This window comes from Petromyzon marinus, chromosome 32, assembly GCF_048934315.1.
Source record: "Petromyzon marinus isolate PM22_M1 ecotype Great Lakes invasive population chromosome 32, UKy_Petmar_22M1.pri1.0, whole genome shotgun sequence".
Classification (NCBI taxonomy): Eukaryota; Metazoa; Chordata; class Hyperoartia; order Petromyzontiformes; family Petromyzontidae; genus Petromyzon; species Petromyzon marinus.
The window spans coordinates 6,000,440-6,136,909 of NC_133698.1; the positions used below are offsets into that span (position 1 = coordinate 6,000,440).

Sequence of the window (136,470 nt, forward strand, 5' to 3'; positions counted from 1 at the left end):
GTTAAGGGATGGAATGTGTTCGAGAGGACTTCGACTGAGGATATCGGAGTGAAGAAATCTATTCGTGTACTGATAATTATTACATCGCAGGATAGCGGAGAGGTGGCGCTGGTTTAGGCAGGTCTTCATCCAGCAGTGGATTGACCATGGATGATGATGTGAAAGGCATCATCGGGTGCATCACACTGGACTCCTAAAATGGAAAATTACCGTAATATCCGGATTATAAAACATTTCTCTGGCATTACTGTTTGGTTCTTTCGGTAAAGTCACTTAGAAAGAAAATAAATAAAATAATAGAGTACGACGTTTCGATTGCAACACAAGCAACCGTCATCAGGTAGAACTAAATTTGAGAGAGAGAAAAAAAACACAGACACGGAGACACACAGACAGACACACAAGCAGAGAGAGACACACAACATAGACACATAGAGACCCAATGCCTCTGTGTCGAGGCCTTAAATAGAGAGAGAGGTGGGGCAGAGAGAGAGGTGCGTTTGTGTTTTGTCTCTCTCTCAAATTTAGTTCTACCTGATGACGGTTGCTTGTGTTGCAATCGAAACGTCGTACTCTATTATTTTATTTATTTTATTTCTACGTGACTTTACCGAAAGAACCAAAGAGTAATTCTTACAGTCACGAAAGCTTCAAATCAAGATTATTCCTGTGGCATGATCTTTGTTTCTATGTTTCATCGGTATATATTTTTTTATTAAACTTTCAACAATATATATTCTTGGTTCTTTCGGTAAAGTCACGTAGAAGGGAAACAATAAAAGAATACAAATAAAACAATAAAATTCTCACGACGTTTCAACTGCAACACAAGCAATCATCATCAGGTGTGAAAACCACAGCAATAAAATTTGAAAAAAGTGGCGTTTTTTTTCTTAACGTTAGCACCACGGACAGAAACTTGCAAGTTATTCAGACGAATGAGTCCATCTATGCTCGGAAAAGAGGAGAGGGGAGACGAAAGAGAATGGATGCGGTCTGAAAGCCACCGTAAGCGTGAACACAATCAATTAAGACCAGAAATGGTTTATCAAATCCTTCCAATGATTACTAAGCCAGAATCCATCTTCTCGGTTGAAATTGTCTCTGTGTTTGTATATGTGGATAGCCTCATGAACGAATCTCTCATGGAAGCCAAATGGCTTGCAGAGAACCTCTGTCTTGGAGAAGTCATTGCCATGTGAGCCCACTGAATTGTAACAGTGGTCTGCCACAGCCGAGGTGTTGGTCCTACCGTGTTTTAGGTCTGCTTTGTATTCACAGATGCGGTCCGAGACATTCAATCACCTTACCCTACATTGCAGGGGTCACAAAAAGATCTCCAAAATCTTGAATAAACACAAGATCCAGGTCCGATTCAACACAGTACATAAAATCCGTGATCTGGTCCCGTCTGTAAAAGATGTGATTCCAGACATACAGTACCCTGCGTCTACAAACTAAGTTGCCTCTGTCTCGGACTGCATCCGTGAACACAAAGCAGACCTAAAACACGGTAGGACCAACACCTCAGCCGTGGCAGACCACTGTTACAATTCAGTGGGCTCACATGACATTGACTTCTCCAAGACAGAGGTTCTCAGCAAGCCATCTGGCTACCATGAGAGATTCGTTCATGAGGCTATCCACATATACAAACACAGAGACAATGTCAACCGAGAAGATGGATTCTGGCTTAGCAATCATTGGAATAATTTGATAAACCATTCCGGGTCTTAATTGATTGTGTTCACGCTAACGGTGACTTTCACACTGCATTCCATTCTCTTTCTATCTCCCCCTCCTCCGTTCCGAGCATAGATGGACTCGTCCGTCTGAACAACCGCCAGTTGCTGTCCGTGGTGCTAACGTTAAGAAAAAAACGCCACTTTTTTCAAATTTTCTTGCTGTAGTTTTCACACCTGATGATGATTGCTTGTGTTCCATTCAAAACGTCGTGATAATTGAATTGTTTTATTTCCATTATTTTATTATTTCCCTTCTACGTGACTTTACCGAAAGAACCAAGAATATGAATCCCTGCAGTCAGGAAATCTTTAAATCAAAATATTGCCAACATATTCCATAATCGTTATGCAATGAGCATATATGTTTAATTATTAACAAAATGAGAATAATCAACAAGTCACCTACGTGTTAAACCTATGGATATTAACCCAAGTACATTGAATGATATATATGTATTAATATCATCATCATCATCATTTCGATCCATGGGCAGATAGTCGGCAGGTGTCCACTGCACATTTCGTCACTGGTTTCCACTTTCCTCTGTCTTGTGCCAATCTGCTCAAGTCGTGGCCTCATCTTTCTGGCACCAATCTGTTCTTATGTCGTCATCAAGCCCTTCTCTGTTAGCTTCTTCCTCTCTGTCCGGTTCCTTCCGTTTTTTTCCGAACAACACACTTTTAATTTACCTGTTCTACTCCATCCTACATAACGTGTCCGAATAGTGCCAGTTTCTTAATATAAAGGGGCCCTTATGAAAACAAAAAAAACCTTCACATATCTGGACCACCGTCACCGCCCACCGGTGGAAATGTCGAGATCCTTCCTGTGAGCGCGTGTGTCATTGTGTATCTTGCACTGTTGCCCAGAGGGCCCGGCACACCACAGGTGCACCTGCCCCGTGCACACCCCCCCCCCAACTCACACGGGCGGAACGTGACAATGAATATTCATGTCGCGCGTGGCCACTCAATGCCAGCCATGTGATGTTGCGGGCTTCACGTGTCGCCTGATCGAAGGGGCGGGAGGCGGGGGGGGGCTATTCAATATTCACCGTGAGCCTTGCGGTGTTTCCTCAGGCATGGCTGCAGTGCGCGCAGTTGCAACGAGGATCCTATCGCTGCTCGTTCTGCCACTATGCGTGCGAGGTGTGTATGCCACTTGCGGTTATGCATGTTCCGTTGTGCTATAAAGAAGGAACCATTGCCCGAAACGTCGCCTGTATATTTATACGTTTCTCTTTTAAAGGCACGGAGTTATCGTTACGCCGTTTGGTAAATACGCACAAAGTGGCTGTAAGTGATCGATGTTTGGGCGCCACAATTAAACAACACTATCTTAGTGGTGTTGTTATGTCGTGTTGTTCATGTGCTTCAGCAGCTGTGTATTGTTGTTGACGTGACGTGGTGTGATACTTATACTAACACCTTCATATATAAGCCAAGAAGATACATGTAGACATAAAGTACAATTTTAGAAAGAAAATTCTGACAGAATGTCCAAATATAAAAAAAACGCTTTACGGTATTGTGATGTATTTTTCCATAAGGATGTTGCCTAGCTAAAAGTAAAACGCGTTTTTGTGTTAGTAGTGTTTGTAATATTCATATTATCTCTTGTTTGACGGTATTAACTGGCGCACAACTTAACAATACAAAAGCGCATGTTCGTAATATTCATATTATCTCTTGTTTGACGGTATTAACTGGCGCACAACTTAATAATACAAGAGCGCATTTTGGGTCGCGTGCTCTGAACAAGTGCCTTGTCTGCAAAGGCGCCTATTTTGTTTTCATTTTGAGACCGCGCAGTGCTATTGACGAATGTGTCGCTAATTGTCCCTGTGCATTACTGCCAACGCCACAGGGGCAGGGTGTAAGGACACACATCAACAGCGCGTTATTTGCGTTGTTCAAACATCAAATGCAGCACTGTATTTGGTACGCAAGTTCACCGTTGTCTTGCGTCACAGTTGCCACGGTTGATGCAAGTCGGCGTCTTCACCTCAAGGTGCAATGAGCAGTCGACGGGAAGTAGGAACAGGGAGGTGAGCGGGCTTGAACAGGACACGAGGGGTGATGAACGATGGGTCAAGAGTAATAACGGAGCGGCAGCCAAGGAATGGAACGCATCCGAGAGGACGCTCACCGCAGAGATGGAGCAATGAGATCGGCTCGTGTACAAGTGCCAGTCAGGCGGTCACATCGCCGGGTCTTGAGGTGGTGGCGACTGTTTGAGGAGGCCTTCATCCAGCAGTGGATTGACCATGGCTGAGAATGACGAGACACGCAGTGTGTGCGTGCATCGCTGCAGGCCGCTCTTGGCTGCAGTCCCTCGTTCGATAGGACACGACAAGATTCATCTTCTTTGGTTCTTTCGGTAAAGTCACGTAGAATGAGAATAAAATAATAAAATAAAACAATAAAATTCTCACGACGTTTCGGCCACAACACAAGTGGCCATCTTCAGGCCGCTTGTGTTGTGTGCCTTCTTCAGGCCACTTGTGTTGTGGCCGAAACGTCGTGAGAATTTATTGTTTTATTTTATTATTTTATTCTCATTCTACGTGACTTTACCGAAAGAACCAAAGAAGACGAATCCTTGCAGTCACGAAAGCTTTAAATCGACACGACGGGAATTCTGTGTTGGGGCAATTGGCAGCAATTTGTGCGGCGCTCTTGTCGCATTGTGGGGAGCGGCAGTGTGCCGGCTAGCGCACTGCGCTACGACCCACATTTACGCTCACGGTCAACACCAGTGACGATTATCTGAACCGGCCCTGGGCCTCCCTTGGGTTCGATTCAGTCTCAAATTAGAACCTGGTGCGGTGTGTAGCCATCGCCACTCGAAGGCGGACTGGCTTGGTGCTGGTCACCCATCCCATCGTGTGCCGTGCCGGCCCTCGTAGGTGCTACTCGCTCACAGCACTTGCCCCAAACACTCTGTCAAGGCTACACGGGGGATCGTTGTCTTCGTCTTTTGAGCTTCTGCCATTGAGCTTTTGCCAAAGTAATGAAGTGGGAGGCGTAGGGGTGGGTCTTTGACTAATACGTAGCACGGTGCTGCTGCACGTATTCCGGCAGGAGCGGCAGGGAGCCTGCAGCTGGACGTGCCAGCCACCGTGCACGTGGAGCTGGGGCAGACGCTGGAGGTGCCGTGCCAGCGGGCCGACGGCATGGAAGCCGCATTCGAATCCGTGCTCGAGTGGTTCTACGTAAGCCCAGCCCAAAGACCACCAGACAAGTCCCTGCGCCGTTTGCCACAACCAAAAAATATATAATGCCTTCTCGGTACCCAGCCACGGTGGCAAATTACCGAAAGTGATTTTTACTGTAGAGCTTTTTATCGCTTGGCGGTGGTGGCTACACACGCCTGTCATCCATGTGTACCCATGAGCGCTAATTTGTTGTGCCCCGTGCCTCCAGGTATCTCACCTTTTTGCGTATCTCTCTTTGACGCCGATCATCATCTCTTCATCTCGTGGTGAAAGTGTACTGTTTATCTCGGCAGGTCACTCCAAGATGCCTTCGCTGACTGACAGTTGAAGAAGTGTCATACAGGATTTTGCTAGGTGGATTATTATACCGCAGGATTGTGAGAGGCGCGGTGACTTTGGGAGGCTTTCATCCAGCAGTGGATGGACCGTGGCCGATGATGGTGATGGTTCCCTGTTATGCAAATGTACTTGCTATCGAACGGTCAGAATTAGTTTTTGGATTTTTGAAATTTGAATCTTCAGAATTAATTCGACTTTCTTACCACAATAATTGGCATTTCAGTATTATTAATGTAGTATTTAATTAGATTCCCCCTCTTAAACGTGGATATATTTAATCCTTTTATTTGATCTGCCTGGCTTTGCGCAGTGTTATAGCAGTTAGGGGTTGACTCAGCCCAGCCCTTGTTTCTCCTCTGGTAAATTAAATGAGTCGCACTTTGTAGGAAGTCAGCAGCGTCTGTTCTTGCTCACGCCAAACCCCTAAACGGGAGAAACCACTTTTGGATTTTAATTTCATAACATGTGATGGGCATGGAGGGGTAAATTACCAGTTAGCACATTGCACTACGCACCTTGCAGCCTAAGTTAGATTTATGGCCACGTTTAGCATCAGTGGTGGGAAATAAATCAACCAGTCCCGACCCATTCTGCTTGACCAACCCACACTGGCCAGCCTGGTGAAGTATGGTCAAACAACCCCCATAACCGACACGGCATAGGGAGCCTTTTACGAATAATGATTTGAATAAGCATTACATTTATGTATTCGTGGTGGTGTCCATATCTCCCTCACCTCATTATCTCTTGCATATCTGCAAATCTCCATCCTCTGTGGCCTCCCTTTGCTTTGCTATGTTTACGAGTGAATGAAAGAAAATTACGGACATTAAAAAATACGTTTGCCATTTCAACCAGGGTGACCCTGTAGCCATCACAATTGTAGAATTAGTTTATTTTAAGAATAATGCCTGTCACAGAATCACAACATTATACAATTGAGTGAGTGTTGGCAGTGCAATTGAGATCCTTTATGGGAAGGCTTTTATGCATAGAGGTCGATCTTATAATCAGCCGGTTCGCTTTCTTTGGTTCTTTCGGTAAAGTCACGTAGAATGAGAATAAAATAAGAAATTGATAAAATAAAATAACACAATAAAATTCTCACGACGTTTCGGCCACAACACAAGCGGCCTTCATCAGGTGAAGGGACAGTCTCGTCCCTTCATTCTACGTGACTTTACCGAAATAACCAAAGAAGATGAATCATTGCAGTCACGAAAGCTTTAAATCGAAATTTAACCGGTTCGCTTTTAATAAAATGATCAGATGTGGCAAATGCAACTCTGGCACTCCGATGATTAGATTTACCTATTTTCCAGTCCTCACCGTTGCTGTTTCCCCAGCCATCTTCTTATACGAGTGCACCACTTATTTGCGTTTTGTTCAAAAACACGACCTCTATTGATTGCCCATGAATATGTCATGGCCCAGAGGAAACACATTCGACGACTGTTGCTGAGGCTCGCGGGTCAGTGCCCAGCAGCTCACCCTGGTTATTCTTGTGGTGAGTATCAGCTGTAAAGAGAGGTGCCGCCCGCTTCACAGTGGACGTTAAAGATCCCCTGGTGTCAAGCGAAACCGGTCGGCCGTTTATTCGCCAGCTTCATTGTTCAAAATGTGCGAAATATTTTTGTACGTTTAAAAAATATATACCCGCAGATTTTTTTTTAATCTGGATTACACCGAGCAACCCATCGTCCCCTACTGGAATCCTCCTAATGCCCACTGGCCTTGTGTTACACAGGGTGTCTGACCTTCGTGTGTGTGTGTGTGCATATGAGAAGCGAGTCACTGAGCGCGTGCGAAGTGCTCCGGATCAACAACAACAACAACAAAAACGAACCAGTCCGGGCAGGCGATGTCGTTTGTTTATTTTGCGCGAATCCATCCCTCCCTCGCTACCACCAACGTCCACCTTTCTCCCGGCAGGTGGACAGTGCCCACGGCCGAGTCCCCATCCTGTACCGCAGGAACAATTTCCGGCCCCCCGTGGATGCGCCCGACTACGCGGAGCGCGCGAGCCTCAAGCCCGGAACGTCGACGCTCGTGGTGGAGGGCGCGGGCCTCCAGGACGAGCGCACCTTCGTCTGCCAAATCACGGACAGCGCCGGGGAGAGGGGCACAGGCGCCGCCAGTGTCCGAGTCTTCTGTAAGGCGTCATCCTTAAACCGTTCACTTAACGGGGCCACCATAAAAGGGGTGGGGGGGTTAGCTCGCGTTAATATAAATGTGTCGTTAAACCCGCCACCATCCGACACAGACAATCAGCGAGGTTTGTCACGTAAACGGAACGTGCCAATTCGTTGCCAGTTCAGCACACCGGTGTGTTGGAGAGAAAACCCACAGTATTTACAATTCGAGTAGGACGCTTCGTCGGTAATGACAACTGGCATCATTAGGCGACAGACAGAATTCAGGCATTCGTTAATGCATGCATTCTCAGGTTAACATAACGAATGTTGAACTTCCTTCGCACCGTACGTAGCCAACCATGCTAATCTGTGTGTGCGGGGGAAGGACAACAAACAACATTTAAACACACAAAAGCATTCCACTGTATGTTGATAATTATCTGTGACTAACCCAACCGATTATAGGTACAGATTCATATGAACCATTCTAATTTATATGACTGGATTCACCCCCCTCCAGTATTCGCACCTGATAGGCTCACAGCGATGACATCACCATTGCTCTCTTTAAGACCTAAACAGGAGGACTTCTTTACAATTCTGGCAAATCGCCTGATGAAGCTGGTTGTAATCACCAGCGAAACGTCGTACTCGAATAGTATTTTTTGTGGATTTACTCTCCAACACACCAGTGTGCTGAAGTAGTTATTTATTGGCACGTTTTGTTTACGTGACAAGCATTACTGTTTACGCATAGTCACTTTAAGATGTTTTCTTGTTCATGTTCTTGTTTGTTGGGTTGCACCCGATTCAAGAGCCGAATGGCTCACAGGGCTATACCAAATAAATGAAACTGAAACTTATTGGCTGTGTGGGATGGTGGTGGGTTTAACTACACCTTTAAATTTACTCCGTCTAACCCTTAAAACCTTTCTTATGAATTATTATGAATCACCTCTTCGTTTGAAACGGGCTTTTTTCCCACTTTCGATCGAGCAGCGTCACGGAGTCGTGGTGGTCTTATTTAAGTCTCGTCATCACTCAGGCACGCTAAAAGGGCCTTTGGGACCCTTTTGTAATTGGGCAATACTGGCTTTACGATTAAGTATGTTGCTTGATATTTGGAGATATTCAGCCAAGGTCATCCCAACCTTTTATTCGCCTTTGGGGAAGTGAGTGTGCCGCTTAACTCTTTGAGGTCCATCAAAACCTAAACTCGTTTTCATTCGACATTTTAAATGACACTTTCGACAGATTTCATTGCCGTACTTTTGACACTGCCGCAATAACAACGAGACCTGGCGCACGCTTTGCAATCCACCCGTTTGCCTCTTCTCAGTGGAATGAGGAATGTTTCCTGTGACCAACGGTGCCAGGTTTTCCCGAGGACTGTGCCACGTCGGTTAGGAGAGGGGGCACATAAGGGTTGTTTTCATCCATTACAAACACAAGATAACCGTGTGTGGTCATGGTCTATTTCAGCACTTGGAGACCTGGAAATAACTGCCAATCCCGAACCGATTGCATTAAACAACAAGACAGCATTGGTAAAATACTCCTGCCCGCATCATTATTCCTGCATCGTTCCTTATCAATAGCTGCGTACGCGTGCGTGCGCGCGTGTTTTGCCTGCGCTGCTATGCCCTCAAAACCTTTGCGCATGCAATCTGATTCGTCTGCAAAACTTACATTTATCAACTAGCTAGGGGTGCCATGGTGGCAATATGTTAACTACCACGCCTGGTATGAAGGAGGTCGTGGGTTTGCACGAACATGTTTGCCTGTATATTTGGAGTTTGCATGCTCTTTCTCTCTCCCCCCCCGCGGATGCGTGAATTTTTCTCCGGTTCCTCCGGGTGTTTCCCTCCAACATTTAGAATCAACGGACGTTCACCAACATTTAGAATCAACGGACGTTCAGAGTATTTGGCTGCTGTACATTTCCACGTGATTAGCCGCGTCGTTGAGCTGTCATTACATGTGGCCAGGTCGCTTCTGAAGAACGAGCTGTACAGCTCAGTGGGCCTGACCTGGTAAAATAAAAAATAAAATGTCGTTTAAATAGTAATAGTAAAAATAGTAATAGTTTAAATAGTGGTAGATTCATTGATGTCAACCGTAGCAATGTTGAATTTCTAGATTTGAATTTTTCGTGACTGCAAGGATCCATACTCTTTGGTTCTTTCGCTAGTCACGTGGGTAGAAAAATAAATAAACAAATAATCTTTTTTTTTATATATATATCTAAAATATAAATCAATAAATCACGACGTTTCGATTGCAACACAAGCAATCATCATCAGGTGTGACAACCACAGCAAGGACATGTTTACTGAAGTGGGAGAGAGACCAGGGTTAGGGCAGTTAAATAAGTCAGAGAGGGGGGGGAGGGTAGGGGGGTTGAAATATATATTTTTTCACCTACCAAAGAGAATGTTGAATTTCCAGCACTTCCTCAGGAATGTATTTGTAGATACGAGCACCGCCTTCCATTGATGAGCAGGAAACCAGTTTGATGTAAAATTGTAAGTGTTTATTTATTTAATTTCCGATTTATTTACCTCGTGACAAAAAAAACCACGTTTGCGCATGAGAATAATCAAGTTATTTTCGAGATCTGATTTATTATCATGAATTTCATCTGAATTCTCATCATCGATCTCATCTTCATCATCGTCATCGTTCTCGTGTTTTAGAATGGGCAATAATGGGATAATTTCACTTGTGGAGTTGAGGGTCAGATGACTTTCACGTCCTCCAGGCCGCGCTGTGGAAGTGCTTCACGTCCAACGCGTTTATGGTGCCGCCATTGCTCAAGAGTCGGCATTCTAATAAAAGTGACGTAGTGATGCAATTCTAGCATATTTTTTGTTTTAAGAGACATTCACTTTCATTATTCACACTGCCCCCGCCCCGACCCCCTACCAAAGAATGGAATTGGGGGGGGGGGGGTGGAAGGAGATAGAGCTTCGTCAACACAAATGTGGGAGGCTGTTTGCTTTGCAGTGTTTTCCCAGATATAACATTTCACGTGCCGACTGCGAGTTCGTATTACGTTATCACCCGGTGTGCCCGTTTCGTTCAACAGCTCGCTACGTGTCGGACCAAGAACAGCTACCCTCAACTGCAAATCGGCTGGTACAAAAACGGAGTCGAACTCAAGAGCCTCACAGGTACCGAGGATCGGTGCGTAACAACGCCACCCTGGCTGGGTGGATCGGAACACGGGAGGAAGTTCCGGTGACATCCTCGCTTTGCATCCTGTGTTTCGGCGTTAATGTCCTCGGCACTTGGCCAGTGCGGTGGCGGCTGCGCGCACGTGGCCTGTGACCTGGCGACTCTGGAGACGAGTGTTCAGTAGATTGGACGAATGTTGTGACATTTACTTTGTCGTGGGCGATCGTGGATGTGCCCGCCGTACCCTGGCTCGCTACGAGAATCCTTCGCAGCACAAAAAAATGTGGACTCCAACTGTTTCCACCATCCGCATGAGATCGGGTGTTTCCTCCTCGCACGCGTGGGGTATTCTCTTGGTACTCTTGTTTACCTCCCACGTTGTAAGCACCCATTAATCGGCAGATAACACCTTAATATATAGAGAACCGCAGAGCTTGGGCAATTGTTTGGCGTCAGCTTACCGCCTCTGTTGGTTACACATCGTGCCTATGAGAGTCGTTCTCTGGCTTCTTCTTCGAGAGAGAGCCAACACCGTACGCATTACAAGTTTAAATTATTATTGTTTTATTTCAGTGAGAATCTTAGCCCAGTCAACGGTAACCCGTGGAAGTTGTAGTCAAAACCTTGAACCGTGGACTTCACCATGTACATTGCCTTCTTATGTAATGTGTCAATGTTGAAACGTTACTTGAACATCACTCAGTTGGGATTACACATAGCAGCAGCAACATTGCCTCCCGATAGTAGAAACGTGGCAGGACTCTCCTGACAAAAAAAAACATGTAGAGATTCAGTAAGGCTTTCCTGGGTAAACGAGAAAAAAACTGGAGAATATTATTTTTGTTATCACACGCCAGCGGGGTGCTCGTGTTAAAGTTCAGGATATCAGCGGTGTCAAGGGGTGGGAAACTCGCCGAAACGTCGCTGTGGGAGGAGCCAAGGACAAGTGCAGCGGCGGGTGGCATCTACGGCGTTCCCTAGTTACTCGCGAGGAATACGTTGCGGATATGCTCGTGGATGGTACATTTTCGCGGATAATGATATTGGCCTACGAAAATCTTTATTCTTCGTGAATTACCTAAATGCGCTTTATCTCATCAATTTATCTCTCATCACTATATCCCATCACTTTATCTCATCACATTCTCTCATCACTTTATTTCTCACTCTCTCTCTCGATGCAGTCGTGTAGCGTTCCAGATGCGATTCCAAAATCGCGGAAAGCAAGTTCGTGAATAAAGAGGGAATACTGTCTTTCTATAAATAGAATTCGCAAGTGTCCGTCCGTCACGCTCTGGATCTCCCAAAGTGTATGTGGAAGGAAAACACACGTACAATTGTGTGGAAATTCGCCGAATATTCATGAATGTATATCTAACGTTGATTTATCAATTTAAAAGAACATAAAACTAAATTAATGTCAGTTTAACACGTAGGCTTTTGCGACCACTCTCATCCACAATAAAGGCTTGTTTTGGCTTAGATCGCGTAAATTTAAATGCTTCGTTAAACCCATGAGTTAAAAATGCATGTGTCAGTCCATTGTGTGTCAGGCTCAGTTGGTATGGTCCAGACCTGGGGGGAGGATGGAACACGAAAGGTAAACGGGCAGGTGTGTGTTTGGGCGGGTTTCGCTTTTTCCCCGACATGCTTTAACCCCCCCCCCCCCACCGTCTCATTGTGTGTCAGGCTCAGTTGGTATGGTCCATGTCTGGGGGGAGGATGGAATACGAAAGGTGAACGAGCAGGTGTGTGCGGGCGGGTTTCGCTTTGTCTTTGGCATGCCTTACCCACCGCCCCTGTCTTCGCAGCGATGAGCATGAGTCTGCAAGCCAATGGGCTGTACACGCTGTCCTCCAAGCTGGTGTACGTGGTCACGAGGCCGGACCACGGCGCCACGTACCACTGCGCCGTGTCGTACAGGGCCGACGCAGAGGCAAAGTCCATCCAGTCGGACGGCGTGAAGATCAATCTGCACTGTGAGTATCGCCGGTAACCAAATTAGAAGGAAAAAAAGGAGTAAAAAATATATTTTTTTATCCTGTGTATAGGAATTTAGGATAGGGTGCATATGTTCAACTTCTTTCGCACCGTACGTAGCCAACCGTGCTAATCGGAGGTTCTGGGGAAGGACTATAAATAGTTACGGGCAGGCAGATAATTATGGAAATGTGTACCTTGTATTCTAGTTGTAGTGCCTTACGCCGATAATGGTTTTGATCTTCCACGAAACTAATGGCCCACCCTAAACCGCATCCGCACAAACCATGGCAGATGCAGAAACCTGATGCACAAATGGAAAATGGAAACTCTCCAGTAGTAGTGTGCGACTGTGGCCATCCAGAACAGACCGTACAACGTGTAACGACGTAATGCCCCGATCCACAAACACGAAAGGAGACATCGCAGCGACGATGATGCACCACTCCGCGGCTCCTGACGCCGTTGTCTGGGCTTCACCACCTGAATGTGACATCGTAGTCATTGCCTTGCGTCTACATCAGCCGTACAGAAGAAGAAGAAGTTGAATAAATTTTGACTTAAAACTTTCGTGACTGCAGGAATTCAAATGCTTGGTTCTTTCGGTAAAGTCACGTGGATTAAAAAAAATGCTACATTAAAAAATAATAAATTAAAATTTTCAATAACAGCAAAAAAAATCCACGACGTTTCGATCGCAACACAAGCGGTCCTCATCAGGCGGAGAAACGTCGTGGGTTTTTTTTTGCTTTCATTGAAAATTAGTATTTATTATTTTTCGTATTTTATTTTCTATCTACGTGACTTTACCGAAAGAACCAATAATAAGAAGAAGTTGCCGACAGTGCCCGGGCTGCCAAACTGAGTGCTTCGTCTCGTCCACGCTCCCTTCCGCCACCTGCCAGAGCAGGCCACGCACCGCTTCTCGTCGCGTTTCTTCCCTCGCACTGCTCCCAAGCTCCGGTCGTAACCTTGCTAAGTTCAAGTAACGCGTCAACTCTTAAACCCTTACAATCTTTCCACAGTGCCCTTCGCTGCTGGCCGCTTGACATTTTTCAGCCTTTTGGGCCTTGTGCTCAAGAAAATATTGTTTCAAACAAACAAACAAAAATGTTGATTTTTTTTTTGTTTTACAAAAATCCTTACTCCAAGCCAGAGAATATCGCGTGAGAAATGAAGTCAAAATGTGTCCTGTGGCTCCATGGGACTCTGTGTGGACGCGTGTTCCCCGTGGGGGCAGACCCACCGGACAGCGTCGTGCTGTCTGTGGCGTTACCGACGGTGGCAATCAAGGAGAGGGATGACGTCGTGCTCAAATGCACTACCGATGCAAACCCACCGCCCAACTACAGCTTCTACAGGGTGAGCTGCTGCTGCTGCACTTTCTACGAAAGCTGCATGGACTGCTCTTTCCGCACCAGCTGCACTGACTGCACATACTGCCGCATGTGCTGCTAGTGCTGCACTTACTGCACGTGTTGCTGCACTTGCTGCTAGTGCTGCACTTACTGCACGTGTTGCTGCACTTGCTGCTAGTGCTGCACTTACTGCACGTGTTGCTGCACTTGCTGCTAGTGCTACAGTGACTGCACGTGTTGCTGCACTTGCTGCTAGTGCTACAGTGACTGCACGTGTTGCTGCACTTGCTGCTAGTGCTACAGTGACTGCACATGCTGCGTGGTTGCACTGACTGCACTGCTGCTGCACTTGCTGCTACTGCTGAACTAGCTGCTGCACTTGCTGCGCTAGCTGCACTTAATGCACAAGCTGCTGCACGTGCTGCTAGTGCTGCACTGAATGCGCATGCTGCTGCACATGCTGCTGCACTTGCTGCTGCACATGCTGCTGCACATGCTGCTTGTGCTGCACACACTGCAAACGCTGCTGTACTTGCTGCACATACGGCACATGCTAGTGTTGCACATATTGCACATGCCGTTAGTGACGCACGTACTGCACAACTGCTGCACGTGCTGCTGTTGCTGCATTGACTGCACTTACTGCACCTGCTGACGAACGTGCTGCTTGTGCTGTATATGATGCTGCACTTACTACTGTTGCTGCACAATTTGGCTGAACGTGCTGCTCGTGATGAATTTGCTGCACAAGCGGCTGCTGCACTTGCTGGTACTGTGGTTGACACGTGTTCGCTGCTGTGTTATCATATTCTCAGTATTAAAGAGATGCAATCTTTTTTTTTGCTATGAATTTCTGCTAAAAGTTGGTGGTGTGTCTTCTAATTCGACATGTGGCCACGAACCAGCCGCCTGGATATGCAAGTTGCAATCTATAACTTTCTCACCCGTCCCTACTGGGACGACTGTGATAAAGAGCTGCATAGCTCGTCGGATACCTCCGGTATAAATAAAGATTCTGATTGCCGACCCGAATGTTCCCTCTTCGTAGCAACTCTCCGCCACGAAGAAGCACCGTGGCCAAAAAACACCGCCGCCTTTTGAAACATGTTGTCTTTGTTTTTCCCCCCACGAGGCAGTGTTATTGACGATTGCGGCGACCTTTTCGTTATTTGTGCTCGTGCCCACCGCTCGGGCTCGGGCAGACGTTTTTAACGCGCAGGCCGGTCGTCTGTGTGAATTACCGCATGGGATCGAGGTTCGTTTATTTAAAATTCTCCAGGGTTGGCTCGTCCCGGCGAGTGACGAAACACCCCAGGGGTGGCGCTTCACGACGCCGCGTTTGATTGCCTCTGGCCGCGGCCGGCGCCTGCCGGAATTCCTGGCCTTCTTTTCGGTTTTTTTCTGAAGCAACGTTCCATGCGGATGGGCACTTCGTTTCTTTCCTGCCACCTATTTCACGCCGTGGCGGTAAAGCATTGGAAAGAATTTCGATTTAAAGCTTTCGTAACCGCAAGGATTCATTTTCTTTGGTTCTTTCGGTAAAGTCACGTAGAATGAGATTAAAATAATAAAATAAAATAAGACAATAAAATTCTCGCTTATTTTATTTTATTATTTTATTCTCATTCTACGTGACTTTACCGAAAGAACCATTGGAAAGAAGAAAAAGAAACCCGGCTTAGTTGGTGGCACCGGTGCGAATCTTCTCACCACTAAGACGGCCCTCCCCAAAATGGACAGTTCATCATAGAGGAGTTTTCGGGGAAAGATCGCGTCAATATAAATGTGTCGTTAAACCCGCCACCACCCGACGCAGCCAATATATATGGGTAATATTGGTCGCGAAAGCCGACGTGTTAAACTAAATGGATAGTTCAGTACCCATGGCTGCCAGCTGGGAAATGAGCATTGGACTTTCGAAGAAATCGTGACACCATTAAACATCGCCGATTGATTAAATGGTGGATTACTTTGATGTATATATATTTTTTTTAATCCAGAAGAGAAGGTGGCAAGAAAAATGTGTTGTTATCAATATAATTAGGTAAAAACGGTTGTGCTGGGTGGGACACGTGCAGGACGGGAGGGGGGGTGATTGCCTAAACCAGGGGGGAAATAACAAGAAAGAGCCATTTTCTTCAAATTCGGTAAAAAAACTATCAATATTTCAAGAGCCGCAGAAATGCATGTGAATACGAGATGGTGGTCCTAAATAAATATCATCACGAAGCAGTCCTCAAAGAGCCGCATGCGGATCCGGAGCCCGCAGGTTGCCGACTGGCCTAGACAGACATATTGGAGTCATCTCCTGACGCACAGATTCCAAAAGGATGCTGCGGACACTAAGACACAGCCCAAACATGTGCAATAAGTTACACACACACCTACAGTACATGGATTATAAAGACACCCCCCCGCTTGTTGCTTAAAAAAACGCAGATGAAGGAGTCATACTCACGTAGGTGAAAAAATAAAATAAAAAAATAAAAATAGATAAAGAGTAAATTTTACTTTTATTCATTTTTATTTTATTTTTTAAATAAAAGTAAATTTACTTTCATTTATTTTCGTTTTTTTTCACCTACGTGACTTTACCGAAAGAACCAAAGAGTATGGATCCTTGCAGTCACGAAAACTTCAAATCTAGAAAGGTGAAGGAGTGTCTTACCTGAACCGATCCTGGGCCTCCCCTAGGTCGACTCAGCCTCACATGAGTACCTGGTGCAATTTATGAACGTCACCACTACGGAGACAAAGGTGGCCGGGCGTGGTGCTGGCCGTCCACCCCTCGTGTGTGCTGTGGCAGCCTTCATAGGTGCTCGCTCATATCACTTGTTGGTACTTGACTGGTCAAATGTTTTAAGTCAACAGTGGCTGACCGTCACGGCTGCCAGTGGAGATGTGTGGTGCCCTCACTCCTCACTTAGTCCCTGTACCATATATACCCACCCCCCTTGCCCTCTTCCCCCCCCCCCTCCATGCCCTCTCTCCCCCCCTGTGCCCTCTATCCCCCCGATGCCCCCTGTCCACTATGCCCCTCTGTCTCCCCTGTGCCCTCTACTCCCCCTGTGCCCTCTCCTCCCCCCCGTGCCCTCTGTTCCCCCGGTGCCTCCAATGCCCAGGTATTCGCGGATGGCAGGGTGGAGGTGCCGGGTGCGGTTCGGGGCGGGCTCCTGGTGCTGCGCGGAGTCTCGGCTGACATGAACGGACTCTACATCTGCAGGGCGAATGCCACCGGGAAGTGCACGGGGCACAGTGCCACGTCCTCGCACATCAACGTCGTCATCAACTGTGAGCTCGCCTAATCCTCCCCCTGTGCTCCGCATACTGCAAAGACTCTTTAACAGCATCATCAGCCATGATCAATCCACTGGTGGATGAAGGCCTCCCCAAGCAATTGCCATCTACCTTTTACCTTCACGCGAACCTGACCGCATCGCTTCGTATCCTCAGTAAGATGTCCCCTCGGACACGTTCAATTCCTGGGCAACTCACAATTGAAAGCTCACAAGTTCCAATCTCAGCTGAGGGTCACATGAGCCCCATTTTCATTGCTCCATGTTTGTTAAAAAAAGAAAATGTGTACGGATTGTAGAAAGTTCAACGGTGATGGTCTTTTATTGAAACTCACGAAACAGGTGGTGGAATTTCAATCACTGGCTCATGGTCACCAAATGTAAACAATTATCTCTGGCCAAATGCTTCCCTTAGCAGGAAGATGCCATAATTTTCCAGGTTACTGACGTAGTCGTCGTATTGTGTCTGACCCCTGCTTCAGATATTGATCCGCTGAGTCTGGTTCCCTTCGGACCGCTGACCGTGAGGGCTGGGGTCAGGGTGCACGTCACCTGCCAGAGTTCGGGCTCCGGACCCCTCTCGTACCGCTGGATCAAGGTCGAACTTGTGCCTGGTGTCAATACAGTTATACAAACCTGGTCTCACACACACTCCGCTTGCCTACTGGATCACAAGACGCAGCGCCCCAAAGGCTTTCCTTTAAATTACAGTCAACAAAGGTGCATCGTATACTCTGGAGAATACGGTATGGTTTTTATGCAAAGATAAAGTTCCTCAGACATAAGTCCCTTTCTCAAATGATTATAGACAGAGCTATGCTACCCTTGGTTTAAACCTGCACCATTTTTTTAATTAATGTTGGAATTTCTCCCAATTTTATCCCAATTGTCCTTTTGGCGTCACATCACGGGAATGAAGTAACCTATGAGATCTGTCACAGAGCAGTGCAACCCTTCGTGTTTGAGAACGTCCCACGGAAGCGAATATCACAGAGCTACCTCTGGGATCCCTTCATCTGACTTCTGGTCCACGCTCTGTAGAGGGCAGAGCTTTCCCACCCGCACTGCCACCGAGAGTAATGTTCGTCGCATGAGCTGCAATTTAGCCAAATTCAGTTCAGAATGTAACATTTTAATTACGTTTTTTTTTTCTTCACACAGTCGTTGGTTAGCGGGCTGAGACCACAAGTTAATTGCACTACTAACTGAGGACCCCAGCAGTGCCAGCTCGGCACTGCTGCCTCCAAGCCACCCAAGTACCTCACCCGCGCCTCTCGCTACAAAGCCGTTCATGGTTGTTGACGTTTGTCTTCTCGTGTGTTGTCGTCATTGTCGTCGTTCAGGATGGCACGACGGTGTCAGACTCGACAAAGGTCGTCATAGAGAGTGCACAGTTCAGCGATGCTGGCGTCTACACCTGCAATGCCTGGCTGCTGGCTCACCCGCACATCACCGCCAGCGAGAGCGTCAGCCTGCTCGTGCAAGGTATAACTGGCAGTAACAATAGCAAGGTGGCCAACGGTAGTGACAACAGCAAGGTGACCAACGGCAGTAACAATAACAAGGTGACCAACGGCAGTGACAATAGCATGGTATCAACAGCAGTGACAATAGCAAGGTGGCCAACGGTAGTGACAACAGCAAGGTGACCAACGGCAGTAACAATAGCAAGGTGACTAACAGCAGTAAGAATAGCAAGGTATCAACGGTAGTGACAACAGCAAGGTGACCAACGGCAGTGACAATAGCAAGGTGACCAACGGCAGTAAGAATAGCAAGGTATCAACGGTAGTGACAATAGCAAGGTGACCAACGGCAGTAACAATAACAAGGTGACCAACGGCAGTGACAATAGCAAGGTGACCAACGGCAGTGACAATAGCAAGGTGACCAACGGCAGTAACAATAACAAGGTGACCAACGGCAGTAACAATAGCAAGGTGACCAACGGTAGTGACAATAGCAAGGTACCAACGGCAGTGACGATAGCAATGTACCAACGGCAGTGACAATAGCAAGGTGACCAACGGCAGTGACAATAGCAAGGTGACCAACGGTAGTGACAATAGCAAGGTGACCAACGGCAGTGACAATAGCAAGGTATCAACGGCAGTGACAATAGCAAGGTGACTAACAGCAGTAACAATAGCAAGGTATCAACAGCAGTAACAATAGCAAGGTATCAACGGCAGTGACAATAGCAAGGTGACCAACGGCAGTAACAATAGCAAGGTATCAACAGTGACAATAGCAAGGTATCAACGCAGTGACAATAGCAAGGTGACTAACAGCAGTGACAATAGCAAGGTGGCCAACGGCAGTGACAATAGCAAGGTGACCAACGGCAGTGACAATAGCAAGGTATCAACGGCAGTGACAATAGCAAGGTATCAACGGCAGTGACAATAGCAAGGTGACCAACGGCAGTGACAATAGCAAGGTGACCAACGGCAGTAAGAATAGCAAGGTATCAACGGTAGTGACAATAGCAAGGTGACCAACGGCAGTAACAATAACAAGGTGACCAACGGCAGTGACAATAGCAAGGTGACCAACGGCAGTGACAATAGCAAGGTGACCAACGGCAGTAACAATAACAAGGTGACCAACGGCAGTAACAATAGCAAGGTGACCAACGGTAGTGACAATAGCAAGGTACCAACGGCAGTGACGATAGCAATGTACCAACGGCAGTGACAATAGCAAGGTGACCAACGGCAGTGACAATAGCAAGGTGACCAACGGTAGTGACAATAGCAAGGTGACCAACGGCAGTGACAATAGCAAGGTATCAACGGCAGTGACAATAGCAAGGTGACTAACAGCAGTAACAATAGCAAGGTATCAACAGCAGTAACAATAGCAAGGTATCAACGGCAGTGACAATAGCAAGGTGACCAACGGCAGTAACAATAGCAAGGTATCAACAGTGACAATAGCAAGGTATCAACGCAGTGACAATAGCAAGGTGACTAACAGCAGTGACAATAGCAAGGTGGCCAACGGCAGTGACAATAGCAAGGTGACCAACGGCAGTGACAATAGCAAGGTGACCAACGGCAGTGACAATAGCAAGGTATCAACGGCAGTGACAATAGCAAGGTATCAACGGCAGTGACAATAGCAAGGTGACCAACGGCAGTGACAATTGCAAGGTGGCCAACGGCAGTGACAATAGCAAGGTGACCAACGGCAGTGACAATAGCAAGGTGACCAACGGCAGTGACAATAGCAAGGTGACCAACGGCAGTGACAATAGCAAGGTATCAACGGCAGTGACAATAGCAAGGTGGCCAACGGCAGTGACAATAGCAAGGTGGCCAACGGCAGTGACAATAGCAAGGTGACCAACGGCAGTGACAATAGCAAGGTACCACACAATCTCATTATCATGTGCTATAAAGAAGGGCCGAGGCCCAAAATGTCGCCTATTATATACCTTTAATTTTAAGGCAGGATTTTTGACGAATGTTTCAAGAACGTTTTATTTTTGCTTGTGTATCACTGCCAACGTAGTATCACCAAGTAATTTGCTACCTCACATTATGGGTGTCTTTTTTGCGACATGTAAATAGAAATGCGTTTCATCCTATCAGCCTATTGGCTTTCCAGACGATTATTATGTACTACATGTATGTTGAACTTCTTTCACACCGTACATAGCCAACCACGCTAATCGAAGGTGCGGGGGAAGGACAATAAGTAAGCAAACTCTGGACCGGTGTTGCCCTTCTGGGTTCTCATCAGTCGAGTCACAAATTTGACGGTGCTTTTTGTTTCCGGCCATTTGACATGTTGAACCTTTGGGCCTGTGCTCAGCATACAAATATACATGTTGTGAAATTGAATCATGGTATCACATCGTGGCTGATGGTAATGGCTGGGTGAGGCCTTGATCCAGCAGTGGCACAACCATGGCTGATGGTCGTGTCGTGAAAAAATGTAATCACTGCAATCCTATAAACTATTTTTTTTTTTACCAGGTAAGGACCACTGAGCGACATTGCTCTTTTTCAGAATCGACCTAGGCCACAAATTATAGCTCAACATGGTGGCTTATCACGTAGACATTTATCGTCGTCGAATACTCCAAACACATGTTTCTAAATATGGAGGGAAAAACCGGAGGACTCGGAGATAAATCCACGCGAGCACGTGGAGAATATGCAAACTCCAAATATCCAGGGTCGGGATCGAATCCACGACCTCCTGCATACCAGGCGAGGTAGTTAAGATCTCGCCATTGTGGCATCGTAGTAGCGATACGGGCATCTTTATTTTATGTGTGTGTGTGTGCACGACCACAGGAAAGCCTCACATCTTGAGTGATGAGGACGTGTACCTCCAGAATGAGGGAAGTGCCCTCTCCCTGCTGTGCGAAGCAGTCGGCTTCCCCAAGCCCAACATCAAGTGGAGCCACGCTGGAAGGCCTGTACGCCCCCTCGTCCTTCTGTTTACATCTTTAAAATGTATATGCTCTGGGTCTTTCGGTAAAGTCACGTAGATGGTTCAAAGAAAATAACAAAAAAGATACGACGTTTCGATCACAACACAAGCGATCGCCATGCTCCTGATGACGATTACTTGTGTTGTGATCGAAACGTCGTAGTTTTTTGTTATTTTCTTTGAACCATCTACGTGACTTTACCGAAAGACCCAAAGAATATTAATTCCTGTAGTCACGAAAGCTTTAAGTCAATCTTTGAAATGTTTTATTCCAAGCAGCAACATGTGTTAAACGAGCAAACTCTGGACCGGTTTTGACCTTCTGGGTCTCACCGGCAGAAGTTGGCCTTGTTGACCAAATGCTGGTGTTGAGTTCATGCGAGAGGTGCGTGATAGCTCCGTGTTTTTTTTTCGTTGTTGACAGAGCAACACCGAGAGCATAAAAGACAACAAGCTCACAAGCGAACTGAAGCTCAGGGTAACAGATGACCTGCGGTACGTCACGTGCAACGCATCAAACCAGTATGGGGCAGCGGTGAAAGTTTTTCATTTGCAACGTCCATCAGGTGAGCAGTGAGCAAGTGCAGCCCACCTGTAAGAATGCTTGCATTGTTGTTGTTACCGTTTCACATGCGCATCATAACCGTATGATGTCATGCTTTCCACAGCCGCAGAGGATGCGTATATAATCATTCTAGCTGTCGCTGCAGCACTACTGATAATTGGATCCGTTGCGTTCGTCATGTGGCGTAAAAGGAGGCATCGTTATAGAAGGTAAAGTGAATGAGTGGTCGTGATCGGTGCACTGCATTACGACACGTGGGCCGTCTTTAATCGTTCAATTGCTTGAAAAGAAATCCCAAATATGAGACACAATTCAAAACATTTTATTCTCAGCATATATCCTGGTGCATGAAGGTCATATTTTATTGCATAGAATATGGACCGCTGTGTAACTGTCAAACTCTTGGTCATCGTGTTGCACACTGGCCCGTGCTTGCGAATAGAATGATATAAACATTTACTTCTTTGAGCAAGTGCACGGAATGTCCTGTGCACCAGAAAAATCGCAAAATGTAACTGTAAGCTGCCTTTCCATCCCACTGTTGACTTTGCTGAACTCCATGTGGACCCAATGGGGCTCTTCCTGATACAAACGATGCTCTGTCATTTGATCCAGTTGTATTTATTCGTGATGATTCTAAAAGATTTTAGACTCATATAGTGCTCCATTGTAGACCACAGAATCAAGTAAATCCATTTGGCGAGAATGCATCACATTTTGAGAAACAAAGATGACATATTTAGCAAATTGACACTGAATATAACTTGGGAATACATTTGGATTTTATTTCACAATTTTTACTTTTGATGGACACAATTGTAACGGGGTGGGTTTAATCAATGGCCTTTTATTCTAGATTTGAAGTTTTCGTGACTGCAAGGATCCATACTCTTTGGTTCTTTATAGTAAAGTCACGTAGGTGAAAATAAAATCAAATTAAAATAAACAAAACTGAAAATAATTGAATTAAAACACGACGTTTCGGAAGCAACACAAGCTTCCGTCATCAGGTGCGACAACCACGGCAAAAAAAATGTTTTACTGTAGTGGGCTTGGTTGTCCTTCTTGATGACGGAAGCTTGTGTTGCTTCCGAAACGTCGTGATTTAATTTAATTTAATTATTTTGAGTTTTATTTTATTATTTGTATTTTTTATATATGATTTTGATATTATTTTCACCTACGTGACTTTACCGAAAGAACCAAAGAGTATGGATCCTTTTAATTATGTTTCTGAAAACATTCTACCGGTGTATACGTATCTCTTTTTTGTTTAAATAGAGATAGCTACATCATCTATATGCCAGGCAAAGTATTTGGTGATGCTGCTGCTGCATTGGCAATGGTGCTCAAGCACAATTCCTCAATAACGCTGCGGCCTTAAAAGTAAAAAATATATATAATGGGTGACGTTCCGGGTAATGACCCTTCTTCACAGCATGTACATCTCACACTTGGGGATGAGTTTTTATTTATTTAAAGAATTGTGTTTTTTTTATTTGCAGGGACTATTGTGTTTTCTTTTATCTTTCTTGGCCGTTCTCATCACTTGCATGGTTGCTACATATTTACGGGCCTGCATGCCAGCAGAAGCGACGTTGCCCGATGCAATGTAACAATATATTTGGCGGGAGAATCAAGAAGTGATGTCATATTCGCAACGTCATTCCCTGGGTTTTCTGATAAATCCGAATGAAACAAAAAACATGACATTCGTATAACACAAAATTTCATATTTAGGCCTGATTTTCCTACGTATTTAGATATAATTCCAAAAATTGGGAGAGCATCCAGACTAAATACCAAATGTTTAGCGGGGAGAAAGCCCTCCGGCATACAAGGCCCCCATATTTGTTACAAAGGGCACCTGAATATTAACAATCGTGGGTACAGTGTAATCCAATACACTATTCACCAAGAAAACACGGCGAAACAATTACCCACCGCACACACACACACAGAGCAGGCACAATGAGCCCTATAAAAGCGCTCGTAAATTATACACACGTCGCTAAGTAGGCAAGTGTCCGTGTAAGTTATTGTATTTTTTTTGTGAAGATAGTTGCTCGGTCTAGTACCGGGGTCGGCAACCAAAATAACAAGGAGGTGACATTTTTTTAAAATAAAAATTGCGTAAAAAAATAAAATAATTAAATGCAATGTGAGTAACGTCACGACGCAGTCACCTAAAAGAGCCGTGGAGAGGGCAGCGTTTTGGCAGTTGTCCGCTTGTTAAGTTATTCCGTGGAATAAATGCGTAACTACATTTATAATATATATGTGTAGTTGCGCATAGACGGCATTGCGTACATATACAGCCCCTTTGTCAATCCACTGACGGTTGGTGACATTGCCCTGTGGGCCGGCAGAGGTTATTTGACCATGCCTCACCGCGTCGGGAACGCACGGGCAGTACGTGTGGTGTACTCGCACACACACAAAAAACAACCAACACTAATATACCCCCATAGCCTCTAGCAAACCGCTGGGGGTGAAGGCAATGGGGGGGGGGGGTGATGCCCCCCCCCCACCACCACCCCGTTTGCCATCACCAATGAAAATACATCGAGCGTCTGTTTATTATTGTAGGGCCCTGTGTAAAAAATAAAAAAACGCTTGGGAGTTCCGGGACCATCCCAGTCATAATCCACCTCTGCTGCTGGGACGACGGCTCTATAGCGAGCACCTATCAAGGCCTACACGGCAGCACGCGGGTTTCAGTGGTGGAATCGGAGTCCTTAACATGCTGTCGGGGGGGGGGGGGGGTGGGGGAGAATCTCCAATTGTCACCTTGGGTCAAATTGTCCATAATAGAGTTTTTTTGGGTTAGATCGCATAAATATATAAATGTGTCGTTAAAACCCGCCACCACCCGACACAGGCAATCAGTAAGGGTTTTCACGTAAACAGAACGTGCTAATTCCTTGCTAGTTCAGCACACCGGTGTGTTGGAGAGTAAGCCCCACAACATTTACCATACGAGTACAGTGACGTTTCGCCGGTAATTACAACCAGCCTCATCAGGCGACAGCCAGAGTTGTGGATAAATCCTCTTGTCTTAAATAGAGGTGTAAAACTGTGAGCCAATCAGGTGCGAAGAGAAGGGGAGGGGGTTAAATGTATTCATATAGATTACAATGGATCTCTGTTATTGGTTGGGTTATTCAGTTAACCAACATAATGCGCATGCATAACGCGCACGCACATTATGCATGCACACTATGGTAGCGGGTTTAATGACACATTCATATTTACCCGATCTAAACCCAAAAACCTCTATTATGGATAGTTACGGTCGCGATAGCCCTACGACTACGACGTGTTAAACTGGGTCAAGTTCTATTTACAGAGACAAATCACGATGCCGTTTCTACTCCAGTGGAGGTCGGTTAAACTCACGCACCGCACGGGTGCGTGACACCGGCTAGCGAAGTGCACGGGGAATGACAGGGCCTCCTGGTGCTCAAAGTATCACCGGCCACGCTTCTTGAACTTTTCGCGATTTTATTTTTGCCCAACGCTGGGGAGATTACACCATGTAACACGATTTTTGTCCCTGGGTAGTAAGTGTCATTTCCTAATTGCGTATGCCTTAAAAGTATATCAAATGGCTATTATTATTCCCCACAAACTTTGCTTTTGTGACCAGGACTTTACGTGAAGGAACGACACAAATGCACACCACGTTTTCTCATTGAAAATAGGTAAATTTTGAAAATATCATTGTCCTGGTCACAAAAGCAACGTTTGTGGGAAATAATAGGCATTGTCTGTACTTTTGAGGCATAGGCAATTAGAAAATAACACTGACTACCCAGGAACAAAAACTAATATTTTGTTTTGATTTAAAGCTTTCGTGACTGCAGTAATTCATATTCTTAGTTTTTTCGGTAAAGTCACGTTGAAGAGAAACAACAAAATAATAAAAAAAATATAAAACAATTAAAAATTCTCACGACGTTTCGACCATAACTGTGTCAACACACCTGATGATGACCGTTTGAGTTATGGTCGAAACGTCGTGAGAATTTTTTTATTGTTTTATATATATTTTATTATTTTGTTGTTTCTCTTCAACGTGACTTTACCGAAAAAACTAAGCATATAATATTTTGTTGTCACACAGTGTTATTGTACGCTGCGATGCAATACCACAAGGGGACGACACGAGCAAGCGCAGGGCAGAGTGCTGGAGCCAGAAAGCAATTGTTGAACTTTCAAGCAAAATAACAACATTTATTAAAGTACTTTACTTGACCAGGTAAGGGCCCACTGAGCTGTACAGCTCTTTATTGTTTTCAGAAGAGACCTGGCCGCACGTGACAACTCTAAACCGGTGGGTTTTCACCTGGGAGTGCGAGATGCCCTTTCTGGGGGTGGCGAGACACGGCCAGATTTATATTATTAGCTCGTTCGGTAAAGTCACGTTGAAGGGAAACAATTAAATAATAAAATATATAACAATAAAAAATTCTCACGACGTTTCGACCATAAAACAAACGGTCGTCATCAGGTGTGTCGGTTTGCATACATTTATTTATTTTTAAACGGTGTATTTATTTATTTAAAAAACCGTCAGCGGCACGCGCAGCGATTTGGCAGTTTATTTAGAAGGACTAGTCCATCAATGTTCTGAAAGAGGAGGGGAAAGACTAAAAATTAATGTATGCTGTCTGAAAGCCACTGTAAGCGTGAACAATCAATTAAGACCTGAAATGGTTTATCAAATCTTTCCAATTATCTTTTTCCAAGACAGAGGTTCTTTTTAAGCCATCTGGCTACCATGAGAGATTCGTTCATGAGGCTATCCACATATACAAGCACAGAGACAATTTCAACCGAGAAGATGGATTCTGGCTTAGCAATCATTGGAAAGATTTGATAAACCATTTCAGGTCTTAATTGATTGTTCACGCTTACAGTGACTTTCAGACAGCATACATTAATTTTTCGTCTCCCCCCTCCTCTTTTCAGAACATAGATGGACTAGTCCTTCTAAATAAACTGCCAAATCGCTGCACGTGGCGCTGACGTTTTTTATAAATAAATAAATACACCGTTTAAAAATAAATAAATGTAAGCAAACCGACACATCTGATGACGACCGTTTGTGTTATGGTCGAAACGTCGTGATAATTTTTTATTGTTTTATATCTTTTATTATTTTATTGTTTCCCTTCAACGTGACTTTACCGAAAGAGCTAATAATATGAATTACTGCAGTCACGAAAGCTTTAAATCAAAATTTTACGGCCAGATTTGTTTAGAAGGTAAATAATCGAAAACACAAATTAAGCACGGGCACGTGAGTGCAACTACTTTGTTTCACCAAACCCTCTATGCATTTATTAGCATTTCTAGATTTGAAGCTTTCGTGACTGCAAGGATCCATACTCTTTGGTTCTATTCGGTAAAGTCACGTCGTGATTTTTGTTGTTTTATTTTTTACCTACGTGATTTTACCGAATAGAACCAAAGAGTATTTATTAGCATATTATTGTCTAGGATTGACAACCAAAGGGATGCAAGGCCACAGTAAAGGTTAAGAACTACTTTTAAACGCACGTTGAATCAAAATGTGGAAGGAAAAGCCTGAGGACCCGGAGATAAATCCACACGACCACGGGGAGAACATGCAAACTCCAAATAAACATGCTTTAATCCACCAGCCCTATTGACATTTCAGATCAAGACTAATCGTCATCATCACGATCCATGTCCACTGCACATTTCGTCATATTTTTTTTTAATTCCGCTTCCCACTGTATTGTGCCAATCTGCTCAAGTAGTTCCACATCTTCCTGGCACCGATCTCTTGTTATGCCGTCCTCAAGCCATTCTCTGAACAAAACACTTTAAAATTTTCTGTTGTCTACACGCGTGTCCAAATAGTTCCAGTTTCCTTCTCATTACTGCCTGCATCACCCGGTCTTCTTCTATGTGCAACCTTTTTTCTTGATGCTATGCTAGTCACTCTTTTGGTCCAGCTTCGATGCAATATCCTTCTGTAGCAATACATGTCTAGTGCCAATACCATATCATATCTCTGCGGTGTTTGTTTAAGCAAAGCAAACCCCTGCGTCAATGGGGTTTGTGTACAGTGTTATTTTGCTGTTGAATGACGTTGCATCATTCAGAGGGAGTGATCTTCCCAATAACGCCAAGTTAATCCAACTGGCATTTGTTTAACAAATCTGAATCTGCTGATGAGACCCAGAAGGGAAAAAAAAACTGGTCCACGCTTTGTTGTCTTCATCAACAAATGCTGATTCATGATTGTTGGTCTGGAAAGCCAATCGTCCCAAGGACGAAGCAATATTCGTATTTATATTCAGAAAGAAAGAATGGAGCTCTGCTTACATTCAGCTTGGAGTGAGTGACACGTGCCTTGGGTAATTTCAAACAGAGCAGAGATGATGTGTGTGTACTTGTGCTGGTCAAACATTTATTTCATGCCAAACATGTCTAATACACACTATATGCATTCACGAAATGCATCGAATGTATTGTTTTCCAAATACTCATCAACACAAATGGAGAATTAAGTGGATTTTTTTTAACACGAGCTGTTTTCAATGGTTTTCACCTTTGCATACCACACAAAGTGCTTTAAAAATGCGTATTTGGGTAAATAACTGTTAAATATATTTTTTTAACATCTACCAAAATACAAGTAACAATGCTACTACTGCGTAGGTTATTTTGTACGGTTGCTTAGCGCTTTTATCTTGTTCTCGGCTTGCACCACGTGCTGTTCAGCGCGATGTCTGACGTTTCCCTCGATGTGCTGGGAGCTTCCCCAGGAACTCATTCGCTCACTCTTTGTGTACTGGAGTGAAACGTCGGACATCGTGGACAACACGCAGTACAATCCAAAAACACGTCTCAGAGTAATATGAAGTACAGTAATCCGCACCGACCAGTGTCCAGTCTGGTGAAGTATGGTCAAATTATTACCTGCGTGGTGTGGAGAGCCCCTTATCAAACAGTGAAATGGCAAAACAGAATCTACAACGATGGTCTTTATCCAGCAATGCCTCACTAAGTCTCAAGACTCTGTCGAGACACTTGCCCGTCGGGATGTGTCATCAATTCCCTCTTGAAGGTTCGACATACAGAAGGAAGCCAGCGTTACCCGGAGAAAACCCAACCTTGCACACGAGGTGGCTGTCGGTCAATGTTCCACACAGGTGGCTTCAACTACCCATTGCCGTGCCGACATTTCCAGGCCCCATCTCACAGCCCACGCCTGAAACTCCCAGATATTCCCAGACACGCTCTCGCTCAAGCTCAGACCTGCCTTTTAGCTCCTCTGTGCCACCTTGAGTATAGTGGCATCGCTAACTTTGCACATATCAAAGGCATGGCCTCCGGTCACGTGCCCTGGTATTGTACTCGCCCTGCCTTGAGGAATCAGAAAAGCTGTTTTCTCCAGAAGGTTCGCGATTCCCACGGCCGCCAGCCGATGTCCGAGTAACACACGGACGGTGCCGTACGTGGGAATTGACACGTGAATGTGTTACATGTACTTTTTTTGCACAGGCACAATGGGATGAATGGCACCAATCTCCACACGATAATGCTGGGACTCGCAGAGATGGGTAAGTTATCATCATCATCGTGATCAGCCATTGTCTAGCCACTGCTGGATGAAGGCCTTCCACACACCGTGACAGATGCTGCCACGATTACATTTTCGCACTCATTTACACACAAAGCGCTTGCCACACATGAACCAAAAGAACCTCGCTGGTCTCGTCAAGGAGCATGAACCATCGTCACGTGAACTGGGGTCATCCTCGCAGCAGCAGCGCCTTTTGGCTGCTGCCCGTCGAACAAAGACGGTGGTCACCGCATCGCGCGTTTTCAGATGCGCTTCTGCGGGCGTCTGGAACGCTCTCCCTTCCCAAATAAGGAAGCCACTGGAGCTATGGCACTTTTACATCTATATTGAAAACTTAATTTCTTCAGAACTGTGTTTAGTTTGCCGTCCTTCTCCCGCACCTCTGAGTCGCGCAGTTGACTACGTACGGCGGGAAATGAGTTCAACATACATGCATGCATACATACATCATCCTGCACGTGGACTGATATAATCGATCCATCTCCACAGCTGTCAACCTTTTGGATGCGTTCTCTCCTTCAGCTCACCCCAGTTACTTTTCTCAATTGTCCATCTGATGTCTCAGGATGTGTCTTTAATTTCCTGATCTGTGCATTCATTCACTGTTCTGTCTCTCCACGTCACTCCATGCATGTAAATCTCTCCGTGCATTGTGCCTTTTTCATCTTTTGCATTACTCGGAATGCTGCGCTGTTGCCAGCTGATATCCTTCGCACCTCCGATCGGCGTGGTTGGCTTCGGACTCGTGCGAAATAAGTTCAACAAACACACACACACGTGTGCATCCTAGTTCGACGCAGTGACGTTGACCCCCAGAGAGCTGTCGATTCCCATCAAGGAAATTGGGGAGCGGTGGCGCGTTGCTTTAGCACGCTGCGCTGCGAACCCCGGCGGCCTGAGTTCGATTCCCGACCACGGCTGACAGCAGCGGGTGACTGATCTCTGGACCGCTCCTAGGTCGCCTCCTTCTAGCACTACCGTGGCGAAGGACGGTCGAACACTCACACAAAGCCGGCATGGCGTGGGGACACCTCTGTCCAGCAGTGGATTGACGGAGGACTGTAAATTACGAAAGATTCATGTGTGTATGCAGCATGCTGCGGATACATTGCATCTGAAAGCTGTTAAATAAAATGTTTACTGTGGGGTTTTGAAAACAGATGGGTAACATAGCCGACTTGATCTGTCTGATGTAATGTTGCTCATGGCGTGAAATCCGTCCACTCTTGTCACGCGGCTTACAGACGGAATGGAGCAAGCAATGCATGCACACATCCGCTCCGTTTTTGCTATTAGTGGCCGTGCGGCACACGATGTCCCAGGGACAGTGGGGGGTGGGGGGCTCCAAAGACGAGCCGTGAATGGTGCACAGCGCGTGCAGATTAACGTCGAGTCGGTTTGCGAGGGTGCTTGAGCCGTTAACCGCACAGGAATTGTGTGTCGGTGTGAACCGCTGCTTCGGTGAGCTAATGCCAGCTCCCCCACCCCCGTTTATTAAATTTGTAGTATTCCCCGCAGTTTAATTTAATATCTATTGCACAATTCAATTGGATTGAATATTGATGGCACAATTCAACTGGATTGAATATTGATTGCACAATTCAACTGGATTAAATATTGATTGCTCAATTCGACTGGATTGAATAGTGATGGTACAATTCAACTGGATTGAATATTGATTGCTCAATTCAACTGGATTGAATATTGATGGCACAATTCAACTGGATTGAATATTGATTGCACAATTCAATTGGATTGAACATTGATGGTACAATTCAACTGGATTGAATATTGATTGTACAATTCAACTGGATTGAATATTGATGGAACAATTCAACTGGATTGAATAATGATTGTTCAATTCAATTGGATTGAACATTGATGGTACAATTCAACTGGATTGAATATTGATTGTACAATTCAACTGGATTGAATATTGATTGCTCAATTCGACTGGATTGAATAGTGATGGCACAATTCAACTGGATTGAATATTGATTGCTCAATTTGACTGGATTAAACATTGATGGTACAATTAAACTGGATTGAATATTGATTGCACAATTCGACTGGATTGAATATTGATGGTGCAATTCAACTGGTTTGAATATTGATGGCACAATTCGACTGGAATTAACATTGATGGTACAATTTAACTGGATTGAATATTGATTGCACAATTCAACTGGATTGAATAGTGATGGTACAATTCAACTGGATTGAATATCGATGGTAAAATTCGACTGGATTGCAGTAGTGCGTGGCTAAAGCTCGACAGAAGGAATGCTCCGCGTGCGGAGTCGCCGATCCGATTGCGAGCGGCAACGGCTTGAGCTGACCCTGTTGGATCGGGACGTTTTGAAATGCAGTAAAGTTCCGTCATTCCCTCCTGACTGACTCGGCTTTCGTTTGTCTCCCTCTCTCTCTCAGATGACGATGGGCATGAGGGTGACGAGTGTGACTTTCCCTACCCTGCTATTATAGTGTCCTCCCTATAGCGGATAAGAGGCGTTTACTGTAAGTATTACACATCACCTGCAATTTAAAAATCACATTCTACTGTTATTGCGGTGAACAAGAGCTACGGTATATACATTCATCCTTTTATTTGTGTGTTTTTTTTTAAACCAGAGTTTTCGCAAGGGTGTCCGAGCGAACGACTTCACTTGAGTCTAAAAACAACACCAGAAGACGCTCGTTGCGCAGATGCCCGTTGATTGTCCCCCCCCCACCCCCCACCGCCTCCCCGAGTCAGGCCACGAGCCCAGAAGTGACAGCACAGCAGCGTGATGTGAATCCCCACCCCACCCCAGCACGGTACGCACAGAGCAGAAATGCCCAATGCTTAGCACTTGATGAGGGGGTGTAGAGCTCCCCCATCCACACAGCGCTGTCTCAAAGTGTCGGCGAGCCCCTTCGCTTTACCACGCGTGGCCGAGTTTGTGGTCCTCGACTGAGCAGCGCAGGCCACGCCGCTCGCCACCGACCTCGACTTGACCTTTTTTGTTGGCAAACCTCCCGGCGTGCGTTCAGAATGTCAACAAAAAAAGGTGATTTCCTGCTCGAACGAGCATTGAAGCGGTGCGCACCTCCTGATTCTACGGCCCTGAGCCAGCGGTGGAAATTCCACATTCCTAATTTGTGGTGATGGGGGAGGGGGCGTGGGGGGAGAGGGGCGAGTCTATCCATAGGAAAACCAATGTTGACTTCCCCCACAAAGTAGTTCCTAATTTGTGGACCATGCAGGGATGATGGGTTGAGTGAACCCCCTAGCAGAATTTCAACGCGTCCCAGTTGAACCGCTCGCTACTGACACTGATGTTTTGGCAGGGGACCGCCAGTGTATATTAATCTCATTATTAACCTGCTGCAAATGTCCCAACAGTTGAGGACGTTCCCAGGCAACTCAACGCTGCACTCGGCGGCGCTCGTCAGCGCCGGGCATGGCAGTGGTGTTCGCGAAGGCCCTACCGCTGTAATCGGTCTTTCTTTAATCAAGTGTTCACTGGGGTTGTTTAGTATTCTGAAGGTACAGGCAAAGGCTCGTGCAGCCCAGACTGGGAGGGGTGGGGGGAGGACAAAAAGAGTTTTGGGAAGAGCGATGTTTCAAAGTGGAGTTCCCTTCATGCATTGGCTACAGCGAGCAGCAACCGATGAGATGTTCACGGAAACAAAGAGCACTGTCAGGTTCGTATGTGAACTCTTCATTGGGCATTCAAGGGACATTGCGAGTGAATCTATCAGAAGCCACCTGCTTAAATAATGGGTTAACCCAGCATGTGCATAGCAACAGCGTGAATAACAACCAACTCAACCTTGCTTCATCTCAGACGTGGCTTAAGTAAGGTATCTTGCCCATCTAAGATGAACTTTTTACGATAATTCTGAAATTCATAACAAAGATGGGTATATTCTCAGGAATTGTATATATGTTTATCCTCAATCTAAGCCTTTTATTTAGTGGTTTCCTCCAACATGTAAACGCTCATGAATTGTACGTATGTTAAAACTTCTTTCGCACCGTACGTAACCAACCGTGCAAATCGGAGGTGCGGGGGAAGGACAACAAACTAAACACAAACAGCAGTTAAAATTTTTTTAATTAGCCAATGGTACTATTTTATATATGTATGTAGGACCGCAGAACTTGGGCAGTTGTTGGCGCCGGCTTATCACGTGGCTGCCTTCCTGCTTGTCTGTGCTTCCTCCTCGCGTCTCGAGAGGCAGTTCTCTCTCGACGAGCGCAGACGGTGTGCTTTGTCGATTGAAATTGTTACCAGATGAAGCTCTGGTCAATCAGAATCCGTCCCAATTGGTGTCGGAACAGGTTTGAGTCGAGTAGTGAAATGGGTAAAGGTACAGCCCTACAATTACTCACTCACTCCACCGCCTGCACAAGGACCTCCACGTCTTAGAGGGAGGTCTCGAGCCCCACGAGAGGGTATTTGTGCTGCTCTTCCATGCTGGTCAGATATTCTGGAAGCAGTTTTATGATAAAAGTATGAAATTATTGATTAAAAACATTTCTATGTCAGTAATCTATATACAGTATATAAAAGGGAAATTTGTGAATGTGTGTCTGTTCGAAATGTTTAGCATACTTCCCGACATGCAACAAACTTGAAATTTGGCATGTGGGTAGTTTCCAAACTGTACACAATGCAAAAAGTATAAAAATTAGACTTTTGTATTTGGTGGGGGGGGGGTACACAATAATGGATATATTTTGCACGGCAAGTGAGCGGTGACGTCACATCTGTGATGTCACCCGCATGCGGCAGCGTCACGCAGTGTGCCTGCTGACGTCATCGCCCCCCCCCCCACCCGCCACGTAGTACAGTATATATTTATTTGTGTTTTTAAAATGTATTAATTTACGACATTCGCTATGACCCTCTGCTGATATGTTGTCACCCTTCCAGAAGAATCCCTTGGTAATGTTTTATTTAACAATACTCCCCCTCTCACGTGTGGGTTTTCTCTGGGTACTCCGGTTACCTCCCACGTGGAGAAAGACCAGGTTAATTTGGATTTGGCAAAACATCTCAATATAGGACCGCAGAGCTTGAGCAACCTTTGCCGCCAGTTATGGCTGCCTTCCCGCTTGTCTGGTTTTCTGCGCCTCTGCATCATTCTCACAGTGAACAAAACCTGCCCATTACAAATTCCAAATTACTATCGATTAATATTTTGAATTATAATTTAGAGTCTGAGCTTGACAACCCTCCAACGGCTTTAACACGTCTTGTCTACAATGCATTGATAATAAACCATACTTATTACGAATAAATTATGAACTCGTTTCAACAAAATATGAAAATGTTAGTATAATTTGCGAAGTACAGTAGATTTGCGATTATATTTCTCCGTGTATTCATCTTTTTTTTATTTACATTACTCTCTTTATATGCTTATGAGTTGGTCACATTTTTGGTCATTGAAAATGTCACGTGCTCGGCAAAGACCCTGGGGCCTGCCCAGGACATGGTTGGTGGCTGGGCTGTGTCGCTCGGCTGGCCTGGAAATGTCTGGGAAGTCCCAAGGAAAAGCTGGGAGCTTGTCGCCAGGAGATGGGAGGTGTGGACCGCCACTACTCAACACGCTGGCGCCGCGATCCTCACCTGGACAAGCGGATTGAGAAACGAACGAACGAACGAACATTCTGATCTAGATATGGGGGCCTAAATCGGCAGTGGCAAATGTTTGTGATTTATCCAGCGGCGCACTTCAAGATCCCGTGCGGCATGTTGGCCCATCGGTAGATGCATGAAATATACGCGTGATTGAATTCATATGTAAGTGAGGAAGATCATCAGGCATGAAGGCTTGACTGTGAGTTGTGAAAAAGACAAGCTGTTTAATAATTCCGGTTGAATGCTGTTAGGCCGCAGCCATTCACATCTGTAACAAATGTAAATGGCTGTGACAATCCACGCACAAATTGTATTGGGTTTTTATTTGCAATACAAGTTAAAAGTGGCCGATTGTAATTACAGATGCAAGGCATTGTGGTGAGGTAATTTCATGAATGTTAAGACTTTTTGTTAAAAGAAAAAAATCTGTAACAGTTCTGAGGTAAAGTCCATTTTGTCACACTTTATACTTGTAAATCCAACATCTTTGAAATGAATGTACCGAATTTATGTTTACAGGAGGGTTATAAAAAAAAATTGCGATATGTCACACGTATGTGATTTTATAGAGCGGTGATTTTAGGTGAAAACGATGCTGTTTCATGGATACAAGATCATGATTAACGATGGAAAATAAAGTATGTTGCCGCTCAATTTGAACTTGTCCTCTCTATATAATGCCTATTATATGCATTAAACTTTATAGGCCATGTCTTTCATGGTGATTTCTTGATTCTTATTTTAAAAACTGCGATGGAACATAAGAGACAGCTTCTGTCATCTTAATGCTCCTCTAAGTCCCTCCTTTACTCGGAGCACTAAAACTAATCTGATTTCATGTAACAAAATGCCAAGATGTTGTGACGTTTTGTTTTATCGTCGCTAGGATTTAAATAATATTTTGGTGAAATAATGTAATGAATAGCTCAAATAAAAACAAAGTTAAAGATCAATTGTAGATGAACTCTCTCAGTCTGTGTATTCGTTACTATGTATTGTTAATGTTAAATGCCTTCTACAATAAATTAATGATTCACGATTTCTGAGTCCACTGCTGGATTAAGGCCTCCGCCTACGTCGTGTTGGTCGCGGGGATTTTTTGACCAGGACGCTTGTGCCAGGCCTGGCCTGGCACACTTCGTGGCGAATAGCGGTTGTTGTTGTTGTTGTTGACCACCACACTCACCCCCACGCGGGTCAGTGGAGGTTGCTGAAATGGGTGTGGGGCGAAGACATTGGTGCTGGTTCAATGTCACTCGCCACCGATGTCAGGCCGTGGCCAAGGAATGAAACCCGAGTGCATTGATCTCGAGAGGGCATTTCGGCGCCGTGATAACCCCTGCGCCAGCGACCTCTCTACCGTTCGACTCGACTGTCACCAAACACCAGCGTGGGCTTCACGCGAAACACGAGGGGCTCGATGTTTCTATTTGGTTGGGGTGGTGGGCAGGGCCAGATTATCCGAGTAACAAAAGTAGCTACAACACGTGTAGTAGCTGCTACACGTGTAGTAGCTACAACACGTGTAGTAGCTACTACACATGTACTAGCTACGGGTCCCGCACTTTTAAGGGTCCCGCGCTAAATGCTTTCAAGCTATCAATTCCGGTTCAGTGATTCTGCACTTGCTCTATTACTATAGTACTATACCGCCTTCAACTTTTATGAACGACTGGGTGTTTACGGTTAGCGATTTGTCGTATTAGCTGGCTGTATAACAAATGAAAAAATACAATTACTTTACTGTGAAATACTCTTTGGTTCTATTCGGTAAAGTCACGTAAAAAATAGAACCAAAAAGTATGGATCCTTGCAGTCACGAAAGCTTTAAATCTAGAATTTACTGTGAAAGTAAAAAAAAAGTATGCGTTTTAATATTTACGTCTTTTTTTTATTTAGGGCCCTTTATAATATCACGCTACAGGCCCCGCACGAGCTTCATCCGGCACTGGCGGTGGGTGCTTTGGTTTCTTATTTAAACAACAGCGAACAACAAAAAGGACATCGACAATGAAACATCGACACCCTCCTACACGCGTGGTCGCATCGGCGTTGCACAAGTGCAGCCACCGAACGCAGCACCCCCCCCCCCCCCGTCTGACAAGGATGTTTGTCGGGGATAATTCTATGCGACGCGGCTTTTGGCTTCAGCGGCCCTATCCATAAGAGGGGCAAATCATCAAGCATCTAGGAGGAAGAGATGGGAGGGGGGGGGGATGGAGGGGTGGAGGAGGGGGATGGAGGAGAGGAGGGGGCGATGGATGGGGGGGGAGGAGGAGGGGGGGTGGATGGGGGGAGGATGGGGGGGATGGATGGAGGGGAGGAGGGGGGATGGATGGGGGGGGGGAGTAGGAGGGGGGTGGATGGGGGGGTGGATGGGGGGGTGGATGGGGGGGGGATGGGGGGGTGGATGGGGGGGAGGAGGGGGGAGGAGGGGGTTGGATGGGGGAGGATGGGGGGGTAGATGGGGGGGAGTGGTTGGGGGGGTTTGGGGGGGGTGGATGGGGGGGGTAGATGGGGGGGGTAGATGGGGGGGGTAGATGGGGGGGAGTGGTTGGGGGGGTGTGGATGGGGGGGGGACTGCCGCCACCACCTTGTGGCAAAGTGGCAGACTCCGCCCCAAGTTCCCACACGGACAAAAGCTATCCCCCTACCTCCCTCCCTGACAAACTCCACGCGGTTTGAACGCAGATTCACCCACATGAGCTCGTCCCCGACCTGATGAGCGAGGAGCAAACTTCGTGAGACCCGAGAGTCAGCGCCGTCGAGAGAGGCTGCCCACGTGGTGCACGATCACAGATCACATTTAGTTTTTACTCTCCACCCCATCACGCACACAGGTGAGTCTGGAGTTTGGTACGAGGCCAATACATTTCTCACCGCATACGACAACGTAAGCCTCCCTCACCTGAGTCGTAAGCGCCTCTAAAACTATCGTAGAAGTAACCAACTTTTGTGGTGGGTCGGGGTTGATTTTTTTGTGTTACACTCGTGTAAGTCTTTAAACGTCTTTGTTACGAAAAAAAAGTGTCTTTAAAAGGTGTGGTGGTCTGCGTGATGCACTGACGGTAAGTGTAAGGAGGTCATTGTGTGTGTGTCTTGTCAATGATATTCAACAGAAATGTGAGTAAGAGGCGTTGTCCAACCCCAGCAATGTAATGTTAATTAAAAGCGTTACGCGCACTCCTGCTTATATCTAACAATGTGATTGCCTATCAGTTTCTCCCATGAATAGAGCTAATTGCTGCGCATGCCCACGGGCTTTGATGCAACGTTGAACACGGATTTACTTCTGCGTTTAACTTCGAGCGAACTCGTGGGAATGGGATTATTCTTCCATCTCTGTGGTATTGTTTCGTTAATGGACCATTAGTATGAGTGCTCTTACCAAAAGCTTCACAACATACCGGTTTTAATACTTGTGTTTATAAGTTTGTTCAGGTCACGTCGTACGCGTTCAGGTTATGATGTACGTGCTCAGGTTATGCAGTACGTGTTCCATGTTATGCAGTACGTGCTCAGGTTATGCTCTTACGTGCTCGGGTTATGCTGCTATGTGAAGGTGTGAACCGCACACTTTAAAAGCATCGCACTGACGATGAACATGCCGCTTATATCCTTATTACCTGTCAATGTCACGCAGAACTGATTTAAAGTGGCATGTAGATATTTTATTGTAAAGTTATGATCCACGGTTATTCGACCTTTCTAGATGTCAAGTATTCAAAGCTATGTTTCAAGAGGAATGCAATGCGGGCTTATTATTAAAGTGTATTTATAAATCATAAACGAGGCTCGGAGCAAGGACAGCAGTCCACTAATGGAGGGAATTGCGGTTTATTACTGCATTTACAGCTGAACTAATATTTAAACAACAGCATCCTCAAAGACAATACCAGCTAATAACCCATTTACAACGGTCTATTGTCTGGCAAAACGAAAGAATACATTCTTATACATAATTGCTTTTTCAATTACATCATACCTCAACTTGTCGCCTACCTTGGCTTAAAGCTTTCGTGACTGCAGGGATTCATATTCGTTGGGTCTTTCGGTAAAGTCACGTAGATGGGATGAAAGAAACATATCTGCGTGACTTAACCATGTATCGAGGCAAGATCCTATGAGAAAAAAAACACTTGTGATGCGTAATCAATGGTATTTTCTGAGATCCCTCTGTAAAAAGTCACAATTGTGTGCGCACACGTACGATGATCACCCCATCTATGATTAATATTCGGTTATCACAGCAACGAAATACTTTAAACCTATCGACTTGACTTTACCGAAAGACCGAAAATAATATTGTCACCCACCTCGATATATTTTAGAGCGATTCATTTATTTTTTTTAACATGCAAAGAGAACATCCATTGTCGGAATTGTCCGTTTACAATATGTTGTTGCTGTGATAACTGAATAATAATCATAGATGGGGTGATCATCACACGTGTTCGCACACAAATGTGACTTTTACAGAGGGATCTCAGAAAATACCATTATTATTTACGCATCACAAGTATGTTTTTTTTGCTGATATTGTGCTACGTGAATCTAAAGTGTTTGTGATTGGGAGGTAGCAGGGTTAGACATATTAAAAAAAGTACAAAAGTAGAGGCATTCAAAACATAATTCAAAAACACACTTACGTTCATAATATCCTCTTAATGATTGTCACGCCTTGTTGAAGAGCGACTGGGTATTTATATACATGTACACACTTCACCACCCTGGTCGTTGCAGATTGACGAAGCGAGTGCCCAGAACCAGTTCAGTTGCTTCTGAAGCTGTAACCATGGCAGGGAATTGAACCCGGCTGCATAGTTTTGCCGGCTTCGCAGTGCAGTGCGCCCATGCAGCACCCCGAGATTTTCTGTACGTTCCGCGTAACAAATTACAGAATGTACGAGAATACCGTGCGAGTATAGGACGTGCGATGCGTATGTCGATTGGCATCTGATGAGAAACGATGCGAGTGGCTGAAGTGGTTTGCGTGTGCTGTCAGGGAGGACCTTTTTGGAACTAAAACAATTCGGTGCTGTTCGCAAAGGTAGACATTCTTGCATAATTCAAGGATTGCTTGTGGAACAATAACACGTGTGGAGAGCAGACATATCAACACAAATCTCTGCAGCCACTGCCTTAACCCATGTCTCTATATAACGTCCGGCTTGCCAACGATTCGAACTCATGTGTCATTGTGACTACGTTGTGTTTTTGAAATTTAAAAACGGTTGCATTCTTGTTCCTGGGACACACAACCTCCCTTAACTTGCCACACGTTGATCAATTTGTATTTTTCTCATAGGATCTTGCCTCGATACATGGTATACTTAACATACTCAACGCATACATTATTCATTTACCGCAATGCCTCATTGAATGAATGACGGTATTATCTCCAGTTCGGGGTTTATTTGCCCAACAGTGATTTGTCACAGATGCTTTGAAAACGTAATCATTCCACGTAGGCTTTTCGCGACCAATATCATCCATAATAGATGTTTTTTTTGGGGTTATATTTCGTAAATATATAAATGTGTCGTTAAACCCGCCAAACCCGACACAGCCAATTCGTAAGGTTTGTCACGTAAACCGAGCATGCCAATTCGTTACTAGTACAGCACACCGGGTGTGTTGGAGAGCAAAGCCAATTGGCATTTTCTGCTTACTTCACCCAACAATTGTGTCTGCACGTCGATTATAACATTGACAAAATCGATATTGGGCACAGCACACGTGACGTTGGGCAGATTTCACATTCTACCCAACTTGGTAACGCCACTTTCAATTTCTGTGTTTAAAAAAAAAAATGTGGGTGGAGGGGGAATGGGGGGTGGGGCAAAACCCGTAAGCGGAGCATGGCTAAGGCTCTTTTGTTATTTATACTTCTCAAGAACCACCTCTGAGCGCACCTTTACAGAGCGTGAGAATGAAAACAACCCCGATTTAAAGGCTCAGATAGTAACCCGAGTCACTCACTTGGGGGGCTGGATCGTACAGGTTTGATCTGGCATGTGCCAGACCCCAATACACCTTCAACCTGAATAGTAACACTAGGTTTTGGAAATGCAACCCAATGTAACTGTGCAGGAAACATATCGTTGGCAATTTTTTATGTCAAACGCATTTTTTTCAATTATTTACTGGTTCATCATTATCATCATCATACTCCATGGGTAGAGAGCCCGTAGGTGTCCACTTCACATTTGTTTCCACTTTCCTCTGTCTTGTGCCAATATTCTAAAGTAGTGCTACTTATTCTTGGTTCTTTCGGTAAAGTCACGTTGAAGGGAAACAATAAAATAATAAAATATATAATTTCTTATTTCGTTGTCAGGCCATGCTTCCTCTCTTTTCGGTTCCTTCCATTTTTCAGAACAACACACTTTAAATTTTCCTGTTCTTGTCCATCCTACACGTGTCTCCAACTAGTGCCAGTGTCCTTCTCATCGCTGCCTGCATCATCCAGGCCTTCTGCTGTGTGCAACTTTTTCCTTACTTCTGCATCACTTGACAGGTTATAATATCCTAATTTCGCAAGAAGTGACTTTAATATATTGGCTACCGTGTTTGCCTTTATTATAACGTATTTAACTGGCTGTTCAATATCATTATGATGAGCTGTGGGATATATATAACAAGTTAAACATTTATGGTTTTAAGTATTATTTATTTTGAATCATTTTAGTAATCACTTTTATTACTGAATAAAATTGTACTGGAGACCTCCATGGCTCTTTCAAAATGATCACTTCCAGATGCTACTTGAAGTCACCTTTTACGTAAAAAAAAAAAAAAAATCTTCATCTTTTTGCCGATAAGTGCCAAAAATGTATACTTTTTTTTTTACTTCACTGCTTTAGAATTACGAGTGTAAGGATGCATCAAATCAGAGATTAACATCCGTCCTCAAACTCTCCAGGCACGCTGCCACAGTGGCGTGACGTGAGCGCCCGGGGCTTGCGATCCAGAAGTCGCCGGTTCGAATCCGCCTCCTGTCGCGGCAATTTAAACGACGGTGCAACTTACTTAAATCTTACCCGATGTTAGTGGTTCCGCAGGTCACGTGTGGTGGCGTAAAGTGTGGGTATCCCTACCCTGTTCTAATATGCCTGACCGGCGTGGAAGAGGTCAACTACCCTCTAGAGCGGCGTTCTTCATTGCAAGGCCCACGGGCCACTGGCGGGCCCCAGATGGCCTTCAGTGCGGGCTCCCGACAATACACAACACGTGACAACCACCCTCGCACTGATCGTGTCTTATCGGCGAAAGTGGCTCTGCTCAGAAAATTAGCGAAGAACACCGATTTCTCCGAAGCCCCCTTTTGTCACCAGCAGTGGCGTGAGCAAGCAATCATGCAGGGCAGCACCTTTATCGTCTTACGTCCAAACAACCTACCAGCACTGACCAGAACTGACCATTAAGGAAAACTGTGGTAATACAAATTCCATGAACAAACATGGCGACGTGGGGTAGCCTTCCTTTCAACCTGTGGGAAAAGAGCTTTATAGCTCACTGGATTCCTCCAGTATAAATACATATTCTGATTCTGATTAGCGGTGGAATGACATAGGGCTATACATTCTGAACTAAGTTATAGAGGTCCAAGTTGAGGTCCAGTTTTGTCACTGGTCGATAAGTTATTTTTGCTCCACAAAGGATGCCGAATATGCTCTCTGTACTGTGGCACAGAACGAAAGACAGTTTATTATATGAACTGGTAAATGGATTGTGGTTGGTAGCGTTTCACAAATGCTGGTACACACTGCATCTTTTTTTAATTGTTACTTTTTCTAGATTTGTTACGTAAAGAAAAATGTTAAGTGAATTCAATTTAACTTAATTTAAGCCTGGTGGTCGCATGTGTCTCAAAGGGTTTATATCTCATCTCCTGGTTAAGTATAGGATTCTACTGCTAGGTAAGTGGCTGCTTGAGTTTGTTTTTTTTCCTTCCAAATTATATTAACTTTGCAATCGGCACTTCGTCAAGAGATTACAATATCTGCGCGAGGGAACTCGTGTGCAGATAATAGCGAGCAACCTTGGGTGGCTGGGACCAATTCAGGTGCCACTCACCACTGATGCCAGCCGTGGCCAGGAATCAAACCCAGGTGTCCGCCCGGTGCGTTATCCACTGCATCAGCGCTTCCACCCATCATTTGAATTATCTACTGTTAGATGGCGCATTAACATACGTTTATGCATATTAACGCGACTTTAATAGATCTGTTTGTTGCTGGTCGCTTGGCGGTTTTTTTTTTGGGGGGGGGGGGGGCTCTGTGTCTGTTGCTAAAAAATATTCTACGTTAAAGTAACGTGTGATTTTTGACAAAATATTTGTAGGCCGGTTTGCCACTTTGAAAAAAAAGTGGGCTTCTTAGCTCCCCGTGGGCCTTACCCGAAATAGACGGACTGACTAACCTTTAGACCACTCGGAATTCGTTGTTATGGGGATGAATGCAGCACACCTGCCAGAACTCTCAACATAAAGCACCTCATGCTGTGACTTTAATTATCAACTTTCTTTGCACGAGGTCCCACCTCATCAGTGGGCCCCAGCAACTGCAAGGGGCCAGATACACTCCTTCACAGCCAACGCCATCCGCAGCAGCGGGGAGGGAGGCACTCCCTTGATGTCCAGTTTTCACCGGAACCGACCGGCCCCCACAGCTCAGATGTGTCCCTATGCCCTGCAGGTAGGACCACAACGACCACAACGATCACATGGGCAATGACGCAAAACTGTCGAGCTTTCGCAGCACCTGCACATTTGTGTGCTTCCGTCCGTGTCCCCTCGCACGCGCATCGGTGGTATTCGCACACATCAGAGGTGTGCGCACTGGTATGTATGTTATCTTTATCTGTGTCTATGTATGTCTGTTAACATGCCCAAACACGCCACTGGCTTTGGCGGCCTGGGTTTTAACCTTGACCACGAGCAGCTCTCGTGTTGGTCTGTAAGATGCCCCGACGTTTCGCTCCACGTCCTGGGAGCTTCCGAAGACAGAAGACATACACGTCGGAGTGCCGTACGGTGCAACCGCGAAGACCTACGCGGTAGGGACACTACAGTACTGACGAGTGGTGTATGAACCATGATTGGGCCTCCCCTAGGTCGACTCGGCCTGAAATTAATCCTTGGCGGAGGGAGGAAGCTGAGATGGCTGGGCATGGTGCTGCTCCCCTTAGACTCCCCCAACCAGAGTATAAATCACGCCGGCCTTAATAGGTACTCGCTAACACACTTGTTTAATGAGCTTATTTAGGTTAAGTAGAGGTACGGGGAGGCGTTTGCTTAGCGTCCAGGGTTAACTGAGGTGTGTGTGTGTCCACTCGCACGCATGGGGAGTGGCGGTGCAGCGGTTGGCGCACTGCGCTACGAAGCCGGTGACCCGAGTTCGATTCCCGCTCACGGCCAATATTGGTGACGAATATCTGAACCGGTCCTGTGCCTCCCCGAGGTTGACTCGGCCTTAAATGAGTGCCCGGTGCGATGTGTAAGCGGCAGCATTGGTTTGGCGAGATAAAGGCAGCCCACCCACCCCCTCGTGTGCCATGCCGACCTTCTTTAGTATGTTAAAGCTGTGTACGGGGGTGGGGGCCTTCGTCTTTGTTGTGCACTCTCGTGGTGTATGTGTTGATCTTTTTTAATGAGAGATGTGAGAATGGCTAACTCCCAGCGAACAAAGACCCCTTTTATCTGTTAATGAAAATACAGATTTCCCATCAGCCCTTGCACTGCACAGCTCCCCTACTAACTGCCATCGAGCAGCCAATTAATTAACAGCTGTGTTATCCATTAATATAAACTATGACCAACCACTGTTCGCCGATCCATCGGGGCGGCCTGCTTGCACTCGAGGCCGGCTACTTGTGAGCATTGGACCGGAGAGAACCACGCGACTCTATTTCTTCCAAGTAGAGCCGCATTCCTAAATACAATCGTCCAATTGCGCTCTATCGTGATCAATCTACACCATCCACCCATGTATTTACTTTCCAGGGGTGAGTCTGCCGTGTGGTGTAATGGTTGGCACATTGCACTTACAATCCCAGAGGTGGCCGCTTACAGTTGGCCTCCTTGCCAGGTAAGGAGACCAACTACATGTGCTATATAGCTATTTTGTGGTTGGCCTCCTTGCCAGGTAAGGAGACCAACTACATGTGCTATATAGCTATTTTGTGCAGAAGCGACCTAGCCGCAACAAATGATAGTTGAATGAAGTTGCCTATCGCGTGGAAATGTATTGCGGCCAAATACACATTTAAAATCAACGTGACGTTGATTTTAAATGTGACGTTGATTTTAAATGTGGAGGGGGAAATGGGAGGACCTGGAGAAAAATCCACGCGACCACGGGGATAGAGAGACACAAAACTCCAAATATACAGCAGCAGGCGTCAGGGTCGGGATCGAACCCACGACCCTCCTGCGTACCAGGCGAGGGAGTTAACATCTCCTAGCCACCGTGGCACCTTGTAAGACAACGACTGGCGACCTCCCACCAAGTGTTAATTCGCTTGTTTGATCAACACCCAAGGCATTATTGTAGGCCGAGTCAACCCACGACTGTGATTTACATTTTAAAACTTTAATCACTGCGAAATCCACAATGAACACAAAGCGTTCATACGATTACTCATTAAACACTGTGTAATTGTTTTAGCATCTAAAACCTTAATCGGCCTCAAAACGTATTTTAGAGGGTCCTGTTTGACTAGAAGCTACGGAACACGGTTCGAGCACTACTTTGTGTGACCTTCTTGCTACGGGGATACGTTTACAGATTTCTCCCCACTCGGATAAAGCGACTCGAATGTCTGATAATTACCGAATGGCATTGTCGAGTTAATGTTCCAAAACTTCCATGCAAAGGTGCGGCCCTGCAATTTCTTGTTTGTGCTACTGCTGGTGGAAGCGCCTGACAGACATTTGGAAAAAGGTGTGAGTACCCACAATTTATCCCACCACACGTGACCTACCGATTCATTGGTGTAGCTATTTATACGGGGCACCGCGGTGGCAGAATGTTAACTCCCTCACCTGGTATACGGGAGGTCGTGGGTTCGATCCCGACCTCCTGACGCCTGCTGCTGTATATTTGGAGTTTGTGTGTGTCTCTCTCTCCCCGTGGTCGCGTGGATTTTTCTCTGGGCCCTCCGGTTTTACCCTCCACATTTACAATCGACACGCGTTTAGAGTGTTTGGCTGTTGTACATGTCCACGTGATAAGGCACTTCGTTGGGCTATCATGTTGGGCTATCATGTGTGGCCAGGTCGCGTGTGAAAAAGAGCTGTACAGCTCAGTGGGCCTTACCTGGTAAAATAAAGAAAAAATGTGTTTAAATAGTAATAGATTGATTGGTGTCCACCGTAGGAATGTTGAATTTCCAGCACTTCCTCAGGAGTGTATTTGTAGATACGAGCACCGCCTCCCATTGATGAGCAGGAAACCAGTTTTACGTCAAATTGTGAGTGTTTGTTTATTTAATTTCAGATTTGTTTACCTCGTGACAAAAAAAACACGTCTGCGCATGAGAAGTATCAAGTTATTTTCGAGATCTGATTTATTATCATGAATTTAATCTGAATTCTCATCATCGTTCTCATCATCATCGTTCTCATCATCTTCATCATTCTCATTATCGTTCTCATCATCATCATCTTCATCGTTCTCATTATCGTTCTCATCATCATCATCGTTCTCATCATCTTCATCATCATCGCTCTCATCATCTTCATCATCATCGTTCTCATCATCTTCATCATCGTTCTCATCATCTTCATCATCATCATCATCATCGTTCTCATCATCATCGTCGTCGTCAATGTAAATGAATATATCCAAGTCCCGGTGCAATTTTTCAATGGTTTTATAGTATTTGTGTTGAATGCACTTAATAAGAATTTATCATCTATTTTGAATTAAATGCTCCGTGTTATTGCCTTGCACCTCCCGTAGTTTGTATCCTGTTCACATTCATTCGTTAAATATTTACACTTAAAAACATATTTCTGCCTTTATAATTAGTTTACATTTAATAAGATTTGTACATTATTTTGCTATGATGATCACGCATTTCAGTAGTTATTTTTGCATAGTTTTTTTTATTTTACCCAGATCTTGAAAAATAAAAGTGTATACGTCCGGTTGGAAGGAACAGTAGCGAGCTTGAAAAGCGTTCAACTCCTGACGAGGTAGTCACCCTTCACAGTATTAGTAACAATCTCTAGCCCTGGCCATGCAGCCTTGGATCAGCCATGAGTGTTGTCTGACCATACCGGACAGGGTGGTCCAGATATGTGTATGTTGTTGAACTTATTTCGCACCGTACGTAATCTTTTTAAGGAACGTTTATTTTAAAACAGAAATGAACATTCAAAGGCAAAAAAAAATGTTCGGGGTCAATTAATTGGGGGTCACACTACATCGTGGTTTACCCTGTACTCTCCATTCCTTTGGCCTGGGACCGGTTCAATACCACGTAGCACTGCTCTTCGCTGTGGATGGGTGTATAAGTGAGGGTGCTAACCATCTCGCCACCACAAAGGTCAAAGTGACCCCTTGCTAAAATGAGCAATGAGGCTGTGTTTATCGCCTGCTGAGCCAGTGGTGACATTTCCACGGTTCTATGGTAGGGGCGAGTTGATCCGTAGAAGATGGTGTCCGTCTCATTTTTACAGCCGTGAGCCAGTGGTGAAAATTCCCGACTCCTTTGCCGAAGGCAGGCTTCTATGGTAGGGGCGAGTTGATCCGTAGGAGATGGTGTCCGTCTCATTTTTACAGCCGTGAGCCAGTGGTGAAAATTCCCGACTCCTTTGCCGAAGGCAGGCTTCCCCATAGGACAACCGCTTTAGCCTACCTTCGCAAAGTGGTTCCTATTTTAACAATCCCTGGAAGGGTGATGGGCTGAGTCGACCCCAAACCATTAATTTTAACTCGCAGCCGTCCAATGGTGAGCCGCTCGCTCTGTCACTCGAGCCACCCATAATGTCTGCGCGTGACTAAATACATGAAGCGATTCCGTGTTTGCCCCTACACAATTTAATTGGGATGGCTGAGTCGCACTCCGTGTCCCTGAACAATTGCACGTTTCCTGTTTTCAAGGGTGCTGTTAAAATTAAGAGCTGTGAGCCAGGAGTTGGCGAATTGCGTGTAAAGTCATTAGGTTCGGGTTGTAATACTGGTTACTTATTAAGTACCTGATGGCTTCGGGGCCCGGTGTAAATACTCGTGTTGATTTAGCCTCTACAAATGTTTAAACATTTATTACCAAAAAAAAAACAGGTGAGGAATTCCGTAGATTTGATTTGGAAAGGGTTTCTCAAGTGACCCGGTGCATAAGAAGGGACAAAAGGAAACTGCTCAAAGCATGTTTGCTGGATGGATAGTGGAGCGCGTTAACGCGTAAGCTTTCCAGGCCACTTGTAATCAAGTGTGGTTTTCCCGGTTTGGGCTGCGTGTTAAGCCGATTTTCTGTGAAGCTTAGCCACGCGCTACTGCAGGGATATTCAGGAGCCGAGTTGGAAATGTCCCGCAGGTAGTGCACGGAAAAAGTTTGAGAGAAGAAATCGTGAACTAAATCTTGACTTAAAGCTTTCGTGACTGCAGGAATTCATATTCTTTGAGTCTTTCGGTAAAGTCACGTAGATAGAAGAAGAAAAATAATAACAAAAAATGGTAAAATATCACGACGTTTCGATCGCAACGCAAGCAATCGTCATCAGGTAAAAAAAAATAGCGGAAGAGCTACTGAGGCAGGAAATTTTTTATATATATATAAAAAAAATTCAAATTATTTTGTTGTGTTGCGATCTAAACGTCGTGATATTTTCTTCTCTTTTATCATTGTTTTTCTTCTATCTACGTGGCTTTACCGAAAGACCCAAAGAATAAATCATGAACTGACCTCCAAGCCTAGAGATATGACACTTGCAACAATGCCACCTGCTCTCCTGCAATCAACGCTTAAGACACGAGATAATATTTCGTGGCAAGTTGTATTGAAGTTAATTAAATTGTTTTTTTTCTTTTTTAGTTTTGCCATCAAGTTGGATATTTCCCATTAATATTCAAAAGAACCGATACCACCTTCACGTGTGATGCTGGGGACTGTGTTGATAATGACCGCAAAAACACCACAGCTCCCGCGCCTTGTTCACACAGCTCATTATTACAACGAAGTCAATCGTAGGCCGGACCTAATATATATAGACAGCAGCAAGTAGTATCCAAGCGTGCTAATCGGAGGTGTGGGCAAGGGCCACAAACTGAACACAAATAGCAGTTCTAAAGAAATCAGTTTTCAATCTAGATTTAATAGTGCATGGCTCCAGTGTGTTTCTGATATCGGAAGGAAGAGAATTCCAGACGGCCTGCAGAAGCATATTATTTGGCCTCTACAATACAAATAAAAACGCATTCTTAATTGGTATTTTCAATATTGTGGGTGCATGTACTCGTCAGCATTAATCTCGCCAACACAGATAAAAATGTACTTACCATTGCATTAAGTAGCAAGTCACGTGGCAATGTAATACTTTTAGCGTGGCGCTGATTGCTCTGCTGCACGTGGCCTGTGATCCTGCACTCTGCAGGCAGCAAAGGTCGGTGGATCACACATTCGTGAGGCTCCCTCCCTACCCGTGGGCATCAAGGTTCTATCTCCTGGCTTGCCAGGGGCGCCGCGGTGGCGAGATGTTAACTACCTCGCAAGGTATACAGGAGATTGTGAGTTCAATCTCGACCTTTGACCCCTGTATGTTTGGAGTGTGCATGTTCTCTCTACCTGTGATCGCGGGGATTTTTCTCCGAGTATTTCCCGGAGCGGGTGAGTGAGTGTGTGTGTGGGGAACGGTAGTGCACTAAATTGCACACTGCGTTACGAACCCGGTGACCGAGTTTGATTCCCGTTCGCGGTCAACACCAGTGACAATTATCCAGGCCACAAGGGAGACAAAGGTGGTGGGTGGGCGTGATGTTGATAGACAAGAGCCTTCAACGTTTGGTGGAGTAATCAGTGGGTTAAGTTCACCAACAGTGACCACGGGAGTTTAAACTCAACAATGTTTTTGTTATTTTATCAGGTAAGGCCCACTGAGCCATATAGCTCTTCTTCAGAAAAGACCTGGCCACAAATGATAGTTCAATGAAGTAGCTTATCGCGTGGAAATTCATAGCAGCCAAGCACTCCAAACGCATGTTGATTTAAATGCGGGGAGAACATGCAAACTCGAATGATGCAGGCGTCAGAGTCGGGATGGAATCCACGACCTCCTGTATACCAGGCGAGGTAGTTAACCTCCTGTACACCAGGCGAGGTAGTTAACCTCCTGTACACCAGGCGAGGTAGTTAACCTCCTGTACACCAGGCGAGGTAGTTAACATCCTGTATACCAGGCGAGGTAGTTAACATCCTGTATACCAGGCGAGGTAGTTAACATCCTGTATACCAGGCGAGGTAGTTAACATCCTGTACACCAGGCGAGGTAGTTAACATCCTGTATACCAGGCGAGGTAGTTAACATCCTGTGCACCAGGCGAGGTAGTTAACATCCTGTATACCAGGCGAGGTAGTTAACCTCCTGTACACCAGGCGAGGTAGTTAACATCCTGTATACCAGGCGAGGTAATTAACATCCTGTATACCAGGCGAGGTAGTTAACCTCCTGTATACCAGGCGAGGTAGTTAACATCCTGTGCACCAGGCGAGGTAGTTAACCTCCTGTATACCAGGCGAGGTAGTTAACATCCTGTATACCAGGCGAGGTAGTTAACATCCTGTACACCAGGCGAGGTAGTTAACATCCTGTACACCAGGCGAGGTAGTTAACATCCTGTACACCAGGCGAGGTAGTTAACCTCCTGTACACCAGGCGAGGTATTTAACCTCCTGTACACCAGGCGAGGTAGTTAACATCCTGTATACCAGGCGAGGTAGTTAACATCCTGTATACCAGGCGAGGTAGTTAACATCCTGTATACCAGGCGAGGTAGTTAACATCCTGTATACCAGGTGAGGTAGTTAACCTCCTGTATACCAGGCGAGGTAGTTAACATCCTATATACCAGGCGAGGTAGTTAACATCCTGTGCACCAGGCGAGGTAGTTAACCTCCTGTATACCAGGCGAGGTACTTAACATCCTGTATACCAGGCGAGGTAGTTAACATCCTGTACACCAGGCGAGGTAGTTAACATCCTGTATACCAGGCTAGGTAGTTAACCTCCTGTACACCAGGCGAGGTAGTTAACATCCTGTATACCAGGCGAGGTAATTAACATCCTGTATACCAGGCGAGGTAGTTAACCTCCTGTATACCAGGCGAGGTAGTTAACCTCCTGAATACCAGGCGAGGTAGTTAACATCCTGTATACCAGGCGAGGTAGTTAACCTCCTGTACACCAGGCGAGGTAGTTAACCTCCTGTACACCAGGCGAGGTAGTTAACCTCCTGTACACCAGGCGAGGTAATTAACATCCTGTACACCAGGCGAGGTAGTTAAGATCCTGTATACCAGGCGAGGTAGTTAACCTCCTGAATACCAGGCGAGGTAGTTAACCTCCTGTATACCAGGCGAGGTAGTTAACATCCTGTATACCAGGCGAGGTAGTTAACCTCCTGTACACCAGGCGAGGTAGTTAACCTCCTGTACACCAGGCGAGGTAGTTAACATCCTGTATACCAGGCGAGGTAGTTAACCTCCTGTACACCAGGCGAGGTAGTTAACCTCCTGTACACCAGGCGAGGTAGTTAACATCCTGTATACCAGGTGAGGTAGTTAACATCCTGTATACCAGGCGAGGTAGTTAACATCTCGCCACAGTGCCGCCCAAAGCAAACCCCAATATACCGAGTCTCGGTGGCCATTTGCCACTCCAGGTGGTACTGAGAGTAGTCTTCGTGTCTCACGTGAGGCTTGTCCACACGAGGCACAGACCTGGCCATGCACCATGGAGAAAGACCTTCCCCTGTCGATGTCAGACAGCAGAGGTGCGGTTCGTTAATTTATTTTCTCCGTTAAGCTTAAAATGGCCGCATTGGCAATCGTGGTCTGTTTCTTTATTTTCTTTCCACCAGCGTGTACGACTGGGCCCGCCCAAGGACAAAACGTCAATAAAAATGCATTTGGTCGTTTAAAAGGTGATTTAAAATTTGGCATCGGTGTTCCGTAATAATTGAGGTGGTCCCGCGAGGGGGGTGGAATATATATGTGGAAACAACATGTTAATTTACGTGTTCAAGCTAACTTGTTTTTTGTGAGTTGATAATAACGGGCTAGGTATTCTTATGACCTAATCATTTACAGACCTGCTGCTGCATGAGGGCGCCTCCCCCCCCCCACACTCCATGTCCGTCAAGGGGCGGACATTCACTGCACTTGTGAATGCGGCTCGGTGCAGGGGTTCAAGGGATTGGGACCTAAGCTGAATTATTATACACAGGGTGGCCCAAAAGTTAGGACACATCGGGTTACATTTCTTTTAACAACTCTTCAAACTGACGTCCATAAAAAAACACCACCAATGCACGCATGAATTCTCTTTAGAAATTGCGTAACATTAAAGCTTAATTGAACTCGTTTGTCTTGAGTCGATTTCCTTTCCATTTTTAAACGTCATCTGAAAGGCAATAAGAAAAATCGATGTGAATAATGGGTCATAGATAACATGTTACCTTTGAAAAAAGGAAGACATTCAAACTATTAAATGCCAGTGTAAAGATCAAATAAATAACCCTATGGGTCCTGACTTTTGGGCCACCCTGTGTACCTGTACGAGTGTGCACTGGTTCAGTTCGCCCTGCTTCCCGCTAGGCAAGGATCTAAACTAAACACTCAACTTTTTATTTTACCAGTGAGTGTAAGGCCCACTGAGCTATGAAGCTCTATTTCAGAAGCGACCTGGCCACACATGATAGCTCAACGAAGTGGCTTATCGCGTGGAAATGTATAGCAGCCAAATACTCTGAACGCGCGCCGATTCTAAATGTGGAGGGGAAAACCGGAGAACACGGAAAAAAATCCGCACCACCACAGGGAGAGAGAACATGCGAACTCCAAATATACAGCAGCAGGCGTCAGGGTTGGGATCGAACCCACGACCTCCTGCATACCGGGCGAGGGAGTTAACATTCTGCCACCGCGGTGGCATTGGTGTAAATAGTTACACCAATGTATCGGTAGGTCACGTGTGGTGGGATAAATTGTTGGCACTCACACCTTTTTCCAAATGTCTGTCAGGCGCTTCCACCAGCAGTAGCACAAACAAGAAATTGCAGGGCCGCACCTTTGCATTGAAGTTTTGGAACATTAACTTGACAATGCCATTCGGTAATTATCAGGCATTCGAGTCGCTTTATCCGAGTGGGGAGAAATCTGTAAAAGCAGCCCCGTAGCAAGAAGGTCACACAAAGTAGTGCTCGAACCGTGTTCCGCAGCTTCTAGTCAAACAGGACCGTGGCCTTCAAGGGTCACTAGGGTCAAGGGTCACTCAGTGGCCACTTAAACATGAAACTTATTGGCGACCACCTTGATTACTAAAAACAAACGACGCACTCCAGGTGATCGATAAATATGCTTTTACAACCTAGATTATGTTTGCAGTATAAGTGTATTTATAGCTCTCCACCTCAGAATAATAATATAAATAATATCGGGGAACACGAGTAGTGAATGGTGGTTGTTGCTATTGTGTGTGTGCCGCTATGTGTCGCTGATGAAATAGTGGGGAGCGGGAGTATGGTGGTTATAGCGCTACGCTGCGCTCCGAACCCAGCCACCCAAGTTCGATTCCTGCTCACGGCCAGCACCAGTGAGGATTATCTGAATCGGTCCTGGGCCTCCCCTAGATCGGAGCAGCCTGAAGTCAGTACCTGGCAACATTTGTAATGTACGTTGTGCTGCTCTGTAATGTATGGTGCGCTGCTCCGTAATGTACGTTGTGCTGCTCTGTAATGTACGGTGTGCTGCTCTGTAATGTACGGTGTGCTGCTCTGTAATGTACGGTGTGCTGCTCTGTAATGTACGGTGTGCTGCTCCGTAATGTACGGTGTGCTGCTCTGTAATGTACGTTGTGCTGCTCTGTAATGTACGGTGCGCTGCTCTGTAATGTACGGTGTGCTGCTCTGTAATGTACGGTGTGCTGCTCTGTAATGTACGGTGCGCTGCTCTGTAATGTACGGTGTGCTGCTCCGTAATGTACGGTGTGCTGCTCTGTAATGTACGGTGTGCTGCTCTGTAATGTACGGTGTGCTGCTCCGTAATGTACGGTGTGCTGCTCTGTAATGTACGGTGTGCTGCTCTGTAATGTACGTTGTGCTGCTCTGTAATGTACGGTGTGCTGCTCTGTAATGTACGGTGCGCTGCTCTGTAATGTACGGTGTGCTGCTCCGTAATGTACGGTGTGCTGCTCTGTAATGTACGGTGTGCTGCTCTGTAATGTACGGTGTGCTGCTCTGTAATGTACGGTGTGCTGCTCTGTAATGTACGTTGTGCTGCTCTGTAATGTACGTTGTGCTGCTCTGTAATGTACGGTGTGCTGCTCTGTAATGTACGGTGTGCTGCTCTAATGTACGGTGTGCTGCTCTGTAATGTACGTTGTGCTGCTCTGTAATGTATGGTGTGCTGCTCTGTAATGTACGGTGTGCTGCTCTGTAATGTACGGTGTGCTGCTCTAATGTACGGTGTGCTGCTCTGTAATGTACGGTGTGCTGCTCTAATGTACGTTGTGCTGCTCTGTAATGTACGGTGTGCTGCTCTGTAATGTACGGTGCGCTGCTCTGTAATGTACGGTGTGCTGCTCCGTAATGTACGGTGTGCTGCTCTGTAATGTACGGTGTGCTGCTCTGTAATGTACGGTGTGCTGCTCCGTAATGTACGGTGTGCTGCTCTGTAATGTACGTTGTGCTGCTCTGTAATGTATGGTGTGCTGCTCCGTAATGTACGGTGTGCTGCTCTGTAATGTACGGTGTGCTGCTCTGTAATGTACGGTGTGCTGCTCTGTAATGTACGGTGTGCTGCTCTGTAATGTACGGTGTGCTGCTCTGTAATGTACGGTGTGCTGCTCTGTAATGTACGGTGTGCTGCTCTGTAATGTATGGTGTGCTGCTCTGTAATGTACGGTGTGCTGCTCTGTAATGTACGGTGTGCTGCTCTGTAATGTACGTTGTGCTGCTCTGTAATGTATGGTGTGCTGCTCCGTAATGTACGGTGTGCTGCTCTGTAATGTACGGTGTGCTGCTCCGTAATGTACGGTGTGCTGCTCTGTAATGTACGGTGTGCTGCTCTGTAATGTACGGTGTGCTGCTCCGTAATGTACGGTGTGCTGCTCTGTAATGTACGGTGTGCTGCTCCGTAATGTACGGTGTGCTGCTCTGTAATGTACGGTGTGCTGCTCTGTAATGTACGGTGTGCTGCTCTGTAATGTACGTTGTGCTGCTCTGTAATGTACGGTGTGCTGCTCTGTAATGTACGGTGTGCTGCTCTGTAATGTACGGTGTGCTGCTCTGTAATGTACGGTGTGCTGCTCTGTAATGTACGGTGTGCTGCTCTGTAATGTATGGTGTGCTGCTCTTTAATGTACGTTGTGCTGCTCTGTAATGTATGGTGTGCTGCTCTTTAATGTACGTTGTGCTGCTCTGTAATGTACGGTGTGCTGCTCTGTAATGTACGGTGTGCTGCTCTGTAATGTACGGTGTGCTGCTCTGTAATGTATGGTGTGCTGCTCTTTAATGTACGTTGTGCTGCTCTGTAATGTATGGTGTGCTGCTCTTTAATGTACGTTGTGCTGCTCTGTAATGTATGGTGCGCTGCTCCGTAATGTACGGTGTGCTGCTCCGGCAAACAAAAACAAACCCCCGTGGTTTTGAGCCGCCGTTTTGTTCTCATTCTCCCCAATGTCGACACAAGTAGCAAAAGTCTCCACCCCCCCCCCCCCCCCCCCATTACGTGATGGGGGGCGACCCACACTTTTTGTTCGAATACCGCCGTCAAATGCAGGGGTAGAGGGGCCGGGGGGGGGGTTGACCTCCGGTTGCACCGCTCCGAGCGTCTCAAGGGCCTCGGTGTTCTTGATGTTCAGCCCAAGGGTTGTTGCGGAACCGCTCGCAAGTGTCCATGGCGATGCGTCGTGACGTGGCACTCGTCGGAACAACAACAATAAAAGTCTTCAAGGTCTCCCCTTCCAAGACGTCCTCCGATTTGGCATGGTTTGCCACGTACGGTGCGAAAGACGTTCAACATACATATACATACATATCAGTTTAACACGTATGAATACATACATATCTCGATTTGAAGCTTTCGTGACTGCAGGAATCCATACTCACGTAGGTATAAAATTAAAATAAATCGCGACGTTTCGGGCGCAACACAAGCGTCCGTCATCAGGTGACGGATGCTTGTGTTGCGCCCGAAACGCCGTGATTTATTTTTTTATTTTATTTTATACCTACGTGACTTTACCGAAAGAACCAAAGAGTATACACACATATGTCTGGCCAGCGTGTTTGTTGTTGTTATTACTCGGCGTGTTTACCCCGGGGAAAGCCTCACCGAGTCTCAAGGCTCTTCTTCAGGAGGGTCACACGCGCGACAGTGCCGATCGAGAACCCTGTAGCGCACCCCGTTCACGACGCCGAGTGATCGACAGAGGCGAGACTGGCCCTCGTTGCTTCAACTGCCTCGCCACGGTGATCGAAGCGACGACCTCTGGGTAGCAGCGCGACTAGCCACGAGTCGATGGCGATAACCGAGCACCACTGTGGCATCGTCTAAAAATGCAACAAAAGCACACGTACAGTGCAGGGACAAAGATCACCCCGTACAGCCTTTAACAGAGTGTTGGGGCAAGTGCTGTGAGCGAGCACTTATGAAGGCCGGCACGGCACACGAGGGGGGTGGGTGACCAACAGCACGCCCGGCCGCCTTTGTCTCCCTAACGGCGATGTTTACACACTGCAACAGGAACTCATTTGAGGCCGAGTCGACCTCGGGAAGGAGGCCCAGGACCGGTTCGGATAATCGTCACTGGTGGTTGGTCGTGAACGGGATTCGAACTCGGTTCACCGGGTTCACAGCTCGGCATGCTAACCGTTACACCACCGCTTCCCACAACGTACAATGCAACTTGCATTGACGCAGCATGCATATGCAGCCGCATTGAACGAGCACGTGTAATATCACACCGTTCATTATGCCGCAATAACAGACTTGTACGCCTTGGGGTCTCGCCAGAATGAATAAGAAACGTGACCTCTGTCGCAGACACCTATCCTCCCACGGCTTTCTACATCACCCTGCATACACCCAGAACGCCAGCGTTCAAGACCCAGCAAAGGAACGAGATATGGTGTTGTCTTTATAAAGTCTTAACACTACAGGAGCTTCAATGGGGGGGGGGGTGGGGGTAAGGGGAGCCACGTTCAATAATGATGACACTGCTACCAAACAAAAATCAATGATAGCCTCTCGTGGCACCATGGCGAGCAAGCAATGCGTTCTCTCGCCACAATCCTGGCTCTCGCCCATCTCCCACAACTCGCTTTTTGTTTGATAACAAAGCGGGCGGACGCGGCGGCGCTGGCAGCAGCAGCAGCAGCAACAAAAGGGACTCCTTGGGAGCAAATAATTTCTTTTTTGATAACGTTGAAATGAAACCAGAAATGATCCCCATTCCAACGCAGCAGAGCAACAGAAAGAGCGGAGAGGTGACGGGGACCGGCGGAACGGAACGGGGGTGGTGGCTGGGTGGTACCCAATAGGCGTGCGCGCCTGTAAGGCGAGAAGAGCTTGTGTGTGTGTGTGTGTGCACCCACCGCTTTGTTACTTCCTCTCAATGTGAGGGCACCATTCATGATGAGGCCCCCCTTTTTTTTTATATACACGGCGCTGCCAGTTCCCTTTCACTGGAGCCAGTCGCCATGGAGAGCGGAGAGAATTACAGATTGCTGAGCTTTTCACCAGTGTTTCTGCGGTGAGAGTGGGCCGGTGAAAAGCCGAGCCGTGCTTTTCTTTCATTCTTTCATTTCTTTTCGCCGTGTTTTCAATTTATTTTCCCAGACCTGAATGAACAAAGAATATATTATTTTCTCTCTCTCTCTCTCTCTAATTCCCACATTTAAAAAGAAAAACATCCACAGCGTTGCGCTTAAATGTCACCGGGAAGATTAGACAAGGAGGGGTAAGGGGCTGAAAGCACCCACGACAAATGGTCGTGGTTATTGTCAGATACGGGTGAGCGGTAACGGTGAAGCGAACTGTTGTGTCTGAGGTAATGTTGTCCACACATGATTTATTACCTCGCGAGATAAATGGGACGTTGCATAAAAGGCCTCTTGGATGACGTTGCCAGTGCCTTGACCGTGCTGGTTGCAGTCGGTCAATAGCTCTGGTGTGCTTTCTAATTTAACGATCGGTTCATCAATCGATCAACGTGAAATTTTTTTTCTTTCACGAAGCAAATCGAAGCGCTCGTGCACGAAAGTAAATCGCAATAAAATAGATAATATATTTTTTAAGATATTCATCAGTTATCCAGCACCAATTAAAAGTCGAGAAGAGTGCGGATAAAAATGCGGGCGTTGAGTGCAGATTTAAACACTTCATCAACAGGCAATGATTGTGTGATACCTTACATCTATAACAAATTAATGCCTCGTGGTAAAACATGTGTGTTTTTGTTAAAATATATATATATATATCTACAAAGTTGCTGAACACAGTGCCTAAAGCGACTACCAACAAACAGCACAATCATAATGGCAGTAGCTTAGCAGCAGGCCTTCATCCAGCAGTGGATTGACCATGGCTGATGATGATGATGATGCAGTTTCCTCTCATACCAGGCAGTGCGAGTTGTATATCAGCTGTAGAAGAGTGACGTCCATTATCTCGTGAGGTCAAGGCTGATTTGAATCACGCTCAATTAAATCTGCGTCCCGAAATCCGAAGCGAGGTGGGGCAACCCCCTCTAAAATGAAGCCCTTCTCGCAGCCCGCGCAAATATTATCCAAATGAACAAATAATAAAGAATCGCGGCGAATCGCTCAAAATAATACTCGCGCGGGCGCACCAGAGTGGCGCTGGTGCTTTGTAATCCGCGAATATCACATTCGCTGCCCGCCGCAGTGATCCTGCACATGCTATGCTTGTCATTTGCTCGATCTGGGCAACATTGCCTTGTCAGCGCCCTGAGTAGCGGGGGCTTAGCGTTTTAAGGCAAACGATCGGTAAGTGGTTACACATTGGGATACAACCAGTTGAGGACAGCCAGGTCGTCAGGGGTCAGAGGACTGAGCCAGCGCCTTCTGAGAATCGTGGGCTCGCATCCTCGCATTATTGCTTAATTAAAGTGGGTAAAAGCGCGTATGAAGTTGAATTCCCGTCTAAGTTTCCAAATACACTATATATATGAATGTTTCAGTCTATCAGCCCCTTGTCTCTGCAGACCAATATTGCCAAACAGCAATTCTTCAAGCGAAGCAAACCGTGGACTCACTTTGACCTTGCGGGTCTCATCAGCAGGTTCAGGCTTGTTAAACAAATGCTGCTGGATCAACAAGATATTGTTGGCAAGAGCACTCCATTGAAATGATGGGGCCCTGTTAAATTTCAAACAGCAATACCATTGAGCATTGTCGGTAAAAGGCATTCGGTATACGATCGGTTAAACTGGCACCTTGAGTGCAACAAGGTAAGAACTCAATTACCAAAGACTGCATCTCAAAAAAGCCATCGTATTAAATATTGTGTTTCCCTTTATGTGGGAGCATTCCGGCTCTGAGCAATAAATGACAAATACAATTATTTCCACATTTCTTTGGGTGGGGGCGCACGAAAGGTAAGAATCAAGTGGACCCTATTGTAGTCACTTCACGAGCAGCGATGCAACGACACACATGGTGGTGCACTGCTCACCACAAGAGTTCCGGATATAAATGTATTTTTCTTATGACGACATCACGGAAACAAGTTAAAGGCGCAGCCCTGCAATTTCTTGCATACATTGGCCGAAGGGCCTCCAATAAAGGTAACTTTTGAGGGCCCCTCTAGATAGGGTGTTTGGCCTACTCTGCCCCGCTGGTTAGATGTCTTGGAAGAGGTTGAATAATGATGGCACAACTGAAATAGAGGAATAAGCAAAAAAAAACTAATGCTGTCGCGATATCCAAACCACTTGTTATTCCATGACATTACTGCCCGGCTTGGATTGCTTGGCGGACAATGTACGAATTGGATAAGCTGATGGTAAAGTTCATATGTACAGGCTACAATAATAACTCGTGGGTTTTTTTTGTTAAGCATTCTGCGTTTCTCAACGATAATAAACTGGCTTGCAGTGCACGACGTCAGTTGAACATTCGCAACCGTCACATTTTTGAAATGGCAGATATGCGTGGCCAATCGCCGGTATTTTAAAACTGGTGCTGCTCCTGCTTAAAAAAGATATATTCGGAAGAGCAAAGATTAAAGCCCTCGTAAGCTGCTAAGGTATTGACAGTTTTTTTTTTATCAGGTTTGCTGAGCACAGGCCAAAAGGTGTCGGCATCAAGCGAGCACTATTGAAGGCGTAACAGATGAGAGTCGGTGGGTGTTTCTAAAATTGAGCAACGTTATATACGATCTTTGGAAAAAAGACGATGGGAGGGAATTCCAAAGTCAAGAGAGGTGTTTTGAGCCGCCCTGTGGCAAGGTCGGAGGGTGGGTGTGTTGCCGTGAACTTCAGTGTGGTGGTTAAAACGCCTGGTAGATCAGACGGAATGGTCAGTTGGGTACGAAGAGGCTTCAATATGGGCGGAGGAACCGTAGTGAAGCTCCCATTGACATAAACTATTAAAACTAAAACTTAACCTCTGAAAACGTCACATTTTTACCAGGTAAGGCTCACTGAGCTATACAGCTCTTTTTCAGAAGTGACCTCGCCACAAAATTATTGCTCATCGAGGTGGCTTATCGAGTGGAAATTCATAGCAGCCAAATACTCTTCACGCACGTTGAGTCTAAATGGGGAGGGAAAAACCCGAGGACCCGGAGTAAAATCCACTCGACCACGGGGAGAACATGAAAACTCCAAATACACAGGCTTCGTCGGCGTTGGGATCGAACTCACGACCTCCTGCATAACGGGCGAGGGAGATAACATCCAGCCACCGTGGCACCCCCTGTGCTAAAAACAATAGAACATACTATATTCTTGGTTCTTTCGGTAAAATCACGTAGAAGGGAAACAATAAAATAATAAAAAATATAAAACAATACAATTCTCACGACGTTTCGACTGCAACACAAGCAGTCATCATCAGGTGTGAAAACCAACGGCAAGAACATTTGAAAGAAGTGGCGGTTTGTATTTAAATACTGCTTGTGTTGCAGTCGAAACGTCGTGAGAATTTTATTGTTTCATATATATTTTATTATTTTATTGTTCCCTTCAACGTGACTTTACCGAAAGAACCAAGAATAAGAAAATTTAAATCAAAATAGAACATACTCTTTGTTTTTTTTCTAAATGTAGTTGTTTTCATTTATTTTATTTTACCTACGTGACTTTACCGAAAAAAACAAGGAGTATGAATCCTTGCAGTCACGAAAGCTTCACAATCTAGAAACAATAGAACACTTTCAAGGGAGGCCACCTATCGCCAAACGAGGGAGTGGCTGCAGTGAATGGGCGAATGCCGGATCATCAATCAAGCGCAGACCACTTTCGACTAACATCGATCAACTACAGTGAGGTGTGAACTGGTTGCTGCACCCTAGATATGACAGCGGCTGGATTCGAACTTCGGGCGAATCTGTGCTCCGTACAGCGGCAGGGGAAATTGCTCGGCGGTAACGAGGCTTTGGCAAGGAAAATAAAGCCAAGCGTCTCCGATGCCTCCTTAGGCAGATGCGTGTAACGCAGCCATAACATGACGGGTCACGTGGGATTGTGCCAAAGCAGATCGATGCTTTTGGTACGCAGTTGTCCTGCTGTATCGGTTCCGCCTTATGACGGTCGCTTGCATTGCGATCGAAACGTGGTGATTCATTTTATTTTATTTCTACCTACGTAACTTTTTTTCCGAAAGAACCAAAGAGTATGGATTCCTGCAGTCACGAAGGCTTCAAATCAAGAAAGAACTGTGGAATTGTGACATTGCCAGACAGGGGAAGCCACTCTCACAGTGTGAACAAAGCGCTTCAATTGTTCCGCCACTTTTACAAGACGCGCTATTGCGCAAGTGGCCAGGTGCTTAGCTGTGCGAGCTTCGTTGATTGACGTCACCAAGTCATTTTGATGTATATGTCTCGGAGCATAAACAAAACGGCGCTTTGCGTTTGCATCGTTAAACGCTGAAATGATTCACTGCTGCGTGAGTTGGCATGTAGCCACGGGGGGTAAATCTGACGGTGGCGTGTTACACAGGAGCCAGACTCAATTGTGACTTTTCACATTTGATGATTAACTGCGAAGGACAGTGCAAGTGCATTCCGGTTCATATATATATTTTTCCCCCCCAGGTGATATTATAATTGTTTACTTATTCTGTGTGGAATTAATCCTCGAACACTCGTGGGTTTGCTACGGTATAGGCATTTTGTCAAATTTCCAATTTGAAATGCATAATTTAGAGGTACCGTATAGTGTAAACCCTGCGGACACTTACACGGATAGAGCGCGCTATAGAAGATACTTGGTTTGCTCGTCCAGGATCGCCAGTCGTCTTGGAAGACGTGTGCGTACCCCTACGCTTCATCCCACCATATGGGACCTTCCGATCGACTCGCTCTGCTCTTACACATTCGTGCTCCTGCTGGGTCGGCGTTTAAGAAAACCTGCACAATTGTTTCAACTGCCACACCGGGAGATCAAACGTGCCAATTCGTTACTAGTTCAGCACAACCGGTGTGTTGGAGCGTAAACTGGGAACATTTACAATTGCATGCTAAACGAATTGACGTGTGGTTTACGTGACAAACCTTACTAATTGGCTGTGTCGTCGGCTGGTGGTGCCTTGAACGACACATTTATATTTACGCGATCTAACCCAAAAAAAGCCTCATGTCTAACCATTACACCACTGCAGCATCCCACTGTTTAATTATCCAGCCATAGACGTGATACCAAATGACCGCCACATTGCCGTTTGCCTTGTGTTAAACGTAAGTGCGCACATTTACCAAGGAATGACCGCACGAAATTGCAGCAAGAGCCTCCCAGGCAATGTCTGTTCTCGACTTGGTCCACGTCATTGTTGAGAAAGGAAGCTGGGGGTAGCAAGGCTTTGCTTCAATCTCCCCTCTGCCAAATTGACTTCGATCAGAGATACCTTCACTTTGACGTCAATGTAAGAAACCCGATGCTTCTTGAATGAAGTGAGGAACCCCGCAGAGTCTTACTTTATTTAAAAAAACGGCGCTGCCCTGCAATTCCTCGCTCGCGCCACTTCTGATAGGGTCGGGTAGGGGGGGTGGGTTGTTGATTCGCGAACTGGAGATGGGCGTTTGGCCTACTCTTCCACGATGACCAGACGCGTTGGAAGAAGCGGGGGGCATGCCCCCGCATTCTACCCCACCGCCCGCTAACTGCCGATCGACTAACCGCGATGAATCCATTGCTGCTGCCGGGTGGATACAGGCGGCAGGAAGGATCAAGAAACTCGCACCCTTGAGCGAGGTGAGCTAACCGTTGCGCCATTCAACCGACAAGGACACGCAGGCGATCAGTTGTGTGCGTTTCCCTCCTGCGCCCAACACTCGCTGGCAAAAGACTGTTTAGTGTGCCATAAAGCAACCCTTAAACCCCCAGTGACCTGTAAATTTGAGGTAGTCAAATCAAGATAACGTTGGATGCACCCTCAAACGCACCTGATTGTAAACCTTAACAGAAGAAAAGGTCATTGTGTCCGTGGGTGGCTCAGCTATCCAACAGAACAACGTTCATCTACCCCAGTTACCCCGATAAGAAGTTTGAGGAACCGTCTTCAGGAGTTCAGGACACTTGCATAACCCTTGTCGAGGCTTCGTTTGTCTTAAATGACGTGACTAATCGCAATCTATAATAACGCTTTTAGTAGGTTAGATCGCAAAAAATATTAATGTGTCGTTAAACCCACCACCGCCCAATACAGCCAGTTAGGAAGGTTTGTCACGTGAACAAAACACGTGCCAATTAGTCACTAGTTCAGCACACCGGTGTGTGTTGGAGAGTAAACTCGCAACATTTACAATTTGAGCAGGACGCTTCGCTGGTAATTACAACCAGCTTCATCGAGCGATTTGGCCAGAATAGTGAAGAAGTCATCCCGTTTTGGTAAGGGTGACACGGATTGATGACTGGCGTGGGTACTGCAATCCTGAATCATAGAATAAACAAGGGGACAAAGTCTCCTTCACGTATCCATCATCACTCCACGTTAAAAATAAAGGTTTCTCTTGAACAACCCATCAGCCGCACAGCCTTCTGGGATTGCATAATATCAGCAGCATTGTTTTTCAGTCTCTGGTCCGATTTCGACATGCGGTGTCTCGTCAGCCGTGACAAGGCAGCTCCCAGGTTGCAGAAGGTTGACGACATTTTTAAGAAACGTTTAAACCAACAGTTTTCTACTTGAACAAATGCTGCTGCAAAACATCGGTTTAGGGAAACTAAAATAAGTAAACATAGCAACTTCACAATGTCAACTATTGTCGCTGAAACGTTGTTTTCACCAGTCTGAGGCGCTTTAACTATTCAGCTTCATTTTGTGTCAAGCATTGGACATGTTTGTTAAGTCCCTTTTTGACAATGTCCTATTTGACACGCGTTAAACACGAGACTATAGGTGAGTGTAAACAGACACTCACGATGGTTTTTTTAGCCGTCCAACTACCAACGTTTCAGAGGGCCCATTTAGCTGCGAAGTGCGAGTTAATGTGTGACCAAAAAAAAAATCAGAGGTCGCAAAAAAAACATTTTAAAACGCAGTAACGGCATTCTGCACTTGGAGCTGAGTTTCAGACGCAGCTAACGGATAAATAATACGTGACGGACATTTAAATATTTTACAGAGTGTTTTGTTTTTTTCTCTTTTTAAATGCCGGTTGAATGTAAGCAAACATTCTTACGAGGCTATTACATTTGGTAACCCCGATTCAGCAGAATTCTTTCTTGCTGTTGTGTGTCCAGGTCGCTTAAGGCTTGAAGTAGCTGCTTAATGTTTAGCTGAGCGAACTGCACTACTTGGTTAAGATTTTCAGCTAAGTTAACAGTTCAATTCCCACCACGGCCTCGTCATTTATGACGGAGAATTACCTCGCTGTCCTGTGATATCTCCGCCATTCCTGTCATGATCATGCATGCAACGATTCACTCCCCTGGTGCTTTTATAATTTGTCCCAGATTCAAGAATCAATTATTACATGTTGTCTCGATAATGCTGCCTCGTTTGCATTGTCCGTCTGACCATGCTCCGTTCTGTTTCTTCCGTCCCAATGGGCCCATTCATCTCTAAAGGGACACTCGCATGTAATTTGCATGCGATTTGCATGAATTTAGGATTTGTTTTTTTAACGCACAAGGGGAATGTTTCTCACGCTGAACTTGTAACCCACAGTTCGCCGGTTTTTCTTTTGCTGTGCTGCACGGCAGTTGAAACAATGGTGCCAAGTGTCTTTACTCACCACCCCACCCTCCACCGCTTCCTCTGTCCACCCAGGGGGATAAATAGGTACTCCACAGTGAGTCGGTGGGCAGGTTTTTCGTATGGTGTCGTGAATTGTGAGTGCTCCCACCTCTTTCCGAACAAAGGCGGTCACTGCATCGCTCGCGCCTTCAGACATGCTTCTGCGGCCGTCCGGAACGCTCTTCTTTCCAATATTATGAAGCCACTGGTAGTGCTGTGCACTTTTAAATGGTCTAGATTGAAAACCAATTTGTTTAGAACAGATTTTTGTATTTAGCTTGCTGTCCTTCCCCCGCACCTTTGATCAGCACAGTTAGCTATGTACAGTGCGAAATAAGTTCAACATACAGTACATACATAAAAGACGTCTGGCCAGAGTTTAAGAGGAGTCTATAATTTTAATGGTAGGTTTGTTTGAACAGTGAGAGACAGAATAACAACAAAAAAATCCAGAAAAACGCATGTCAAAAATGTTAGAAATTGATTGGCATTTTAATGAGGGAAATAAGTATTTGACCCCTCTGCAAAACATGACTTAGTACTTGGTGGCACAACCCTTGTTGGCAATCACAGAGGTCAGACGTTTCTTGTAGTTGGCCACCAGGTTTGCACACATCTCAGGAGGGATTTTGTCCCACTCCTCTTTGCAGATCTTCTCCAAGTCATTAAGGTTTCGAGGCTGACGTTTGGCAACTCGAACCTTCAGCTCCCTTCACAGATTTTCTATGGGATTAAGGTCTGGAGACTGGCTAGGCCACTCCAGGACCTTAATGTGCTTCTTCTTGAGCCACTCCTTTGTTGCCTTGGCCGTGTGTTTTGGGTCATTGTCATGCTGGAATACCCATCCACGACCCATTTTCAATGCCCTGGCTGAGGGAAGGAGGTTCTCACCCAAGATTTGACGGTACATGGCCCCGTCCATCGTCCCTTTGATGCGGTGAAGTTGTCCTGTCCCCTTAGCAGAAAAACACCCCCAAAGCATAATGTTTCCACCTCCATGTTTGACGGTGGGGATGGTGTTCTTGGGGTCATAGGCAGCATTCCTCCTCCTCCAAACACGGCGAGTTGAGTTGATGCCAAAAAGCTCCATTTTGGTCTCATCTGACCACAACACTTTCACCCAGTTGTCCTCTGAATCATTCAGATGTTCATTGGAAAACTTCAGACGGGCATGTATATGTGCTTTCTTGAGCAGGGGGACCTTGCGAGCGCTGCAGGATTTCAGTCCTTCACGGCGTAGTGTGTTACCAATTGTTTTCTTGGTGACTATGGTCCCAGCTGCCTTGAGATAATTGACAAGATCCCCCCGTGTAGTTCTGGGCTGATTCCTCACCGTTCTCATAATCATTGCAACTCCACGAGGTGAGATCTTGCATGGAGCCCCAGGCCGAGGGAGCTTGACAGTTCTTTTGTGTTTCTTCCATTTGCAAATAATCGCACCAACTGTTGTCACTTTCTCACCAAGCTGCTTGGCAATGGTCTTGTAGCCCATTCCAGCCTTGTGTAGGTCTACAATCTTGCCCCTGACATCCTTGGAGAGCTCTTTGGTCTTGGCCATGGTGGAGAGTTTGGAATCTGATTGATTGATTGCTTCTGTGGACAGGTGTCTTTTATACAGGTAATAAGCTGAGATTAGGAGCACTCCCTTTAAGAGAGTGCTCCTAATCTCAGCTCATTACCTATATAAAAGACACCTGGGAGTGAGAAATCTTTCTGATTGAGAGGGGGTCAAATACTTATTTCCCTCATTAAAATGCAAATCAATTTATAACATTTTTGACATGCGTTTTTCTGGATTTTGTTGTTGTTATTCTGTCTCTCACTTTCAAATAAACCTACCATTAAAATTATAGACTGATCATTTCTTTGTCAGTGGGCAAACGTACAAAATCAGCCGGGAAGCAAATACTTTTTCCATCACTGTAGATGGGTTCCCTGACTCTCCTTCTCGTAGAGGCTATTCTGCCGGCAGTGGCATGATACAGCAATTGCAGGGCCGCACCTTTATCCTTTTACAACAAAGCTAGATGTGTACGATTGGCGGTTGTGACATCAACGCGAGCTGACGACACAACGGATAGACAATGGACAATAACCATAGTGACATTGAGAAATGTCTACTCAAGGCCAGTTAGCTAATATCACCAGTGTCACTCTACTCGCACAACTCTGACCCGTCTACCCATTTTTAACCCTTGTTAAAACAACCTAAAATATAAAAACAACACGCACCGCAAAGTGTACATTTTGTCCGATTAATATTTAATCTGCGTCAAGCCGACTTCAGTTTAGCTGTGTGCAGAGGTATGTGCCACGGGGTGGTTCAACTTAACACGTAGCTTCGCGGCCAAAGGTTCATTCGTCCCCGTTGCTTAAGTGTGGTGGTACAGCAGGAGTGCAGGGTACAAAGGTGATAGCGCAGGGCCGGTGAGTTGTAAAGGAAACTTTTTTTTTCAGTCAGTTTCCAAAGAGCCGTCTCGCAAGGACACAATTGTCCATCGCAATTGATCGGGGACGAATAAAATTTGAGTGGGGAGGGGAGAGAGAGAGGGGGAGAGAGACACGTTCAAGACACCCGAGGAGGACTCCGGTAATATTCGCCCGCGGTCTCGGTCGAAGTCGCGACGTTGGTGCTGCTTGCAGAAAGTGTCCCCCCCCTCCTCCTCCTCCTCTCTGTCTCTCTCTCTCGCTCGTGTGTGGTGGCGGTGGCGGTGGTGGCAGTGGCGGCGGCGGCGGCTGCCTCGTTGTTTTCCGCGCGGACTTTTTTGGGTTTCTATCGCTTGGCCGCGCAGTTTTGTTTTGTCCGGCGCGTCGGCACGTTCGCCGGATTTCTGTTTCGCAGAGTAAACTCGCGGCGTCGCGACTCGACCCGGAGAGTCGACTTTTAGAGGCCCGGTGCTAATAATTACGAGTTAAGCGATGCATCGCCCAGTCACGCTGGCTCGGTGGTAGAGCGAGCGGCTCGCGGTCGGAAGGTTGCGAGTTCAACTCCTGGTTGCTGGGGCAGTCAACAGCGGTTTTCCTATGGACAGCCTTTAGCCCCTGCCATAGGAATGTGGAATTTCCTCAATTGGCTCAGTTGCTGTAAATAGGAGATCGAGCACTGCCTCCTTGCTCATTTGAACAGAACATCACCATAAATTTGACTTTTGCTGATCAAATTAAAGCAGTTTCTTAAATACTTGATGAACTGTAGACTTAGAAAAAAAACAATAATTAGATCACACGAAAGACTCAAATAGCTAACTGCGTGCATACTAAAGTGGGCCCTTTGCGTCTGCTTCCCTGTATTTTTTCATTCACTCGCCTATTCAAATTATAAAGCAATACCCTGCAATAAAGCGAATGGTATGTTCTCTCTCCACCTTTTTCTTGCCTTGTCTGTGCTGTCTATCACAATTTGTTGACCTCAATTTCTCACTTTGCCTCTGTCGATGTCAGTTTCTCTATCCTCTGTCCATTCTTCTACCTCTCCCTCAATTCCTCTCCTCCCTTATTACATCACGTGATTGTGAGAGGTGGCGGTGGCATTTGGGGAGACCTTTAATCCTGAAGTGGATTGACCGTGGCTGATGATGACGATGACGACGATAGTAAAACTGCTGCATGCTTAGTTGAATAAACGTGTAAACAAATGGGGCCGATTTATATTGATCCATCGGCTCCGGTTTCACAGGTGTCTCCAGTGTCATCCAGGTCGATAGTATCAGGCGCGTTCTCATGGTCGGAGTCTACCATTTCAATGACCATTACATTCAATCGTGCTTGGCAATGGGTGTGGGCAACAGCTATAAAGCAGTAGGTGTTCCCGTATTTTGAGCTGCAGATCTGTGAAGGTGCATGTGTTTCTATACATATACAGTAACTGTAAACAGGCAGTTGGGGCAAGTGCTGTTAGCAAGGACTTACGAAGGCCGGCACAGCACGCGAGGTGGGGTGACCAACACCACACCTGTCCGCCTTTGTCTCCCTAGTGCTGATGTGTATACACCACACCAGGTGTAGCAATTCAAGGCGAGAGGTGGCCACAAGGCCGGTTCGAATATTCGCCACTGTCATTGGCCGTGAACGGTAATTGAACTCCGGTGACGAGGTCCGTACGGCTGTTGTGAGTGGCGGCAGCTACGGCACATTGCAGGATGGAGGGACCGTGTAAAACTAACATGAGAGAAAAATAACAAAGGATTTAATAATAATAACAACAACATATATTTGCAAGGTGCATTTCATCCGTAGGTCCCATGGTGAAAACCTACTGCAAACCGCATAAACAATAATCAGTTCTAAAATACATATCAAGAACAGTGTCAACAAAATGCCGTCACAGACGTCCATGTAAATAAAGCGTGCACACAGCATGCGACATCATGGGGCACGGGCAAAGCACGCACGGCAAATTGTGGCAGGGGTGATCCAACGCTCAATTACGGGGCCGCGTTTGTCTGTGTGTCGCCGCAGGCATCGCAAGCGCCGCTGGGGCAGGAGAATGGAATCCGACTCGGAGGGCAAGTCCTCCTACGGGGTGAAGTCAAGGATGGACGAGAACAGCACCCTCGTCCAGCGCCGTTCCCGTAGGGTTGTCACTAAGGACGGCCGGAGCAATGTCAAGATCGGGAACGTGGAGGACAGAGGCTCCCTCTACATGCGCGACATCTGGACCACGTTTCTGGACATGAAGTGGCGCTACAAGCTGGCGCTGTTCAGCACCACCTTCGTCGGCACCTGGTTCGTCTTCGGGATCTTCTGGTACCTCCTGGCGCTGTCGCACGGCGACCTGGCGGAGTTCAACCCCCCGAGCAACCACACCAAGTGCGTGATGAACGTGGACACGCTCACCGGCGCGTTCCTCTTTTCGCTCGAGTCGCAGACGACCATCGGCTACGGCTTCCGCTGCATCACCGAGGAGTGCCCCCTCGCCATCGTGCTGCTCATCGTGCAGCTCGTCCTCACCACCGTCATGGAGGTGTTCATCACGGGCACGTTCCTCGCCAAGATCGCGCGGCCAAAGAAGCGCGCCGAGACCATCAAGTTCAGCCAGCACGCCGCGATATGCAGGCACGACGGCAAGCTGTGCCTCATGGTGCGCGTGGCCAACATGCGCAAGAGCATGCTGCTCGGTTGCCAGGTGACGGGCAAGCTGCTGCAGACGTACGTGACCAAGGAGAAGGAGACGGTCCGGCTCAGCCAGACCAACGTCGACTTTCAGGTGGACACGTCCACCGACACGCCCTTCCTCATCCTGCCCCTCACCTTCTACCACGTCATCGACGAGCGCAGCCCCCTCTTCGGCCTCACGGCCTCGGGCCTACGCAGCAGGGAGTTTGAGATCGTCGTCTTCCTCAATGCCACCGTGGAGTCGACGAGTGCCAGCTGCCAGGTGCGCACCTCGTACCTGCCCGACGAGATCCTCTTCGGGTACGAGTTCGCCCCGGTGGTGTCCCTGTCGCCCAGCGGGAAGTACGTGGCGGACTTCACGCTCTTCGACAAAGTGACGCGCGCCTCGGGCAACCTCGAGGCCTTCAAGCCGCCCAAGCTTTCCAAAGCGGATAAGGAGGAGGAGGAGGAGGAGCAGCACCTGCCCACGTTCGAAGAGGTGACCGCCTCGTCCTGTTACTCGGGCAGCGCGGACCTGTCCGAGGAGAACCGTATTAACATGCGCATCAGCAACGTGTGATTGCCTGCCGCCGTCGGCCGTCACCGATTCATTTTAACGGCGCAGACTCTCGCTTGCACTTGCGCCAGAATAATGGGCTCATGTTACAAAACTACGAATGATTGTCCGGCGCTGAGATTTCCATCAACTGCCAGAATGCGTGGGTTTTTTTTTTAACGCTTCTACTGAATGGTAAGAACAAAAATGTTTTTAATGGTCGCATTAATCCTTGCACATTTTAGTCCAAGTGACGCTTGGCCTTGCTGTTTGGCTGTAAGAATGACGTAGGAGATATCAGCCCTGTTTGTGTGATGCGAATTAGTGCCCTGTGCATTATGTGCACCGTGAACAAAATCTGTAATTGCACACGAGTGAGGCATTGATGTTTTACAGCCGTCTAATTACACTGTTAAAATGTAAACAAATTAATTTACACCTCCTTGGGAATCCACTGCTGGATAAGGCCTCTCCCCTATGCCACTTGGGTTGCGGTGGTTGTTTGACCATATTTTACAACGCTGGTCACAGGGACTGGTGAGCCGAGGGAGGGGGAGGGTTGACCCAGGACGAGTTTAGATATCACTGCGCCACTAACGTTAGCCGTGGGCAGAAATCTAAATGAGGTCAGCAGGTTCGCAGAGCAGTGTGCAAACCACTACACTACCACCACTACTACTCCCACCAAACCATACATCAAATTGTTATAAAAATGTACACAGGTGCGACTGATGAAAACAAATGGATAGTTATCACATCACATCGAGAGCTTTGACATTAATTTAAGTATGTAATCTCTCATCTCGGTGATTTAAACGAGACGTTAAATTGTATCACTAAGATGCTCACGATGGTTATGAATGGGGAGTGTTCCGATAATGGTACAGGGGTATCCCTCGATTTACGAACGTTCGCTTTGCGAAATTTTGCGTCAACGCGATTGACAAATTATGGACGATTTTCGGCGAGCGAAAATCGAATTTCCGCGTTCACGAAATGTCACTCCGGCCAAGCGCGCCGTGAGATCATCAAACGAGAAGCCAGCCGGGTAGGCCACTGCATCATCATCCACGCGCAGTGCAGCAGCAGCAGCAAACGCCTCCACCATCACCCTGCCAGTCATTCCAACATGCAGATGTTTTAGTGAGTGCACTGAAAAGGTTAATTATTATTATTTTTAGTTTTAAATTAATTATTATGCAATCGTTGTAATATTTATGTTCCGTATTATTATTTTTGTATTGTGAAAAGTGATGCAGTTGTATATTGTTAGGCTAGGAGTTGGAGTGACTGTCCGAAACATACCCGCTCTCAATTTCTCTGTATTAAATTAATGGGGGGGGTGGGGGGGGTGGTGGGGGAAGCCGATTATGATTTTCACGAAATTTCGTCTTTCGCGCGCTTTTTTTTTCAAGACCTGCATCCCCTTTCGTAAATCGTGGGATACCTGCAAGACTTTTTGCATCGTACAGTTGCACACGCTCATCGTGTTCACCACAGGCGCGCGAAATTTGCAAGGGTCACGTTTTACGAAGCGTGAGACACCCTCGTCGGGGAAAAAAAGGTGCTGCCAATGGCTGACATCTGTGGCCCACTTGTGGCCAAGGGAGGTTGCTGCAAGCAAAATTGTCCTTTGCTTCTCTTTGGCTCCACGTCAAGAGAGCCCCCCCGTGAGTCAAGGAAGTCAGTTGGGTCGGTTCCGCAGGTGGTGGAAAAATGCCCTACCAGTGTCGTGCCACGAGTCAGACACCCGAGTCTAAATACTATCGATGTTAAAGTCGGACTTCCTGTTGATTTTCACGTGTCGCCCAGGTGACAACGCGATCACGTTCGTTTTTCAATTTCCTCAAACGATGTTCTCCCTATCAAACGCGCTATGCTTTTAACCAAATTAGTTTTCAGCAACCTTTTAAATTATATATATATTTTTAACGATCATTATACGCTACGACGGTAGGTTTTTTTGTAATGTGGAGATTCAAAGTTTGACGGAAATCGGTGGCACCAAGAAGCCGTTGGGGTAGGCCAGGAGTTAAAGGACCATTGAAGAGAGTGCCATTGTTGTGAGAATGACCGCTTGCCAGTATCCGTAGGGCAGTTGGTCTTTCTGAACCAATGAGACACAACTGCGGTTATAAATACGGTGTGGTTAACACGCCTGCATTGCACAATGCTGGACCTCTGCACGCCTTTGCTCACCTCTGCTCATCTGTCCCTGTGTGGGCTGATTGGTGATGTGCCTCCTTCACGCGAGTGTCCACTTGCAGGCGCTGTAAAACAGCACGCGTGAGAGCACCGCGGTGCGTGGTAGCGATTAACTTCGTAGAGGCGACGCGAAATATACTTCCCTCAATTCTGGTTAAATTGTTTTTTGTTTTATTGTAGGGAATTTTTCTTCCCAAACCCCCCCACCTACTCCCCACTGATGACACAAGCACAAATCTGTGGTTAATTACTAAATGATTCAATGACTGATCAGCGATGTTTCGAGATTAGTTGAGAGATAGGGGTCAATGATTGACTTGGTGTTCTGCTGTTTTCTTGTGTGTTTTGTTACGGGCAGAGTGTCAGGGACGTAGCTATCTCTCTCGGAGTTGGCACATCGCGCCATTCCAACACCCCCCTCTATCACAGCTGAGTCATGTCTTTACAAGGTAACACAATCGAATCTCAACCAGCAGTGATGTGCTTGTAGATCGTAATGCCGCACCTTCGTCCGTGATTTTAACATTGCGTTCAAATCGACGTTGAGATCAAAACCACAGGAATCCGTGACGATCTCCTTTAACATTTTCACGACTGAAAATCGTTACGGCAGAGGTTTTTTTTTATTTCGTCTAAATTGTGGCTTTAAATAATGTTGGCCACTTTGCAGCGGATGGGAAGTCGAACTTGTACAGAGCTACATTACGATTTGAGCTGCGAGGAGATCTTTGGCACCTATGGGCGCAGAGTGGTTGGTGCCATGGACTCTCATGCGTGTGTGTGTGTGCACGTGTGGATATACCGGGGAACGGTAGTGTAGTGGTTAGCAACGCTATGCCATGCCGACGACCCGAGTTTGATTCCCGCTCACGGCCAACACCAGTGATGATTATTTGAATCGGTCCTGGAGCCTCAAATGAGTACCTGGTGCGGTGTGTAAACATCGCCACTGGGGAGACAAAGGCGGCCGGGCGTGGTGCTGGCCACCCACCCCGTCGTGTGCCGTGCCGACCTTCACAGGTACTGGCTAACAGCACTTGCCCCAACAGTCTGTTAAAGCTATTCGGGGGGAACTTTGTCATACCCAGTGCTTTATTTCAGCGGAACAATCCTAGAACCACGTCTCTGTCATAATGTTTTGGACACGCCACATCCATCTCGCCTTATTTTGTTCTTATGATGCAGTTTGTTATCGTGTTCATAGAATTGCAGGAATATATTGCTGTAACGGTAATATCGGATTCTTATAAAAGTACGTACTTTGCACTCTCGTGGTAGTGCCTTATCACACCGATAATCCCTACTCCAACCCAGCCTTGCAGTGCTGTGCAAAATATCGAGTGAAAAATTAATCCCTGGGTGTATGGGAGACTGCTTGATACAATAGGTTTGAAAGTGTGTGTGTGATTTTTAGTACCGTACATATACGGAGTGCGTTAGTGCCATCGGATGTGTGGTGCCAAGTGTATGAAGGCATTAGGGGTTTGTATCCATCACTCAACGCGATTTTATTGATGTTAATGTGTAACGTATTGACCGTTGTGGCTGCAGGCGATGCTGAGTCTGTCCTCGGTGCTTGAACAGACATGACTGCAAGTCGCTGAGAATGAGAGCAAGTGTTGAGCAAGTGGTATTGCTTCAGGATTTCTTAATAATTACTGTCGTGCTTGATATGAAGGAGGTATATGGGAAAAGCAGCAGGTTTGGGAGGCTGTTACATTGGATGAACAGTCAATAGGCCATGAGCACAGACCAGATATAATTTCACTTTTCAGTACCACCTCAGATGATACAACTTTTCGCGTTTCTGATTTAATTTGCGGTCAAAAACTTGGGTTGCCACATGTCCAGGTCAAACCTGAACAGGTGGCACTTCAAATGACAAATGGCAATATCCGTATTGGTTGGCTTTGACCTTTAGTCTGAAATCGGTTGTCGGTTTGGTATTGTGGTCAACTTCATTACAGGAGACTGTAGAGTTTTGATAAGATCTAGTTGCTGATTGACAAAATATGTTTCCATTTGGTTTACTACAGTTTGGAAAGGGTGGTTACCTTAAAAGGTGGTAACCTTACCACAGACAGTGACTTACATGGCAATCGTTATAAATTGAGTGGTTTATTAGATGTATACTACTCGTATTAGCCACATAGATATCATTTCTTTTTTACTACGAAAGATTTACTACCTTGGTACCAATTCCTGCTCTGGCCCATGGACGATAATTCGCTAAATGAAAACCAGTGTAAAAAATGGCTTGCTTATAACAAAAACACATCACGGTAATTTCCCATGGTGCATTTGGGGAGCATCGATTGCGCGCTCAAGGCGCGCGCAATGTGTTACACGAGTGGTCAAAGACGGTGGTTGCTCCGAATAACATGGCGACGGAGACTTGGGAAGGGGGTAGACTTTACCATTGTCAAGACGTGGAAAGCCCTAAAAAACTGGGAATTAATGAACGTTAATATTTAGAGCACAAGCATCGCCTTCACGTTTGGAGTGTTTTAATTGAATTAAATTAAGTATCTTGACTCGTAGAGACTGCATCGTCCTTTGTGATCGAAACACTGAGGATGAACTCTTTCTAGACTGTGTTTACCTGCCCATCGTTTGGCTGTAACCATTGCAACCCAAACCTTTCGATAAAATTCGGGCATCATTGAATTGTTGAGAGGCACTTAACATGACTCTTACCAGACACCGTCGTTCCCAATGCGGACCATCACTCTCAACCGTGCGTCGTACGAAAATTACGTCTCTAACTCACGCTTGAACTGCCAAGGTAAAACTCCTGTTGGGAACCATTAGTCTATTTGTGATTTTAATATACGGTCTATATATTTTTTTATTACTTTTTTTATCATTCATAGTACTCCTACACAGCCAAATTAATTCCAAAGTGGAACATCTGTACGATGACACTTAAAAAAAACATCTTCATAACAATGCCTACAAACAAACGAACATATCTTCCTAATAGATCAAGTAAACATTTTAATTATAATTTACTATATTAGCTCTCACCTGATATTGAACAGCTTGCAAATGTGTATTTTAGAATTGTTATTTACTAATTTTTACCCAGGTGCCTTGATGTCGTCAGAAGGAAATATTACACGCTTTGAACGCCGAAGTCACTGCACGTCGTTGTTGTGTTGTTGTTTAAGGGTGCCTGTGCTTGGGTAAATCTTGAATGTAACTGTCGTTGGTAAAAAAAAAAAATTTGCGCGCGATGCGTCGTCAAAATGCACGAACCTTTTTGTAAAAAAAAATAATCAAATTCGTTTTGGGTTTGTTATCGATAGCCGCCGGAATATTGTACGCAAAGGCGAATGAAGAAACGTTTAGGAATGAATTTTACTGGGATTGGTTCTGCCTTTTTTTCAAAGTCCACTACGTCACTTCAAATAAGTGCCTACATTTCGCGAAACCACACACGCGCGCGCCTATACCAACCAGATCCACTTCTGCCCTCTTTGTATGGCTACGAGAGAATTGACAATTGCATGTCAAAGGAAATTTGACAGCCACTTAAGTGCGCCGTGTTTCTGCGTGTTCCCCCATTTCTTCTCTCCAGCTTTAGCGACGCGCTTCTGCGAGCACCTTCCACTCGAAACACGCAGCACAGCAACACGGAAAACCACACTCGGTAACACAAGCGGCTGCAGAAGCACATGAGCCGAGATTAACGGCATCCTATCTACCATAATAGCAATCAAATGATCGTTATTATGAAGGATTATTGCTCCCCAAGATGGAGTTATACACCGCTGTTCTCTCTGAGCGAGGGGCTAAAATTCAGACTGACTCCTCAGTGTGACCCCCCCCCCCACTCCCAACCAGTGTGTCTGCCCCAGGGGTCCAACTTTAGTGTTGTTATTGTTGTTGTAGCTGCCACCAACTCGCCCAGCCCCAAGGGTTTCGTGGGAGATATCTCAACCAAAACAGGGTGGTGGCTACTGGCAGGCTCTTTAACCGGGTCCACACCTGAGTGATCGGTTGAACGCAACTCCGTCGCATGGAACTGAATCGCTCATGCGCAGACAGCTCTGCGACTGGTTGCGAGCAGTTGCGCAACTGGTTGCGAAGAGTTGCGCGATCGGTAGGCTCACATTAGAGGCGGGGGGACCGTACGTTCTGTGATTTGGCTGTTGCTGTGCCGAATACACAGTTTCATTTCCTTGCGATAATACTAGTAAGTCCGATTCGTAGAGTCGCGCCGAATTCGTGCGGCGAGGCAAAAAGTCGTGGTTACCCGCCCTGATGTGCACGAAGCAGTTGCAGCGCGATTTACGTTGTGCAATGTCAGGAGAGATGTGGGTACCAACTCGTCGCTCGGGTGTGGTCTCGACATTATGGCTTTCAGATCCCACCAACAACACCCACTGACACGTGGCTCCAATACGCCACCAACGTGTTGCTTTTCTTGAAAGTTTAATGCACGTTGTAAGGATGCAATTTCCACATGTTTATGGCCATGACGACTTTGTCCGTAAGACAACCTTGCGTAGTATTCTTACTTAGCAGTGCAGCTTCACTACGTGGTGTTTACTTTATTAATCGCTGAGGGGGTGGTGATGAGTGAACCCTTATTGGAATTTGAACTCCAAAACGTATGTGCATGTCGCTCAAGTATTTGCCGACGACTGCCAGACTTAATGCCCACTTGTAGGCCAGGTGCTAAGTGTAAGTTGCCTTGTGCCATACAGAGACGGCTTACGGGGGGGGGCAGGGAGGGTAACCTTCAAAATGTTTGAGATTAGATGTGAGTCGCTTCGTGCCCTGAAATGCCTCGGCATGAAGGGCACCGTCATCAAAGTCAAATCTTTAATCTTTTTAAGTACTTGGACATTGCAGCCATAGTCACCCCACTGCCCCAAGCCGCCGCCATGGCCACCGCCACCTCTGTGCCGTGATAGTCCCCAGTGCGCACCTTCACGCAAACCACATTTAATCGCCCCATATCCTCAATGGATGTCCTGTCGGACGCGTCCCGTGCCTAATGCCGCTACTCTGCACACATTCAAATTAGTGGAGTTCCTTTTACATAATCCTCCTCGACATCACTCCAGTTCCTCCCGCAGCCACGCGAGTCGTTTGTCCAAATCACACGACTAAGACCGTCCTTGGCTAGAGCCCAATGATCATCTTGACCCAAAATGCCTTTGGGATAATTGCATCGTCCTGCAGTGAGCGGTTATCCTTGTTTAATGTATCAGCCACACATTTTATGGAACCTGTTCATGCGGTGGGTCCGTAACAACGGCATCTTGACCAACACGGCCCTTGCAGATAGATTTTGAATGTTAAACACGATCTGCCGTCTATATATGTAGTCCTTACACAGCTTCCATCAACTACATTGTATAGCTTACAGGTTATTGCAGCGGCGATATTTTAATGCGGCAATGTGAGTAAATTCGGCTCCCTCTTGTGGTGGAGGCCCCTTCTACCAGCAGTGGTTCGAGTGGGTGCCGCGGTGTTCGAGATCTTAACTACCTCGCCTGGTATACAGGATGGTTGTCGATTCGATCCTGACCCTGACGACGCCTGTATATTTGAAGTTTGCATGTTCTGCCCGTGGTCGCGTCGATTTTCCATGTGATAAGCCACTTCGTTCAGCTATCATTTGTGGCCAGGTCACTTTTGAAAAAGAGCTACGTTTCTCGGCGGGCCTTACCTGGTAGAAAAACTAAATCGTTTAGTTGAGAGTGAGCAATTGCAGGGCTGCGTCTACTCTGCGGCGTCATTCAGATTTGACTTCTGCGTTCCACAGTGAATCTGTGAATCTGTAGGATAGCAATTCATTGTTTAACGTTCATCAACAATCGTAAAAAATGTGAACAAAATTGCTCTTGCTGTCGCCACGTGAACTTTCATACAAGAACCAAGCTCGTGGATTGTCCGTCTGTTTGGTGAGTCACGTGATATCGTTATGGGTCTTCTGATCGGCTGCAGTTGGAGCGTTGCCATTCGGCAGGGAAACGGTGCCTCGATCCACAGCCCAAAATCTGCACGTATGCTTGCGACACTGAACCAGAATACGTATTTATCCTGGAGAAATCCGTTGAGCTATGAAGCTCTTTTTCACAGATGTCCAGTAAAGGTGGTGGGGGGGGGGGTCAGAAAGTTACAACAAACATGCATCGCATCGTGCCTGCAATTTAATTCGTACCTGCCGCATACGTCCGCACGGCACCTGCAGCTACCGAGAAGTGACGCACTTGCCGATGGTAGATGAGAAAATCAATGCATGCCAACCTCGAATCGTGACAATTCAATGAATTATCAAGGGGTGTGGGTGGCCAACAGTTCCATGGGTAATTGCCCCCCCCCCTCTCCTGCACAAGGTTCCAAGTTTTAAATACAGTGAGGCAGAGGGAAATAGAGGGGGACAGAGGAATAGTAAGCTGAGCCATGATATGTTGTACTTCGAACACAATGCTTCTAAGGGAGTATTCCTCGTTACACCCCATGCCGGCATCTCGCGTCTGTCTGTCTCTCTTATTTCAGCATCGCATATGAAAAGCAAACGTAAGAGGTTTGATTGCAAAGTGATTTGGCCATGCAATCGCTTCGTCTGAGAGTCGGTGAATTACGGATACAACCAACCCACCCACCAGCCCTAACACATTTATATTCGGGACAGCGTGAACTGATGGGGTCGGTGGTTCGGTGTCCCTGACCGCAGTGGTACACAGGAGAGGGAGCAGCCGTCTGGCCAAAGCTACGAGTTGGGGCCCCCTTGACAACCACCATTAGACATGGTAAATGTTCGAGACCACCGAGCGTGATGATGTCATTGAGCGACGGCAATTCGAGACAAATCAAATATATGGGGACCCCGCCTGACCCATGTCCGCGCTCCCTGAGCTGATAATGTAGTTGACTCCGCCGCTGAGAGGGAGTCTCTGATTTTCCACTTTGCCCATCGGGTGTCCGCATCCTCCGCGGTTTGTGCGGGATCAGGTGAAGGGGCTCGACTTTGTTTCCGTGGAGAAGAAAGTCGAGCAAGCGTGGTGGTTGGCTCGCTGATGAGCTGTGTGTGTGTGTGTTAGTTGTTGAACTTCTGTCGCAACGTACGTAGCCAACGGTGCTGATGGGAGGGAGGGAGGGGAGCGCTTGAAGGATAACAAACTAAACGCAAAAACAACAGTTCTAAAGAAATCCGGGGGTCCCCCCCTTCAAATCTAGACGTTTTAAAAGCGCGGTGGATTCCTCATGTCGGAAGGAACAAGAGCGTTCCAGACGGCCGCAAGAAGCGCGTCCGAAGGCGCGCGCCGCGGTGACCGCCGTCCTTTGTTGCGGGCGGGCAGCGCGATGGTTGGGCTCACCCACCGGGTGTGTTCACAGTGGGCACTTTGCCAAGAAGCGCCGTGGACCTGCTCCGTGCCACGTCGATGCTGACAAACGCGCCACGACGCAGTCGGCCCGGGGCTCCTCGACGTTTGTACACTTCGCAGCAACAACAAAAGCCCCCCACGTCGCTGGAGGGGCGGGGGGGGGGGAGAGATGTGTCAATCGGCGATGTCGGCAGCGGCATTTACGAAGCCCACTGCCATGTGCCCTGCCCAAATTTCTACGCCGAATAAGTGCTGCTAGGAGGGACTGGCTGACGGGAGGGCTTGATGGATAGGCAGCAGTGATAAATGGCACTATACCTCCGGTATGGGCTCACGAGACAACAATTGGTTAAGGTCACTGGGGATTTTTTTGTAAGTAGCAATGCAGCCTACGTTCCACTAACTGCGACTTGCTATAGTGTTTGCATGAGACGTTGGGAGTAAAATGCGAGGACGAAGAGATTGTGCGACTACGGACGTGGAAGCCCATCATGTAAGAATGTGCTGTTGTGGTAAGGCGAACAGAAAAATAAATTGACAGAATTTGGGTAACGCAAAGCTAAGAAGAGGTTATACTGTACTGAAAAAGTGTTATCGTTAATTAAGGGGTCTTGTTAAAATCAAAGCCACGTTGATTGCAAACACTGCATTCGCTTACTTTGGTTTGCACTGATAAATGTAATATTTGAAGTGGAGGTTGTCGCTTGATTTGGTGCAACAGACACGCGTTATTAACATTAACAGGTACTGTAAAATCCGCATTTCTGTGAACCACAGTCAAAACTTAAATCCCCCCACCCACCTGAAACATCCAGGTAGATTCTGTTTAAAAAATTCAGTTGAAGCTCTCAATTTAAGATTTCTAGTCAACTTTCCCATCGGGCTGTGGAAGGGGACAGATACAATAATAAAAAAAAGTGAGTAGGTTATGAAGCAAACTGCTGCTTGTGTGACTCGTCTTGGAGATTGAATGCCTTTCAGCAGGGGATAGATGGTAGATTATGATTGCTGCTGCTGATGATGATGAAGCCATCTTTTAAAAGTCAATAATTGCTGAGCACTGTAATCTCTTAAACCATCACAAAAGTATTTGTCATCGTTTAAGATCCGTCCCAGACAAGCGTCAAGTTTTTACATATACTGTACGTACGTTGGATATAATAACCTGTACACTGTATACAAAATCCAAGCCCTGATTGATTTTTTTACTGAATTGTAAAATTAGTTTTACTAATATTTTAAAGTTTCCGTAATTGATTAAAAGAAACTGAATGTGGTCAGTGTTTTTTTTATAATTGTATAATTATAATAATGCCTTCACGAAATTGTATATCTTTTAACATTTTATTTTCCGAATGGTAAAAAAAATAGGTTGTTAACTCGTGTTGCACAGACGTATTGATATACAGTAGGCATACAATTGCACTTTAGATATACAAAGCGAGATCGTCGTGTTTATTTGAATTGTGATTTTACTCAAAACTATTGCAATAATGTTAATAAAACTATTTACTCTTGCTGTGATCCTCGTGTTTGTTATTTGATACACAAGGAAAGTCTTTGAGTCATTGCTGCACAAATACGAGTCACAACCGCGGTTTCACATTTAAGAAAAAGCACGTGGGCAGACACTGCAGCGGTGGTGGAAATTCCATATTTCTGTGGCAGGGTTAAGTTTATTTTTCCCACCCAAGCCGGATGAGTCTATTCCTGACCCAGGAATTGAATTCATAAGCTTACTTTGGGTTTTTTTTGGTTCTTTCGGTAAAGTCACGTAGAAAGATAAAAAATTATAAATTAAATAAAAGCATACGACGTTTCGATTGCAACACAAGCAATCATCATCAGGTACAAATGAAAGAGAAAACAAACCTAGTAAACTGAGAAATATAATGCAATACAACACAGATAGTCGGCTAACATAACAGTCAACACCCTACCTGGTTGATTACGTTAATTCAAAGATTGGTAAATTTGAGAGAGACAAAACACAGAACCGGAGACACACAGACAGACACATAAGCACGTGTTTTTTTTTACTTTGGGGCCGTCCATAAATGACGTCACGTGGTTTTGGACGATTTTTGACCCCCCCCCCCCCCCGTCGTCACACGGCGTCACGAAAAATCAGACCCCCCCCCTCAAATATGACGTCATAAAGCTCTGCCACCACCTCCCCCCCCCCAAAAAAAAACATGCTTCAAATCATATTCTTGGTTCTTTCGATAAAGTCACGTAGAAGGGAAACAAATAAAATAATAAAAATATAAAACAAAATTCGCACGACGTTTCGACTGCAACAATCGTCATCAGGTGTGAAAACCACAGCAAGAAAATGCAGTAACGAAAGCTTTAAATCAAAATGTATGCTTCAAATCGCTTTAAACTATTGTCATTGTAGTGCGTATTTAGTGTGGCGCTGCACTCTGATGTTGTAGGAGAAAACGTTTATTAAAAAGTCTATTTAATTAAGTAGAACGTGTTGTCTATATTTAAATTTGCACATTTTGACGTGACGTCACATTTCTCAACCCCCTCCCCTTCGTCACACATCGTCACAAATGTCTGACCCCCCCCCCCCCCAGGTGCGTGACGTCATTTATGTACGGCCTCCAAGCTGGCCAGACGTCTCGGAGGAGTACCCACAATGTAGTGCACATGACATAGTAAATAAATACATAAACACGTGTGCGGCTCTTATTCTATCCACTGATGGAATGAAGGCCTCCCCACGCTATTAGTTTGACCATACCTCGCCGTGCTAGTCAATGCGCGTTGTTGAAGGGGGGGGGGGGGCGGAGTGCAGTAGTTGACTGGATATTGGTCACCCGACCGCTGTCAGCTGTGAAGAGACGACTCCGAAAGCGGAACCCCTACCGAGTGAGACAAAGTCTCGGAAGAAGGCGGAATCTGCATTTAATTCCTCCACTCGTGTTGTCATTCCATCTCGCGTTCTAGTTCCGTCTCGCTTAATCATCAACGCGAGCTCCATCACTGCTCACATCACCCATCGCCTTTGTGGTTCGTCGTGTTCGATTTGTATTCTCGTCTATTTTCTCGTGGTTCTAGAGACTTCTGCGTATTTGATTTGTTAATAGACATTGTAGATTATAGAGATATAATGACAGCTGCATTGCGGCAGACATGAATATAATGAGGTCCCTCTTGTGAACAGACACAACAAAGTTTCAGTTTGATGTTCACACAAACGAGTTGATGGCCGTGGCGTTCATTCGCGGCTTGCCGCAAATTGCCATTCCAAAACAGGCTTCTTCTTCAATTAAATTATTAACGCTGCTGCTGTAAAGTTGAGTCGTAGCAGTTTTAAGACGGCATACATTTAAATTAATATTTGATTCGTGCATTCTCTGGGTTAAAAGATGCAACTCCCCTCCCACTCACTACCCCCCGCAGTCGAAATAAAAATTTGGGATACATTAATCCTCGGGGATACCAGTGTTTGAACCTAGTTGTTCAGAATCATCGATACGTGACCAGCCAGAGGACAGCGGACACCGCCAGATGTGCATAATCACCTTCCCAAAAGCCATCCCTCCCGATTTTAAAGCTGTGGGTTTCACGATGATCATCTTCTGGAAGACTGCTCTCCGGAGCAATACCGATTACCCAAAGTTTGTGGTGCATCTTATTCGTCGGAGCATGTTATTATACCGACCCACTCTAAATGCTTGGGAAAACTTAACGCTGATTTATCACATGATTGGCCATCGCCGAGCCAATTTAGTGGTGGGTTCTTGCCAACCATCACATTGCAGCATGAGGCAAGCTGATCGTCTAACACGCCTTCAGTAATGCATCCGTAACTCATTGCCTCGATTGAAAAGTAAGGCAGGACAGGAGGCACGCGGCATTGGCCGAGGTAGGCGAGAGGCTATTTTATTAATGATGCCATTTTCATTCATGTTTTCCAACCAAAGATAAAAGCGCTAATGCGTTAGCTCTGCTCATTTATCAGAATGTGTGTCCGTCCATCCGTCCCTCTGTCTGTCAAGGCGGATCACGATAACTCGCGTGAAGATGATCCGATATAAATCAAACGTAGAGTTGGGTTGCTATAGGGAGGCAACCCTATAAACTAATGGGCACATTTACAGAAGGGTTAACCAAAACTCTGCAAAAGCAAAACCCCCGGCACGAACAGTCTTTTTGGCCAATTCCATGACATCATGTGCCGTGCCGCCTCATGCGATTCGGAACAGAACATTTTCATCATCAGCCATGACAAGCCACTGCTAGATGAAGGCCCCCCATGAGGTCTCGTCTCTTCATTAAAATTGTCACGGCGCCCTGTGGGTAGTTAGCACAAACTAAAATAAGAATAAATAAAATGAGAACTCTGGCATACTGTACAACCCGTGCCTGTCCTCCAACATTTGCTGCGTGAGAAAGTCCGACGGGTGTTTGTTTGTATTTGTTACCAGTCACCGAACGATTGAATTTTTTTTTTTAAAGTGTGAAATGTAATACCAGAAAATGTCAACCAAGAAGCACGATCGGCTAACATGCCCCCTCGTGAGAAAGGTACAGTGCGTTCTTGTGAATAAACATCGAGTGCTTCTCGAAGGACAGCCACCCTCCAGAAAAGCTGAAAAACAAACATTTTACTCGATTAAGATGTTCATCTCTATGACGAGGGCTTATCTTAAGCCGGAACAGTCCACAACGCTGTTCCGGGAATTATTTTGGCACGCAATATCCACATCACCGTATTTTTATCCGATAAACATGTTCGCGAGATTGTGGCAATATAGCGTATACAGAAATACAGGGTGATTATGCATAGGCGTGCCATGTCCTCTGGTGGTAGTGCCTTACGCCAATCATCCCTACCCTCAGCCAGTAAAGCAGCAGGATATCGAGTGGGAGATAAATCCTTTCTTACTACCAAATGACCCGAAATGTGCCCGACCTCACCAGATCTCAGAAGCTAGACCGAGGTAAACCTGCACAGTGCTTAAATGTATGACCACCATGCAGCAGCAGCAGCAGCAGCAGGAGGCTACAGAGGCTACGTGGCAGGCAGCAGAGGGTACTGGAGTAAAATCCTTTGTTGTACCGCGCTTCTATGCCACCAAATACATGCTCCCCGCCTTTGCCATCACGCGCTGACTAGCGAGGTGGGTGAAGTATGGTCAACCCACCCCCCCCACCCCCCCCCCTCATGACTGACATGGCCTTCGTCCATTGGTGGATTGAGAATGGATGACATTTATTTTTTTGTACCTATTTATAATGCCATGCTCCAGGATCACCCTTTGTCTCCTTCTCATTCGGGTATTTATAAACCGGACGTGAGACGGTGCATCTGCAATCGCTATGTCACCCGGGTATCCTTGCGATTCCCCGTGGGATCATTGAAAGAGCAGCTGAGTGCTGGTTGCCGGGTAAGCCGGCCGTAAAGGTTAGTCCTGGAGCCATTGGCTCACAAATGGCTTATCAGTACCACCCAGGGTGGCGAAGGCTCACGCTGATTTTTTTGTATTCATCTTTCGATCATATTCCTGTACTTATGATAGCACGGTTACTGTGGGGTTTTTTTTCTTTATACGAATTAAATGTTAAATTTTGATTTAAAGCTTTCGTGACTGCAGTAATTCATATTCTTAGTTTTTTCGGTAAAGTCACGTTGAAGGGAAACAACAAAATAATAAAATATATAAAAAACAATAAAAAATTCTCACGACGTTTCGACCATAACTCAAACGTTTGAGTTATGGTCGAAACGTCGTGAGATTTTTTTTATTGTTTTATATATATTTTATTATTTTGTTGTTTCCCTTCAGCGTGACTTTACCGAAAAAACTAAGAATATGAATTAAATGTTGTTAAAGTAACGGGTGCCGCAACACGTTTCATCGAGGATATTGTTTGGAACAAACAAATGAAAATAAAAAAAATCTGAATAAGAGCCGCACACGTGTTTATGTATTGCTTTACTATGTCATGTGCACTACATTGTGGGTACTCCTCCGAGACGTTTAGCCAGCTTGGGGGCCGTACATAAATGACGTCACGCACCTAGGAGGGGGGGGGTCAGACATTTGTGACGATGTGTGACGAGGGGGGGGGGGGTGTTTGAGAAATGTGACGTCACATCAAAATGCGCAACTTTAAATAAATAGACAACACATTCTACTTAATTAAATTGGCTTTTTAAATAAATGTTTTATCCTACAACATCAGAGTGCAGCGCCACATTAAATACGCACTACACTGACAATAGTTTAAAGCGATTTGAAGCATGTTTTACTTTCAAAATGGAAATATGGTTTGGGGGGGGGAGCAGAGCTTTGTGACGTCATATTTGAGGGGGGGTCTGACTTTTTGTGACACCGTGTGACGAAGGGGGGGGGGGTAAAAATCGTCCAAAATCGCGTGACGTCATCTATGGACGGCCCTTTTGACCTTTTTTTATGTATTCTAGATTTAAAGCTTTCGTGACTGCTAGGATCCATACTCTTCGGTTCTATTGGGTAAAGTCACGTAGGTGAAAATAAATTAACAAAAATTACGACGTTTCGACCACAACACAAGCGGCCTTCATCATGTGTTACACGGATGGTCCCGCTTTGCCAGTTCCCCGGCTTTTTTTCAAGGGAGATCCGTGGTGTGGCGGGCACAGCTGCGGAAGCAGCACAACAACGCTACATCCAAGAATATCGACATTGTAGAGAACAAGTATTGTCCAGGGTCCTTAAAGGGACATTGAACAACCAACAAACGAGGTGGTAAACGAAACATGAAACATGGACGAAATGTGAAAATAAAAATAGCAAGTGTGCATATGAACCAGTATCTACCCGAAATGTATACATGTTTTATCCCACGGTGAATACGACCCATGGTGGATACCAATAGCATTTGCCACAACAGTAGTACCGATGAACCGCGGTGGCGAGATGTTAAATACCTCGCCTGGTATACAGGAGGTCGTGGGTTCGATCCTGACCCTGACGCATATATATTTGGAGTTTGCGTGTGTCTCTCTCTCTCTCTCTCCCAATGGTCGCGTTGACTTTTCTCCGGTTTTCCCCTCCACATGTAGAAACACGCGTTTAGAGTGTTTGCTATACATTTCCACGTGATAAGCCACTTCGTTGAGCTATAATTTGTGGCCAGGTCGCTTCTGAAAAAGAGCTATATAGCTCAGTGGGCCTCCTTACCTGGTAAAATAATTTTTTTTTAAAATAATCGGCTGGGCTTATGGACTAATGGCTCGCTCGAAACTGAACCAGTCTGCAATGCGTGAGAGCAGGAGCTGGGAAAGCCTCGAAGCTCAGCTGCTGGTAGCCCCCAGAGAGCTGGGCACTGTGCCATGGAATACCCAGCTTAATGGGTCAGTAAATCAAACGAGAGAGCCAACTGAGACTCGGCCTCTTGTATTGCAGCGGAGAGCCGATGAGGAGAGAATGCACGAACATGGGACGTGGCATTTTTTAAAAAGTAACATTTATTTCATAATCTTAGTTCTTTCGGTAAAGTCACGTTGAAGGGAAACAATAAAATAATACAAAATATATAAAACAATAAAAATTCTCACGACGTTTCGACCATAACACAAACGGTCGTCATCAGGTGTGTCGGTTTGCATACATTTATTTATTTTTAAACGGTGTATTTATTTATTTATAAAAACGTTAGCGCCACGCGCAGCGATTTGGCAGTTTATTTAGAAGGACTAGTCCATCTATGTTCTGAAAAGAGGAGGGGGGAGACGAAAAATTAATGTATGCTGTCTGACAGCCACTGTAAGCGTGAACAATTAATTAAGACCTGAAATGGTTTATCAAATCTTTCCAATGATTGCTAAGCTAAATCAAAATTTTACATTTATTTGTTCAAAGTTTCAGACTTGCACACGACAATACAGATTAATTTATACCCTGCATTGTGTTCTTGTAGGTTTTTGGTCTACGGCCCACGCTCATTGAACAACAAAGTTACTTTTATTTTAAAGCAAGGTGTTGGTGAGGGGGAGCAGGGATAGGGTGGTAGAGGATGGGGGGGGGGGTCTATGCTTGAGTGTTCGTATGAGGGGGAACAGAGGTGATAACATTACATTTCCAACGTTACAGTGAAACTAAAAGTATAATTTTTCATTACGAAGAAAGCTTCATACTGAGGTCCAATTAAAATCATAATTTTAACGTGAGAATGCATTATCTTAAACGAATAGCATTTTGGCGTTAAATACGACACACAAGCACGCCATCGTCGTATGCGAAGGCAACTTAAAAATTTTTCTAAAATGCCAATCAGAAATAGAGAAAATAATGAACGCGAGGTGCTAGGCTGTGCGTCGAGCTCACGTCTTCGCGATTGCCATGGACTGTAAATGTATCTAACGGCAAATTACATTTGCTTCCCGCTGTTTAAAAAAAAAAACCTGTGGATCATCATTTGGGCACGCTGTGTAACCACACAGCACGCCGCGCTGCACGGTGCCTTTCTCACGAACCTGCCCGCGGTGACAATTACACTCAGGACCTTGCCACCCTCTGTAACCACAATTTAATGTCGAGTTGTGTTCGCGAAGCAGGTCCGTAAACCCTGCTTTACAAGCTATTAGCTTCAAGTAGACCCTCAGCGGATTTGTTAAACTGATGCGGTGCAATTCCTAACTGGGTGGCTCAGAGTTCTGAGCGCTGAGCAGGAGCTGAGATCGAATCGCCCAGCTTCGCCGTCCTCATCAGCGTCTGTCCGTCTGCTCAGCGCCAACGATGGGTCCTTAATGAAGTCGTCCCTCCATTGCTGGCTGTTGTTTACCGATTCCATGGCTCTGTTCGTCTGACGATGACCGAGAACATCTTCCTGTCCCTTCCTTCTGCGGTCAATATTCTTCAAGTGTTTGACCAAGGCTCGACGACGCTTGTGGAGGACGGTGGCTATATTCAGATAGCTCGCGCGCCTCGAGATGGAATTTCCTCCTAACCTCCCTCTGGTGCTCCATTCCACCGGAGGCGATTACCATAACGAAATGCGAGCAGAATGCCTGTGATTAAACCGGGTTGTCAATTGTTGCTGGTCTTAGCCCTGTCACCAATGACTGCACCGAAAAGCTATCGTAGTTAAATTGCTTTTGCACTCAATGTGGTGACATTCCAGATTAACAACTATATATGTCGGTTTTACTGTTATACGATGGAGATTTCTCTGTGTGCTAGGGCAGGTGGGAGAGTGGTGCTCCGTCGTGTGATTAAGAAGTCACTTGAAACCATGTCAGAAGCGGTTCCTTGTTCTGCGTACAGCTCTTCTGCGCCGACAAAGTCCCGAACAGATTTCCGAATGGATTCCTCATTTGTGACAGAATGGCAAGAGCACAATTTGAATACAATTTGGAGAAATATTTTAATATATATAAAAGGTGCGGCTACTTCACCAGCCAATAAGTGACAATTTGAAGCCTCCCACAATGAATGAAAAAGTAATATAATCGATGCAGTGTAATGGATGGTAAGGCTGTTACATGCAATCGCAATACCTCCATATGACTTGTGTTCCTCGCTTTGCCCCTGGTGTTAAGATTAATTAAAATGTTCACGTCACATTACAATTTCACGCTTGTAATGACTTTGAAAGACACGAACAGGGACACAATGAATCAGAAAACACATTGAAAATGCGACATCATATTGACTATGGAGGAAAGTGAATGGGATTGGGCAGGAACAATGATGAGCAGTAGACGAGACTGGCGATAAACGACAGCGAAAGGAGAGGACACACGTCCATTGACGATGACCACTATGGAGATGAAAGCGATAAGATTGGGGTATATTTAAACACATTCCTGCGGAGGGAGCTGGTAGGAACGTTGGGTTGCTCGGTCAATGGCCAGGGTCAATGGTGGCGTGGTGTATTCCGCAAATATGCCCGACTGTGAGGGCGAGCACAAGCCGGCGTGAGTAGGTTAAACGTTGCGTTTTATAAGGGCACCACGGGGTGACCAGCCCCTCCCCACCCAGTCCCACCCCTCCCACGCCCCTCCCAGCCCCACTCTCCCCACCCAGCCCCTCCCCACCCTCCCCACCAAGCCCCTCCCCACCCAGCCCCTCCCCATTCAGCCCCTCCCCACCCTCCCCACCCAGCCCCTCCCTCCCCACCCAGCCCCTCCCCACCCTCCCCTCTCCACCCAGCCCCACCCCGCCCCTTTTTAGATGCACTACGGACGGACGGACACAATAATCCCCTGTGGGCTGGTGTAACCAGGAGGTTCCTACCAGTATCATTATTTTTCTTTGTTCAAATTAAAGTAATACCCTGCAATAAGACAAATTTCATGCTTTACCATAAACATTGGAAGTTTAGTCCTCTTACATAATTTTTCGTATGAGATAGTAAAACTACAACAAAAACTTAACATTACGCAGATGATATACGAGAGAGGTTTTTGGGTTAGATCGCGTAAATATAAATGTGTCATTAAACCTGCCACCGCCCGACACAGCCAATTAAGCAAGGTTAGTCACGTAAACAGAACATGCCAATTCGTTACTAGTACAGCACATCGGTGTGTTGGAGAGTAAACACACGACATTTTCCATTTAAGTACGACGTTTCGCCAGTAATTACAACGAGCATAATCAGGCGACGGCCAGATTTGTGGAGAAATCCTTCTATTTCGTTCCTTAAATATAGGGATAAAGTTGATGTTGTCACTTGCGAGCCAATCAGGCTCCGAAGGCCATAGGGAAGGGTCGGCTATTGGATGTGTCGGATGGTGGGGGGCTTAACGACACAATCATATGCTTGGTTCTTTCGGTAAAGTCACGTGATTTTACCGAAAGAACCAAGAAGATTGATCCCTGCAGTCACGAAAGCTTTCAATCGAAATTTGACACAATCATATTTACGCGATTTATTTTGGATAATTTTGGTCGCGAAAGCCTACGTGTTAAACAGTACGCAGAAAAGCATGGAGAAATGCACGTTTTAATTTACAGTGAGAGACAGAAAGAGGAGCACATGTATTAGATAATAAATGCAGGTTAATGATATCATTCAAACGTTTCAGAAAATTGGGCTTGGGCAGGAAGCAACACGAGAAGCGATGGTGACCATCGGTCAAACATAGTAATGGAGTGGGAGCCAAGGAATTAAATCCATCTAAGAGGGTGATCACTGAGGAGATGGAGTGATGAAATCAGCGTGTGTGCAGGTGCTGGGTGGATTGTTACATTCAAGGATTGTGAAAGGTGGTGGCAGCTTAGGGGGGGGGGGGGGGGGGGCTTCATCCAGCAGTGGATTGAGCATGACTGATGATGATGTGATGATGATGAAAAAAAATATGGCACTGAATTAATACTTATGAAGGTCAAAATGCACATGCAGACATGAGGAAAATAACAAGTAATTTTGGAGTGAAAATTAGAGGATAAAATGTGTTATCACGCTATTAGGCTAGGTTTAGCAGATTGTGTTTTGCGTGGGTTGCTTTTTCTGCAATGAACAAACACTACTGGGTGGTCTAATGAGAGGGCGTTTTATTTTCCACACATTACTCACTCCAATAATGCCAGTAAAGGACTAGTGGCTCATCCAAAATTAAGCAAAATAGGCGTGAAACTAAAAGAAACAGAAAATGTTCTATTTTATCATTCACGTGCATTATCGTGTTTTAAGTGACCCTTAAAAATATAATCCATATACTGTAGTGGTGTTTTTTTATGTAGGCCGGATATGGTCGTAACTCAATCATTTGTCTGTTGTAAATCTCATAATTTGGTTATGGCAATAAAGGTAATTGTATTTTCAGCAAGGACATCAATATTTGGTCTAAAAACAATCTATTAAAATGGCCTATATACACATGATCTAACCAAAAAATGTACCAATATATCTAGAAGAACTTTGTGCTTTTGCTTTTAAATATATTCAGACTTTTCTACAAATATATTTTCCACAGTGCCGCATTCTCAAAATAAATGTATCTCTGCATTTAAATTTTGATAAGACTGGTAATGTTCACAATGATTTGTATGGCCAACGATGCGATAGGAATTCAACTCTGTAAAATAATACATGCTTATATTGTAAATGTTAATTCAAAAGAACACATTTTTGTAAATGAACACGGGTGCCCAGAAAGCCAATTGACTACTTGCACTTTAGTAAATACTTAAATAAATGCAATCTCAGGCTCCTTTTGTTGGTAATTACCAAATGCGTGCAATCCTGCTGAAAAGTTGATGTTAAAGACTTTAACATCACATGTTAAATACTTTAACATCACCGAACGAGGATGGACTTTTTGCGTGCTCCCAATTTCATAGCTGGGAGGTGGCAAGAGGTCAGAGATCAGAGCCAGCCAGCCCTGCTGATGTCCCTGGGTTTTAATCAGGACAGCCTATCATTAAAAACGATTTCTGCTATGAAAGAAGTGCCATTGCCTGAAACATCGCCTATTACACGTGTTGCTTTCATGATGGTATTATTGACGAATGTTTTTTTTTGTATACACCACCGCCAATGCAGTATCACACAACATCGCATGTGTGATTAAACATGTTCTCGGATGTCGTGAGTTGATGGTGTTATGTTGGTCACAAATACATGCACAAAAACACCATCGCGTTTCGTTTGACCGTCGTGCGACAAACAATCTCATAACATGGTAAAGAGGGTATTGGGGATTTTATGAGCCCCAAGACGTGATGAATGAGAAGGGTCATTGAATAGTTTATTGGGAGAAGTCTGTTAAACTTAAGTCTTCTGTAGGCATTCTCTGACACACAGGTTCACTGTCCTGCAAACTTTCCAAACGGGCCCTCTGTCTCATTAACAAATGACACTGGGGAAAAAGGCAAACCTAAGAAATAAATAAATAATGATATCCCTGCCCTTAAAGAACTTTGTTCATTCTAGCATCCTATAAAAAGTGATAATGAATCCCAAGTCTCACTGCTGGTGTTTCTTGCGAGAGATAATGAATCTCAAAGGGCTTCAATTGAAATAGAACACCAATGATAATTATTTATCAGAATTCTGCTATTTATAAGCTCTTAAGGAGGCGTGGCTGTTTGTGGGGCTATGTGTGCTCATTATTTTATGACATGTGCGTGGACATCGCCTCTTCTTGTATATTGTTAATGCACCGTACATAGTCGGGCGTTGTCTCTTATATATTTGCTATTGGATTGATTTCACATGTCAATGTAAAACCTGTTCATCGGGAAACTGTTCTAAAATGTACTAGCCCAATGCTCGAGTGGCCAATTTGCTCTCTATCAAGAAGGGCAATCATCCAAAACGTCACCAATTATATATTTCCCTTCAAGGCCCAAGTGAACATGACAAATGTGTTGGATTTGTTGTTTGTGCATTTGCACCACTGCCAACACAGTATTACCAGATACCTTGTTCAATACGTGGATTTGTATATAGCGTGTACGTGTGACCAAATTTGAAGATGCTGGACGGGCCTTCAGTTGACATTTATAGAGAGGGGCATTCAGTCATGGGCAGGAATGAAAGGGAATGTCTATGAGATGGGACTGAAACATGGGCAGAGAGACAACAGCATACAGGGGTGTTCCAGACGGGAAAAAGATTGACCTCCCGCTCGGCAAAAGTTGACTGCGGGATTTGGCAGAAAACATTGGTTGCCAGAGTGGATAGTTCGTGGACGGGGGTAGAGTGAGATTGGAGGGGACAGGTGGGAGAGTGCGTGGAGTAGTGAGATGAGAGGTAGGGGAGTGTGTGGAGGGGAGTGGAGTGAGATGAGAGGTAGGGGAGTGTGTGGAGGGGAGTGGAGTGAGATGAGAGGTAGGGGAGTGTGTGGAGGGGAGTGGAGTGAGATGAGAGGTAGGGGAGTGCGTGGAGGGGAGTGGAGTGAGATGAGAGGTAGGGGAGTGCGTGGAGGGGAGTGGAGTGAGATGAGAGGTAGGGGAGTGCGTGGAGGGGAGTGGAGTGAGATGAGAGGTAGGGGAGTGCGTGGAGGGGAGTGGAGTGAGATGAGAGGTAGGGGAGTGCGTGGAGGGGAGTGGAGTGAGATGAGAGGTGGGAGAGTGCGTGGAGGGGAGTGGCGTGAGATGAGAGGTAGGGGAGTGCGTGGAGGGGAGTGGAGTGAGATGAGAGGTAGGGGAGTGCGTGGAGGGGAGGGGAGTGGAGTGAGATGAGAGGTAGGGGAGTGCGTGGAGGGGAGTGGAGTGAGATGAGAGGTAGGGGAGTGCGTGGAGGGGAGTGGAGTGAGATGAGAGGTAGGGGAGTGCGTGGAGGGGAGTGGAGTGAGATGAGAGGTAGGGGAGTGCGTGGAGGGGAGTGGAGTGAGATGAGAGGTAGGGGAGTGCGTGGAGGGGAGTGGAGTGAGATGAGAGGTGGGAGAGTGCGTGGAGGGGAGTGGCGTGAGATGAGAGGTAGGGGAGTGCGTGGAGGGGAGTGGAGTGAGATGAGAGGTAGGGGAGTGCGTGGAGGGGAGGGGAGTGAGATGAGAGGTGGGAGAGTGCGTGGAGGGGAGTGGAGTGAGATGAGAGGTGGGAGAGTGCGTGGAGGGGAGTGGCGTGAGATGAGAGGTAGGGGAGTGCGTGGAGGGGAGTGGAGTGAGATGAGAGGTAGGGGAGTGCGTGGAGGGGAGTGGAGTGAGATGAGAGGTGAGAGGTGGGAGAGTGCGTGGCGTGAGATGAGAGGTGGCAGAGTGTGTGGAGTAGTGAGACGAGAGTGCAGGCGGACGTCTTATTGGGTACACTTTGTAAAAGCGCCGCGAGGGGGGAGGGGAGATCGACGAGCGGGGGATCGAGGGGGAGGGCGGAGCGAGGGGCGGGGTCCCCACGGGGGGTGGGGGGGTTCCCATCTTCAGTCTCCGCTGTCTTTCGCTCGCCGCTCACAGCTTGCGGTGCCGTAGAACCGAGGGGCAAAATCGCGGCCGCTCGGCCGGACGCCGCGGGACAACGGCTCTGGACGGGGAGGTCCCCGCGGGGCCACGGAGAGCCTCGGCCGGCACCGGCGTTAGGCGAGAGCGGTGCTGGGCTCACGGCGCTGGGCTCGGGGCGCTACGTCCGAACCGAAGGGGCTAGCAAGGGGCCCGTCGAGAGAGCTGTTCGAGCTCTCTTTTTGACGGACGAATCTCCCGTTTTCCGCGGCAGTTTTTTTTGTAAAACTATGATCGTGACAACATCGCGCCCGCCGAACGCGCCGACGATGCGGGACTTGCTTCTGGTCGCGGCGGTGGCTGCGGCGGTGGTGTGCGAGGCGGTGAGCGGCCTGGCCGAGGTGCGTGCGCGCGCGCGTGTGTTTTTTTTACTGCGCGCGACTGACGCACTACATTCAACTTAACCGTAATTACCGTGGTAGGGTACCGGCGGCGCGCGTGTGCCGTACGGGCGGCGGTCGTTAACCGCTGCGCCGCGTCTCCAACGTGTTCGGTAGTAGCGGCTCCGGCTTTTGGCTTGGCCCCAACACGTGCTCGGCCGTGGGTTTAAATTGCGCTTCGGGTCCTCGCCCCTCTCCCATTATGCCGAGTATAAACGTTGCTTCGAATGACGTTTGGATTAACACCCTGCTACGTGTGGCATTTGGTGCGCAGACTGCATCGGTGCGAGTCGCGTTGAACGTTAAAAAAAAATATGCACCGATTTTTTTTTGCAAGTTTAGATTGAGCGACCGAAAAATGAACGCGGTTGGATTGGACAATAGCGCAGGGTTGGTTAATAATGGCGTTCGAAATTAAGTGGGGAGTTAGGGTGGCCAGGGATGATGGTGGTGGTGGTGGTGAAGATTGACGGGAATGGCCGCGAAAGAATTGGAACGCGCCCGAGGAGATGGGAGCTGTTGTTTGCAGGTGCTTGGCACGGGTTGTTACTTAGCAGAACATGGTGAGAGGTGGCCCACGTCTGCTTGGGGAGTGCCCTTCATCCAGCAGTGGATTGACCACGGCCGATGATGATCATGCTGGTGATAGCTCAAAACACTTGCGTTCGTATTTAGCTGAGCATTGGATCCAATCGCGCGTTCACAAAGGAGAGGTGTTGACTGTGTGACTGATCCAACGGCGTGGCTGCTGTCTCCAGCCTTTGAATTTCAATCGTAAAATTGTGCATGTTGAGAAATACGCAGTTTGAAACCTCGTCCCTTTGTTGACGGATCCAAGCGCGCTAATTGTATAGTGCTTAAATGTGCGTGTTGCTTTCACCCAACCCGCGGTTTATCGCGAGGCTGTTGTGTGACCATTTCATTTTCATTGCTGTAATTACGCCGATGAAGTACTGCGCATTATAATTCAACCGCGCATCGGGGAGTGTGGGGGGAGGAGGAGGTAAATGGGCCAAATTGGTTGAGTTGGTTAGAAATTTTCGTTCACCAATTACCGCCTTGCAACCATTTTTGAGGCGGGTAAATTGTACGGAGTTTGCCGAGTACATTGTGATGGACGTAGTAAGAACGAGAGTACCATCGATTACACAAATTGTAATTGCCATCATTGTTGCCTTTTGTCATTTTGTTGACGCGGTTGGTCACTGAGCAAATTGAGGCGCATCCCCTTGCCTCGCGATGTCCCATCTGGTGCAACAAAATAATCTCTGAAAAGTGGAGCATGACCCAAAATTCAGATGCCCCGTGAAATGTTGACCGAAAATTCTGGATTAATATTCCTTTGGATGTCTCTCAACGGGATTCCACGCAAGTGTGTATGGACCTCTCTTGCCAATAACACCCACTAGCGGAGCCAGTGGGGGGGGGGGGGGGCACGTGCCCCCCCCAATGATCCGATCGAAATCCCTAATTTCGATCGGATCATTGGGGTTTATTAGTAATAAATCTGCATTTTGCGACCCCCACTGCCACTGCGTAGCATATTATTGTGTGCCAGGGACTCTATGAGATAATAGGACAATAGTCTGAGTCAATAATTGGCAATAAGTAACGGTAACGCAGTTATAAGTGACTCAGAATTGTGCGCATTTGCGTATACAGTCCACGACTTCCCCAAAGGCATTCACCTTCAGCGAGCGCGACGCCGATCACACAACGCGGTTCGAAGTCGACCCTCGATCGATGGCTGCGCCATCACCGCACACGCGTCGAATAAAAATCAAGGGACAAGTCCTTACTAACAACTCAAATTTTTATTTAAAGCTTTCGTGACTGCAGGGATTCATATTCTTGGTTCTTTCGGTAAAGTCACCTGATGATGATTGCTTGTGTTGCAGTCGAAGCGTCGTGAGAATTGTATTGTTTTATATTTTTATTATTTTCCTTCTACGTGACTTTACCGAAAGAACCAAGAATACGAACAACTCCTCTATCATTTTTCATTGCTGGAGGGGTTGCCCCCCCTCTACCTGAAAATCCTGGCTCCGCCATTGATAACAGCTGGTAACGACTGAATTTATTTAACACGACCGACACAGAATTTGGAAATATTTCCAGTGCTCGTCTCGACGCAAAAAAATTTGCTGCCTTTCAGAACATTGGTGTGAAAAGCCCAGCAGGGCTCAATTGACGTACATTTGTGTTCACATTTGTAGACACAAATGGCAGTCGTGCGCTTAAGGCGCAAGTTTCCACAGCCAAATTGTCATCCAAATGCGACCTTTCTGGGTTGGGCTCGCGTGCTCAGCATTTTGTTCTCTCAAGCTTCTGAGCCACACACCCACTGGGAAGCGGGACTTGTTCAGGAATTTAAGAATTCACTGTTGAGAAAATAATTTTCCAGCACGCAGCAGCCCAAACTGAAAAAAAACGTACCTTGGGATAGTTTGTGATTGCCCTTTGCTTTACGGGGGCGAGAGAGTGATATAGCATACACAGTGATATCCAAAATAAGCAGGATGATGTTTTCCTTAAAAGTAAACCATTACTACACCCTGCATTCTACTCCCAGTCTGTATAAGCAATGGACATTTGTATTCAAGAAAGATGAATAGATGGTTCTTCTGGCAGGAGTATATATAAGTCTAACCTTTTTTCATTATTGCTGTAGCAGAGAAATGTATACACCATAAAGGTTAACACTCGGCTCATACTGTAGACATTTTTGCTCGCTGGATCTTTTGCTCTAAACAGGGGCCATTGTCTAAAATGTTGGCTTGTTATATAGCCTGTATATACGTGTTCTTTTTTTTATATCAAAGAGCCCGTATGAGCAGCAGACTCTCACTGGCCATAATTCACCACGCTGGTCGGTGCAGGTTGGCGAATGCGGCGGGCATATACGTGTGGGCATCGTTGTACAGTACGGCAGTTAATTTGTCTCTGCTACCAACGCCATTGCCCTATAACACCCAATTTTGTGTGTGGCGGCCCTCCATCCGAGCACTCTCTAGGCTTAACCTTCCTTAGCTTCCCAGGTCTGACAAGATTGGGCGAGGTGAATTCTTGGCGTTCGTTGTCAATTTTAGTCTGTGCCGTGCGAGTCCCGTGAGATGAACTGTTGTGGAATCCTCCTCCCCGCCTTCTCCATCGTCCCACCTGTAGGTCGGCTCCGTGCGCATTCCGCTGAGGACGGAGCGCCTGGTGTCTCGCCGCCTCGCCGCCAGCTCCACCGCGTACAATCGGCACGTCCAGCCGAGGGCCGTCGCCCTGCAGGAGGAGCTGGTGGGGGTGGTGCCGGCGAAGGCGTCGCCGCGGCCACCGGAGGATGGGGACGCGCTGGCGTTGGGAGCCGAGGCTCTGAACGTCCCCGGCATGCTCGACAACCTGCGAGGGAAACCTGGGCAGGGATACTACATCGAGATGGCCTTGGGCACCCCACCCCAGATGGTAACTAGCACTCGCTTGCACAATCGCTCGCCGACTTGCCCGCGGCGCTCGCTGACTCGCGCAGTCACTGAACCGCTCACGAACTCGTTTACTTGCTCGCTCATTCCACTCGCGCTTATTTACATGCTCGCTCGCTCAATCGCTTGCTCGCTCGGGGCCAGCAGTGGAGGACTTTTGTTGTCAATCCTTGTTTTCATTTTAACGCCAGTCGTATGTCGGTTGTATTGTGTTCGGGGAAAATAAATGTCCTCCTAGAATTCTCGCTTCCAGCAGAGCAGAGTATAAATAACAGTGTTATTTATGCAGGAAAGCCTTACTGTGTCTCAACACTCTTTGTTCAGGTGTTTCCCGCATTGGGATATTTGGCCAATTCCATGTTGAGGGTGATGTGTATATTGTGTGGGAATACGCTCTCAAGTACTCCCGGAGGAATCCCACTATTAACAAGGGAACAGCTCCATTTGCTGTTTTGCCAACTCCTGTGTAATGCACCAACCCTCACCTCCAAAGAACGCACTGGATTACGTGTGTGCGGGACAACGTCAAGTGAAGCAATGGTCGGTTGAAGATGGCACCACGTAACTTTGTGGCGCCATTTAATTTGAACTTCGTACAGAAGTCTGCGAGGCTGCTGTGGTGTCGTAATGGTTAGTGCACTGGACTTGCAATCCAGTGGTTGCCAGTTTGATTCTGTCTTCTGACGTGGCAGTTGAAACAATGATGCAAGATTCCTCAATCTATCAACGTCTGTCCGTCCAACAAGTATAAATGGCGATTTAAAGCTTTCGTGACTGCAAGGATTCATCTTCTTTGGTTCTTTCGGTAAAGTCACGCAGAATGAGAATAAAATAATAAAATAAAATAAAACAATTAAATTCTCACGACGTTCCGGCCACAACACAAGTGGCCTTCTTCAGGTGAAAGGGACAGACCTGTTGGGATGACAGAGCTTCAATGAAGCTCTGAAGCTCTGTCGTCCCAACAGGTCTGTCCCTTTCACCTGAAGAAGGCCACTTGTGTTGTGGCCGAAACGTCGTGAGAATTTTATTATTTTATTTTATTATTTTATTCTCATTCTACGTGACTTTACCGAAAGAACCAAAGAAGTATAAATGGGTATGCCACAGTTCGTCCATCACCAGGTTGCACGTGGTGGGGTAAAGTGTGGGTGTTCCCCCATCTTCCAAGACATCTGGTTATCATGGAAGAGTAGACCAAAATACTCTCTAGAGGGGATCTCAGGTGCTCCCTCGAGTGGAGACCTTTCTGCCAGCAGTGACACGGGCAAAATATTGTCGTGCTGCACCTTTAGCCTCAACAATATCCGTGTGCTTCCCTTCTCTATAAATAATGTTTCCTGCCTGTCAGTCATCGAATGCTTTACAAACTTGAATGTATAGCTATTGTATAATTGGCACATTTGTCTCCAAGATGTAGGCAATGTTTGTCCCATTTGTGCTATTTTGGTTCAATACAGCCTTCACATGAATTGAAATTCACACTGCCACTGCTTTTCATTTTATTCATGACACTCGTATAAGACAGATATTTCACTTGAATTCTGGGTAAGGTCCATGACCTGTGAACTGCATGTCCCTTGCTATAGACTAATATCCTTCGTTTATTTTTGAGATTTCAAACATTCCAGTAGCTTCTCCCTCACTGTTGTAAATCTCTATCTACCTCTTTATCTTCTTAAGGCAGCAGACATTTGTTGACCTAACTAATTCACTCCGCGTGTATTCATAATGTGTACACGGTGCTAATCTTAACCAAAGGGAGATGATGACAAAAGTAAACTATGCTTGTACAAGTGCGGTGATAATCTGGAATGGTCCAATTGTGTTTAACCTGTTCTTTTTTTAATGAGTATGCATGTTTTGGATGTGGGCTTTGAGCCTGAATAACAGTGTACTGCGTTCTTTTGCTGTGCTTTCGTGAGGTCCAAAATATTGTGTTTTATATTCTACTTGTTTTAAAGGTGTGTCGGTTTTCTGAGCAAGCCACTGTTATATAAACTAGGAACATAGCCCTCATCAGAAAGGGTCTGCCCATTAACATCTGGCAGTTGAAGCAATTGGCGGGACCCCGGGGTCCCATCACTGCCTCGGGGTGGGAAAAACCGCGTAGCGACACGAGTCTTGCTGCCTTACCGACAACAAAACTAGTGGTCAATCGATTGGCCTCGTCGAGAGCTACTCGGGGCACTAAGTTTCGTAAAAAGTTGAAAAATTACATAAACACGTTAAATTCACTGCGGGGGCCGGCCCGCCTTGTCAAAGAAGCCGAGGATCGACGGCTGACCGGAGGGCGTCGTCGCCCCCCGGGGCTCGCGTTTGGCCGGTGGGGTGGCGCCCATCGTGTCGATCGCCGCCTGCTGCTGCTGCTGCTGCTGCTGGCGCTTGTTGTTGGCGCGGCGAGTCTGGGCGGGCGGCGCGTTGCTGTCGTCGTCCAACTCGGCGACGAGATTGGGCGGGATGACTGGAGAGTAGTCGAGGTTAATCGGCGGGATCGAAAAGTACTTCTTGGCGAGCGACTTGAGCTTCTTCGTCGTGATGGTGCCAACAGGCGCCATCATTGCTGAACGGGGGCCACGCACAAGAATGAACAGCAGCCCTGGCGGGGTCCGTCCGGTGTCCTTGCGGGATCACGAGTGGGCGGACTGAAAAATAATAATTATTATTGACCTGAGTTTTTCGGGACCCTGGGGTCCCGCCAAATGATTCAGTTCAACAGCTTTGGTTAAAGCAAGAATGACTACTGAAGAGGCACTGAAGGTTACAGCCGGTTCAGAGGTTGCTTGTATTCGACCAATGTTGCTCATAGGATTCACTCCCAGAAGACTCTGTGACCAACGAAGTTGTGGCAAAAATACATTTAAGTGGATGGACAAATATATAAGGAGGCAATATTTATTTAGGACGTGAATCATCTCATTACACATGTCCTCTCTTTATTGCATAGTAAACATAATCAGAACTCTATTCTGTGTCTGATACATGAATAAATTGTGTTTGTGCCCATCAGCTTATCGGCTTCCTAGACCTGGAAGCAGAGTTTCTTTACGTACGCAAACTCGCCACCGTTTTGACCTATTGGGTCTCATCGGCAGTCAAGCTTCTTAAAAACAAATTTTTGCCGGATTACCAGACAATGTTGGCAAGAGCACTCCATGTAAAATGACTGATTGGACAGTATTTGATGACGTATACATTCGCTGTGATTTGTTGCACGAGTGTATGGATACTTGTACATTAAAAATGTTTTTTAATTTTTTAAGCCACAACACGCAGAACAGAATGATTTGAAATGTTCCACTCTTGGCAATATGGTGACTCAAAATGTGTATCAATGGTGTTGAACATACAGTGGAGGAGTGGAATGGTGACAGTAATTAGCCCGCTGGAATAGAAATGCTACGAACTACATTTAATTGTCGGCCGCGGCTAACTGCAGTGACGAGCGCTATCTGAACCAAGCCTGGGGGGGGTCCCCCCTTGAACCTGCATGACCAGCGTGGTGAAGTATGGTCAATCAACGCTTTACTCCCAACGCAGAATGAGTTTCCTTTTCCCATCGGTGGATTGACCAAGGGCCATGCATTATTATACGGAAGAAGTGCCAAAAAAACTATTGGGTCAAATATGTTACATGCTTTAATCCATGAATATAGACGTTCAAAAACAATTACTGTGTTATAAATAAAATATTACGTAATCACGGTGAAGGTCAATGAATACATTTACATAGGTATGCAATACATTTGTTATTCTGACCTGCCCCTACTGGACAACTGTGAAAAAGAGCTTTGTAGCTCATCGGAATCCTCCAGTATGAATAAATATTCTGATTTGTATACCACAATGAGGTGCACATTAGTGACCACTTTGGAGTGCGCAACATTTACTTGATTGTAAGAAGCCCTACGCAGAATTGGCGTGCGTTTCCCGGTGTTTATAAGCCGCGATTTTCAAGGGGACTGGACAGACCGATCCACAAGAGTGCATTACATTGATTAGTATGGAATGCTGCTGCGCAGTGATGTAACCATCCCTACAGGGCAATTTTCCATGTAAAGGCAAATTACTTAAATTGCCATTCTGTGAGCAACATTTCTAGCACAAAGGTTATTCTGTTTTTTTTTGGCATTGGCCAAACCTGGCAAAAGAACACGCGGCACAGAGTCACATGTGAAAAAAAGACACTGCTTATTAGAGTGTTTTCGACCAGCTTTTAAGAGTCGTGAAAAACAATATTGCAGTCATTCCTATGTGAGGCCACGTTTTTGTGCCTTGAGTCACAGGATGCTGACTTGGAGCATTCCTGAGTTGTGCATTGTCAAGTTTATCCTTACACAGCAATAGGTCTGTAGTGTTACAGTAGTGTGGGCTCATTGCAATGTGACTTTTACCTTTTTCCACGTTTGAATATGGTCTTATGTTTGACTTCTCGTTGCCCTCTATTTAATCATCCCCGTATCTTACGACCAAGAGCTTTGTCCCTCCACTTCCCGTGCAAGTTGTGGTTAGAATTCGTTTATAATATACATGAAAAAACATTCACTCTTAAAAAAACGACGATAAGCAAATGTGTTGGGGCATCTGCTGTAATTAATCTGCACTCACAATACACGTCCTGGATTTCACTAAAGTAAGCATGCACCGATATGCTGAGGTTATTTTGTTTTTATTGCATGTCAAGTTAAAGCTTTAGCATTTATCGTATTTTCCTTTATGTCTCTCGACAGACCTGCAATGGGAAAGTCTGTTTTTTATTTAGAAATGCTACTTTGCTTATCGACCGATCTGATAATTCCCTGTAGATGTGCCTCAGGCAGCTGGTTGCCCTGTCACCAGCAGGGAATACTTCGGTAGTGTTTGGGGCGATAAAGGTTGTCCCGCATCAATCGGTACGGCTTAAACCCAGCTTCTCCTCATTGTACTTATTGGGAGGAGAAAACCATCGACCCGGTGGACTTTATTCCCACTGTAGTGCCAAGTAATATAAATCATCAGGAGAGGAAAATTATCAGCGCAATCAATATCCTACGCATCGTTGCCTTCACCGAAAAGGAAGTCTTGGTGTACCAATGTAATTGCTCCACTCCAGCACAATACATCTGCAGGGGCCCAATCCAATTTTTCATACACCGGTGGCCAATGGAGATTCTAAGTGCCTTTTTCAATGGGAGTAATGAACTTGGTGGTGTTCCCTTTAAGCAATGCTCGTTAATATGTGCTTTCATATGGCTTTGAGATTATGCAAAGGATCTTTTGGTGAGACTGAGCATGCACATCTGTCCAGTGTGTCTGTGTGTGTGGCACGATGCAGATTTTTCTATGTTGGTTTTGGTGTGTAAAAAAAAAACGTATTGCTTAAATTTTAATGAGCTATATATTTGTACATGACTTGACATTTAACACACACGAGTATGAATGGTGCAGATGACAAGGATATTAAGTATCTGGTTACACCTTAGTGGAATTCACAGCACTCAAATTCTATCAACACAGCCACAATGCATATATATCAAAGTCTTCTTTTTAACACGTTCAGCAAGGCCATATTCTTTCCCATGCCCCTTATGTTGTCTTTAAAACAAGGTTATTATCATCACCGTCTTCCAAGACGTCGGGCCAGTGTGGAAGAGTAGGCCAAGGATACACACTATCAGGGCTCTCTAGGGATCCCTCTGGTGGAGGTCTGTCTGCCTGCAGTGGTGGGAGCAGGCAACTGCAGGGCTGCACTTTTTCGTTTAACTTGCATCATCATCATCATCAAACTATAAACTGTGGGTTCATCTGGCACCATTGCAGTAAATGGGTGAGGGCTTTATGCGACGGCATGTGATCCGCAGTCATGAGGTCCTTAGTTTGTCGTCAGCCAGCCACTTGATTCGTCAGTAGCTGAGGAATGTGTGACCCCCCACTCCACCCCCTCTGGTGAGCGTGGCCCCGCGAAATTTTTCGTGGAAGCACAAAATGCGCGTGGCCACTGAGCCACGCTTGCGAGTCCGGGAACGACATCGCGTGACATTTGAATGAGGTGGCCCTGTCAGTTGGGATTGCTGTCCGCGGCCACTGCCGGGTTGACCGCACGGCCCCAGTATATTTAATGGGCAGCGGTGTATTACGTTGAGCCGGAGGGGTTGATCGGGTGTTTTTTTTTGTATACGGAGTTTAAAAGGAGAGGCAGTTGTAATGTAAGAGCGTTATTGAATGTGGGCGAGGGTTAAAAGCCTCGATGAGGGTCTGTTCAGCCAGCCCTCTCATTCCTCCAGGGTTAACAAAAGTAGAATATATTTGTGGGGAGTTAACAGTATTTAGTCTTTTTTTTTAATTAAAGACTCAACCTCTGCCTTAGGAATGTGGAATTTCCATCACTGGATTTAAACTGGAGATGAGCACTGCCGTATGTTAATTTTTTGCAGGAAATCCCCTTGTTTAATGTTCACGTGTACATAATCCATGCATATGACCGTCTAAAATTACGAGCCCCATCCCATCAAACCTCGGTAGTCAAGCCGGTTGGTCCTGGGTAGCACCTGGATAGGTGACCACCGTGCATATAACAGGGTTTTTGTAAGCTTTGAGGATATGTGGTGGGAAGCAGAGGGCAGTGCAGCAGAATACATTGTTCTACTGTACTTCTGTGCTCCCACGTGTGTATTCCCTGTCTTAAACCTGCACTGAGCAGCATGGTGGAGTATAGCCAAATAATTCCCATGATCCCCTCGGTATTGTTGAAGCCCTTATCTAGCAGTGTATTCACAGAGGACTGTACATATATATATACGTGCGTGTAGGGTGGCATGTATGTACTCGCTGTATGTACGTGTGTAACAATGGTCATGTGAAGGTGCAGACCCTGCAGTTCCTTGCTCTTGCCACTGCTGGTGGATTGCCCTCCAACAAATGTTTGTCTTTTATACATATAGATGTAAAACATAGGTAATGCGTGCATGCCCGGGCAGTGGTGGCCAACACCTGTAATCCAGTACTGTGGAGGCGAGGGTTGGCTGATCGCGTAACGGTTGTGAAACTCCCTTCCAATGGGAGTCGAGGTGCCATGCCCTGGCCTGCTAGGAGAAGACGATACAGTAAAGTATAAACTAACATCTGCCCCTTCTGTATTGGATAGAATATTGCCCCTTAGCACGTGTGGGGTTTTCTTTCTCCAGGTGCTCGGGTTTCCTCCCATGTGAATATACACACCTTAATTAGTTGAAAACACCTCGATATATAGAGGACTGCAGAGCTTGTGAATATTTTGCGCCAGCTAACCGCATGGTTGCCCTTTTTCATCTTGTCCGTGGTTCCTTGGTGATCGTCAGATTTGCATGAGTGACGCCATATACATTTTCACAAATGACGCGATTATAATTATGCAACTGAAATATGTTCATATCTCCCTCGCCAAAGGAGTACAGTGGTCCCTCGTTTATCGCGGGGGATACGTTCTAAAAATAACCCGCAATCCGCGAAGTAATCAGCTTTATTTTTTACAATTATTATACATGTTTTAAGGCCGTAAAACCCCTAACCACACACTTTTATACACTTTTCTCAGACAGGCATTAACATTTTCTCACATTTCTCTCATTTAAACACTCTCAAAGTTCAAACTTTCGCAGATTTAAAAAAATAAGTACAATATTAGTGAATGAAACCAAAGATCAAAACCTGTTTTCAAGCCCAAACATTTTTGTAAATCTGGCTAGCCGAACGCATTCTGTACTCCCTTAGCCAATCAGGACGCCGAACACAATGCGCGTTCATACTGTACGCAGGAAAAAAAAGCATGCAAAATTACACTAAAAAAAATCCGCGAAACAGCGAAAGGTGAGAACCGCGTTATAGAGAGGGACAACTGTACTCTGTCACGCTGGGCTGCCACCTGCTTGTGAATCGATTAAGTGCAGGCGCCTGCCACTTTCAAAATGAAAATATCACCACGGCCTCTGTGTTTTCCCCACCCTTGCAGCTGAACATTCTGGTGGACACGGGCAGCAGCAACTTTGCCGTGGGTGCTGCACCACACCTCTTCCTCAAGCGCTACTACCGCCCCGAGCGGTAAGTGCCGTCGGGCGTTGTGGTTCAATCTCGGCCTGCGTAAAAGGTGCTCCGCTTCTTGGTATCCTTGTGCGCTTGCATGCACGTGCAAATAAATATATGAAACGTGCAAATATAAATGCACACTTAAACCAGTTGTGACCTTTGAGCAATCGCGATGTAGGGAAGGTAACAAAATTTGCATACCTTGCTTGCTGTGCGCACATCAGATATCGACTCGTCCTGTGTAACCCAACGCCTACGCAAATTGTGTGACAGGATGCACAGTAAAGCCTCTCGGAGCCAGACTGATTGGCGAGAGATTCTTTTAAATTTAAAGGGGATGTCTGGCATGCTGGAAAAAAAAAAAGATGATGACTTTACTAGTGATGATGATTGTACAGGTGTTTATATGGCTCTGTATTGGTGGTTGTGCCGGTGTTGATGATGCCTCTGGTTTTGCTCACAGTGATACATCTGCTGACAATGCGAGTGATAACACCGATGCTGATTATCATGGATAGTGGTGTTGCGGGTCGTGATAATAGCAATTATAATAAATGAATATGACGCCTTCCGCTGTTGCGCAGAGCCTTGAGATACCATCGCATCCCGACGCTTGTAAAGCAACGCCCCGCTCTGTTGTGCGTCTACGCCGCAGGTCATCGACGTACCGGCCGAGCCACTCCAGCGTGTACGTGCCGTACACGCAGGGCAACTGGCAGGGAGACCTGGGCACGGACCTGGTCTCCGTGCCGCACGGTGGCAACTCCAGCGTCCGCGCCAACGTGGCCGCCATTACCTACTCCAACAGCTTCTTCATTAACGGCTCCAACTGGGAGGGCATCCTGGGGCTCGCCTATGCCAACATCGCGCGGGTAATGACGACGACGATGGCGACGATGGTTCGTTTTAGAGCCGCTCTCCTTCACGCCGGGGCTCCTCGACAGGCGCTTCACACACGCGATAAGCGACTTGCATCACACGTCATCTGGGTGCATTTTTAAGTGGCAAAATCACCTGGCCTGCACGGCACGGTAAAATCGTCGTTTCTAACGCGTGTGGTAGTTCACACGACGCGTTTTCGCTTGAGCGTGTTTTTATTCCTCTTTATGGAGCGTTTTGAAGCTTAACGCTCACCGCGCCCGCTATAACGCGAGTCTAGCGCGCGAGGGACTACTTTTCTGAGCTGCTACATGGGTGTCGGCTGCAGGGTTCGATGCCTTCCTCGTCCTCGCTCATTGTTCCGGCACCTTTGTGTGCGTGAGGCGTCATCGTTTCGTACGGTCCGTCGCCTTTCAGTCGCCATATCTCTCGCACCTTTTGTATTTAATCAAATGCCTGTCGGACATGGCATTTTTTTTTTATATATATATACCGTATAAACACGACGACACTTTTAAAAAGAAACGTGTAAAAGAATGTGCTGTCAAATAAGAACTAGAATAAACTCAGGGGGCCGGAATGGCCACCCCCACCACCTTTGCCAGTGTTCTCTGCGGGAAAATTCGCTTTACGCGGCTGTTTGCAGGAACGCAACCCCCGTGTCAAGCGGGGACTCTTGCTGTACTTGCAGTCGTCGCCAGTGGGAGGTGATGATTGCTAATTCCAAACCAAATTGAGCGATTTGCGGGGTGATTTTTAGAATTTGTCAAACGTTGACCGTGACCCCCTCGTTTTGAATCGTGTCACGGGATCAACCCTCTACTGCGAAGCGGGCGCATATTTACTGTTCTATTCACCAGGGCGGCCTGCCGGGTTTAAACCGCAACAGGGGGGTGCTGGCCGTGGGCGCGGGGGACGCATACCCATGTGGTGGTGCACATGATCGTGCTGATTATGGTGATGTTACCGATGGCGATAATAATAATAATGATGCCAGTTAATGTGACGCTGGAGGTGCTTTTTTCATGGTGACGCTTGTGTTATCGGTAATGATGATGATGACACCGCTGCCTGTCATGCCCGTTCAGCCTGACGATTCCTTGGAGCCGTTCTTTGACTCGCTGGTGAAGCAGACGGGCATCCCCAACGTCTTCTCGCTTCAGCTGTGCGGCCTCTTCCCCGACCCAAACTCCACGGACGGCACGGCCGGAGGCACTATGGTGCGCCTGGTTTGCGTGTGTTTGCGTGTGTTTGCGCGTGCCCGTTGTGTGTGTGTGCGCGCGTCTGCGATTCTTTGGGGGGAGCGGCAGTTGTGGCGGGTTAGCGCTCTGCGCTACGAACCCGGCGACCCGAGTTCGGTTCCCCCCCACGGGCAACACCGGTGACGATTATCTGAACTGGTCCTGGGTCTCTCCTGGGGCGAATCGGCTTCAAATGAGTACCTGGTGTCGTGTGTGTATCCATGGGGGAGACAAAGGTGGCTGGGCGTGGTGCTGGCCACACACCTTCTCGTGCTGCACTCCGAACCCAATCACCCGAGTTCGGTTCCCTCTCACACCCAACACCTGTGACAAATATATGCACCGGTCCTGGTCTACCCCTTGGTCAACACATTGTTATCGGGGAGACACAGGTGGCTAGGCATGGGTGCTGGCCACCCTCCTCTTGGTGCACCGTGCCAGCCTTAACAGGCGCTTGCTAACAGCACTTGCCCAAACAGTCTGTTAAAGGCTACACGGGGGTGTCCCTTGTACTTATAACCCTTCAGCGTGTGTGCGACCCTTTTGCGTGCATGTTGGTTTCTTTGGGCGCTCGTATTCGTCCACTTGCAAGAATACTCGGAAGCGACCGAGTGGAAGTAACGAGTTAACCGCTGCTTAAAGAGTCTTGTGAAACTCGCTTAAAAGTGTTGTAATTGAAGTGATTATTATTACCTGTCGTGGTGGCGCTTCGGCTAGAACGCTCGGCTCTAATTAGAAGGTCGAGAGTAATCCTGGTCGAGGGCCAACACGGCCAATCATTCCTCCTGGGTAGATACAACGATTACCGCTTTATGATTGGTCGGCAGCAGTTATCGCACGGAAATACTGGTGGAATTCCTGACGTGCTCCGCGCCACCGATGGAGGTTTGTGCCGTCTCAGTTGCTCATTGGCGCGGAGGGAAACGCAGTTCTTCGAGTGTAAAGCACGAGCATTGAGTCTTTTTTTTTCTTCTTCTACGATACTTCCCCGATGTGAATGCACTCGCTGATCTCGCTCCCTCCCTCTGCGGCTATCTTTGCAGATTGTGGGTGGGGTGGACACAGATCTGTACATCGGAGACATGTGGTACAGCCCCATTCGGAGGGAGTGGTATTACGAGGTGATCATTGTGCGCATGGAGGTGCATGGCAGGGACCTTAAAATGGACTGCAAAGAGGTAAGCGTGCCCCATGTACGTTCGTTCATCAATTCCACGTGCCATGAAGAAGGACCTCTGTCCAAAATGTTGCCTAATATATACTGTTGATATTCTTTGGTTCTTTCGGTGAAGTCACGTAGATGGGAAATAACGAAGTAAAAATAATGAACGTAAAAATGTTTTTGATTTAAAAAAAACCACAGCTCGCGAAGTTTCGATCGCAACATAAAGCGGTCGTCATCAGGCGGAGAGAAAAGGAGGGGTGGGGGCGGTCAAGCCTCCAACTGCAACTGTTTATAAAGGCTTGAAATGGGCGCAGACGAGCCAAAGCTGTGAGTGGGCAGGGCAAAAGAGCCGTGGAGCCAGCGCTGAGCGACGCAGTCAAAGTGTGTCAGCAGCTTGGGCAATGCTAATGCAGGAGAAGACACAGGGGAAGGAGAGAGGGGGCAGAGCTAGAGGGAGAGGGTGGAGGCAGAGATAGAAGAGAGAGGGGGCAGAGACAGGGAGAGAGATGGGGGCAGAGAGAGGGGGACAGAGACAGGGGGACAGAGACAGGGGGACAGAGACAGGGGGCAGAGATAGGGGAGAGAGAAGGGAGGGTAGAGATGGGGGGAGAGAGACGGGGTGGAGATGGGGAGAGAGAGAGGGGGGAGAGAGAGAGGGGGGAGAGAGAGAGGGGGGGGGAGAGAGAGAGGGGGGAGAGAGAGATGGGGGAGAGAGAGAGATGGGGGAGAGAGAGGGGGTTAGAGAGAGAGGGGGTTAGAGAGAGAGGGGGTTAGAGAGAGAGGGGATTAGAGAGAGAGGGGGGTTAGAGAGAGAGGGGGGTTAGAGAGAGAGGGGGGTTAGAGAGAGAGGGGGGTCAGAGAGAGAGGGGGTCAGAGAGAGAGGGGGGTTAGAGAGAGAGGGGGGTTAGAGAGAGAGGGGGGTTAGAGAGAGAGGGGGGTTAGAGAGAGAGGGGGGTTAGAGAGAGAGGGGGGTTAGAGAGAGAGGGGGGTTAGAGAGAGAGGGGGGTTAGAGAGAGAGGGGGGTTAGAGAGAGAGGGGGGTTAGAGAGAGAGGGGGGTTAGAGGGAGAGGGGGGTTAGAGAGAGAGGGGGGTTAGAGAGAGAGGGGGGTTAGAGAGAGAGGGGGGTTAGAGAGAGAGGGGGGTTAGAGAGAGAGGGGGGTTAGAGAGAGAGGGGGGTTAGAGAGAGAGGGGGGTTAGAGAGAGAGGGGGGTTAGAGAGAGAGGGGGGTTAGAGAGAGAGGGGGGTTAGAGAGAGAGGGGGGTTAGAGAGAGAGGGGGGTTAGAGAGAGAGGGGGGTTAGAGAGAGAGGGGGGTTAGAGAGAGAGGGGGGTTAGAGAGAGAGGGGGGTTAGAGAGAGAGGGGGGTTAGAGAGAGAGGGGGGTTAGAGAGAGAGGGGGGTTAGAGAGAGAGGGGGGTTAGAGAGAGAGGGGGGTTAGAGAGAGAGGGGGGTTAGAGAGAGAGGGGGGTTAGAGAGAGAGGGGGGTTAGAGAGAGAGGGGGGTTAGAGAGAGAGGGGGGTTAGAGAGAGAGGGGGGGTTAGAGAGAGAGGGGGAGAGAGAGAGAGAGGGGGAGAGAGAGAGGGTAGAGATGGGGGCATTGCACCTCGCTCCACACATCCACACTGCTGACGGTGGAGGTTGACAAGAAATTACAAATCAAGTCATAACCCAAAGTGGTGGATGACATCTTTCCAATGAACTTGTCTGTCTATATATGTGGATGGCTTCATGAACGAGTCTTTGTTGCTAGCCATTAGGCTTGCAAAGTACCATCGTTTTCAAATCAATTTAACGTGAGCCAGCCGCATTAAAATAATGATCAGCTACGGCAGAAGTATTGGTCCTGCCGTGTTTCAAATCTGTTCCTGAACATGGTCCGAGACATGTCGCTTAGTTACCCCAATGTAACTGCTGCCGCAGATTCAGCTTAGTTTGTAGACACCAGGATATTGCATGTCAGGAATCTTGTCCTTCACAGATGGGATCAGATCACGAATTTTATCTACTGTGTTAAATCGGACCTGGATCTTGTGTTTGTTCATGATTTTAGAAATATTTTTAGTTACCCCTGCTATGTATTGCAAGGTGATGATTTTGATTGGATCTTCAGATGGCTCCTTCCACACAGACTCAATTTCAACCGAGAAGACGGTTATAAACCCGGCAATCATTGGAAAGTTGTCATCAACCACTTTTCTCTCTGCCTGATGACGACTGCTTGTGTTGCAATCAAAACGTCGTGAGTTTTTGGTTTTTATATTTTTTTGTTATTTTAATTTTATTTTCCATCTACGTGACTTTACCGAAAGAACCAAAGAATATGAATTCCTGCAGTCACGAAAGTCTTAAGTCATATATTGTTCCTTTTAAGATGTTGTTGACGTGTTTTTTTTACGTGTTTTGTATTTGTGCTTCGATGCTGCCATTTGTTTAAGTCTTCGGAAAGTTCAATCACTGCTCCTTGTTCTATTCTCTCCATTCCAGTATCATGGAATCTCTTTACGGTGTACGTATGGGGACCCTGTGGGTTTTAATGCTTCATAATGCAAAGGCTTTAATCTGGATTTGACAAGAAAAATGACAGGCAACTACGACAGCAAAGAAAGACTTTACGTTGTTACCTGTCACAGTGGTTCAAAACTGTTTAAACTTCTCAAAGACTTTACGTTGTTACCTGTCACAGTGGGTCAAAACTGTTGAAAACGTCTCGCCCCCAATTGACTGACTGAAGAAATCGGTCGAGTTGCGATGCCTTTGGTTTGGTTTGACTCGCACCGAGATATACGATTGGTCTACGGGGCAACGTGTGTTGTGTAGTCAGACAAGCTATGCGGTCGCAGAATGGCCCGTGCTGGCTCGGCTCCGTGCAATTCCATCGGCTGCATGGCCATGCTGGTACAAGGGTGGGATAGATGTTGCAGCGATTTGTAAAAAAAAATAACGACCCTGCTGCGTGATTTCTTGAAGGGATCTCATAGGTAGCTCTGTGATATCAACTTTCGTCGGCCGTTCTCTAACGGGAAGGGTTCCACTTCTCCACGAGGGACATTCGAACGGACACTTGGCCTCTTGATCGTGTGATGCTGCGGGAACGGATGTTTACACGTGCGTATTTTGAAGCACGTCATGTTTCCACGCCCCCTTCGCAGTACAACTACGACAAGAGCATCGTCGACAGTGGCACCACAAACCTGCGCCTCCCAAAGCGAGTCTTCAACGCGGTCGTCTCCGCCATCAAGCGCAACTCTCCCGTGAGTTTGACACGGACGACGGTTGCGCAACGCATGTGTGCGGCTGGGCACGTATCAACTCGTTGACTCGTACGCTCGCTCATGACGCGTGCGATCAAACCACGCCTGGTAGCAATCGATTGTTTCCGAATCGTATTTTTATTTCTAGGCCTCAGTTGCCGGAGCACAGGCCCGAATGCCTAAAATGGCAAACGGCCATTTATAAAGTGTAAGAGTTCGTAAGTTTTTCTGGGATTGAGCGGGGTCGTAAGAACTTCGGAAATGAGACACGACGGGAAGGGATATTACAAAGCGGGGAGGAGATCAGAGGCACCTGCGAGTTAGCACGGTTGGCTACGTACGGTGCGAAATAAGTTCTACATACATAGGCAACAGGGTTATGCGCTGAGCTGGCCACATCACCGGCCACGCGCCTTTCCAGGTCTGTTAACTGCCTGTGCGCACACAGCACTTTAGCTGACGGTCTGTGCACAATGATTGGTGGAGGATGCATGCGTGCGTGTGCATCCGTTCATGTGTGTGTGCATGCGTGTGTGCGCGCGTGTTGCAGACGGAGAAGTTCCCCGAGGGTTTCTGGCTGGGAGAGCAGCTGGTTTGTTGGAGACCGGGCAGCACCCCATGGCATCTGTTCCCAAACATATCCCTCTACCTCATGGGGGAGGCCACCAACCAGTCTTTCAGGGTCACCATCATGCCCGCGGTGAGCAGAGCCCGTTGGGCGTTTTGAAATCGTTGGGGTAGTTTGTCACGTTTTACCAAAGAGACGCAGTTGCCTGCAGTGCCACTCGGAATTCTGTTGCTGTCTGTGGCTTATTCGAGATGTGTTACTCGTGGCCCTGGGTGTTTACACAAGTCAAACTATTTGTTACACTTTGCTGTGCAAGTCTGTCGCGTGGCGTGCCACGAAGTTGGCGCGCTGTAGGTTAGTGACGCTGCAGCGATGAAGACATGGCCTGTGTACGTCTGTTGTTTGCGTGCGTAAATAACAGTGTCATACGTACATGATACTAATGATGTTATTCATCCAATAAATATGGGTTTAGCAGTGATTAATAATGGAAGTACAAATTAAAAAAAAATCATTTGTGCGTTTCTCATGCTTAGACACGCACTGAGTCGTGCTAATCTGCATGTGTAACTTTAAACCAGTGATTGAAATTCAACATTCCTATGAGAAAGGGCAGTTGCTACACTTTGCAACCACTGTTGACTTCACACAAAGCGGTACCTATTTTATGCACTCTATGGTTATGATGGACTGTGTTGGCTGCCCAGGATTTGAAATCATCCTCTTGCAACTGGGAGTTCGGAATTATACCACATCACCACCAGGTTGTCTCTTATAGATACTGTGTAAACATTTTCTCCCCATGTTTGGCCTTGAACACCTTGAGGATGATTATTGTTTACATCTCCTAGTCTATTAATAATTGCATTTCTGTCGAGTTGCCAGCCACTCGCCTCAATGCTCGAGTCCCCTTTAGCCACTAGCCACGATGTTTTAGATTTGACCTGACAGCTTACGTTGGAACTTGCCAGTACAATCGGCCAACTACTGTGAGATGCATACTGTGTGTGTGTGTAAGACAGAGTCCCCTCGTGTAACACTCTTAGTTGGCACCTATGAAGGCTGGTACAGTACACGAGATAAACTAAAACTATGAAACTAAACTATTTTTATTTTACCAGGTAAGGCCACACCGAGCTATATAGCTCTTTTTCAGAAGCGACCTGGCCACAAATGATAGCTCAACGAAGTGGCTTATCACGTGGAGATTAATAGCGGCCACATTTTTCTAAATGTAGGAAGGAAAAACCGGAGGAGCCAGAGAAAAATGCACGCAATTACCGCTAGAACATGCAAATTCCAAATATACATTTACCGCTAGAACATGCAAATTCCAAATACACAGGTGTCAGTCGGGATCGAACCAATGACCTCCTGTATACCAGGCTCATGGTTTATACACTGCACTAGTTACCGATTTAAGGTTGAGTTGATGTTTTCCACGACCAGGAATCAAAATCGGGTCGCCAGGTTCATCACGCAGTGCACTGACCACTATGCCGTCGTTCCCCCTGCACACACACAAGGGTGGTTGCTCTCTAAGGCCAGCGTTGAAGGCTAGCTGGTAAGGTCATTGTTGTGGACTACACACACTCTACAACAACAACAGCCACCATTTGCCACCAGGTGGTAGTGATGTCACCACAGCGCTTGTGCCAGGCTAGGTACAATCGGAGGCTATCACCTGCAGTGTGGAAGGCAGGAGATCATGGGACAGACCCGCATACTGTGTGTGTAGTACACAAGCAATGACTCAGATGCTGTGACTTGACTGAGATGACTGACAGACGCACCACCCATGCTCTCCACTGTGTACCAACTTGCTACGTTTTGGCCGCCCGGCGCTCCGCTCATTGTCGTGAAACAGTACATCGCACAACGATACCCCCGTTGCGCGACGTACTGTTTTAACAGACTGTTGGGCCAAGTGCTGCTAGCGAGCACCTAATAGAGGTGGCCACACAAGGGGGGGTCATTGCCCGCCACCACGCCCGACCGCCCTTGTTTCCCTTGTGGCGATATCTGAACATCACTCCAGGTACTCATTTGAGGCCAAGTCGACCAAGGCACGAGTTAAGATAATCATCACCGGTGTAGACCACGAGCGAGACTCGAACTCGGGTCACCGGTTCCGTAGCGCGGCGCGCGCTAACCCCTGCACTGCCGCACGCCACAATCCATGGCACGCAAACGCACGGCGGCGTGCCCTCTGAATGTTGTCGCCCTCGTGCGCGTCGGCCCACAGCAATATCTGCGCGCGGTGGAGGACGTGGCGTCGATGCTCGACGACTGCTACAAGTTCGCCATCTCGCAGTCGAGCACGGGCACGGTGATCGGCGCCGTCGTCATGGAGGGGTTCTACGTCGTGTTCGACCGCGCTCACAAGCGCGTCGGCTTCGCCGTCAGCCGCTGCTCAGGTGCGTTGTCGCACCCGTGTGCGAGAACCTACACGCGCGCACGCACGCACGTACTTACCGTTACGCCTGTCGCCCAAATTCGTCCCGATGTTGTCCTTCCGCCCGCACCTCCCGATTTGCATGGTTGGCTAAGTAGGGTGCGAAAGAAGTTCAGCGTACATACATACACCTCAAGCTAAGCAGGGTTGAGTTCCGATATCGCTTCGGTGGGCGGCCACATTGCATAGCCCGCTGGTAGAATACGTCAACAGACAGCGGTGCAGCAAATGCCATTGTTATACCGTACTGTGCTCGCACGTCTATGGTTCCCGCCTTTTGACCATCCCGAACTGACCAGCAGTGGTGGTCACATAATCCCCATGACCTGTACATTATGTGGAGGCCCTAGAATAGCGGTGCATTGACAAAACGGGCTGTGCATTTAAACTTCCCCCTTCCGAGACGTCTGCAAGTTGCAGGGTAGGTCCCGTTCACACCCCTGAATCTTTTTTACGCGCAAGAGGGCTTGGCTTTAATTTTTCTTTTATATAGGCGCAGCGCCACTGTTTTTAAAGACATTGTGGTCACCGCAGAGAACTGTAGCGACACGCCCACACTCTGATAGCTGGTGCCAAACTGTGCCACACGCTCTGCCCGCATGGCCTTGGGGGAGCCTCGGTACGGATACATTTATTTAATTTTAATTTTTCTTCTAGTTTTGTTTTGATGATGTACACGTGCGTCATCGGAACGGAACCGGAAGAAAAACTGATGTACGTACATCATCCGAATGGGAAAGGGTTAAAAACGTTCAACTGTACGGTGCCGGGGCAAAATGACATGTATAATGCTCATTTAATGGAGTTGGCCAATCATCTGAATTTATGGCCACAGAGCCCAGGCAATTGTTGGTGCTGGTTCTGGCCGCCTCCCTGCTTGTCTGTTGTTTGACGCTCGTCCGTGCAACACACTCCGCGTGGTACAAATTGTACAGCGTTTTGAGATGCAGTTTGCATGAATGGCGCTTGTGTAATCCAGAATTGTTTTTGAGTCGGTTCGCATAAATGATCTGGCCAAATCTGTGTCATAAAACCCTCCCAACACTCGACACAGCCAAACGAAATGTCGCACGCACAAGCGCTTAACAACGCGCCAATTATCACTTGCATCAGCTCACGGGTGAGTTTAAGAACAATTCTCATCACCAACCGTATCGATAAACGCAGTGGTTCTTAACCTGGGGTCCATGCACCCCCTGTGGGTTCGAGATGCCTTTTCTGGGGGTGCGAGACAATGCCAGATTTATTTATAAGGTAAATAATCGAAAACACAAATTTAGCGCGGGCACCTAAGTACAACTACTTTGGTTCATCGAACCTATGTATCTATAACTAAAGTGTAACGAGTGAGAACCAGGCTGCAGCAAAGGTGAAGAACCCACTGCATGAGCGATACGACATTTTGTTTGAAACCAAAGCAGCTCTTACAGACAAGCTCCAAGCGAGGAAAGTCGGCATAAAATCCAGGAAGTCTAACTAACGGCTCGATTATAAATTACAATCGATCTTAATGTTTTTTTTTGGGTGTCGCTCGTTCGCACGCGCGCGCGTGCGTGCCGGGTTCTCTCCCCCCTCCCCTCCCTCCCTCCCCCACTTGCAGTGCGAGGCCCCGGGGACTCCCCCAGCGTGTCGGGCCCCTTCGTCCTGCCCGACGTGAACATGGCGGAGTGCGCGTACAGCGCGGCACGGCCCGACGAGACGGCGCTGCTCACCGTCGCGTACGTCATGGCCGCCATCTGCGCCCTCTTCATGCTGCCCGTGTGCCTCCTCACGCTGCAGGGCCAGTGCGGCCGCTGCCGGCGCAGGGCCGGCGACGAGCTCACCGACGACACGTCGCTGCTGAAATAGCGGGCGGCGGGCTCTGCCAGTCGCCTCGCCTCCCCCACCCCGCCGAGGAGGAGGAGGAGGGAGACCCTTCGGCACTTGGCCGTCCAGCTCCGCGTGGTGTTGGCCACACCCTCGTCCACCACCCATCTCATGCCAGCCTTCATGGGTGCTCGTTAACAGCACTTGCCCCAACAGTCTGTTAAAGGCGACGCGGGGTTTTTTGTAAATACTGCGTGGCGCGTGGCCACGCGGCCCACTTGGTGCACCGTGCCAGCCTTCGTAGGTGCTCGCTTAACAGCACTTGGTGGCGCTCGTATCTGCATGCCACCAAGTATGAAAATTCCATACTCGGTGGCATTGCAGGTTCTTCCAGTAAGACAACCACTATCGATCACCCAGTAGGGCAAGTACCTATTTTAACACACCTGGAAGAATGACGGGCTGAGTTATGGACTCCCTGTCTATAATTAAAATTCACGACGTTTCCAATTGTGAGGCAGGCATTCTTTTACAGCATTATCTGGCCACATGTGTATATATATGCGTATGTGTGTGTGTATATATAGCGGGGAGCGGTAGCGTAGCGGTTAGCGTGCTGCACTATGAACCTGGTGACTCGAGTTACATTCCCGCTCGCAGCCAACACCAGTGACAATTATCTGAACCAGTTATGGGCCTTCCCTAGGTCGACTCGGCCTCAAATGAGTACCTGGTGTGGTGTGGTGTGTAAACATCACCACTGGGGAGACAAAGTCGGTCGGGCGTGGTGCTGGCCAACCACCCCCTCATGTACCATGCCAACCTTCATAGGTGCTCACGATAACACCTCTTGCCCCAACAGTCTATTAAGGCTATACATGCGATCTTTGTTTATAGTGTGTGAGTGCATGTGGGGAGCAATATCATCGTGGACCCGTTAACCTAAATGTCATACCAGTGGTAACTGATATTTAAACCTGGCCAGGCCCTCTGCCTTGGGCTATGTTTATATATTAAAAAAATAGTACCTCGTGGGATGTGGTATTTCACATCTGCAGTGGGAAGACAAAGTTGGCCAATACTTATATGCCAATACCACCTGTCGTACTGTATGCTTTATCGGTGCTTGCTGATATAATTTCATTCCACCAAACTGTAAAGCTTGAGGGGAGAATTTTTTTTACACAAAGATATACACGCATGTGTACAAGTGTATAAACTCCATGTAATCTAATGACACTTTATTTAAAACAAATTCTAAAGTATATTCATTCTGTAATTACATTTTGTAAACTTTGGTCTTTTAAAATTATTTTCATTTTTCTGTCACAAAATCAAAAAAAAAATCCTCATTGTGAAGGCTGAGTTGAAGCCTGTTGCTGTATTTTGACTGGCTCTATGTGAGCCGGCATGAAAATCAAATGGCCATAAAAAATTAATTTGAGCATATCAAATGGCTTGGGGTAATCGGCTGAAGTTGCCTCTGGCGTGCAATGCGTTCAGCGTCGGATGAGGAAAACCTAAGGAGCCCACCTGTTGGACCGCCTTGAGATTTCTCCAGAACAAATGTCCAGCATAGTTATGGACCAACAGGAAAATGAACGTTGCTTCCATGTTTCCCACAAAATAGCTCGCTGGCAACTAAGGAACACGAATGGAAAGTGAAGGAGTGTTGCAAATCAAACTTGGAAAGACTGGGCGCCTGTAAATCTATATTTTTTGGTGGTCAGATAAAAGGAAAATATATTCTTGTGGCTGAATGTGTATAAAATTATTTCGGCAGTTGTAAGCTGGCCAAAAGCTGTTTTGGACAACTCTTAAGTTTGTGGCGTGCGTTATTTCTAAGTTTTTTTTTAATCTATGAAATGGACTTACACGTCGTGCACATCCCAAAAAAATACAACTGAATAGTTCTGATTCTCTTTCAACACTGCAGTAGGTTTATCATTAAGTGTTGTGCAAGTCCTTTGTGATCGCTGGGTTTGGATGTTCAGTATAGTATCACATAGTTTGTAAGTCATTTTCTCTTGGTTTAACTAAAGAGACATACGTTTATCAAACTTTCGTTTAAAAAAACATAACTTTTTCCCGGCACTGCGGCAAATATCTACGACTTGAAATGGTAAAATGTTAAAATTAAATGTTGATGTTATGCTGATAGTATACTCGACTGATTCATTATAAAAAAAACAAAAGACAACAATAATGCTGCCATGGAGGTATGGTTAGCACACTAGACTTGTAATCTAGAGATTAATGGTTCGATTTTAATCGCTCTGGTCCACACGGAGTATAAATGGGTTCAGAGTTGAGCAAAAGTGTGGCTGGCTATCGTGGAAGAGTAGGCCAAAGTACATCTCGTGGTCCCTCCAGTATAGTAGGTCTTTCTGCCAGGATTGGCATGAAAAAGCAATTGAAGGGCTCTAATGAACACTAAAAACAAACTAAAATCTGTATCCTCGGTGTACGATGTACACGATTTTCTGTTGCTACACGTGTGTGGCCCAACAAGCTGGGTCTGGGAATCTCAGTCAGCTGTCCAGAGCTGGATGAAATGTGAAGTTATGCCAAAGAGAATTCCCATCGCTCATTCTGCACATTCTGCACACTAACAATCTGTGTATTTGTGACAAATAGATGGAAAGTATGTGGTGCTACCCTATGCTAGTGGGAAATCTTTTTCATTATTTTGAAATTAAATGCCTGTTGTATATGAAGTTTGAAGGGAAACTTTTGTGTGACAGCAATCGTCATATTATTCTATTGTGCAGATAGGCCATCCAGTGACATTCTTCTTAGACAACCCAAGTATTATTTTTTTCATGTTCGGACTGCATGTCGAATTCAATGCCCCGAATTTAATGCCCGCATTTGCCCGCAGTGGTGAATTTTGAAAGCTGAAGGGGAGAGAAACGCCCCCAGCATACAGCCCAACACGGAAAATCGTACTTGGGATCACGAGCAGCTGCGAAAAAAACATACGTGCTAAATAATAAATGAAAAATGTGTTTGTGTTCATAAACAGAAATGTGACTGCACGTGTACCCGAAGGCAGTACAAGCCGTGTTATTGCATTTTCAGAAATGTTTTGTTGATTTTCAATTTGTTGAGTGTGCAGTTGTTCAATGACATTAAAAAATGTAATAGATATTCAGCACTTAGTTATTTTACTTTCATACACAGGACCTGTTTTAAAACTGAACTTGTGAAATTGCATTTGCAATTTAGATATTTGCTTTCTCATTTGCTACCCCAAATCGACTTGTATTTTTAAAAAATACATGGTTTAACTTGTAGAAATATACATTTTGTAGCACAGTGTGAAGCTGAAGTATAATAACCCATGTAGGTGGTTAAGCCTAACTGCAAGACACTTGGCGGATCTTGGATGCTCATGTAACTCTTGAGAAAAAAATATATAAATACACAATTCGCCTCCACATTTTTCTCTCCACAAGAAAATTACACGTTTCTTTTTTTGACACAATCCCGTTGGCTGCATTGGGTATAATTTCAGCAGAATTGGGTGTAATTGCAGGCAAACTGGAAACCGGTGGAGAATTTCCATTGTTATATTATCCAAATTGATCCTTAATGATATTGTTACTACTTCACAGCTGGCCAAAAACATCTTGTGGATGAAGCAGAGGGCTTGAATACAAAACCTTGGGCAGTCCCAGCTGCTTCCGAGGCTTACAACCTGAGCGCGGCTTTATCCTTCCACTCACTCGTGTTTGTGAAGTTTACAAACTCATTTGCAGCAATATCAGATACTGTTTAATTAACCACGGGGTTTTCAGGCCAACTTCAAGTGCCTTTTTTTTGTGCATTGATTTAATTGCGGTAATAAATGAGCTGTTGCGCATGTTTGGTATGATTTGCATCAAATGCACGTAAATTGTTACAGGTTTCCCTCGCGCGACGCGCAGGTTTCGGAGTGTGTGATTGCGCGTATGTGCGGTCAACTTCTTTCTCCCCGTAGTTGGCTCTAATGCTGTTCGAATCCTTCACTCGTATGCGGCCAGACGTGGGACGACCACGTGTGTCTGTGTACCGTGGTCGCGCGCTACTTTGCAGGAGGCAGCTGCTGTCTCGTGCGGGTTTCGCTTTTTTTGTTGTTAGAACGCATCTTCCACTACCGCGTGAAGCGAGGGATAAAAAAAAGCTGCAGTTTGAAACTGGGTGGCTTGCATTTCTGCTTTCATTGCTATGGTTGACTTTTGGCAAGCGGACGCGTCTCACGTTTTAGTTTGTGAGTACTCACGGCGAGTTGAACAACAGCAAGATCACGTGAGGAATTTTGAGAGCAGAATCCAGTTCACAGTTTCTCAGTCTTCGGTTGACCATTAACATCCACGCGTTCCTTGAACATAGCTGATCTGGTAAGATTATCTAGATTTAATTCCCCAGTCTTAGATTTGAAAAGAAAAAAGCACTACTATCATATGAACACTATTTTCATGGATAAGGAGCAAATAGGCCTGTTTTATTATTTGTAAGAACGGTTACGGTTTTTTTTTTGTCAAATTAAAGGTCCCTTTGCAATGTGGCCCTGCCAAACAACTTTGTGCGAATGCCAATTTTACGGTTTTCTTTGTCTGACAACTGCATAGCTCACTGCCATTGCCATGACTGTGCGCTGCTTTACTAACAAAAGCTCATCACTCGATTCTTTGCATATGAAGAGCGTTGCATACTCCCCCCCCCATATGCGCAGAACCAAACGTCTGTAATCAAATACCACAAACTGTAATAAACATTTGATTTGATTTTTAGTTGCCAGATGTTGGAATTGTACAGCTAATTCTAAAAACGGTTTGATGTTTTGTATTGTCCTTGTAGTTATAAGGTCCTTGGTTAAAATGTTGCTTTTTTTTATAATGCACTTAAATTAGCATTCGCAACTGAAAAAATGGAAACAATAACAAGTAGACTAATTTAGAATTTTCTTCCATTTCATTGTCTTAATTACATAAGACTTTGGGTAAAAACTGTTGAGAATGGGACCTTAATTATGCATAACAGTTACATATTTTCAGGCACTAACCTCAACCTATGATCATTAACACTTAAATGAGGCTTTACATTTGTATAACAATGACATTCTTTTTACCATTCACACCGATTAGAACATTTGGCTCCGTACGGTGCAAAAAGCTCAACATACATTGGACCGTGGCATCATATCATATATGGATAATGTATATATTGATAGCATTTCAAAACGTGTTTGTTGATAACGTGTTGCTACCACTTCGAATTTAACTTTATTAATAATAATGCGAATCCGTTGATTGATAATTTGAACATTGTAATTGGTTAGTGGCACTGGAAACTGGGGTCAGGAGTTAAGTTTTCAAAAGTTATTAAAGTATGTTGGAATATTTCAACCTCGTGGTCACTGCTTCAGAATATTCCAATAAATTAATTTATGCAGCACCCTCTTTGATTTTTATCAGAGTTAAAAGGATACTCTCCAACATTCTTCAAAGACATGTACATTTAAATTTAAAAGTTGTGTTATTCTCAAAAGCCGGAGCAGAATGCCTTCCAACGGGTGGTGGAACATTTAGCAATACCAGTTTCTGTGTATGGTTAATAGAAGTAGATTATGTAAGAACATTTTTTCTTAAGCAAGGTTACTGCACCATTCCCCTGTATTAGTGATTTTAATTTTAGTAAACCTAATGTGTTGCCATCGCAAGTGGTAAACAAACAAGTTAGATATTTGGTCTGGCCCACCGGACTACAATTGTCAATCTTTGCCGTGTCATATCTTGCTGGGCTGGATTTGAGTGCAGAATTTAATGTTTGCAACATTTCCGATTGCGGTTTTAACGACGAAAACCTTGGAAATTTTACAGACTTTAATTCCTGAAAAGGATAACCTTGAAGGCATTCTGCAGCAAATGAGGGGCATGGTATGGAGCAATGTGCATTGTGTAATAGGGTTGAGACGTAGTTTAAACCACAAACTCTGAAGAGTGCAATGGTTCTGCTTTTAGAAGGTGGAGCAGACCGATGGATCGATCCTTGGACCAGCTGCAGATGCAGTTTATTTTGTTTCCAACGAACGAGTAATTTTCTACTGCCTGTGTCTGTACAAGGGTAAGAGTGTACGCGAGGCGATGTTATATGAATAAAAAATGATCATCGTACAATCTATAATCATACATTTTGACAAACTTAAAATTGCAGCTTTCGGGCAGAATTTTATAAGAATAATAAAAGTATGGAATAATTCCAGGAGAACAGTTTGCTATCGATAGATGTGAAAAATAAGTTTGTAAAATAAACCTTTCGGTAAAGAGTATTTCGTTTGCTTGGTTGCCTTTATGATGTATTCGTGAAATTAAATATTTAAGACAAATGAAAATAAAATGCAGATTTTTTTTCGTTAAAGTATTTTTCCAAACTTTATTTGGCGCTTTCGTGACTGCGGGAATTACTCTGTTTTTTTCGGTAAAGTCACGTAGAAATATCTAATTTTATTATTTCTTATTTCGACGTGACTTTACCGAAAAAACCAAAGAGTATTTTTTTTCCATTTACAACAAAAAAACATTGCGTACCAAAACACGTTTAACAACCACAAACGAGAGAGAAATCTCAATGAAAAAAAGTTTAAGACTAATTTGTTCACACTGGCAAATATCATTAGGCCATAAATGAACATACTTTAGAGAAATGTGTTGACTTGATATGCCCTCGACACAATGAGATGCACGTACCCATTGCACGCCACAACAAACAAGAAACAATGACAGGTAATTATACCTTTATTTGCACCGCTCTTGCATTAACAAAGAGAAACACACTTTCGACTTTTCAAGTAACTGTTACTTGCATTAAACCACATGCACTTACCATGGAGAAGAACCATCTACAGTATATAAAAAAAAACAATACGTGACGTCAAACTTGCATTGAATCGTTAAAAATTAAGAATTTTTTTGTTAAATCGGCAGCAAATTTTAGTTTTTACTTGATCTGCCATCGTTACGCAGGTCCCACGCTGGAGCGGATCATGAGCGCAACTTGGTTGCATGCAACTGCGTGGCTTGTGTGGAAGCCAGTTTGCGAGCAGTTGCACGATTTGATTACTATATTGTAGAGGCACCAATGTTTAAACTTTTTTTGGTGACTGCCACTGGGGCAGCGGTGCACAAGAACAACAAACATCGCATTCGTCAATAACACTGCCCTTAGAATTAAATGTATAAAAAACAGGTGACGTTTCAGGCCAGGGCCCTTCTTCACAGCGCACATCAACAGGCTTTCAAACCGATCTCGACGACGTTTTAAGTGACGCATTCCACAGCGTGCACGTGTGTTGTAATGTTGCGTTCCACTGAAATTCCCTTGGCGCGCAAATGCTCGACGTGGTTTTCTTGATTCGAAGCTTTCGTGACTGCAGGAATTACTCTTTGGTTTGTTTCGGGTAAAGTCACGTATAAATAAGAAATAATAAAATCACATAATGGCGTACGACGTTTCGGTTGCAACACAAGCAGCCATCATCAGGTACAGAAGAGCTAAATTTACGAGAGAAAGGAAACACATAACCCCAGATGTATATACAGACACCCAAGTAGGGGCGAACTAACACAGATACAACAGGGGACACACAGAGAGAAGCATACCAGACAAACAGGGTTTAGCAAAATTTGTAAACCATATAAAGCAACACAGACAGTCGGTCAAAACACAATTAACGCATAGTCTGGTTGATAACGCTATTTCATTGATATGGTTTCCAAATTTTGCTAAACCCTGTTTGTTTGGTATGCTTCTCTCTCTGTGTCCCCTGTTGTATCTGTGTTAGTTCCCCCCTACTTGGGTGTCTGTATATACATCTGGGGTTATGTTTCCCCTCTCTCGTAAATTTAGCTCTTCTGTACCTGATGATGGCTGCTTGTGTTGCAACCGAAACGTCATACGCTATTATGTTATTTTATTATTTCTTATTTATACGTGACTTTCCCGAAAAAAACAGAGTGATTTTCTTTTCCAGGAAGGTCCTGCCAGGGGTCAAAGATTGTAATGTAAGTGTACAATATTCCATTGGGGCCCAAGTGATGTTGATGACATTGAGACAACTCACACCGGACAGGCAAATTGTGTGCCTGAATCCCCCCAATTTTTGCCAAACCTTCGAAGACCCTTTCCTGGTTGATCATCATACCCATGATGACAAACATATCAATCAAAGCGGTTGCAAGGGCAAAGCGGTCGAGTTTGCGCGATGCCGAGAGCCGATTCGGGTCCCTCTGACACCGTTCGGGTCGGGGTCACACAACCACGTTCGGGTCGGGGGTCACGTTCGGGTCGGGGGTCACGTTCGGGTCGGGGGTCACAACCACGTTCGGGTCGGGGTCACACAACCACGTTCGGGTCGGGGGTCACACAACCACGGTCGGGTCGGGGTCACACAACCACGTTCGGGTCGGGGGTCACACAACCACGTTCGGGTCGGGGTCACACAACCACGTTCGGGTCGGGGGTCACACAACCACGTTCGGGTCGGGGGTCACACAACCACGTTCGGGTCGGGGGTCACACAACCACGTTCGGGTCGGGGTCACAACCACGTTCGGGTCGGGGGTCACAACCACGTTCGGGTCGGGGTCACACAACCACGTTCGGGTCGGGGGTCACACAACCACGTTCGGGTCGGGGGTCACACAACCACGGTCGGGTCGGGGTCACACAACCACGTTCGGGTCGGGGGTCACACAACCACGTTCGGGTCGGGGTCACACAACCACGTTCGGGTCGGGGGTCACACAACCACGTTCGGGTCGGGGGTCACACAACCACGTTCGGGTCGGGGGTCACACAACCACGTTCGGGTCGGGGTCACAACCACGTTCGGGTCGGGGGTCACAACCACGTTCGGGTCGGGGTCACACAACCACGTTCGGGTCGGGGGTCACACAACCACGTTCGGGTCGGGGGTCACACAACCACGTTCGGGTCGGGGGTCACACAACCACGTTCGGGTCGGGGTCACAACCAACCGTTCGCGAGCACAGGGCAGCGGACGAGCGAGCAACGCTCCGATCCACAATTCACGAACAAACGTCTGTCGACAGCGAGGGGTCTGTCGAACAGCGTAACCATGCCGAGACTGTTACCATCGGTGAGATAATGACGAGTGTGAAACTGTTCTAAACTCCACCGATTCACGGGGGAGGGAGGGGGGGTAAGGTGTGGAACTTTATTCCCAGATCCTGTAATACGCGGTACACGGCATACAATAACTCCTCTCGTTCACGGAGAAGTGCGGTTTTTTTTTAATCAGACCCGCATCATATGGGCACGGCGAATGTCTAGGATTTGCAGATTGGAGTGTGCGGATGTGGAGTTTTAACCGTGCATATATTCGCTAGGGATGAGTTTCAGCAAAAAATATTACGGATTTCGGATGCCTTGCATTCTACAATAAATGTGCGTGTCGTCTGGCCCTAATCAAAAGTGACAACAGTTTTGGCGGCAAAAGCGCTTACACGTTACCTCACGCCAGCGTGTGACAGTCACTTGCACGTCGAATACTGTATGTTTTTTTTATATCGGGACCAAATTGTAATACTATTCATAAAAAACACATAAACAAATCCCTCATTCTAATTTCAAAATGAAGTTGACAGCTTGCTAGGTTGTGTAAGTTTTCGTTCTCGATGGTGTGCATTACTCCCAACATCAAAATCTGCACATGCTTCACCAACGCTGTCACCCTTTGGCTCTTTAAAATGTTATTTTGATTACGCTCCTTTAACCCAGGCCCCAACGAGTCGACATGATTGTTTTCTTCCAGGAAGGCCCTGCCAGGTTTTTTTTTTAGCAGCAGCAGAGGTCTAAGATTGCAATGTAAGTATACAATATTCCAGTAGGACCCAAGTGATGTTCAGGACATTTAGACAACTCACACCGGACAGGCAATATGTGTGCCTGAACCCCAAATTTTGCCAAACCTTTGGAGACCCTTTCCTGGTTGATCATCATACCCATGATGACGACATCAATCGGAGCATGCATCGCTATGTGCAGCACACCGTCCACTTCTCTACAAACTGACAAGGCTCGTTTCACCAGCGTCCTCACTGGGGTTTCGGTATCCGAAAAGTAATAACCCCGGTGCGTAGCGATTAAAAGTAAACTGTAATGCATAGTTGTGAGAAAGGGATGATGATGATGATAATGGTGGGCCGATCGCCTAAGGGGTGGGGAACGTCCGGCCCACGGGCCGTATGAGGCCCGCGAAATCATTTGGTGCGGCCCTGCCAAGGCAACCGCAGGCGGGACTCGACATTCAATAAATCTAGGAGCGAACCTGGAAAAGGAGTTGCGAGTGGCAACATCATCAATACCAGCTAACATCATCACCACGCCTCACCCAAAGAGAAGCAGTTCCAGCCATCGCATTAGGGGTGAGCTAATTAAATGTTTGACCAAATATAACGGGCTCATTGTTAAGTTGATAATTTTGTATGGCCCGTGAATGATGTTATAAATATCCAAATGGCCCCTTGGCAGAAAAAAAAGGTTCCCCACCCGTGGTCTAGAACAATACGGAGTGAAAGCCAAGGAATGGAACGCATGCGAGTACATCTACAGCGGAGATGGAGCGGTTGAAATCGGCTGGTGAGCAGGTCGGTGCTGGGTAGACTGTTACATCTCAGGATCGTGAGAGATGGTGGCTAATGATGATGATGACGCAAACTAATTATCTCACTGGCGTGACCTTACTTTGTGTTGAGGGAGCAATTGTGTAGGAACGAATTTACTTGGAAGTGTACATTTTAATGCAATCACATGAATCGAGATGCATTTCCTTCCACGAAGCATCTTCTTCAAACCTGTTTTAATGAGTTGAGGAGACATTCTACACCAGTGGGAAAAGGTAGTCATGAGGTTGACAGTCCTTATCATTTCACTGAATGCAAAGATATTCGCAAGTAAATTCAACGTCCAACAAAACAATATGATGGCCTTAATTAGCTTCTGAAGTAATCTATTAATAAAGATTAAATATCTTTAGACAAATACTATCTCTTAATTACAGTTTTAGAACCAAAATAACACTCAGATTAGCAAAGCATGAAAATGTAAGGATGACACAAATGGCTGTGCTCATGCAACTTATGACCTTTATTTAAATAATAATAAAAAAAAATGGATTCTAATTGTTTTTATTGACGGTAATAATCATGAGACTGTGTTTATGATCCTGTGAAAATAAGACTAGGGATGACTTTGTGGCAAGCAAATTCATGGAACTGTTGCCATCACTTTCACATCGGTGATGGCTGAGATACACACTGGTCAAGAATTCAAACTGTATTTTGTAATTTGAAAAAAAACATTAAGATACTATGTTAGCAAATACATGACGTGAGTAATATTAACTCATTCATGAGGCAAAAAAAATGTTTTTTTACGTCTGTCAAATTTTGGAATTTCAATACAATAAATTAAGCTTACCAATTCAAGCCAACTCTCTCGCCAATCGCTTGATCGTAGTATATACACGCAGAAAGGCACACACATACGTACACTACAGTACTATTAGGAAACAACTACACACACCTATACACAGTATATAGAGAGAGCGAGAGAGCTATATACTGCACAAGTGTAGAACAAATCGTTGCCAGGTAACCGGTTAAAAACTGGTACCCGAATAAGGTAACAGTGAAATTTGCCCCACTCCCGGCTGTCATTTTTCCCTCGACACGGGCTGCAATAATAGCAAAGGTCATGCGCTGCAGACTGGCGTGTAACAGTGCTGTGGTCGCACCTCCGATGACCTACGGTACGGCGCGAAAAAAGTTCAACGTACATACATACACCATAGCTGTCAACCCATACGGTTTACCCCGTATTCTTGTACGGGGAAATTTGAGTTTGGGTCCATACGGCGCACAGCCGTTTCAATACGGGCCAAAAAAAATGTGTCTGTTTCATATCTGTTTGTTAGTGTTTCTCCCTTGTGATGGGACTTTGTTTGATGAACGTTGAGATTTATAAGGGGCACGGGGTGACCAATAAGGTTTAATCGGTCTGTAATAAGGTGGGCACTGATAAGGGGTTGACAGGTATGATAAATAGACTCTTAATTGCTCCAAACAACACAATTTTCAGTCACATAATCGAAACGTTAAAAAATATGGCTATGGGTGCGTTAAATTAATAATAATAATAAAAAGATACGTATTTTTGCTACAGTTAAGAACGGGTTAACTGTCATTACTATTCATATTCTTGGTTCTTTCGGTAAAGTCACGTAGAAGGGAAACAATAAAATAATAAAAATATAAAACAATAAAATTCTCACGACGTTTCGACTGCAACACAAGCAATCATCCCTGCAGTCACGAAAGCTTTAAATCAAAATTTGTCATGGCTATTCTTTAACAAATGACAACAGAGTTATTGAATACACAGCAAGGAGGTGGCAGACACCAATGTTTTCGCCACAAACGTTAAACGCTCAATGAGTGTGCTCACTAAAATGGCATCAGAGGTAAATCCGGCCGGCATTCGTTGAACAAACCCAACTCCACAGTTCGCATTGCTTAAACCAAACGCTGCTGGATATAATATTGGGCTGGAAAGCCAACAGGCTTGATGGACTAGAAAGAATATTATTTAATAATGTGGTGGCAACGATAATGGAGTTCTTTTTGGCCTTTTAAACACATAAGCAGGGGCACTTTCCCCAGCTGAACTGGGCTGAATCAATCAGCAAATAAAGGTGACATTCTTAGACAAGGCTCTCCATCCACATCCCAACAGCGATGTGTAAACACACAGGACAAACGACGACTCTTTACGCACACGATTCCACACGCGTGTGCGTTTCCACAAGCTACAATAACCGACACGAAATGGGCGAATCGATGCACATGTTCCCCTAACAGTTGTGAAACAATGTTCCTGGAATGCCTGGTGGAGGCTTGTGCAACCAATCGAGCGGACAATTCTCACGATACCCACAATACCAAATCTCCAGGTCATTCCGCATGAGTGCTTGCACCAAATGATACAATAGCAGTGGTTACATCTTAACATATTCAAGATTTATCCGAAACGCAACAGAACGTTCAAATTATCTTATTGCCAACACGTGCGCGAGATGAACACCATCTCATGCGCCGATGATAAAAAGAAGTCGTCGATTTCTTACAGGATTCATCAACGCCGACGGACAGCCGAGCGGGCCAAAGCTTCTCGTAAAATAGACGCACACACTCGCCTGTAATTAATTGCATTGAAAGTCCAATAAACATGTTGGGGACATGGCAAGACCCGTGTGTTACGACACGTACGTCTCCCAACAGCCAAGTTCATCGGCGTGCTGTGAAGTTGCAGCATAAAAATAAAAATCCGCTACTTCACACAAGCGCAAGAGAACACCTCTGAGAAAGCCATGCCACATGATACCAAGCACGAATTTACGCCACTCACTTCCGAGTCATTTGAGAACCGTATGAGAGCGCTAAGCAGGGGGCGGGGAGGCTCGCTGACATCAGTGGCGAGTGATATCCGAAGCAGTTTTTGGGCCGGGCCGCACGGTGAAGTATGGTCAAATAACCCACGTGACCAACACAGTGAGGGGGAGGGCCCTCATCCAGCAGTGGACTGACAAGTGCTGTTCATTATTATTGGAGTAGGCCACATGGGATGGTAAAAAGCCGTAACAAGAATGGTATTGGATGCATCAACGATACATTCCCTGCGTACAATTAATTATCCAATGGACAATGCATTAACCAATACAACTGGCACGGAATCTTCGAGAAATTGATTCATATTTTTTAGGTTCGGCCAAGTGGTAGTTTTATGCCAAAAGTAACCCTCCACCATCCAACGATAAACGTCACATTTACTAAGATATAATTATTATTTCTACTATAACTGCCGATGTCTTGATCAAATTCTGACCAATAAAGCTCCTCACAGGTAGATTCTACTTTTCATGATTGAATTTAACATCGACACACGACGTCGTCATTTTGCTCAAACTGCTTTGAGCCTCATTGGGTCATGAACTCAGATATCAAGTTCTTCCAGACATCACCAAGAGATTGTCTCATTGAGACGGCAACAGCTACATTGAAACATTCTCTTGCAATGTCATCGAGCGAGGCGAGGTCACACATCTAAGCTCCAGCACGTTGAATTTAAGGGTTGGCAGATCACGCACATTTGCAAAACTGCATACCCATCTGGCCTGCAAGGTGGCCAGGTGATGGCAGTACAGCAACAGTTTGAATCATTCTGTGTGGCGCAGCTGTTCAGTTCATTAAACACTTAGGGACAAATTTGCCGAGCGATGTCCTTCAACAGCAAAGGAAACCTGCGCGTCTCCTCTGCCCAAGATTAACAAACTGACCCGCTGGCGGGGCCTTCTTTCTTCGTCTCCACACACAGCCCGTTTTTTTTTCCTGTCATCAGGGCAGCCCAACCGGGTTCGGCTGGCTTACACCCTTACCTCAAAGCGACCGGGCTCGCTCAGTGAGACCGAGGATCCGCAGAGACCTCATCGCAATCTGCATCTGAGCGATTTCACCTCTTGTGGCTCTGGCTCCGGCTACCACCACCATGGCCACCGGCCACAACACCGTGACACGGCAGACCCTGCCGCCCCGCTGTGGCCTTGACTCCCTCCGCTGTGGCTTGGCTGCTACTCCTCCTCCCAACCGCCTTTGCCACTGCTCAGCTGCATCTGCCACGACTCTAACCACCTTCAACACTGCCCAGTCACTTTCACTGAGGCACGGCCTGCCCACCTTCACTGTGGCTAAGCCGTTTGGACCTCAACTCCATACAATCAAGAGGAGGAGATGTGGCGATATATGTGAAACATTACCTATCTTGCTTACAACTTACATCTGTATTTAGTCCGTGCTCTTTTGAATGTATCGGGCCAAAAATGTATACACTAACAAATAGCAACATAACAAATGAATCTCTGGATGAAATAATGTTATCCATTCCAAAAGGTGAACTGTTAATCATAGGGGATCTTAATTGGAACTAGCAAAACCTACCACGTGATGAATTAACCACTAGACCCAATATATAATCAGATCGCTCGTCCATACTTGATATCCTACTGATAAATTCACCCAGTAAATGATCTAAATGAGTCTTTGTGTAACCATCCCAGTGACCATGCCTTTATCTTTGGCATCCATCACACAAAAGAAAACACCTCATGATAAAACAATCATTAAATAATGTTCATTTTCAAGCATTTTTATATATGACACTGCATTATGCCTAGAATACGGTGAGCAAGATTTGTTTTTTTAAAAATGCTTGGACATTTTAAGAACCAATTCCTAAAAATCATTGACAAACATGTCCCCCTTAAAAAAGTTCAGAATAAAGGGAGATTCTCCACCATGGTTTGATCCGAACATTTCTGAATTAATAAAAACTAGAGATATCGCCTAGAATAAATGCAAAATCATCGAGCAACATCCCTGATTGGATTACCTATAGAACACTAAGAAATAGATGCACTGCTCAAGTAATACAAACTACATTTTCATACTATCAAACTATTCTAACAAAAAAAAACCCCAAGACTCTTCTGGCAAACATTCAATTCAATTGCAAACAAATGAAGAATGTCCTACTAAAGTCACTCTGCCTGGATGACAATGAACTATCCATAAAACGAGATATTGTCAACGGATATAATCCTAATATTGGATCGGCAGGACATGTCCTTGACAAAACACACCAGGGGTAACATTTCTCCTCCAAATTCAACACCGTTCACATCACTGGCTTCTTTCCCCTCCACGCACCAACCTTCAAAATGTTTGTGAAAATCATTGTCCCTACCTCTCGTCTAGTACCCACATCTGAACTGGCCGGCCGTGCTGCCTAAACATCAATTGAAACATCGTCATCATCCACAGGAGAAGGCGAGTTACCTACATTTGCACTTGTGGCAGATCTCATCTATTAACCCATTGCACACGTGAATACGGTTTCATTGCCTTCACCTATTACGAAAATTAGAAACCACATTATTCAAATACATTCTACCATTTTTTGGCTCCTGTGGCGTTGCTTAGAGATCAGCTACTCATTCACCATTAAACAACAAGACTGAACACGCCCGCTTTATCATTCCGCTCTTCGATATGCACTGGACTCACCATTGTGACCTCTGCTTAAAATACAATCTCAAGTTACTTGATACAAGAAGGAATATAAATTGGGCCCTGTTCATCCATAAAATCGTTATTGGCAAATCTGCGCTACACTTGGCGAATTCATGGACACCATTGTCAAAGCCAATAAAAACTGAGAACAAGATTTGGAATGGGTGGCAAAAAGCTTTTGCCGTTGCAGCACCAACGTTTTGGAACAATGTTGTTACCTTCCTTAACCTAATCAAGCTTCCTTATAAATACATCCTGAAATTGAAGATTGGTGACAGATGCAACCACATTTGCAACTGCGATTTGGCACTATGAACCTTACCAATGGTATCGATAGTTCCATTTTAAAGTGCAATGTACTCGAGGGACTGTGGTGCCTTGGTGTGATCTTAGATTATTTTGTTGTTTTGCTGCTTTGTCCAAGCTTGCATTTGGTCTTTACAAAGTCAGGAATTTATGTACAGTACTTGTGCAATTTGTACTCCCTGGCTTTGCTTAACTTTTCTCGATCTTATTCTTATAACCTTTATGGTATTTTTGTTGTTGTCGATGTAACTTTATGACCCACCCCGACTAGACGTCTGTGAAAAAGAGCTTCATAGCTCATCGGATTCGAACCAAGATAATTAAACATTCTGATCTGTGTGGCTTTATTCCGGTTACTGCGGCTTCTTCGCACGTGCCGCTCATCGGTGGGATTCGTGGACCATCCCCAATGCAGGACCCTCCTGAAACCAACATTACTGCAGACTCCTTGAAGCTTTCCACTATAAACAAAGG

At 46.1% G+C, this 136,470-nt stretch overlaps 3 protein-coding genes and 1 long non-coding RNA gene across 10 annotated transcripts; all 4 read left to right on the forward strand.

Moving 5' to 3' along the window:
* Positions 1–2,821: 2,821 nt before the first annotated feature.
* On the forward strand, positions 2,822–36,547 carry LOC116948100 (basal cell adhesion molecule-like). Of its 2 annotated transcripts, XM_032964445.2 has the most exons (16): positions 2,822–2,894; positions 4,830–4,960; positions 7,235–7,454; positions 8,920–8,984; positions 10,526–10,610; positions 12,426–12,593; positions 13,835–13,956; positions 17,075–17,243; positions 17,731–17,846; positions 18,592–18,733; positions 21,556–21,680; positions 22,119–22,260; positions 22,363–22,468; positions 29,802–29,860; positions 32,314–32,400; positions 32,515–36,547. In XM_032964445.2, the coding sequence occupies exons 1-15, from the start codon at positions 2,828–2,830 to the stop codon at positions 32,379–32,381; spliced, it is 1,785 nt and encodes a 594-aa protein (XP_032820336.2). In that variant the 5' UTR covers positions 2,822–2,827; the 3' UTR covers positions 32,382–32,400; positions 32,515–36,547. The 2 variants fall into 2 exon arrangements, with proteins under 2 accessions (XP_032820336.2, XP_032820335.2); XM_032964444.2 differs by having other exon boundaries at positions 32,314–36,547.
* A 1,604-nt stretch (positions 36,548–38,151) lies between these two features.
* On the forward strand, positions 38,152–82,884 carry KCNJ10 (potassium inwardly rectifying channel subfamily J member 10). Of its 4 annotated transcripts, none has more exons than XM_032964447.2 (2): positions 38,152–38,356; positions 70,625–82,884. In XM_032964447.2, exon 2 carries the CDS (start codon positions 70,653–70,655, stop codon positions 71,838–71,840), a length of 1,188 nt encoding a protein of 395 aa, XP_032820338.1. In that variant the 5' UTR covers positions 38,152–38,356; positions 70,625–70,652; the 3' UTR covers positions 71,841–82,884. The 4 variants fall into 4 exon arrangements, with proteins under 4 accessions (XP_032820338.1, XP_032820337.1, XP_075927352.1 ...); XM_032964446.2 differs by lacking the exon at positions 38,152–38,356 and adding an exon at positions 41,351–44,215; XM_076071237.1 differs by lacking the exon at positions 38,152–38,356 and adding an exon at positions 50,107–50,237.
* Positions 50,250–54,562, forward strand: LOC142929622 (uncharacterized). Its single transcript, XR_012945813.1, has 3 exons — positions 50,250–51,625; positions 51,682–51,709; positions 51,878–54,562. It is a non-coding gene; the product is annotated as an uncharacterized LOC142929622 (long non-coding RNA).
* Positions 82,885–96,151: 13,267 nt separating the features above from the next.
* LOC116948102 (beta-secretase 1-like) lies at positions 96,152–125,905 on the forward strand. 3 transcript variants are annotated; one of them, XM_032964448.2, is made up of 10 exons: positions 96,152–96,595; positions 99,800–100,084; positions 108,068–108,156; positions 108,797–109,013; positions 110,109–110,240; positions 111,305–111,439; positions 114,573–114,674; positions 115,225–115,374; positions 117,488–117,659; positions 119,298–125,905. In XM_032964448.2, exons 1-10 carry the CDS (start codon positions 96,485–96,487, stop codon positions 119,543–119,545), a joined length of 1,641 nt encoding a protein of 546 aa, XP_032820339.1. In that variant the 5' UTR covers positions 96,152–96,484; the 3' UTR covers positions 119,546–125,905. The 3 variants fall into 3 exon arrangements, with proteins under 3 accessions (XP_032820339.1, XP_032820340.1, XP_032820342.1); XM_032964449.2 differs by having other exon boundaries at positions 96,152–96,577; XM_032964451.2 differs by lacking the exon at positions 96,152–96,595 and adding an exon at positions 96,696–97,163.
* The last annotated feature ends 10,565 nt before the right edge of the window (positions 125,906–136,470 follow it).

What these genes read in the sequence shown, in the direction of transcription:
- LOC116948102 (XM_032964448.2), top strand. Translation starts at nt 96,485, where the DNA reads ATGATCGTGACAACATCGCGCCCGCCGAACGCGCCGACGATGCGGGAC. An exon ending in TTAAAATGGACTGCAAAGAG is followed by an intron (nt 111,440 to 114,572) that starts GTAAGCGTGCCC and finishes CCCCCTTCGCAG; the next exon opens with TACAACTACGACAAGAGCAT. An exon ending in CGCCGTCAGCCGCTGCTCAG is followed by an intron (nt 117,660 to 119,297) that starts GTGCGTTGTCGC and finishes CCCCACTTGCAG; the next exon opens with TGCGAGGCCCCGGGGACTCC.
- LOC116948100 (XM_032964444.2), top strand. Translation starts at nt 2,828, where the DNA reads ATGGCTGCAGTGCGCGCAGTTGCAACGAGGATCCTATCGCTGCTCGTT. An exon ending in CGCCAGTGTCCGAGTCTTCT is followed by an intron (nt 7,455 to 8,919) that starts GTAAGGCGTCAT and finishes GGTCTATTTCAG; the next exon opens with CACTTGGAGACCTGGAAATA. An exon ending in TCATTTGCAACGTCCATCAG is followed by an intron (nt 22,261 to 22,362) that starts GTGAGCAGTGAG and finishes TGCTTTCCACAG; the next exon opens with CCGCAGAGGATGCGTATATA.